This window comes from Solanum lycopersicum, chromosome 10 (assembly GCF_036512215.1).
Source record: "Solanum lycopersicum chromosome 10, SLM_r2.1".
Classification (NCBI taxonomy): domain Eukaryota; kingdom Viridiplantae; phylum Streptophyta; class Magnoliopsida; order Solanales; family Solanaceae; genus Solanum; species Solanum lycopersicum.
Genome location: NC_090809.1, coordinates 61,596,440 through 61,702,341, shown reverse-complemented (window position 1 = coordinate 61,702,341; position 105,902 = coordinate 61,596,440). Strand labels below are relative to the sequence as shown.

Below are 105,902 nucleotides of genomic sequence, written 5' to 3'. Positions count from 1 at the left end.
GGGAGTAGATTAAAAATTTATTTTATTTCTGTGATTTTATACAAGGAAAGGAATTACATAAAGTAGTAAAAAAGGTTCAAATGTATCTTGTATGTTTTTGCCTCTTGCACTACTTTAAAAAAATGAAACTTCTGAATTCTTTGAAAATTAGTTTGTCACAATTATTTTCGATAGACTCTTTTATGATATCTTATTGAGAAGTCAATTTTTTTTTGGGGAACTTTCACATATAGCCACTTAAAAATAATTAATTACTCTCTATAGCTATAGTTTGATAATTACAATTGTAGCTACATGTTATTTGGAGGAGAGAGGCAAACGAGTCTGGGAGAGAGAGGCGAGAGAGAGGGGAAAAGAGTGGGAGAAATGTGCATTGTATATGTATATTGGTTAGATAATTGTATATTATACATATGTAATTGTATATATGGCAAGAGAGATGGGAGAGGTAGGAAAGAGGCGAGCGAGACTGGGACAGAGAGGAGAGATGAGAGAGAGAGAGGACAGAGAGTAGGAGAGAAGTGAAATGCATATGTATATAATTATATATAACTGTATATTATACATATACATCTGTATAAATGGCAAGCGAGATTGAAAGAGAGAGGAGAGAGGCGAGCGAGATTTAGAGAGGGAGGAGAGAGGCGAGCGAGAAAGGGCAGAGACTGGAGAGAGGTGAATTCTATATGTATATAGGCTAAAAAATTGCATATTATACATATTTATTTGTATATCCTGGCGAATTATACAGATACAAACATGACTATTTATACAAACTCGATGTCAGCCTACGTAATTAATGTATAATGTTAGTCGCGAGTGGTAATTATATCAAACTATAGCTATGATGAGTAATTACATAGTATAAGTTTGCTTATCCGCGTAATTTTCCTATTTTTTATGGGATATTTATACAAATAATCATATTTATTATTTGCTTTTTTTAGCCGCTATACATAAATTATCGACTCATTATACACAACCATACACATTTTATTCATGAATTATACTTATATTATGCATTTATATACTATTTTTAATCAGTTGGATCATCGACTATATTGGTTAATTTTCCTTTTTTTTTCTTTCTAAGAACATCTTTGAAAATTCGTGTTTTTAATAGTGTTGCTTAGCTTTAAATTAAAAAAAAAAGTTTTAGCGAAAACAAATAATTTAATAATTGTAAATAACTTGTTCAAGATCGAACGAGGTATTTTTTATTTTTCATATTCGACAAAGGAAAAGATTAAGAAATAGAACAAAGTAAATATATTTAGTTTATACTTTATTCTTTCTATGATTCTTTCATTGGAAAAGCTAAATCCACATAGAACAAAGCAAATAATATAATCTTGAACAACTCATGAAAATTATACCTTTTGTCTCAAATTATTTAGTTCGTTAAAAAATATTAATTAAAAAAGTATTTTATTATGACTGTAGTTTTATTATTTTTATTTATATCTTAAAATATAATATCAATAAAAATATAGGAATGGACTTTTAGACGTCTTAATTAGATGCCTCGATTCCTCAATGTCTTACGTGTTTTCTTCAACCTTGCTATTATCCTTCATATCAAAAACAGATAATTTGAAACGAAAAAATTACTTAAGAGTGTGTATTCTAAGATTTGCTTGTGTCTTTTAGTGTTATTATTGGATCATCTTAACTAAGCTAATTTAGTATATATTTCTTGTAGCTAATACCCATGTCATGACATTTATTGAAACAATTTATTATTATTTTTTAAAGAAAATTCATTGGTGAATCCAATGCTTAGAGGCCCCTCTTCTAATTATTTTATCTATTTTATTTTAACTATCGTTTTAATTTAAAGAAAAAATTAAATTAAAATAATTATCACTATGAAATTTGAAACTAAAAATTGATATTTTTTTCCCAATTATATGTATCTTTAACATTAAAAAGTAAGTAGTTCTTATACTACTCAATTTTGGAAAACATTTAATAAATATGGATAACTTAGTAATTATACGTTCTATTTTATTTTAATAGATGTACAAAAATTTAAAGCGATAGTTAAAATAAAATGAAACGAGTAACTAATATTGCTTGATGAGTTCTCTTTTAATTTGAAAATAGATACTATTATATTCTTGACATGCCATTTTAGACTCTCAACGTAAATGCCGGCTAAAGTTTCGAAATTTACTATTATTAAGAAAATAATTTAATTGTGTTACTAATTACAAGGGCTATTTTAGTAAACAATATTTTGAAGGCAACTTTCACATATAGGTAATAAAAAATTTATATTTGTTTGTATGTTATAGCGGACATATAATTGTATAATTGGCTATACATATACAATTATATAATTGGCTGGCCTAAATTGTATAATTCGCTGGTCTCGCTATACATATATAAATTGTATGATTCGCTGGCCTAAATTGTATAATTCATTGGTCTCGCTATACATATATAATTGTATGATTCGCTGGCCTATTTTGCTACAATTGTATAATTCGCTGGTCTATTTCACTGCAATTGTATAATGTGCAATCGTATAATTCGCTGGCCTATTTCACTGCAATATGTGTATAAAATTTGTTTTGCGTACAAATGAATCGAAGTAAAATATTTGTATATTATATAATTGTAAGTGTATAGGAAGAAGATATATGTGTTTCTCTCGCCTTATACAAAAACAGAATCACAATTTATACACTTCTATTGTATAAAGCGAGAGAAAATTGTATTTCACTGCAATTGTATAATTCACTGGCCTTTTTCGCTGCAATATTTGTATAAAATTTGCATTTGCATACAATTGAATCGAAGTAAAATGTTTGTAAATTGTATAATTAAGTTTATAGCACGAAGATATATGTTTTTGCATGTGTATATACAATTTTCTCTCGCTTTATACAAAACAGAAACACAATTTATACACTTCTGTTGTATAAAGCGAGAGAGGCGAGCAGAGGGAGAGTGGCGAGCGAGAGTTTTGGGAGAGAGGCGACTAGTAAACTTTGACAAAAGTTTACTATGGGGCACAGTTAAATCAAACAGTAGCTATTCCATTTATTTTAGGTTATAATTTGTTATTATATACACTTATCCGTATTATAAATAGGAGGAAGTGTTTATATATTTTTAATTTTTTATTCAAGTTCGATTGATCTAGATTCATATATTATAAAATTTATTTCTGAAGATCATTGTATTTCGATTGAAAAAATTTCAAATATTTCATAACAACTCGATAATCGGTGGAAGTACTACTCAAACAAATATTCTATGTACGTATTGACACTATTTGGCAAGACATATAAAATCAAAAGTATAATTATGTGAACTAGCACAAATTATGATATATCAAAAGAATAGGTTAGTGGTAAGAACTCTTTACTCCTTCGAGTCTCTTTGCTATAGAGTTGTCTTCGTTAGGAAGTATTTTACTCATAATATGAAATTTTTCAACATGAATTAAAATTTAATCAGACTTCAATATAAGTATCGAATATCGAATTAAAAACAAAGAGTAGGTTATTCACTCATGTTAGAAGTGTGAAAACAAATTGGATTATTTTTAACAAAAGTTGCTTTCCATGACACGATAATTCATATTTTCCAAACGATTAGTCATAAGATTTTTATTATCTTTTGTTAAAAGTTTACATACTAAAATTATTCTAAAACATTCACCAAACATTTGGTAAAAGTCTTTTTCGAGCTTAATGTTTTTTAACAATGACACAACACTTGTAAAATTGACATTTGAATTGATTCTTCTCCAAATTTCACTACTAAAGTTAAAATTAATTACAGAATTAATTAAAGTTGATCTAAAAGATGCATCATAATGAACCAATAATCAGTCAAAAATATTTATTTAATATTGTTATTTTTTAATTAAATAATTTGGTTAGAATTAGTCTTGATTGAATTAGAGAAATGATATAAATACCAATTCCAACTTAAAGAAAAAAAATAGATTTTTTTTTAAAAAAAAACATTTATATGAAACAATCAACTATCAACTATATAAGAGAATATTCCGTCGATTTATTTTGTCTGATTATAAATAACTTATTTAAGTCTATTTTTTAAAAAGTTATGCAAAATAATGTTTGATCTCCTTATAAGTAAATTATTAGACAGTTGGCTTAACGTTTTTAATAACTTAATAAAATTTTAGATAATTATCTAATGTTTTTTTTATAAGAACTTTAATTTTCTGAAAAAGAAGATATAAATGTAGTGAATTTTTTTTATATAGTATATATTATAGTAATATTTTCAAATTATAATAATAGATCTAGACTTTAAGTTGTAACATTAATAATATCAGGTTATAACATATTATTATAAAATGAGGTGGTTTTTAATAATTAGAAACATTAATTTTTTTAAAAATAAAATAATAATAGAAATAAAAGAAAACGATTTTGTTGGAAAAAGGAAAAAAACAGAAATATAAATGTTAATTAAATTTGAATTGGTTGGAGATAATTATGAATTAGCATGAATTAAAGGATTTTAAACTAATTAAGAATATTATGTTTCCTTAACTCACTCTAATATTATGCTAATTCATAATTATTTCTAACCAATTCTAATTTAATTAACATTTATTTTTCTGTTTTTTGACCTTTTGTCCAACAAAATCGTTTTCTTTTATTTTTTTAAAAACAAATGTTTCTAATTATATTACAAACAACCTTTTTTTTTTTAATAATTCATTTATAACATGATATTATGAATGTTACAACTTGAAAGTTTAGATCTACTGTTATAACTTGAATGCTATATATAAAAAATTTCACTTCAAAAAAATTATTTGTTACGAGAAATAAAAATTAAAGACCAGCAAAAAGAATTGGGCCAAAAGTGCAAATGACCCAACTACTGCAGGTCAAATGAAGATGGGCCCAAGCTGTCCAACAAACTGTAAGTTGGCCCATAGTTGCTCCAAGGCCCATCATTGAAATGCCCATTTAAGTTTGGCCCATAAAATTCCAACTCGATGACCTAGTGTTTGAAAAAATATTTTGTTGAAAAAAAATAGAAAAATAAAAAAATATTTTATTTATCTTTCTCGTACATGCATGAGATTTTCCTATCTTAAAATTTTATATTTTTCAAAAATACGTATTATTCACTTTGGTCTAATAGTCAGGGGCGGATTTAGGTGTACGGGCGGGAGGTGCTACGGCATTTAGTGTTTTTGAAAAAAAAAGTTATATACACATGTATATATGTTTAATAATTAAATATATATTATTTTTGTCATCTAGTGACTATACAACGGAATAGCCCAATTGGCAAAGGGAAGGTCTACCACCTCGTCAACTCGTGTTTGAACCTTTGCAACAATATTTAATTTTTTTTGCTTGCTCCTTTTTTTTTTCTTTTTCTCCATTCATTCTTATGTATGTACTATTCTGTATTAATTCAAATTGATCCCTTTTAATTAATTTATATTTTTTTTACTTTCTCTCGCACTAATTATTACTCTATTGATTTGAGTATAACGTGTTTATTTTGTTTTATCAATTAGTGAGTATTGAATTATGAGCGTCAAATAAATATTATTAAAAATATATTTAAATAATTAGAAAAAGCATAAGTTTCAAAAGTGTTTTTTAAAAAATTTAAAGATTCTTCGATCTTCACCGACGTTTCTGCTAAGTAAGATGAATAGACTGAAACAACAATTTTTATTATTTTCCAATATATATCTTCAACAACACATAATATATATCTTCAACAACACATAAACTCCACGTTTCTTATATATTACGAGTATCACAGAGAGACTCACACTCGATCTCAACGCATTAGAGACAATTGTGCGCTTCTTACTAACAAATTTTAAAGATTTATTTTTTAGACTATGTCATATCAAGCTCGAAACTCGTTCACAACAGAAACTTCCAGCTAATTAAACCCCCTATACACTAGCTACGAATCGTCATATAAATAAATCTAAACTTAAATAAATGTGTAGGGGGTAGTAGATAATTAATTAGTGTGTAATTAAATGCTCTTCATTGCATAATTAATGAAAATAAAAGAGTCTTTAATTGGACAACTTTTTAAATTAAGAAAATAAAACCTCAGCACGTTTGTCACTATGGTGTAGTGAAGGTAGTCCCCCTCTTATCTGCTCGAGCTAGAAATTCGTATACAGATTCGATAATATACATATATAATATTTATATTAAATTAAAATATTATTATTGTTATTATTTAATGTATGATCATTTTAATTTCTAAAAATTTATAAAATTAAAATTTTAACGTATTTCTATGAATTGTACTACCCTAATTGTTAGACACGTGTCCTAAGAAATTTTATATTGAGTTGTAAAGTGTTTAAATGTTTGTAGGGTAGCAATTACATTACATGTTGACCAAATTATTGCCTTATATTTAATTTCATTGCGGTAACAATATTATATAACAAAAGGTGTATTTGTTAACATCACATGCATGGCAATTTTGCCAGCAGATCAATCATATTCTTTTGGGAAGACATATAATAATGCTAAATAAAGTAACTTATGTTTCATTATAAAAAAAGAAAAAAAATAGTTTCACCTAGGTGAATTATATGTATATGTGTTGATGAAAAGTAATAAATATTTTATAAATTATATTAGTGTAGAATATCACCGAAGAACGATATAACAAAATGAATGAGATTTCTTCACTTTATTTAGTCAAGAGGTTTTGAGCTCAATCCCATAAAATGGAGAAATTCATGGTATGCAATTATAGCTACATACGAAGAATATAATTTAGGGTTCGGATGTCTGATCACGATTCCTAATCATGTATATAGAGCTCGTTTTAATTGAGAGTACTTTATTCTCATAGTGAGACTTTTCGATGCGGTTCCAAAAGGTTGTACTTTGAAGCGGATATTAAATATCAAAGGAAAACAAAAAATGTATCAGAATATAACTTAATAATAAAATACCCTTCGTAGCAATATTTTATTTTTCAGTTCGATCAATTTGATAATTTCACAATCTGAATTTAATAATTTAAAAATTCACGTTGAGTAAGTTCAATAAAAAGAAAATGACTCTTAACTTACTATGTCAACTGATATTTATATTGACGATGCATATAAAAAACCTCCGACGTTGCATGCATTATTAATTTGACATGTTAAAAAAGTCTCTAAAGGTCACGATTATACCCTTAGAGAAAGGGCATAAATAATATAGAGAAATCACATGTTTCCCTCTTTCATTTTTGTTAATTTTGGTGAAAAGAAATTAAAAGTTACATCAAATTAAAATAAAAGCATTTTATTACCCTAAAAAGATAACAAGAATTTCGTGACACTTTCTTTTCCCATTTTATATTATTGATTCTTTCTATCAACCATTATTCTTTTAAAAAAAAATAAATAAATTTCCCCCCCTTTTGGTATATAAATTCTTCCTTAATTAATTGAATTTCTAATAATACTTTAAAAAAATATTAAGAGAGGGCCTATACCAATACTATACTATGTGTTGTTTTCTCTATCTAGATATTAGTCAAAATTAGAGGAATAATAATTTAGTGTTCACACACACACTTAAAAAAAAAAGTAGTAAATAAATTAATTTAGCCCTAGTGCCCTATATATACATTTGAATTTAATTAAAAGGTGGAATTATATAGTATTTCTTTTGTTTTAAAGAATCGTGATTTATAAAATAAAGTAATAGTTACTTTTTAAATATTTTTAAAGTCGATGTTAAGATGATAATCTCCACATTTTTTTTATCAAGATATAAGCTCGAATTTCTAGTTTTGTTTACTTTCTATTATCGATATCTTTATTATTAAATATTCATAAGGATGATCATCAATTTTTTTTTGCTCAAAGTTTAAAATTAGTTATCCCTTCTTTCATCGTGTGGATCGTATTTTTAAGATTATCGAGTTGAGTTTCCTCGAATACATATAACTTTTGACGTGAATTTCCTATTTTACTTGTATAAATTTTATTTTTTAAAAATCATGATATTGCACCGAGAGTTTTATAGATAGAAGTATTTAAAGAGACTGGATTTTTTTTTACACGTTTAAGTTATAACGCGTCTGTACGTCTATCTTAAAAAAATTAGAAGAGATTAATTTCTTATACTATTAACTTTTCTTTTTGTTTTTTTATTTTCTTAAAATACTTATATATTGTGCTATTAATTTCTATTAGTTCATGTTTTAGAGCTTGAAATTAAGTACCTCAATTATGGGGCTATAGTATTAATAACTCTATAATTTTATGAGTTTTGACTACTAGTCCCATCTCTCATAATTGATTCATTAACTTATTTAATGCTATTTATTACTCTATAAGTAGTCTACATCCTCATCGTCGGTCATTATTAACATTATGTTAAAATCGGTGATAAATATTTTGCGTTTATAATAGCTAAATATTATAACGATAATTTAAGTTATATACACTAATAAAACTTAAACATGTTACTTATTATAGTAATAGCTTAATATGATACTCCCTTCGTTCGATATTATTTGTCATAGTTTTTATTTTTAGAGTCAAATTATAAAAACTTTGACTAACATTTTAAGATTATTTTTTCATCATATTAATATGTAAAAAATTACAATAGATAGTACTTTTCATAAAGTTTTAGAATACCTATTTTTTGTTTAAAATATCGAGTTAATGTGATCTATTTTGATTTTGAAAATTAATTAATTTGACTTTCAAAAAACGTAATATGACAAACAAATCTGAACGAAAAAAATATTAATAATTGATATGAGTGCATAAAACTTAACCATATCAATTTATAATTATAACAGTATGGTATATTTTTAAATAGTTTTAGTGACAAATGGTTAATTATATTTAAATATATGATTGATTTTAAATGGTCCTACATATATCTACTTTTTTAAAAAAAATCCTACCATACTCCATTATTGCATTTAATTTACTTTATGGAAGAAATTACAAACCAATGAGCTTGATAATCATAAACTATGATCAATTAATTTACAAAATAAATAACACTTTGATTTGAGAAGAAAGGTATTATCATGGAGCTTATTTTAACATTTAATTATAATTAGAAAAGTTACATAAAATTAGAACTCTATGTTAACTTAAAACTTAACACACATCTAAAGGACTTCGTCCAGATCCTGTCATCAAAAACCTTATTTCATCACTCGAACATTAGTACAATTCCCATGCCATGAAGTTAAAAACCTTCCTTGATTGGTAGAACGTTCTGCTAAATACACTTGAAAAAGCAATTTTCACGATCTCATCATTTTCGTTGATCTTACTCATGAACCAGTAAACTATTACGCTTTCTTCAAATAATAGGCCATGCATGCATGCCCCCCAAATAAACTCCACACAAGAAGAAAAAAAAAGTAGTCATAAGTTGTAATTAAAGAGAAATAATTAATATTATTATGTGAATATCATTGGAAGTTCCATGAGTTCTTCAACTTGACCACCATTTTCTTCTAGTAGCCATTTTTCAAGATATGTGAATGGAGGAGGACTTGTCTTTTCATGTGTGACAACTTCACTACTTTCACAATCAACATTCACATTTGGAATTATTACAACATCATCATTGCTAACTCCTCCATCTTGATCTTGTAATTCTTTTTGTGCCTCATGCAACATTTCATCATGATCAATGTTGTTTCTTCTAGAAGGATTAGGGGAAGATCTCATCCAACCTTCTAGAAGTCTTGAAATATTTTCAGTACTAGAAGCATATAATGATGATGAAGATGAAGAATTTGGAGAGTTCAATAACTTTGTGAATTGATGATGATGATGATCATAGTTATTAGTGTTAGAATTGTCTAAATTAGGAGGAGGAAGAGTCAAATTATGTGAATCCAATTCTATTTGGAATTTCTTGAGTTTTTTCTTCAGATGCGTGTTCCAGTAATTCTTGATATCGTTATCTGTCCTTTGAGGTAGATACGAAGCTATAGCTGCCCATCTGGACAAACATATACATTTCAATTTTTAATAAGTTGAAAAGTCAGCTATATGAATTTTCACTGTCTGTTTACACTTATTTCAATATTTTTAATATTTTTTTAATTGTATGATTAAAATTACAATGAGTAAAAAAAAAAAGTAACTAAGAAGGTGAAGAAGATTACTTGTTACCCAACAAAGCTTGAAGATGGATAATCATTCCTTCTTCATGTGGAGTGAAATTCCCCCTTTTGATTCCTGGCCTCAAGTAATTTGTCCATCTTAGCCTACAACTTTTGCTGCATCTCATCAACCCTTTTAAGAAAAAAAAAACAATAAGTTTGCTTAATTAAACAATTAATTAAAGAAAATTATAATCTTTTCTATAAAGAAAGAAGAAAAATCTAACCCTATAATTATAACACCAACATAAAGTAACTATAAACCAATATTAGCACTAGGGAAGTCGTCCTTCTGGTGGAGTGCTAAGTACTTCTTTATTATTTAACCAAAAGTTTCACATTCAAGCCTCAAAATTGAATACTTTACCTATATGGTTTCCAACAGGAATTTCAGTCGAATCTCAATGTGAGTATCAAACATTAGACATGAAAATCAGATTTCAATGTGAGTACCAGACATTAGATATGGAAATCGAATCTTAATGTGAGTACCAGACATCAGATATGAAAATCAGATCTCAATGTGAATACCATACATCAGATATAACTTACCAGTATTAGTAGGGACTGATCTCCAATTTCCAGGACCATGTTCTTGAATATAAGATACTAAAATGATATCTTCTTCAGGAGTCCAAGGACCTTTTTTGATACCAATTTTATCACAACAAGGTGGCCTCCCCATACTTTTTTTTTTTTGTGTGTGTGTTATTTTGTTGTATGAAAGTGTTTTTGATGGATATGAAAATAAGGGGCATATATATATATATATAGATAGGTGTTTAAATAAAGGGAGGTGATTGGAAGAAAAAAAGAAAAATTGTCTTTAATTCAATTAATTGTTGAATTTGGTGGACACACATAGGTTCTGTGTCCTTTTTTTGTGGCACTTTAATGTTAAAGAGTTTTGAAACATTTGAAGCTAAAAGGGGTGTTTGAATTTACTAGTTCATGACTCTATTTTCTCTTTACATCTGTATAACTTCATAAAATATGGGTAAAAAAAGAAATCCTTTTTTGCCTATATGATTTTAATCTGCATAGCACGTAAACGTATTATTTAACTTGACTTTATTTGGTATATATATATTTTTTAATGCATAAATAAATACTTAAATTCGTATAGATTTGAACAAGTAAATAGAAATATTCTATTGGCGTACGTCCTACGCGATATCTTAGGTGACATCTTATGTGTATTATAGAGTCATGTAGAATATATGTATTTACTTATTAAACGTAATACAAGCTTAAGTACATATATGTACACTTAATATTAAAGGCCGTAGATTCCATATGAGAAAATTTTGAAAAAATATATTTATATATTATGTCTATTTTAATACGTGCGTTTTGTATGCTAATTTTTCCTAAGATGGTATATCATTATTTACACATATAGAATTCCATGTTGAATCAAGAAAAGCAAATATGCATAACATGTTTTAACTCATGGAATAGGCCGAACTCATAAACATATTTCTAAATTTATTTGGGGTTTTTCTTTAGGTGCCTTAACTATGTCATATTTTTATTGAATTATTGAACCACCCATAATTTATTCCTTTTAAACACTGTTGACTGATTTTGATCGGGTTTTTCATTATAAATGCTTTAATTGTGATCGTATTGTAATGATTTTGATCGAAGGAATAAAGACAAACGTGTGTTAGTCTCATTTGTAATCTAATTTGTTCAAATGATTTGAAGTAAAACACAATTAATCTCGAACTGTAATGAGTTCTGGAACAACATATGTATCATCTATCAATATTCCTAACAAAATATGGTTCCACATCAGCCAACGATATTTAAAATGAATAAATTATGGGTGGTTTAATGATTCAATAGGAAAAAATAGCAAAAAAATTGAGGTACTTGAGGGGGAAAAACCCAACAAGTTTCGAAATCTGTTTATGATGTGAAAATATAAACTTATGTCCTACGAAAAAATTAATTGCCTCGAGGCAAAAATTATAAGGGGAAATTTCATATATGGCAAACATATTTTATAAAATTACATTTTGTGGGTATAGTTTAAATAATTACATTCCATGGGTACAGTTTAGTTTGTTAAGTGACTTCAAATTTGTATAAAAAGTTTTTTTAATTAAATTTATACAAAAAATTATTTTTTAATAAATGGTAACTGTAGCACAAAAGATGGTAACAATAAATTCACATAATTTCCATGATTTAAGCAAAACATTCAAAATCAAATATTTTCCCAAAAAAAGAATTCTAAAGCTATAGAAAGACAATACCAGTTCAAAGTCAAATATTTTCTCAATTTCTTTTAGGAATTTGTAGAATGTATAATAATTTTGGTATATATATTACAGTTATAAATGTGCATCTGTGATTTCAAGTTTTTTTTTAAAAAAATATTAATGATTAAATTGATTGTATAACATTCATTTGTTAATTGTATATATAGTAAGCTTGAAATCTGTTTTTACATTTGAGTGTGTAACGTTTATATATACAATATTTTATTAAGGTTCATAATTTTTTGTATATATCGACGAATTTGTATAATGTATTATAATTTTGTATATGTATTATAGAGTGATTTTAACAAATTTCTTCTATAGAAAATTAAATAATTGTATACAAATAGATATTGCCTCATAAGACTTTGTATACATTACCCTAATATTCAACCTACTATATACTTAACTTTAGTAATTGATATACAACTAATAAAATATACAATTAAGACCTGTTTCATAATACTTTGTATATATCACCTTAATATACAACCCCCTATATACTTTGTAATTTGTCTAAACGACTTTGTATATACTACATTAATATACAAACTTGATATATACTTAACTCCAGTATTTTGTATATAACTACTAAAATATAAAATTATAATATACAATTATAAATTAGGCATATTCCTATAACAAAATACAATTGATTTTTGTATATATATACAAAAACAAAAAAAAGGAGCCTTTAAGATACAATTCACTACTACCCCAATTAACTTAGTATACTAGTCATTATATACATAAATTAAAGAATCTATATAAACTAATCGAATATACAGATCCATACAATAACTAATGGAATATACATATAACTAAGGGAAGATACATATAACTAAACATGTGTGTATTAAACATGCAATATACTATATACAATTATGTGAATATACAAACATTACTTAAACAAATAATTTTTGTATATCGACACATAAGTAACAAAATATTCTATCTAAAATTGTGTTTTAAGCCACTACCTCATGATCTTGATGTTCTTCGGATCCGTCAATTTTAGATTCACTCTCCTCTGAATCACTGGTTAGTTTTTTCTTCTTTGTTCTTTCTTCGACAATTTTAATACCTCTAGCTATGACATTGTTAACAACTTTTTGAATTGCCATTGGATCATTTTTTTTTATCTCAATTCTTCCTTTGATTTTTTATCTTGAACTTGTTTGGATTTGCCATAGACGCTACATCAACCCCAAAATCTTGAGTTAAACCTATTAAAAACGAGGGTAAATTGTCAACAATATTGACATGCAATGAAATACCTCTGGTAATTCTCATAGATGAAGATGATTCATCCATTCCGATTTTAAAAAATTTATAATCTAATAAGAATTATTGATTATTTCAACAAAAAAATATGAAAAAAGTAAGAAACAAAATAAATATACAATTGTTGAATAATGAAAAAATAAAAATAATTGATACACGCCTAGATTTTAGGGGTTACCGGCGAAAGTTGAATTGAGAAAGTGATTTTTTTTGTTTGAAATTCAAAATTGGATAGAAGGAGTGATTATAGGAGAAAGGGGTGGAATATAAATAGGAGAGATAATATTGATTTGTATAAAATTATATATAAAATCAAAATAAAGATTTTTTACGGTTGATTTAGGAATAGGTGATGGGTCCCATTAATTATGGCAAAAAAAAAAAAACTATAATCATAAAAAGTAAATAAATTAAACTATATCCTTAGTATATAATTACTTAAGGATGTTTGCCATCCTACGTAATTTACCCAAATTATAAACCTAACACAATAATGGGCTAAAGTGCAAATGATCCCTTTTTATATGTTATGGGATTTTTCTATGAGCTGAACTTGGGCCTAAAGTTTTTTCACTTGGGGGTCCAAACTCATAGCCCATAAGACTCTATATGGGCTAACCCGACCCGTTATGATAAGATGATCCAGTATATTTGGGCCATTTGTAGCTCCAAATTGACTGTTGATGGCTTCTCTAATGGCAGAGCAGACGGATGAAGCAGAAGTCAATCAATCCACGAAGCAATCTCAATCTGTAAGTTCTCTGTTTTCAATTGATCTTTCTGTAATTACTTTTTTGATTTCTGTTAATTGTTGGTTAAATTGTTTGTGTTCGAGCTGTGGAAACCATCACTAATACTTGCATTATGCTAGACTGTCTAGATCATGATCCTTCTATGGACCTTGTTAATGCAGGAAGCTTTGTGCATCGGATTACGTTTTGCTCTTATGGACTATTTGTTCACAATGAAATTGAGTGCTTTTGTAATCAATTATTAGAATTGTTGACCCTTTTTCCTACTTAGAGTAGTTTATTTGCTGATTGCTTTTTGGAAATGATTTTATGTTCATTGATCCTTGTAAAATTGCAAAGGGGAACAATGGTAAAGTTGTTTATCTGTGACCTATAAGTTATGGGTTCGAGAGATGGAATTAGTCATTGATGCTTGCGTTAGGGTAGACTGCTTACATCACACCCCCTGGCCACTGTGGCGGATCCAGAATTTTTAATCAGGGGTTCAAAATTTGAAGAAATAGACACATGAAGTAGTCGAAGGGTGTTCAACATCTACTATATATATATATACCTAAAAATTTATTTTAACCATGTATAAATAATACTTGGTAATTTTCCACTGAAGGGGGGTTTGGATGAGCCCCTGACTATAAGGTGGCTCCGCCACTGCCCCTTATGTCGAGCCCTTCCTTGGACACTGCATGAATGTTGAATGTTTTGTGCTTATGAGATTCTGGTTTTTGATATAGTTCGTTATGGGCTGTTTGATTATTCAATTCACTGTGAAATTTGGGTGTTATTATAATTAGTAACTAAAGTTGTATTCTTTTTCTTGTTTTGACAAGAACAACTTATTTTCTAATTCCTATTTCGAGGTTGAAAGTGATATCATCCTTTGATTCTTTATGAAACTATCATATTAGTATGTCGGTTGACTGTTTGATTGTTCATTTTCACTGGGAAATTGGATATTCTTGTAATCGGTGAGTTAAAATGTTGTTTTTAATTTCTACCAGAAATGTTCGTCGACTAATTGCTACCTTGAAGTTTATGGAAGTGATATTAGCTTTGATTCTTCTTACTTGCGTGTTTTGATACAGTTGATTATTGCCTGTGAGATGACTTAGCACAGTGGAACTAGGGAACTGTAACACTTTTAAAAAAATAGGTACTTTTGCAATCAGACATTGATCTTCCAGTTTCTGCATTGTAGTTTGTGGAAGTGATTTGCAAATGCACCGGCAAGACTTGGCGATTTGCTGCTGGAACAGAGGCAAAATTCGCACTGAAATTTATCAATAGTAGTAGCGTTGATTCTATCCCGGCAGACCAACCTGCAACTTATGTTGAAGCTGTTAAAGATGGGGAAGTGCCTGTGATTTTTGGCCCCAATTCAATTCTTGTGAGTTATGGCAAAGGATGGAAATTGCAGCCAGTCACCGAGACAACAAGTAAGATCTTATGATATTTAATTGTTTTTGGTGCCTGAATTACTTAGAAATAGGAACTGTCAGTGGTAAGATTTGTTTTGTAATTCTCTTGCAGAAGGTTTTTCAAGAAGGATGCCTGATGATTACGCAGCAGCAAGACCTGCATATATGCCTCCGGTACGATTGCAATCACACTAATCGTATTATGTATCCTCTTACTTGATTTCTTGTTCTTTGTATATCCCAATCTGAGTATCTGTGTTTGACGTGTTTCCGAAGTTAAACAGGAGAAAGTTCATGTTCAACTATTTTTTTTGTTTAATAGAAACATTTTAATGAAAGTTGCATGAAATTGCGTGTAGAGTTATTTGATCGTGTATTATTCAGCTGTGACTCTAAAAGCTTCTCACTATTTTCAAAATGATTCATAAAGGAAAGCTGGACTTCCAATATGAATCTCTCCCATTTTGTTCATTTTTGAAATCTTCATTATAGTTTTTTGGGTAGCTATTGTCATTCATGGTGTCTAAATTTGCATTTCCTTGCTTTACAAGCTGCAAATTGTAACATTCTGTCGAATGCAGATGTAAACAGAAGGCGTTGAAATAGCCCCCTGCATTCTCATGTATTTGGATATTATTTCAGAATTGACATTGCTTCATCTTGATAAAAAAACCGTTATTGCTTCGTTCACTGGCAAAACTTTTGGAAGTATTTGAATGTTCCTCAGATGATTTTTTGGATATTTCATAGTTCTCTTTTCTTAAAGATTTTGGCTTTTACACCCCTATTCAGTTTACATATGTCAAAACCGTGTCTGATAATTGTAGTGAAATGAGATGGATGCCAGAGGTATCTGCCACATTCCTTAGTTCACTTACATATATCAAGACAAGTTGTATTTGGAAATTGTATGTAAATGAAAATCTATGCCAAGTTGTAGACTTTCTTATATAACTTGCATTTGAATCTTTCTGTACTTCTACTTTCTTATATCTGTCTCCACTCTCCACCATTCAGGTACTAATTTAAGGATAAATAACATGCTGAGAATTCTTTTTAAGAGGAAACAGAGATGAGAGATACTACTTTAGTTAATGCTTACTAGTGAGATGGTAGACCTAATGGGCACAAAAGCAACATGTACACACTTTTTTTAAGAACTCATATCTTACTCTCGAAATGTGCAAGATTTCTGAAAATTTTTATGATACAGTATTGGAAAAGCAATTCGCGCAATACTTTTAATAATGTGAGTAAAATGAATTCTATTCATGCTCATGATATATATGAGGACTTATGAGTGATGTCATTGCTTCTATTTGTTTGATTGAAAAGGAAGAGAGGGGTGTGGGTGTGGGTACACAAAGGTATGTGGTGGTTACAAGAAGAATCAGATATTAGCATTGTTCAAAAACCGTGAATAATATTGAATCTCCTGAGTATAAGAAATAGTCTTATGACCACCATTTCCTTATCGTTTCGTTCTACTTTCCTCTTGTTCCAGTGTGCGTCTCACCCCACGAGTTTGAGCTAAAGACCCAAAGTGATTGATCAGGAATCCAGTATGAGAAGAAACACACAGGTTTTGATTCTGTCTTCCATTTTTTGCAGGTTTTGGACAACTCACATTCTGCAAAGAGAAAATCACAAGCTGCTGCTCTAAGCCCTATCTACATTGGAAAGATATTGCTTGTATTTGTCCTAATGTTCTTTATTGGTGCCCTCTTCACCTTGTTGCTGGATAACCTTCCACAGCTTTTATCTAGATATGGGCTCGACGTTGAATAGCGTCTTTGAGATACATATAAGCCTGTATTTAAGAGCAGTTGCTTGGGTAAAAAAATCTGAAATATTTGCCTGTGGTTCATGTTATATTGTAAAGCTCTTCCAAAAGAATTGTTGCTTGTCATCACTTGTTGTCTTACTGCTGTATTTGCTAATCTGATATTGAAAATTTTCCAACTTTCCTATCCTGGGCATTGTAATGGGTCAGAAACATAAAATTGCATGTTTTGATTGAGTTTTAAGTCTTTTGGACCTAAATTGTGTAGAAATCGAAGTTATGTCCAAGAATAACTTGTGAAATGTTATGGTATGAAATATAAGCTTATGCTCCAGGAAAAAGGTTGTGTTGTTATGATTTATATGAGGCAAAAATTAAAGACAAACACGAAATAGAGATGAAAATGCATGCGAATAACAGAAAAGAACGCTCTACTCTCTTTGTTTTAATTTGTTTATATTTTTGTTTTGTTTGTTTTAAGGACTGTTTCCTTTTTAAGCGTTCTTTAATATCAGCTCCACATGACATTTTAAAGATCATTCAATAATAAGAGCCTAACCTAGACCAAGGACTCTCTCGTCTCAAGGGCATTTTCGTCAATCACTTCAACAGTGCCAAAATATCCTATTCCGTGAGTTATTGAACCACCGACCCCTCTTACGTAATTACTTCAACAGTGTCCGTATTCCCTAAGTCACTAGAATTGCCAACCCTAAACACATTCAACATATATTAACGTAAGGCCATAAGATTCAAAAGATTTTTGTTACTTTCTTAATTCTAAGTCAAGCCAATATCAATCGAACAAATTGAAAAAAAAAAAGGAGGAAATAGATATTTTGCTTAATTGTCCCTAAAACTATGGACCCAAAAGAGAAAACCTTAAACTTCTAGGGCCACATTGTACTTTTTTTTTCATATTTTAAAACAATAAAAACAAAACTATATCAACAAGATATTCTTTTGTTATATGCTTACACTCAAACCTCAAAATCAGCCAAACAGACCCTCTGAACTTCGTCTTCTCCATAAACACAATTTCCCAAATTCACCATAAGAAAGGAAAAAAAGCACCAATAAATTCAACAATGGGAACTTTAACGAGCTGTAGTTTCAGTATAATGAACTTACGGTTTCGTATGAATCCTCCGATTAGTTGTAAGTTCAGTCGGAGAATCCAAATGAAGAGAATGTCGAAACGGAGTTTGGGTAGATTGATTATTAGTTGTAGTAGTGGTAGTGGTGGTGGTGGTGGTGGTGGAAGTAGTAGTAATGATAATGGAAGTAGTAATGATAGGAAGCTGGAAAAAGATTCTTCTAATTTAGCTACTGTAACTGAAGAGACGGCGGGAGAAAGGAACAGCGGTGGTGAGGCGAGTGATTCGGAGGATTCTTCGGTGTCAATTTCATCCAGGGTGAGTTAGTATTTTGTTTTTGCTTTGAGAAATTGAAGAAGACTTTTGAATTTCGTGATGTTAAATTAAATATACATGAAATGTAGGTGGTGGCAGAAAGTTGAAATTAAAGAGTTGTAAAAAAGGAAAAATGTATTCTTTTTGAAACGGTTTTGAACAAGAGGGAGTAGCTCCTTTTGGCTATTGATTTTGAAGTTGAAATGAAACTTAAACAAATTGAGTTTTTGAAGCTGTGATATTTGGAAGTCGAAGTTGTGTTTGGACGTGGACAAAGTTTGAAACTTTGAGAGTGGAAGTCTAAAAAGTTCCAAAGAAACTGGCCAGAGCTATTTTTTGGGAACTTGAAAATATCAAAATTCATGGCCAAACAGATATTTGAAGATAAATTATCAAAATGTATGCCACACCTAGCATAGAGTTGGTTTTAAGTTTGTTTAGAGATGTTTATGTTAGTGTTGGGACAAGTGCAAATCTTTTAAAAGTTAATAACTAAATGAGCATTAGTAGCAAGTTCAAGGAAGTGAAGCAAAGATGAGCAACTCTCTAATTTGCTTAACTGAGTATTTAAATGAAGTGCATTGAAATAGAGCAGAAATGGATATAAAGGATTCATATAGCACACCCCAACCCAACTAGATTGGTATTTGATGTGTAGTTGTTATATTCTGAATTTTTGAAGTTTCTTGTTACTTATTTAAAGTTCGGTGCAGAAGAAAGGAGGAAATTTTGGGGGGAAATTATAGAAAGAATGTTTATTTAACTGATAATTGATATAGTTATTAGTATATTGATGTTGTTCTTCATACTGCTGGTTGTTGGACCATGTCATAGACTTCTAAAATAGGAAAACTGATTCTGCCAGCTACGTATTCAATGCCTCTAATCCTGGCTAGTGGCTACTGACTTGCTTATACAGATAGGAAACATTTTGCGGCAATGAATGGAAAGGAACATTGAAAGTTATATGCAAGTATTTTGCTTGAAATTTCCCTTTTCTGTTTCCCTTTGTTCCTTATCCTTGAGAGAATTAAGGGGTTAGGTTGTTCTGTTGCAGTGTGTTCTTGGAAGCAACCTCCTGGTACAATTGCAGTGTGTTTTTGGAAACAACCTCCTAGTACTGTGAATATCTAACCCGTTTTAGACTATGCAATATTGGAATGCATAGGCAATCTTGATTAGTTGAAATCTGATCTTGAATAGAATGCTTAGAAGCAAATGCCTACTGGGAATCTTACAACTAGTTACTTTGGAGATTGCAATACCAAAGGTTCTTTACCCTTATATAATGTTTAGTTTCAACTGTTAAATTATTTTGACTAGTATAAGAAAAAGGGTTCTGGCCTGAGACATGTGTGAATTTTAAGAAACTTATCTGGTCATTAAGATAGCAAAAAAAGTGTCAAATAGCTATCCTTTATTACATTGTAGTCAGAAAATGGTCAAGTAATCTATGTCGAGTCAAAACAAGCTTGCCAGAGGTGTTTCTATGATGATTAAAAAAAAGAGTAGCTGCAGGATTTTAAGAATCATTAAACTAATGAAGAAGAAATTCCGGTGTACTGAATATGTTTACTTTCTTGGCAGCCAACAATATCCACTGTTGGATCAACTTATAACAATTTTCAAGTAGATTCTTTTAAGTTGATGGAACTTCTTGGACCCGAAAAGGTTGATCCCAGTGAGGTGAAGATCATTAAGGAGAAGTTATTTGGCTACTCTACTTTTTGGGTGACTAAAGAAGAACCTTTTGGAGATTTTGGAGAGGGCATTCTTTTCCTTGGGAATCTTAGAGGAAAGAGGGAGGATGTTTTCGCCAAACTTCAGAGTCAGTTATCAGAAGTTATGGGTGATAAGTACAACTTATTCATGGTGGAGGAACCTAATTCAGAGGGGCCAGACCCTCGTGGTGGGCCCAGAGTCAGCTTTGGTATGCTGCGGAAAGAGGTTTCTGAACCAGGTCCAACATCTCTCTGGCAATATGTTATTGCTTTTCTGTTGTTCCTTCTCACGATTGGTTCCTCTGTGGAGCTAGGAATTGCGTCTCAGGTGTGCTAGTTATCCTCGTGGTTTGACTTTGGAATTCCCTTTTACTTTGTTTCATCACTTCTTCTCTTAAATTGTCAATCTTTTTGTCAAATTTGGCTGATGACTTAAATTTATGTTGAGCAGATAACTCGCCTTCCTCCTGAGGTAGTTAAGTACTTTACAGACCCAAATGCAATTGAACCACCAGATATGCAGCTCTTGTTACCGTTTGTGGATTCTGCTTTACCACTGGCATATGGTGTGTTGGGTGTCCAATTATTTCATGTAAGATTTCTTTGTTATTCTTTTAGTTGATTGTGAGGGATTATCTGTTATTGACAGGGTAAGCCAAGTTACATGAAAATTTCTCAAAAGCCCAGTTTTATCTTTGATTTATGAAAGAATGGTTTAAGCTACGCTTTTGATTCCCTTTATTGGCAACATTAATTATGTCAGCTAGGTTGAGTTATTATTTTATTCGGAAAACAATAATTAGTTGTGGTTTTAGTACTTCTCTTAATTGAAAGTTTAATGTTGAAATAGGATAGTGGAGAAATATTAAACTAAATACTGTTACTGTTGTCCAAAAAAATAAAATTAAACTAACAGAAATACTACAAACACATTCCCTTGCCTCAGAGCAGAAGCTTTATGTTTTATGGTTTCTGCTGAAAATTGAAGAACAGTCTCAACAGAAACATCTATTGTATAGATATTCTAAGTATGCTCTGCTCCTATGGTAACTGAACTCATAATTACTCCTATCAATAAGAGAAAACAACCTGATGAAGCAACAGATATGCACTTCACTGATTTAGTTGTGGTAGTTTACCACAAAATGCAATGTTGATCACGAAAAGTGCTTAGTCTAAAAATTGAGAGAATCCATTCAATCAACCATCTTACTCCTAAGTTCTTATATAGGCACATTTTTGTAGTGTATGCATCTGATTTGGGACACTACTACATGTAATACTACACCTGTATGCATTTAACTTAATCTAAACTAGTTACCTAACACTTCTCCTGCAAAAACTCGCATTACTTCCCTTCAAGGAGTTTTAAAGAAGATTGAATGCTTCTTTTATTACCTTTGTGCCAAAAAAGGAAGGAGCTACGAGTTCGGAGTCTACAGGCCTATTAGTCTGGTAGAAAGCATCTATAGGATCATGTCTAAGGTGCTTGCTAGTAGACTGAAAAAGGTGCTGGATGAGATGGTGTCTTCCTCTCCAAATGAATTTATGAAAGGAAGACAAATCATAGATGCGGCATTTGTGGAAATCGAGGTGGTGCATTCGAGGAGAAAGATGGGAGAGTTGGAGATTTTATGTTAGTTGGACCTTGAAGGGATTGATCTCATTTTTCTGTCAGCACATCTCAGGCTTATATTTCTTCATCTGATTTGTGAAGTACATAGTTTTTGCATTTCCTCATGCCAATCAGAAGATTCCTTAATTGATTTAAAAACATATTCATAAGTTCTGCCTTTCCTCCTGCCAATTAGAAGATTCGTTAATTGATTTAAACTCATATTCAGCTGACCTAGTGCATTGTTTTGAAAGATGCAAGACCTGAAAATGAAAGTAAATTTGTTGAAACTATAAGTAAGGTCACAGAACCAGGTAGAATTTGTCCGTGGTTAAGATATAAATGAAAGGTCAAGGATTCTTCTAAGTAACAGAAGGAAGCTATAACTTATTAGACACCTTCAGTTATTGTCGGAAGTTACTGTAAAATATTGTGCTCGAACATGTAGAAGAGACAATTGTATGCACATATTTTATACCTCAACTTTTATTACCCTACTCCTCCATGTTCGATTCTACATCAATAGTTGATTTATTGCAGGAAATTGGGCATTTTCTGGCTGCATTTCCTAGGAATGTGAAACTAAGCATTCCTTACTTCATTCCAAACATCACTCTTGGAAGCTTTGGAGCAATAACTCAGGTTAGCATATTTTGTTATCACTTGTCAATGCTGGAAACAGAAAAGTTGGCAGCTGAGGATTTTGAATTCTCTTAGAGATTTGTGCATGTAGATCCAATATTCTGGATAGTTCTCAAAAGTGTTGTTTTCTTCAGGAGAGTCATGAATGATTACATTCTCATTACATGTTGGTTATATACATTAAAAGTGGTGCTTCTGCATGACTTGTTTTCATTGTTAAAGCTTAAACCCTGTCTTACGCAATACACTCTCCCTGGTCATCAAAGATGCACTAGTTCTTAATAACTATTCTTCAAAGCAGTAATCATTTTTTTTGGTGTAGCAGGGAGGGGGTAAATTTCATTTCTCCAGAGGAGGGCGTGATGGCAAAATACATTTAGTACTGGGGATTGTTGTGGAGTGTTTTTTTTTAAATGAAGTAAGAGAGAGGTTGTCAATGTAACACTTCAAGCAATGTCAATGTGTAATACACTGACATGCTTTCCCTACTTAAGTATCACATATTTTGTTAAAGTCATATGGAGTCTAGCATGGAGAGGGATTGTACTAGATTAACTTCATCAACCTTGCTATTCCACCAAATTCATCATCAGTCTATCAAGTATAAAACATACGCATTAATCATCTTCTCTTGGTTCCTGCAGTTCAAATCCATTCTTCCTGATCGCAAAGCAAAGGTAGACATTTCTCTTGCGGGTCCTTTTGCTGGTGCTGCATTGTCTTCTTCCATGTTTGCAGTTGGGCTGTTACTGTCATCCAATCCTTCTGCTGCTGCAGAGTTGGTTCAGGTTCCTAGCACACTTTTTCAGGGCTCTTTGCTTCTTGGGCTTATTAGCAGAGCCACTCTTGGTTATGGGTAAGTGTAGCCCTCCATTGGGAGCAAAAATATGAAGTACTTGGAAAATAATTTTCAGAATGTGTATTTGAATTATTTTTCTACTATAATATGAAAATTCCCTTTGTCAAAACCGCTATATCTGTATGCTAATCACTTTAAAGTACATAAATATAGTTGTTTTTCAAAAGAATACCTTAACAGTTGCGTGCTTGAAGGCCAGTGAACTTTTTGCTTTTTTCAAGTTGGCAATATATATTTTGTTTCACTTATTTGAATCTTTAGCATATGAAATTTTGAGCTAATATGCATTCATTTCCACAGAGCAATGCATGCAGCAGTGGTTTCAATCCACCCCCTTGTGATTGCTGGCTGGTAAATTTGAGTAGTTGCAAGTACATTTGTTGGGTAATTTTCAGCATGCTTGGTCTAAGTTCCATTTTGCAGGTGTGGCTTGACTACGTCAGCTTTTAATATGCTACCAGTTGGATGTCTTGATGGTGGGAGAGCTGTGCAGGTGACCTTTGCATTCTTTACTTTATGAATTAGTTTTTAACTTTTTGTGAACTTGGGGACTATCAAGGTTTATCTCAAAGTATAGTCAACAACATCCTACGAAATATAAATGAATGACAAGCCAGTAGCCTTGAAGTAGACTGTCGTTTACATAGTATTAGATGATTGAACAGTGTAAAGCTTGAGAAGTTAATACTGGTAGATGTATGGGTCCTAAGTGATTCTAGTATTTCAAACAGGTGCAGGCGTGCAGCTCCTAGCGCTATAGGAACTGTTGAGACATTTTAGCATGCATAGAGAAATTGGTTTCGCTAAACATTTTGCTGACCTTTTTATAAAGAATCATGACCTCTTGGAAAATGAAGAGCTTTCCTTGGCTAAGAGATAATTGGTTGTCCCAGATAAAGTATGACAGCTCTCTACTTCATGTTTTGTTTTTGACAGGGAGCTTTCGGAAAAGGTTCACTGGTTGGTTTTGGGTTAGCAACTTACTCGCTTCTGGGCTTGGGTGTGGTAAGCATTCTTTTGTCATTTGTTTTTTGGATAGAGCTTACTATAAACCTTTACATTGCTCTAAAGTTTTCCAACTAATATGTTTTCTTAGTTTGATATGCATATGTAGATCAAATGCCTGTGATTCTCACATATCCAATCATTGTCCAGTGTTGTAGACTTGTAGTAATAGTATTAGTATTCTCTCTGTTTCAATTTGTTTTACTTTCTTTTTTAGTCCATTAAAAAAACGTCTTTCTCCTTTTTCGACAACTCCAAATTTCCACATGACATGTTTATTAGACCACAAGATTAAAGAGCGTTTTTGATACATTTCACATATCTTTAGTTAAAGAACATAAGATTCAAAAGTCTTTTAGCTTTATTAAACTCCGTGTCAAGTCAAAATCAGGCAAACAAATTGAAGCGGGAGAAGTATTAGGTTGTCAATCCTAGAAACGTTGTTTCCTTATTCCATGCGCGTATGAAGGACAAATTGCTTATTGCCATTTACATATCAATCCTTCCTCCTTTTGCTTGATGTTGCAAATTGTAGAATCAATCACTCAGTAACTTTGTGTTTCTGTTCGATCAGCTTGGTGGACCTCTATCACTTCCTTGGGGATTATATGTGCTTATATGTCAGGTAATAAAAATACAATGCTATATCTCCGTCCTATTACATGGTATGAGAGTTATCGTCATCTAGAAGTTTAAATCGTGGATCATTTGACGTACAGAGGTCACCAGAGAAACCATGCTTGAACGATGTAACAGAGGTCGGAACTTGGAGGAAAGCAGCTCTTGGTGTGGCTATATTCCTGGTATTACTGACTCTCCTTCCTGTATGGGATGAACTTGCTGAGGAACTTGGTATAGGTCTTGTAACCACCTTTTGATTTTTAGAGAGTGGAACCTTAGCCAATTTTTCATGTTGCCGCCGCGATCTCTACGTAGTATTTATATTGATCTTTGATGGACTTAGTATATACTATTTATACATGTATATAGATCACTATAGTGAGTTTTTTTTTCATTCATTTTTTTGGCTGGAAACAAAATTTTTAATCTGCAATTTTTTTCTTATTTTTAATGAAATATAATTCCATTGTCTTCCTAGTTTCTCCAGTTATGCATAATGACTTAATTATGGTTTGAGTAACAGACAACACTAACAGAGTATTATGTACTACTTCGATTTCAAGTTAGTCTGATTTTAATTTGACACGGAGTTTTAAAAAAGCAAAGAAAGGTTTTCGAATGTTGTGGTCATAAACCAAAATTTTTGTAGAATGTATCAAGATGTTTATTAATTTTTTGAGATTTTAACATGTCAGGTGAAAGATTGAAGTTAAAAAGAGTTGTCGTAAAGAAAGCTATGAGTTTCTAAAACTGGCTAAAGAGTGAAGTAAGACAAGTAAATTAAAACGGAGGGGTATTTTATCTAAATGTTTTTTTTAAAAAAATTCGATTTGGTTCAGATATTTATTTAGGAAATACAATTGTCATAATCATATAATTATGGGGCCTTTTTCACGTTCTTAGTTTACACTTTTTTGCCTATTTGTGAAAACAATGTTACAATTATGCAAAAAATATCTATTATTATCTCGACATTTCGTTTATTGATGGAGTCTTTTTTATTTTTTATTATGTTTTAAATTATTTTTCTATTATTGATGGGGTCATAACCAGTCTTATTTTTGTTTTTTTTTAAATAATTTCAAACACTATAATTATGGTCATATTACATCAATCTATATATGTAGTGTAAATTGAAAATATTGAAATCATTATACATGATGATGACCTAGTTTTGAATTGTGTCCCCTGAAAATTTCTCTCTATTTCTATTTAATCATTTTGATTAAATTAGTATAACATGTTACCTTATAGTCTTTCCGAAACAGACTATTTATCTTCACAAGATAATAATAAGATCTTCGTATATTCTATCCTTAACCCTCCAAACTTCACTTGTAAGTTGTAGAACAACATTGACTTTTTTTTTTTGTTGTTGTTGTATTTATTAGTATGCCCTCTAATAGGGGGATCTATCGAAAATATCCTTCCTAAACTCCATGGCTCCTATATATGTGAAGTCATATATGAAATTATACGGAGCATATTTTCGTTTTCCATAAATATTTTTCCTCTTTTAATCACATCAATGTTTTAAAAGATGGGGGCGTGAGACTGGACGTTTTATACAGTATAGGGCGAGGCGTAAGTTTCAAGACACGGGGCGTAAGTTCCACGGATCTACGGGGCGTATTCTCTTGTGTATTCAATTTTATAGTTTTATTACTATATAAAATAAGCAAAAGTAAACATTTCAATGATTTATGATTTTTATTTCAGATAAGTATTAATAATCAATAATTAAGAGAAAAAAATATTATAATTATTATTTGAGAAATATCATTACATCAATAGTAAAATTATGATTTAAATTTTAAAAATAAATTAAAAATGCCCTGGTACGTTTTTACGCCCAATACTTACGTTTTTTATGCTCGAGGCTTACGCCTCAAATTTTAAGATTTACGCCTTATAAATCTACGTCTTTCATTTACATCCCGAAGCATTTTTAGTACGCCCCGCCTCGAGACTCGCCCAAAAAATATTTTTTAGAACACTGTATCACACTGATTTGTGAAATAAATTAGTTGGTGTCAAATCTGAGTGTTAAGTGTTAATTACTATTACAAAAGGTATTTCACAAATCAGTAGATAGTTCATGTGTCTTTAGTTTAGTACATTTTTATCATTTAATTATATGATTAATTAATGCATTAACTTATGACAAATTTTGCCCCTTATAGTTAAACTATTTAGATTAAGACAAATACCAAAAAATGCATAAAGACACAGCAAAAATGAAATTCATCATGTGCAACTATTTTTTTTGAAATATATTTATATTCTGTTCATATTGAACGTCCAATTGATTAATTTTTTTTAAAAAAGGTGAAAATAAGAAATTTTAAATTATAAAAGTACATAAAACTCCAATCCCTTTAATTATTATATAAAATAAATAAAAACAAACAAGTCCCCACACTGAAATTGAAATCACAAAGTAAAGATAATGACTTATGAGGCCTCTATCACATTCAGTTGCATTAAATTTTCATTTAATATATCAAAAATAATGAGCGAGTTAAGTTAATATTGAACGAATTAAAATAGATTGAATTAATATATGAACGAGTCAATAAATAATTATTTAGACTAAATTAAATTTAAAAAAGTCAAAAATTAAGTATTTAATATATAAACGACTGTTCTATTTGGACCCTCTTAAAATAAAATAAGAGGTGTGTGTTGAGTTCTTAAAAAATAACGTTTTCAAAAGATTTGATATTAATACACCATCAAAAATGAAAAAATCACACACGTTAAATTAACTAAGTATATATTTTAATATATTTCCAACTCAATAATTGTATTGGCTGACTAGCTCTCTAAGTATAAAATAATAATGTTAGGTGAACGGATTAATTGAAAGGTCAAGCGTTATTCATACGTTTATAATTAATCATAGCATAGATAATAAATTATTTCAGTTCATTTATTTTGCCAAACAGTATAATATGGGGTAAATTTCATAAATAATCATGCAAGAGTAAGAAAATAAAAGATAAAACTCATCAATCTAAAGGTAATTAAGTAATTGTTTTTCAGTTTAAAAATTTAAAATTTTCGATTTGTCTCTACATCGATATTTTCTTCGTCTGAAAAACTAGCTATCATCTTGCTTATTCTTCTTCATCGTTTTCGTCTTCTTATACTTAAGTTTGATACTGTTCAACTAATATTCTATCGAAAACAGTTTCTCTATCTCCTCATTTTTTTTCTATGTCGAAATTTGAATCTTTAGATCTTACGATTCTCAATCACTTCATTAATCACGTTACACCTCTTAATGCAGTAGTTACTATTAAGAATAAAGTTATTCTTTAATCTTAAACTTATAAAATAACTAAAATCTCTATTTTTAAACGATACGATAAATAATTCGATATAAGAAATACATTATCTATTAGTGTAGGTTATGGACCTCTGTGATGCTGAAACCATACTGTATAGTCTGGATGCACAGACTTGTTGCAGTAGTTCCTCCATGCCTTAAGGTCCCAAGATTTGTTACGTATTAAAGTTACGAGTTCGATAAAATTTAATAATTTTAAATTATTTTTTTAATATATAAATATACTAATTTTAATATATGCAACAAATTCAAGATTTGGTCAGCAGGATCTAGAATTGTGAACTAGAAGAAAGTGCCAAATTTTTTTCAAATTTTCTATTATATATATATATAATATAAATTAAAAAAATTGGTGGGACTTGAAATATAATCAAAAAATAAAATTGGACCCCTCATGTACATTATTGCACATTCATTTTCTGAATTCTGACGCAAATTCATGTTTTGTTGCTTAAGACATTAAAAATTCGTTATAATTTTAAAAAAAATAATATATTACACTATTTATTACTTTATTAAGATAAGCTTTTTTTTTTAATGTTTCAATTATCAATCACATATCTCTCTCTTGCTTTGCTTGTGTACACGAAGACCTAATAATTATACGACAAGAGACTTATTCAGATGGTAATTATTTTTAAATATTTTTTTTTAAAAAATAATGAGAAAAAAATTAATAATTATTCATATGGAGAATGTAAATTAATAGTATTTAGTTTTTATAAATTATATCGAGTTAAGTTTTTATGAATATTCACATATAATTAGTTTTTATACCATGACTCAATTTATCAAAGTTATACTCTTTTTTAATTTAGGCGGAAAATAAATAAGGGGTTTATGTAATTTTATTTATTTATTGCAAACAATTCTCCTTTCTTTCGTCATAAATATTTTTAGAAAAAAATAAAAGAATTATGGCCTACTTCTTTTACGTATTATACATGGACACGTTTTTCTACTAAAGAATAATGTAGAAAAGATATGGTATTTTATTCTTATTTATAAAAAATGGCTGATTTGACTATTGAAAATAGAATATTGTTATAAAAAAAGCTTTAGTTTTAAAAAATATAATTTATGAATACGAATCGAGACGAAGCCAGTTTGTGGTCAGGAGTTCATCCAAGCTTAATTTCTTCAATTGATACTATTAGTATATATAATAAAAATCAAATTTCTTTTGACTAATTTTTATGTTTATTTCTTTTGATTTTTACCTTTGAAAATTTCGACTTTGTTACTAAATACGATTTCTACCTAATACCACATAGGGAAACAAAAAAAATGAAGACGCATAGGGAAAGAAAAAATACTAATTCAAGAAACTCCTAATTAAAACGTCAAACCAAAGAATTTATATTTTTTTATTTGATTTTTTCTGCTAGCTGTACTAAATTATTAAATATTAAATATTTAATTTGAATCCAATGAATTTTGGTCTTGCCTCCTTATTTGACTTTTTTAGTTACATTCTTCCATACTCAAAACTACTAAATTTTGGCACATTTTTAAAAAAATTAAAATTGAGTTAATCAACAAGTCAAAAATGGCTAATTAATTATATAGTTATTTGCAATTAAAGTTTAGTAGTTAATCTTTAATTATTAAAAATAATAAGTTAGATGAGTTTATAAATTTTGGGCAAATTATAAACTATATGAAGGAGTTGGGTAAGGTGTCCTAGTCATCTATTTATTTATTTATTTATTTTGCAAATTTAAATTGATTTTTGATATTATTTTTTATTTATTGATATAATTATTTAAATGTAAAGCTTTGTTATCATACCATTCAAATTGATGAAGCATCAGTTAAATTTTGTGTTTGATTAGACTCAAAATTTAAATTAATATTTCGTATACTAAAGTAACAACATTAATTTTGTGTAAATGAATAACATTTTAAAGTTAAAAAAAATAAAACGTCCTATTAAAATTAATGAAATAAATAGAGTTTTTGACCAAAAACATTCTTTAACTATACTCCAAACTCAAACTATATTTTTTAAAGTATCATTCTTACCATAAAACATCTTCAAGTATTTTAAAGTGATCAATTTTCATCCTTCTACTTGAATATCTCGTAAAACTATCCGATATATCCCACAAAAATTAAGTCGTCCCTTCCTAATTATTATTCTTAGATATGTCAAGAATATTATCTTGAACTTTTTTAATTGAGTTAAGAATTATGCAAAACTTTTAATTTGACCATTTTTTTAGTTCACTTTTCATGTAATTTTAATTAAAAATATTATCAGTTTAAATATGTTTCTTCTCAATTGAATATGCTAGAAGTGACATTTGTTGGAGACTTCCGCTTCTAATAATGTAGAATGAAACTCAAATACGAGACATAATCAATATATTGGTCACTTCAATATTAGATTGACCTAAAAATCTATTGAATTATTTAGTTAAGAAAAAGATAAAAAAATAATTAATCTCCAACTTCATTCGGTTGCAAAAAAGGCAAATTATGTATGCGCACATCTTCCGATCATTTTTAGTTTCCGTAAGCAACAATGTCTAAGATTTTTTATATTTTCCAAGAATTTCTTATAGCAAGTAATGAAATTATGCAGATTAACTTATGTCTAAGATTTTTTATATTTTCCAATAATTTCTCATAGCAAGTAATGAAATTATGCAGATTAACTTTTGTTGATAGTCACGTTAACTGTTCATGTTTTCGTAAGATTCATTCGTTTTTTTGACAATATCTAACAAAAGGATGAAAGTTGTTCATTTATAAATACTTATACTTTAAGGATTTAGTTTAAGTTTAGGGTATAGTCAAAAGATGTTTTCTGCTACAAATAATACTTTAAGAATGTAATTTAAGTTTTGAATATAGTTTTTAAAGGAAATTTAAAATTTAAAATAAATGAATAATTTAATAACTTTAAATTTTTTAATAAAAGGTATAAATATTGTATAACAACAAAATTATACCAAATATTTAGAATTTAGAAAATAAAAAGAGCATCATATACTATTAAACATAACGAATATTATTTTATTATCATCAATAAATACAAAAAGAGTCCAACACCACCAAAATTTATTATTTATAGTTCTTCCATTCCTTATCTGGATAAAAAATAACGTCCCCTACCCATCCACACATTCAAATTAGATGATTGAATTTTAAAATTATTTATGTTTAATAAAACATTTTATTCATAAAAAAGTACTTTTCACACAATAATTCATATTTACAAAAAAATGTATTCTTTTATATTTATAAAAAAAATTTAAAATCTTATGAATTGACGACATTTGCGTTATATGGTCAAATAGTGATCTAATATAATTGATCACATGCATATTATATATAAAAAAATTATAAATTATTTTAAGCATATAGATTTAGTTTCAAATTAAGCAAACTTTATATATATATTTTGATAGAGATTACTTGCCTTTTGGAAGTGTAATAATAACTCCTTTAAATATTATTGGTTATCCTCTATCCCTTCCATTAAAGATGTGTACAACCAACTAATTTATCCATCGATAATGTTAAATGATCACGAAATTTAATAAAATATTTTAAAATAATAGTATAAAATAAGTTATTTTATTATTTTGATCAAATTTTTTAGCTAATTTTTTTTTCTTTTATTTATTTATATAACTTTTTATTTAAGTAATGTGCACTTTTTTAAAAAGAAAAAATTGAGTTATTTGATTATATGCTAAAATCATCTTCCAAAAAGTATGGTATTTACTTGCTAGTTTATAATTTCACATAAATAATATAAATAATAAGAAATTTTATGTATGATAACGAAGGGTAAAATTAAAATAAAGCATAATTTCTTTATTTTAATTTGTTTGTCTGATTTTAACTTAACATAAAATTAGAAATATGTCGAAAATAAACTTTTAAATGTGTGTAAAACTATTCATCTCTACCGAAATATCTAATCTTAGATAAGTCATATGACAAATTAAAATTAAAAAGTCATCAAAAAATAAAAATTATTTGTTTTAAAATGGTCTTGAGTCGTCATTATATTCATACCTTTTTAGCTTAGATTTTCACTTGAACAACATAGCCTTATCGCTCTATACTAGCAGTAGCTAAGCGCTTGAAAAAAATAAAAATATAAGTACGACAAAAAATAAACAAGTAACTTAACGCTACGTGTAATGTTAATATTTGTGTAACTCTAATCCGTTAACGAGCCCAATTTTTTTATTTTTTATTTCTATAAAAGGAGTGGATAAAAATAAACAAGGGAAGTGGTGGTAGGATTCATTTTATAAGCACACGCGCCTTCTCCCGCGCGTGGAAAAACATTTCTGAAAAATTACTGTTGTGTCCTACATAAGCATAAAGCAAACACCATTTCATTGGATTTGTTGGATTTGTTGGATTTTCTCTGTAAAAAGAATAAAATTTCTGCAGAATCTTCCAAATTTTCCTTCTGCTTTCCCAAAAGCCACAAATTTGTAGGAATTTATCCTTTGATGCCTTTGGGATTTGCTCATTTCAATCACCTAAGCACCCTTTTCCCTTTTAAATAATCCAAGATTTTCATATTTTTATCATCTACATATTCATAGATATAGTATTTATTAAAAAAGATTCAATTTTTCCAACACCCATTTGGGAATTGTTGTTGGTTTCATCATCATGGGGTTTGTTGGTGATGGTAGTTGTAGTAGTAGTGGTGGTGATAAAGGAGGGTGCTTTATTGGGGGTATGAAAAGTCTTGTAAGAAGGAAGCAGGTTGATTCTGCAAATTCAAAATCATCTTCTACATCTGGTTCTTCTCATCAATTAGCTAAAGCCTTAACTATACCTCATCTTATTACTATAGGTAAAGATTATGATTTGATTCTTTAGTTTTTGTGAATTGGAGTTCAAAAAAATTTGATATTTTTGTTTGTTTATGTTTTAGATCAGCTTGTTATGTATTTTTGGTCCTGTGGGGTTCATGTTTATGGTTACTTTGAGTATCTTTTTTATTCAATTCTGGTTTTTAATGAGGTTATTAAATCCATTTTATGCATATGGCAGTTTAATATTTATGATCTGTATTCTTATGTTGTGGCATGGTAACTTGGTGTTCTCATAGTAGAAATTGAGTTATTTGATACTTGTTAGGTCTAGCCTTGGTGGATAGAGTTATTTGATACTTGTTAGGTCTAGCCTTGGTGGATAGAGTTACTTGATACTTCTTGTTGGTGGAAGGTGGCAGGTCTGTCGAATTAGTGAGGTATGGCCAAGCTGGCAAAAACCAAAAAAACAATTAAAAGTTAGTTATTGCAATAATAGACAACTTTCCCCTGCTAACACTCAAGGGTGATTCTTTTCTTTAACTTTTACCGTGTTGAGTGCTTGGGAGCATAAGTTGAGCAATTTTTTGTTTCAGATTGGATTATCTAGCTAACTCTAGATATGTGATTCACAAAGCATAGCTGGTTTCAAGTTTGGATAAGGTAGGAGGATGCTAGTAGGTTGATAGCCAGTGTAAAATTAGTCTTAACTATGATAAATCCAATGCATACTAAATTTATTGGGACGTTCTCAATTAGATATGCGCTGTCACAAATCGAGTAGAATGGATACATCACATTCATATAGCTGGCTCCAACTAGTTTGAGATTGAAGAATTGCAATTGATTGATCGATTTATATTGAATTTTGCTTGATGAAGCATGTTTATCTATAAGTTCTAGCCAGCTTAATATTATTTTATGCCTCGTGGTTTGATTTTCCAGGGGTTGGTTCAACAATAGGCGCTGGGGTGTATATTCTAGTCGGCACAGTTGCTAGAGAGCACTCAGGCCCGGCACTCACCATTTCATTTTTAATAGCTGGAATAGCAGCTGCTCTTTCTGCCTTTTGCTATGCGGAGCTTGCAAGTCGTTGTCCATCAGCTGGGAGTGCCTATCATTATTCTTACATTTGCGTTGGAGAGGGGTATTCCACAGAAGTTCTTACTGCACGGATTTTGATCTCATGATGAAAATCTTTTGTTAACCTATTAAAATAACTAGAACTTTGATTTTATAAAAAATGCATTTTCTCTATGGGCCATGACTTGTGATTTCTGTTTTCCTAATTTTCTTGTAACAATTGTCAAGTTTTGATTTTTATATTCTGACTTTTTTGAGGTCTAGATATGTTTTTTAAAAAATAAAATTTACCCTCCCTCTCAGTGTTGCATGGCTGATCGGTTGGGCATTAGTATTGGAGTACACAATTGGAGGTTCGGCAGTTGCTCGTGGCATATCCCCAAATCTGGTGCAACAATTTCTCTTTGACTTCTGAATTATTTGATTTCGTTCCTTATAAGTATTAAGCAATGTGCCTAGCTGTCTTTTTCTGTGAGATTGCCTTATAGTTATAAGATAATATGTGCATCCTTTGGACAAAGTAGATTCACTGGCCTAGCTGTTCTAGTGCTTCATGCGGAAATCTTCTTTGATTTAATCAACTTGTTTCTTTACTTCAGGTCTGCTGAATTATGTGAAAATAATTAATTAGATATTGAAAAATTAGTTTAAAAGCAACCAGTGTCAATTGGATTATGAGCCTGTTTGGATTGACTTATTTTAAGTGTTTTTAAGTCAAAATAACTTCAAAGCACTTTTGTGTTCGGATATGATAAAAAAGCGCTTTAAGCCAAAATAATAAAAATAAGCCAAAAGCCAATCCAAGCGGGCTCTACTAGAAGAAATCTGCATGTGCCAATATTGTATTGAAGATTGTGAATAAAGTAGAGAAGGCTTCACTCCACATCCACTTCAAGAGGTTACTCTAAATGTCATACACACATCCTCTCCAATACTGATAATTGATTAATTATGGATTATCCGCAAGTGTTTGAGTTTTTCGCTTATAACCTCCCTGAACATTGAAATTTTTTTAGGTATGCTGGAATGTTTGAGTTTATAGCCGTGTTAGTGATTCTGGTAATAATGTATGCAGGAAAACAACAGAGCTCTTGGTTCTAGTTGTGAGGAACTCACTTATTGTTATAGTTTACTCGCAAACTGTTAGTAGATTGTGGGTATATTATTTTAAATGACTTCAAATAGTATTACCAGTTATGTGAACAATTTGTACTGGGAGAGGGAGACCTGCTTTCTCTATATTGCTTTTATGTGAAAATTGATGTTGTATAAGGGACAACTAATATGAGTTTATCTTCATGTCTCTTTTGATTCTAGATCACTTCTGGCCTGTTTATCCCTCCGTCAAAACCAATGAAAGAAAGAGGCTTAGTTCCCATCTTTAAATGTCAATACACTTTGAATGTTCCATATTTTTCTTTAAAAGGGTAACTGTATATTCACACCAAAAATTCATCATCCTAAAAATGATGGATTTAAAACTTACATCCCACATCTGATGGGTATTCTTTACAAGTTCCCTATAAAATCTACTAAATCTACTATCTCCCCTATTAGATTTTGTTTACACAAAAGAAAAAACAAAAGCCTTATACAGTTCATTCTAATCTTTCTGTTCCTTTGTGACTCTAATTTTGTCATCCTTCTCTGTTTGCAGGCTATGCTTTTTGGAAGTCCAGACAGCCTGCCATCTTTCTTAGCTCGTCACACAATCCCAGGACTGAATATCACAGTGGACCCATGTGCTGCAATTTTGGTTTTTCTAGTCACTGGACTTCTGTGTGTGGGGATCAAGGAGGTATTTTTCATATCCAAATAATCATCTCTTTCTTTGTAGTTTGTAGTTTGTGCTTCATTAAATGTCAGCTCAATTACATTTTTGCAGAGTACCGTGGTACAAGGATTTGTCACTTCAGTAAATGTATGTGTCATGGCCTTTGTAATTATTGCTGGTGGATATCTGGGCTACAAAGCAGGATGGCCAGGCTATGAGCTTCCTGTTGGGTAATTGGCTGTCCTGCACACGCATTCTTATGCGCTCTCCTCCTATCGATCTTCTTTCTCAATCTTTCTTTAATTGATAGGTATTTTCCTTATGGAGTCGATGGAATGCTTGCTGGAGCTTCAACTGTCTTCTTTGCCTACATTGGGTTTGATTCAGTTGCTAGTACAGCTGAGGAGGTATTGCCCAAGTCTGTATATACTTTACTCCCGCTGTTTTTATTTGTTTGGTTGGTTTTGACTTGATACATTGTTCTTGAGTAAAGAAGACATTTAACTCTGGTGGTCTTAAACTAAAGATATTTAGGATGCATGTTCCAAAATGCCCTTTAATCTTCTAGTCTTAAACATACCACGTGAAAAGTTAAAACTAAAAGAGTTGCCAAAAAGGGAAAGAGACATTCTTTTTAAAATGGACTAAAGAGGAAAGTAAGACAAACAAATTGAAACGGAGGGATTATCCCTGTTGAAGATTCTTGGACTTTTAAATTTACCATCTGATTTATTTCTACTTTTTGATCTCTAAAAAGGTGAAGAATCCTCAACGTGACCTGCCAATGGGAATTGGTTTTGCATTATCAATATGCTGCTCTCTCTACATGTTAGTCTCTGCAGTTATTGTTGGTTTGGTACCCTATTATGCTATGGATCCAGATACACCAATCTCTTCTGCATTTGCAAGCCATGGAATTAATTGGGCAGCGTAAGTTAATCTTTTTGGCCTATTGATATTGCAGTTAGTCTTATTATTGACGCTAAACTATTTGATGTGAAACTGCCTTTTTACTGTCTTATTCTTTATTCTATATTCTAATGTACTTCCTCTGGATCTCAATACAGATATATAATAACTATTGGAGCTTGTACTTCTCTTTGCTCAACATTGATGGGTTCTATAATGCCTCAGGTACGCAAGCTGCATCATGTAGATTTTGGAGTCTACGTAGCTTGAAATTGTTTAAGACACAAAGTCTGATTAGATTCTTAGTGCTATAAACTTCATTGGGGTGTTTAAAACTATTTGACTTGCTACATCTATTGAGATGTATAACTTTCTGTACCAAATACTTGGTAATCTTTCCCAGAATTCCCAGAAATACTTTGTAATCCTTCTCCAACAAATTAAACCTTTCCTCTTGGTTGTACTGTAATACTCAACCATGTTACATGGGAAACTTGATTGCATGTTACTTATAACCACTTTGAGCCTTATATTTTACATCCTATATTATTGGACATACTTGTGTTCTCACTCTCTGAGAGAGGGATAGGTAGAGTTGATTCTTTTTCATACTTGTACTTCTGGCATTAACATTGATTTTTTGTGATTTTAGCCACGGATACTTATGGCAATGGCTCGGGATGGATTGCTGCCTTCATTTTTCTCAGATGTTAACAAGCGGACTCAAGTTCCTATTAAGGGCACTATAGCAACTGGTTTACTTTCTGGAACCTTAGCATTTTTCATGAATGTTGAACAGTTGTCAGGAATGGTACGTTCACTTTCTGGACGTATTATATTATATATTTAAAGCCAGAGTTAAGTCCTCCATAATCATCTGAGTGATATTAACTTGTTCCTTTTCTTCCTATTTGGACTGAATCTTCTGCAAATTGAAATGTCTTGAGTACTTCAACACATAGTGGCTTGTGTCAAAATATGACTTGTAGCATGTTTGATATGGTGTTGGAACACATCAAAAATATCAATTTATGTATTTTTTGTTCCCTTTGTTGTGTGCTGTTCTCCTTGTTTTGGAGTGAGGGGACAAAGACAATAAGAGAGTGATATCTAGGATGAACATTTGTTTTTGGCTCAAAACAATCTCCCTTTTCGTATCCTTTAGCTGTTTCATTCTTTTTTCATCTTGAGGCTTGTAACTCCTCCTTTGTTAGAAAGAATTAAGCAAACAACATGATTATTACGTGAAAATCCTTGTAAGCTTAAGTGATGATTTTCATTGTTAACTAATAGATTATGACATGATAATTTGTCATATTTTTCAATCGTGTTGAGCAAACTTTGGAAGTGTGGTTTTGAGTGATTCACAAGACACAACTCTAATTATTTGGTAATAAAATACCAGTTCCAAAAAATTAGTCAGGAATAAGATGTTATATCTTTTTGACGTTTGTATGGTTATAGCTTACTTATGAAGGGAAAATGTCTATGCCCTCTGGCTCTCTGCTTGTGATTTGTGTTTAATGTGATGTAATTAGCATGTTTTGATTCATGTAACATTGTAAATTTCAGAAGTCTTAGTTTCCTACTCACGGTTTGTGCTTGTTTTGATTATGTTTCTGTCTTTACAGGTCAGTGTTGGTACACTTCTTGCGTTTACAATGGTGGCTATTTCGGTATTGATTCTCCGATACGTACCACCAGACGAGGTCCCAGTTCCCTCCTCTTATCAGGAGGCAATTGACTCAGTACGCCTGCGACGTAGTAGCTGTAGTAGTAGTTCAGATATGGATGTCGAGAAAACCAAAATTCCAGCTGTGACCTCTGGTGATAGCACTCCATTGTTAGGCGAGATTTCAGTTGGGCATCCTCTTGCGGAAAAAGCAGCAGCAAAGTTGAGCTGTAAGTATTAAATTCTTGGTAGTAGGCAGCGGTTAATTATTCCGATGTGACTACTAGTTTGTGCTAAAATGATCATGCTATGCTTTATAAAATTCAGAAATTGCGACCAAAATAAATCTAATAGGTCGTGTTAGGTATGGTGAAATGAAGTATAGGAAATCAAGTGGTGAAAAGCATCTGAATAAGGAAAAAGCAATAAGAATTGACTTGGGTTTATTGATTATAGTCTTTGTCTCTTTCTCCTACCATATATAGAAATTATATATCCTTACCTGAGTTACCTCATGATCCAACTGAGTAATTCAACAATAAAAAATGAAAAAAACTGATGCTCGCTAGGCGCACCTTCCCTTCGTCTCCGGTCTCTGTTATCTACATTGCATTTCGGAGTCAAAGATGTGTTCACTATATTCCTACATTTACAAGGAATAATCTAAGTAGAAAATTCGTACTATCATTTACTTCTCTTGATTTTGTCACAGATCTAGTAAGCCAAAGGCGGAAAGTTGCTGGCTGCACAATTTTGTTCATCTGTATTGGAGTATGCATCGTTACATCCGCTGCTTCAATTGTTAACTTGTCTAAGTGAGCTCTCTTTCTCTGTGATTTTATCTGTTCATTTCTTTAAATTTGGAGGGATACAGAGGAGATTTAAGAAGTGAGCAAATGTGTAATAAGGGTTAAATACCAGGAGAGTTTGTACGCCAACTTGGATATAGATATTCATGAATGTATTTCTGGACATGCACATAGATTCTGATTACTATCAATAAATATGATCTAAATATTGGGATATTCTTGATGTCTTTGTCACAAATGCTGAGGTAGTTAATATGTCTTAAGCCTTACATTTTCTTGTACAAAATTTTTGACTCTTCTACCTTATTGCTGTGATCAGTCCTGCAAGGTACGCACTGTCCGGAATTGGTGGTTTGCTTCTGATATCTGGTTTGATAATACTCACTTGCATAGACCAGGATGATGCGAGGCACAGCTTTGGACACACCGGAGGTATGTTATATATATCATTATCACCTGATTAAAGGCTTTCACTCCATTAGCTTTGAGCTTAGGTCAAATGACCTTTGGTGTTTTGTGGTAGTGGTCTACTCGTGATCATCGCCATATCAATTATCTAATTAGATTGCTTGTGCTTGACCGAAAGTAGTGGCTGTTAATACATCTACCAGGACAAATTTAAAGCATATTTTTTTTTCTCCTATTCAGGTTTCACTTGTCCATTTGTACCACTTCTGCCGATTGCCTGCATTCTCATCAACGTCTACTTATTAATTAATCTCGGGTAAGCCTTGATGACTTTTTTGCTATTATTTTCAGCACGGCCGAACTATATTTCAGATTTTGGTTTATACTGTTAAGTATGAATTTAGACCTAACTGAATCTCGAAAGCTAACCCTATGAGGTGAGGATCGTCCAACACTCATATAAATAACCATTCGCGTAACCAACATGACACACTATAATAAAATATCCAGAACACGAACAACATAATACAGGCGCCTAACGTTGGATAATCAAGAATATTTATTAGTTTTACACTGATACCATGTTGAGAAAATGTCTAACTCAACCTTATTAGAAGCTAATTCATGAGGTTAGGATTGTTCAAAACTATATGAGGCGACAAGAACCTATTCCCTCGACTAATGTATACTGCTTCCTCCTGCACTTTCCTATATTTGCTAAAGATGGACCAATCGTCATTACCAGGAATCACAGCTCGTAATTTACCACTATTTCTTTTATCATTATAGTCGAACCACTACTACTCAGCATTGTTAAACCGCTGTTTGCATTTCTTGCAGTGGTGAAACTTGGGCCCGAGTATCCATATGGCTAGTAATAGGAACGTGCATATATGCTTTGTACGGTCGAACCCACAGTTCACTAAAGACTGCAGTTTACGTTCCTTCAACTCACGTGGATGAAATCTACGAAACATCAGCCATCTCCCTTGCATGTTAACACATTCATCTGTCAAATCAAGTGAAAGAACCTTGTTTTCAGTTACTCACGGTTTACTGAAGAAGCAGCTGTATATTTCGTCGTTCTGCTGATAAAAAACTGCTACATGTTTCAGAATATTGAAACACATATCTCTTTTCCTTTAGTTCACGTCATTTAATTTTATTTGTTTCCCCATTGTAGTTCTACTACTGAAAGAGGAAAAAAAGATGTTATTGCAAAACACATTTAGTATTGTTTGTAATCAGCAGAGGGTAGTTGATTTTTTGAGCTTCTTTGTATGTGTACATATATTTGTGATAGGAATTTGTGGTTCTGGCAATGGTGTACTTGTTGTATGTGTAAATATATGAATTATGAAGCTAAAGATTTCTTTTGAGTTCCTCAAATAGTACTGAGACTTCTTTTCTTGTCTTTTAATACTTCGGTTTCATTATTACTCTTCGTTTCCTTTGCTTCAGTTATCATATTATTCGTTGGCGTCCTTCATCGTAAAAGACTACGATATTCTAGACTTGTATCGAACAAGAGAAAGAAACATTATTTTTTTTTACCAGTATTTTAATTATACTTCCTATGGTAGTCCATAAATTATGGTCAACATAATAATACGAGCCACTAGATATATCGACCAAGGTTTTATGATTACCCTATCTCACACAAATCGTTTGGTTACGATAGGTTGTTGTCATGTAATCAAAAGGTTACAAGTTTAAGATATGGAAATAGTTACGTGCATATATCTGATCTAAGGTTGCGTATAGACGACCATATGTGATCTGACTCTTAGAAATGACTTTAAAAATGGTGAGATTGTATATATTGCTTCCTGTACTCCCTACGTGGAATTCCATAAATGTTTCGCGAATGATTCATCCAGAAGTCATATTATCAAAATATTCATGGGCTAACACACGAAAAAACTGAGGAAATCGTCTAATGTAAATTGACACCCAAACGCGAAGAAATCACTCTAAAATGGAGAGACTATATAATTGTTCTCCTAACTCCCTACAGAAGGATCCATAAAGATTTATTCGAAAAGTCATATTACCAAAATATTCACGGCTAGCCCAATATATGTGGAAACTATACTCATTTTAGCTTTCACCAATGTCATTACAAAAGAACAAAATGTATCTTCATTACAAATCAAAATCAAGAAGTTGAATTCCTATCTCTAACATATTGATCCCCATAGCTTCTCTAAATCATTACACAACTCTTTTTCTCTACCTATGATTATAGAAGTATGATCTGCATTATCAACAATTTTCACCTCTGCATTTGGCACTTTCATCTTTATATTTTTGCTACATTCCACTGGAACTACTTGGTCCCTACTACCTTGAATAACATTGATTTTCACCTTAGCTATTTTTAAAGTTTCCAAGTATTTATCCATAAACTTTGCTCCTCCACATATTACATTATGCATTGTGTGCCAGGCTGATTGATGAGTGTGCCTAGTCAAGTCAATTGCCATAAAATGTAGGTTCCTAAAATCAAAGAAAAAGAAGTGTATCGTAAGTATAGTCACGTAAACAACTCATTGTGTCCCCCCGAAAAATGCATGTAGGCTATCACATCTTCACATGTATAAGTATAGTCACGTCAACAACTCACTTTACATAATATCGAAGTGAAACCACTTACAAACACAAACAAGAACTTATTTCTTTTTCAAACTTAATACCGATGTGGTTTATAAAAAGGAGTTGTAGACAGTGTTATCTGCCTTACCTATTCCAAGTGAGTAACTTGAGGATTCCTTCCCAAATTCTGTGGTTTTTGCAGATGATGTAACATACACATCTACCCAAGTGTTCATACCAAGACATAAATGATGAACCAAATAACAAAGGTGGCCACAATCTTCTTGCTGCAAGTTTGTTAAGTGCTGTTAAACTAATATCCTCCTTTGTTGAAGTGACGTAAGGCTGAAAAAGTTCAAGCACAGAAAGAAACAAAGACCATTAGCAAGAACGAACAATAACAACATACTCAGTGTAATCTCATATGCGGGGATCATGAGAGGATAAAAACTGTACACAGACCTTTACTCCCTACCTTGTGGAGGTAGAAAAGCTTCTAAAATTTGCTTATTTTGAAAACCGAGTTTGATTTTGTCGAACTTTGGTTATCAGAAAAGTACCTTGTTTGTGTTTGGCTATTAGAAACACTCTTTCCCAAATACAAGAGCAGCATTTTGTGTTTGATTGAGGTTACCAAAAGCTTTTTGGCAGAACAACTTTTTCAGCTTCTGATTTTGTACTTTACTATTATAACAACAACATACTCGGTGTAATCCTATTAAGTCAGGTTTGGGAAGGGTAGAATGTAAACAAACCTTTTCCCTATCTTGAGGGTAGAGAGGTTGTTTCTGATAAACCTAGGCTCGAGAAAAAACAGTTCAAAGCAGATCAACGAAGAAGTCACGACAAAAAACTATACTTACTGGTGCTATCAAGGTGATTGATCTGACAGAATGAGAATGTTTTGCAGCTAAAGCTAATGCCACCACACATCCCATTGAATGCGCAACAATATGAAATGAATTCAACTCAAATGGTTGAATCACTGAACTCTCAATCATTTCAACATGATCTTTAACTGTGTATAAGCAATTGTTTGGTTTTGGACTTTTTCCAAATCCCAATAGGTCAACTGCTAACAATCTGCATTTCTGCATTGCATCTTCAGATACATAGGGAAAAATTGTCTCTGTCCAGAATGTAGATGAGGAGAGAAAACCATGTAAAAATACTATATTTTCTGCTTTCTTGCCTTTGAAATCCTCTAAGTTAACTGCAAAATTTGTAAGTCTATACATTAGTGCTTATCTTATTTCTATTTTTGCCTGAATAATAGGTATAGTGATTCTGACCAAATATTTTGATACTTCAATACACTATTTCTGAGAAAGAATGTTATATATATATATACATATACACTATATAATATGTATTTCCTTCCATTGAAATATTTCCTTTTCTATACCATGTGTTATTAAGCTTTGGATTATAACATTAAAAAAGAGTTAATAATGAAAAACACAGCTTGAACTATTGTTTTTTCGTGAGTTTCAAACTCTAACTATCCGTCATTCCTTTTTTTTACCTTTCATATCACCGACTCAGTGTTAAAAACTTAAAATACACCTCCACTTTCAATTGTTTCATTTTTCTACCTAAAACTATCACTATCGTTAAAGCAAGAAAAGGAAAAGTGAATAATTGATAGTTTTAATTGTTCTTTTTAAGAGTAAATTTTAGGAATAGCAAACATAAAAACCATATTAGTACTCAATAGCTCCAGTTTTCCTATGCATCTAATTTGTATAAATCACGGCGATTTGTATAAATCGAACGCCTATGTCTATGAAATTGTGTTTATATATGTATATGTTCTTTGTGTTAGACTATAGTAGAGAGCGAAATTAGGAGAGAGAGGATAGAGGCAACCAAGAGAAGGCAGAGGGTGGTAAGAGATGAATTGTATATGTATATGAATTAGATAATTATAGATATGCAACTACTATGTATATGTATCAATGATTGTGTTTGTATATTTGCATAAAATTTGAATTTGAATACAATTGAAACAAGTTAAAATATTTGTATTTGTATATCAAATATCTCTTTGTATTAATATAAGTGTAAAAGATAGAGAGATACATATTTGTATTTGAATATATATAGTCTCTTGCTTTATACAAACATAAACACAATTTATACAGTTGTATTTGCATAAAAGTGAGAGAGGCGAGAAAGGATTGAGGTGGCGAGCAAAATTTAGGGAGAGAGGCGAGAATGACAATGTATTTGATACGAGTTAGAATTAAATGAAATGATAGATTTAATATTTATTTTGAATTAATACTTTGCTAAAAATGAACAATCAATAATTTAAATGTGTTTTAATACATAAATAATGATAGTTCACGTAGTAAAAGGACATAAAAGTAATAGTTCAGATATAAAACTCGGGAATACGAAATGTACCTGGCTGAATTTCTTTGACAACAACATGAAGCTTCAATTCCCCTGCAATATTACCCATCCATGAAATACAATTCTCACAAGAACAATCAGACCACCTTACATTTTCATTCAATTTTCTCCGACTACTAAAATTCCGGCGAAACCCAATTCCCCGGAATAAATTTCTCCGTTTATGAAGAGTATTCGATAATTCATTATCACAATCACTTTCTTCTTCGTTTTCTATGGAACAGTAACAACCCGAACTTTCACCTTCGAAGAATTCATCAATCAATTTGAAGAAAACACAGAAAATTGCATCGAGCAAATCGAGAAATAAGAAAACTACTGCACTCGCTGATGAAATGAGAATCTCCGATGTAATTTGTAGCCATTTTTCTGAGAAATTTACAGAGATTTTCTGCATTTTTTTGGGGATTTAGGGCTTCGTTTTTTCAATTTGCTCAATTTCGTTTGCATGATGAGTTTTGGAATTTTACAGCAAAAAGGATGAGGTTCTATATCTTTCCATTTTTTTCGAGCATATTCAGGATTTCAAAAGGATGGATATCGTATAAATTATTTTTTTTATTTTTTTTGGAGTGTATTCAGGATTTCGGAAGGACGATAATGTATAAATTATCTTTTTCATTTTTTTTCGAATTCAGGATTTCGGAAGGATGAATGATGTATATATTTCAATCACTTTTTATGTTCTTAACAATGAATTGTTAAATTTTAAAAATTATAAGTTCTATATATAAAGTTATTAATTTTAAATTTTAATATACATATTTAATTTTAAAATATAAAACTTTTATAGTACTTTTTTTAGGAATTTTTTAATGCTAACACATTTGAAATTTTGAAAGATTAAAGCAAAAGATAAAAGAAAAATTGATTGAAATGTCAAAAATATTATCAATACCACTTGGAGGAATGTTATTGAAAAAGAAAAATAGATAATTATAGAATTTAAATTTCTATTTTTGCTTAGAGAAGTGCATCGAACTATCATCTTATTATTATATGCTATTTTAAATGTGAGTTCACACCTATATATTAAATATTTTTCAGAATAATATGTAATAATATTATTATATATGATCTAGACAAGGAAGCATGTGTTTACGTGAACTTATGAAACACCCTCTAAATACACATTTGATCTTTATGTGTTGTTTGATTTGAAAATTGTGAGTTAAATGCTGCATAATTTTAGTTGGATGAGAAATTCTGACCATGAATTGTATTGTATCGTATTATATTGTTTAATGAATATAATGTTTAGATAAATTGTATTATTTTTTATCGTTATATTATGTCACACATTCATAATAAGGAATAAACCTACAAGAAAAGTAGCTTAAAGGACAGAACTATTATAAAAAATAAAATATAAAAGCTTAAATATGATTAAGATAATGATGTGATTATATCAAATTAATTATATACAAATAATAAATTTTCTGATAAATTTTAACAATATAATATATTTACAAAGAAACAAATTTAAGTATTAATTTTCTAACAAATGAAAAAGAACAATTAGAAAACTTTGATATTCTCTAGTGAAGCACGAATATAAATGTTCTTAAAATCTTTATTTAATTTATTTTTTTATCTTACCAAAAAAAAAAAGAAAATAAGTAGTTAAATGGGAATACTTAAAATTTATCGTGTATAAAAGGAATATAAGGCAATTTCATTGTGTGGTGAAATTTTTTACTACGTAAGTGAAATGGTCTATTGATTGAATATTATCTGTTTTGTTTATTTTATTCTTCTAATTTATGGACCAAATTATTAAACTAATCACATGAATATTGTCCAAGTAATTTTACGATCTTAAAGAAGAACACGTAAACATTATTCGTCTTCTAAATGGGTTAATCTTTAATATATTTTTTTTCTAAAAATAAGTTAATTTATAATCTCTTTCTTTTAACTATCGAATTTCTATTTAACAAGAATACAATTTTTTTAAAAGTGCAAAAAAAAAAATTTAATAGAGACCCAATTCTCATAAAAAGTGGGACTTTTCGTTTCGATATGAACTTTAAGATGATAGAAATTGATGCCTGTAAAAATCAGATATAGGATACGGAAAAAATTGTATTAGGAGTTTGGTATTACGACGTGCAATTTTAATTTAATCGAAATTTTAATATAAATATCGAATAAAAATTGAAAAATGAATATTGCCTTGAGATCCACAACACCATCTCATACTCATAATTTTGGCTCGTATATAAAATAATTTTAAAATATATTAATATTTTTTATTTACATAACAAATAAAAAAAATAAGTGACATCACTTATTTTTTCAAAATATTTTCCAAGCATTTTAAATTAAAATAAAATAGTAGTCTAATTTGATGACATAAGATCGGGATGATTTTTCAAAGTCTTTCCTATGATATATTCCGGGTGACATTGTTACATTTGATATAGTATTTAAAAAAGAATTAAAATTTTGTAATTTAAAATAATTTTTAGATATTAATTATGTGGTTATAAATTATTTCATAAAAATTGAACTGATAAATTTAAAGTTACATAAATAGTGTAGTTTCTGTTTCTAATTATAATAAAGTAATATTCATTTTGGAACAGATTAAAAATGAAAAAATGTCACATGAAATGAGATGCAGAAGAGAGTATTAGCTCGTCTTCCTCTACTACATATTACAATCCAGATAACCTTGTTCAAGATAATAAAACAACAATAATAACATATATATATATATATTTAATATAATCTCGTTAATGACATTGTAATCTTATTTTCACGACAATATAAATTTGGATAAAATAATAAAAATAAATACACTAAATGTTGTAGAGTCAAAAAAAAAATAGATACTTCAATATAATTCATGACGTAAAATTGAATCTGTCTCAATTAAAAATTTCATCAAGATATCAAAAATTCAAACTTTTGCATCTAATTGAACGCAACTCTTTCATGAACTTGATTTGAACCTATCCATTTACTTAGTCACACGTTCTAGGGTGGTGGGAGTAGGCGTTTTAAAAAACTCAATAATTTTTATACAGATTTATATTTATATCGACAACTTAATAATATAGTACTAATTTTTTCTTGTTCCAATGGTAAAAATGACACTTGTTTAAGTTTTATTATCCTCCTTAATAATAATTTGAATCCTTATGAAATTCATTAGATTAAAATTTTGAATCGGTCTCTGAATAAAGTATAATAAGTGTCAACTTCCAAATCAATAGTTGCCAGTTAACATGCTGTTTTTTTGTGGTCAAATAGTTATAAATAAGCTGCATCACCAATATGAAACACTTTGTGTCTGATGGATGGGTAGGCAAGAAAAATATTTTTCACAAATTTCTTATTTAGAAAAACAAATGGTTTTTATAATCAACTTTTTGCGTTCAATAAGTAATAAAAAATATTTTTAAAAAAATTATTTGTATATAACTTAGATAAATACTATCTAAGGTAAGGTGACTGAGAGGTATGGGTGGAAAGGCGTATTCAAAATATTTTAAGATGACGGGTGTATTATTATAAAAAAATGAATTTAAAATATAAATTTGATATGTTTGGCATTAGTTTCTTATCACAAATAATCAATAAAATCTTAAAAATTATTGGTTAAGAGAGACATTATAATTTTATAAAAGAAAACAATACAAGATAAATAAAAAATATGAATTTCTAATCTCACTTAGAGAGATGTCTATAATCATCATTGCACGATATTATATGATACCATTTAAATTCTTTTTAGAAAATATAACAATACTAAAAATGATTACGAGAGAAAAAACATAAATTCACATGAACCTGATAATCCGTCCTGAATGCGTCGATGCAAGGGGTGTAGGGTGGTAAGGACTTGAGAGGACACAAATCGATGCGAAATATATATGTCATTTATATAACTTACCTTTTTACTTTTATTAGGGGGTTTAGACAACTTTCTTAGAGTTTATTTTTCTCATGTTCAAAGAAAATTATATCTACAATAAAAGATAGTACGGGGAATAAATCCAATTCAAAGTAAGAAATTACAATGTAAATTATTGTACAAACTAAATATTTTGAAACTTTAATATGAACATCGTCAAATTAATTTCTTTTAAATATTTTTAAAAATATATAATTAAACGTTAGCTAAATTATGAAAAGAATTAAGTCAGATACACTTTTATCCAATAAAGTTGGTATACATATTAACATCAACACCAAACACCATTGAAGCAATGCATAACTACATACACACGTAAAGTTAAAAGTATACAAATAACTTTTCATTATCTAATTAATAGCCTTCAACTTTTATTTCATTAGGCCAAAAAGTTTGTTATTTTTACATATATACAGAATATTCTCCAAAATATTTTGTCAACAAAGGCTTGGGGTGGGGTTCTTTTTTTTTTTTTATGGGGGTGGGGGTGGGGTGAGGGGGGCATTTATTTATTTACACGTTTTATTTTGGAAAAGAATTGGAGGGGCTGAATAGTTATTATAGAATAATAGAATTGGTTGAATATTACATAGGTTTCAAATTATATAAATTTTTGAAAATAATAAACACAAGGGGTTAAATTTAACCTGATAAATTATGTTTTATTATTTTGCTCATTTTAGCGCATATATATATATATATATCTAAAAATAAAAATCATAACAATTAAAGATGGACGAAGAGAATATATATTACATATTCAAATTGAATTAAGTTCGGTCACATTTTTAATGGTAATTAGACCGTTTAGGCTGAATTGACACGAATCTAGATATCGATGATATAAGACATACAATAAATAATAATAAATTATTATTTTCAAACTTATATATATATATATATGCGCACACACACATAAATTCGTGTCAATTCAGCCTAAACGGTCTATTTACCACCCAAAATGTGACCTAACTTAATTCAATTTGAATATGTAATATATACTCTTTTTGTCCACCTTTAATTGTTATAATTTTTATTTTTAGAGTCAAACTATAAGTACGTAATATATATTCTCTTCGTTCACTTGTAATTGTTATAAATTTTATTTTTAGAGTCAAACTATAAGAATTTTGACTAACATTTTATGATGTATTTTTACATCAAATTCATATTCAAAAAATTACAATTTATAATACTTTTCATATAGTTCTTGAATATCTAAATTTTTTATTTAAAATATCAAATTAATGTAAACTTTAAAAATTAATCAAATTAATTTTTGAAAAACACAATATGATAAATAAAAGTAGACACAATTTGGGCTTATAATGTTAAATTAAATAGAGAGAGCAATTTTGAGTCATATTCGGAATTAATTTTTAATGAAGAGCACAACTACTTAATTTTATGTAGTTTTTTTTCTAATTTTTTTTTTATTGATATTCAATATTGATTAATTTAATTGTTATATTAATAATAAGACATTCTATGTTAAGGTAGTTTAATGTTTTGTATTAACGCTTGACTAAATTTAACTTTTAAATTATTTTAAAAATACATAACACAATATTAAAGACGATTTCGTATTTAGGATTCGATTTTATAAAGTGAAAACTGGTTTGGTGACAAAAACAAGGTGCCACAGTTGAAGGTTGGGCTGCGCCATTGGGGTGGGTGGGTAGGTGAGAACTATAGATACCCAAAATCCCACGTCTTGTCTTCACCTACTTTTCACTACCCTAATTATAATTTCACATTTTAATTTCTAATACTTTTTTTTTTCAATTACAGAACCTCCATTGATCAAGATTCATCTTTTCTGGTAAGAAAATCTAACCAGCTAAACCCCCTTTTCCTTAAAAATGGGGTTCTTTTCTTGGAATTTGAGATGTTATTTTGAGTAGTGACTGATGTGGAATATTGTAGTTAATCGACACCCTTTTGTGTTTTTTGCTTTTATCTGGCGAAAGATCAGATTTTTAGTTCAGTGATTTAAGAATCTTGGATCTTTATCTGAAATTGAGATTCAAAGGTTGAAAATGTTTTGTTTTGTGGAGAGAACTAACTGAAGTTTGTGTTTTTTTTTCCTCTACTGTTTGTGTAAAGATCAGATTTTTATTTTTGGGAAATGGAGTTCTTGGAAAGACCTGATGCTCAATTGATTATTGGGGTTGCTGTTGCAGCTGTTGCTGTTGGTGCTACAGCTTATTTTTACTTCTCTTCCAAGAAGTCCAAAGGTTTGATTTTACTTAGTTTATCCATTTCCAGCATAAGAAGAACTGTTGATTGCACTTATACATGCTTGCTATTTAGGTGGAACAGGTGGATTGTTTTGAAATTAATGGTAGTGTAGCTAATATTTCATGGAAATGGTTGTACTTGGTGTGTGTGTGTGGTGGTTGGGGGGGGGGGGGCGCTTGTGTGTCTATGTTGCTTGGACGTTTCAAAATGCCACAGGGTACGTGTTGGATTGTTCAAAGGTAGTGCAATTTTTAAAGGATTTGATACCTGTGCGGCCGCGTTTTTGGAGAATCCAAGCAATATAAGTGTGTTTAGAAACTTTCAGGCATGCATGTTTTGTCTGTAACAAGCTACATCTCCCATTAAGAAACATGGAATTGGGATTCTGGTGTTCGTAACTTGATAATTTTTTGTGTAATCACCAATCCTCTAGTATTTCGACTCGGTCTCAATCTTATTCATTTATATAATCAAGTTAGAACGTTCGAACCTTATAGAGCTAGGGGTGCTGTGTGATTTTATCTTATGTTAAAGTCACTAATAAAACTGTGCTTAGTTCTGTTTTCTATGCCTTTGATCTCGGTTGTACTGACTGATAGTATCTTGTTATCTTAACAGTATGTTTGAACCCTGAAGAATTCAGGGCATTTAAGCTTGTTAAGCGCACACAACTTAGCCATAATGTGGCGAAATTTAGATTTGAACTTCCGACGCCCACTTCTGTGTTGGGGCTACCCATTGGACAACATATTAGTTGCAGGTCAGTTGATTAAACTATTCTCACATGCCAGTAGTTTTTTTTTTGTGCTCTCACCATTTGGTTTCTTATTTGACACTCAACAATCAGGGGCAAAGATAGTCAAGGTGAAGAGGTTGTTAAACCATACACACCAACTACTTTGGACTCTGACATTGGATACTTTGAGTTAGTTATAAAGGTAAAATTTAAGTAGTGCGGTGATTTTGCTCTTGCCTTTTCCTATCTCATTTTGGTGATTTTGATGGTTTGTATTTTGTGAATGCACAGATGTATCCCCAAGGAAGGATGTCACATCATTTCCGGGAAATGCGCGAGGGTGATTACATGGAAGTGAAGGGACCCAAGGTAGATTTTTTTTTGCTTGTGAGATAATTCTGCAGTGATACTTATTGGTCATCTAGTCTCTTTTTTTGCCTTTCAGAACGGTATTGTTGTTTCTTTACCTTTTTTTTGTTGGTTTCTTTACTTTGTTTCCCTTCTTCAACAATTCCGAGTTTGTTAAATCATTGAATTAATATCCGCCTATACGGTAACTTAGAAAGTGCACAGAAGATTAACTACTGATAAAAAAGTAGGAATCTTGTGACTGGTGTGCATCCAAGAAATATTCTTGTGCTGTTCTGCATATGGTTTGACCATATTTCTTTTCAGATTTCAACTTTCTATGTATTATAAATTTTCTGCTTCCATATCTAAGTTTTAGACGTAGGAGAAATCTGACTGACATTGCTTTATTTCATGGCATTGGATTCTTGATGCTTCCATTAAAAAGCTTTATCTCTTAAGGACTTACACATCAATTTCCTTTCATAAATAGGGGCGCTTTAAGTACCATCCTGGTCAAGTTAGAGCATTTGGAATGCTTGCAGGAGGCTCTGGCATTACCCCGATGTTCCAGGTCTGTTTTCTTTCTGCTTTACTTAAATAACTTGTCTTTCCTTTTTTTTTTTTTTTGATAATGGTTTTTCTGGACCGAAATATTTCAGAGTTTGATGCAAGTATACTTCTTTCTATTTCTATCCAGGTTGCTAGAGCTATTCTTGAAAATCCCAACGACGTGACGAAGGTGCACCTGATATATGCTAATGTTACTTCTGAAGATATTCTTCTGAAGGTACATATTTATTTCTTTTTTGTCATTCAATTTTTTGCCTTTTGGCTAATGTTTGGTGCAGCATTTGTTTCTGTGGAAAGGCATATTAGCTCGAGTGTACAGAATGTTAACACCTGAATTTGTATTTATTGGCCTGCAGGAAGAGTTGGAGGGCCTTACTGTTAACTATCCTGACCGTTTCAAAGTTTATTACGTCTTGAATCAGGTCAGTTCTATAACTTCATTTCTGGTTTGAGAACTGGTACCTAAATTCTAGACTTTTGGAGACATTTAACGGCAAGTGTAGCATATTGAACGTGTTGTGTCCAGTTAGTTTCACTATGAAGGATGCTGACAACATTTTTGAATGCTGAATAGACGTACACAATTCTCATTAACCATGAATTTATCAACCAAATTTTATCCTCTATTACCATTTGGACATCATGATTTTCTTTCTTGTTTAGTATCTTTCCAAGTTGCTCCTTGTTACAGTGCATTTCTCTTGCAAGTAAACGTGCTTTTACATCCTACATAATGAATCAAATGATTAGATTGTTCTCTTAATATATGTGTAGCCTCCTGAAGAATGGAGTGGTGGTGTGGGATTTGTCTCCAAAGAAATGATCCAAGCTCATTGCCCTGCCCCGGCAGATGATATTAAGGTATTACATTGTATCTTTGAAGTTGCTAAAAGCTACCTATTCTAGCATCATGAGTTTGTAGTCGAAGAAATAGGTAGATTACCTTAAAAGTTCATGAAATATCGAGGGAAAGTAGATCTCGACTGAGTTTCATGTTAACCTTGCAGATACTGAGGTGTGGTCCACCACCGATGAACAAGGCAATGGCTGCTCATCTTGAAGCCCTCGGATACTCACCGGAGATGCAATTCCAATTCTAACTTGTTTTTTTCTTGTTTTCATCTTTATCCCCGCGTTGAAATTATTGCGAATTATAGTCTGGAGAAAGACATATTGACATTGTCATTTTTCAGTGAAGAGACTCATAAACCTGCTTTTCATTTTGAATAACATCTCATTCTTGAGTAAAAATGTCATCTTTGCTTTTCTGGTCTTGGTTCAAAGTGCACTAACATCAACATAACACTTGAGCTGTTTGCAGTTTTTTTTTTTTTTATTGAGTTGTTTATCGCGGATAGGCTTTGTCGGAAACAACCTCTCTATATCTCAAGGTATGGATGAGGTATGCATACACGCCACGCCTCTAACCTAAACCCTACCTTGAATTTCATTGATTGTTAGGTCACATTTTTAGATAGATGTTGGTTAGAATAATGAATCCTAATTTTGGTATAAAATATACCACAAGGAAGAAGTAATCCTAATTTTGTCGTACTTTTTAAAAACAACCTTTCTATTCCAAGCTAAGATAAGGTATGCGTATACGCTACACCTCTATCCTAGATCCTACTTTGAATTTCATTGATCTTATCCTAGATCTACTTTGAATTTCATTGATCAAGTTACATTTTTAGATGTTGGTTGAAATAATGAATCCTAATTTTGGTATACAATATACCACAAGGAAGGTGGGAGGATCATTGAATTCTATCGTACTTTTCGAAAACAATCTCTCTATCTGTATATGAATCGATTCGCTAATAATTTCAATGATAAATTGAATTGAAAATGTGTTGAGACGGGAGAAATAATTTGAGACGGACAGATCAAATTAACATATTTGAAAAATAATTAAGGTATCAAGTTTTTGAGATCCATATTTTGAGATCTGTCTATGAACCTTGCATTAACTATAACATTAATAACCGTTTAAATTACTAATTAAATTAACTCTTAACCACTAATTAACATAAAGCTTGGATTAAAAAAATACCCTAAACCACATGGTACAAACATGTAAACTAATAGTACAAACTTATATTGCATGTCTGACTGTCTGTTGAACTTATGTCAGCAAAAAAGACTGATGAGCCCGCTTCTTCAGAGATTCCAAATTCACCTATTTCTACGCTGTCTTGTGAAAAATTTTACACCAAAAGACAAGAAATTGGAACGGTTTAGAGAAATTTGAACCTTTTTTTTTGTATTTGGTGCAACTGCTCTGTCCTCCACCTGTTTGTCTTTTTGTTTCCATTTTTTTAACCCTTTTTCCTCTCTTGTTGTATGGGCATTTTCTGTTTTTCTTCATATTGTAGTCAAATTCACGTTGGTTCTGATCTGGGTTTTCAGTTTCTTGATCTGGGGTTGTGATTTCTTGGGTTGTTTCATCTCCATTGATAAGTTTTCTAGTTTGTATAGGGAAAAAAATCCATTCTTGATTTGTTTTTTACCAATCTTGTTTGGTTTTGAGAAAAGGGTGTGTCTTGGATTTAGATATTGGTTTGACAAAAGGGGTGTTTGTTTGTTTCAAGTTTGTCTTGGATTTGTTTATTAGCCATAGTGTGATAAATGCTGAGGGGAAGGATAAAGATATGATTTTTATGGTGTGAGCTAATGTAGGAGTTCTGGTTTTGAGTTTTGTTTAGGATGAATGGTTAAATGGTTTTTGGTTATTATCATGGTATTTGTTTAAAGGTTTAATTTTTGCATTGTTTTTGTCCACCATTTTGAGTATTGGAGCAACAATGGTAGCTTATAGGATGTGTTAGTTGTTGTTACTTTGTTGATATAGAGAATTGCAATGGCAGAGAGGAATGTATATTTGATGGGATTTTTCGGTCGAAAATCCTTGTTTAGTATGTTTTCGGTAACTTCAATCTTGTTCTTGTTATCTTTGTTATTTGTGATGCGTTCAACTGGACGTCGTCACTTTTTTTATCTCAATGTGTTACCTAAGTCCAAGGTTCTTGCTTTATCTGAAGAAGGTTATTCACAATCTAGTAGTCAAAGTGATTATGAGGTCTCGAATTCAAATCGAGCTGTGTTTAAGAAAGGAACATTGGAGAAGTACAATGTGTTAAAGTGTAATCCTAGTAAACAAATCCTTAAAGTTTTCATGTATGACTTGCCCCCGCAATTTCATTTTGAATTGTTGGGCTGGAAGTCTGAGGGAAAGCGTGTTTGGCCAGATATTAGGAAACTGGTTCCTACATATCCAGGCGGATTAAACGTGCAGCATAGTATAGAGTATTGGTTAACACTGGATCTTTTGTTGTCTGAATTTGATGACAATTTGATTGGTCGAAGTGCTAGTGCAATACGAGTGCATAATTCAAGTGAAGCTGATGTGATATTTGTTCCTTTCTTTTCGTCGGTTTGCTATAATCGGTTTTCAAAGCTTAAGCAAAAGAAGAAAACAAGTCCAAACACCTTGCTGCAGCAAAAATTGGTTACATTTTTGACAGCACAAGAGGAATGGAAAAGATCAGGGGGAAAAGACCATATAATTCTTGCACACCATCCAAATAGTCTTTTGGATGCAAGAATGAAGTTGTGGCCTGCAATGTTCATACTTTCAGACTTCGGAAGGTATCCTCCCACGGTAGCTAACGTTCAGAAAGATATTATTGCACCTTACAAGCATGTAATCAGGAGTTATGAGAATGACACTTCTAATTTTGATAGTCGGCCAACGTTGCTCTACTTCCAGGGAGCCATATACCGAAAAGATGTAAGTCATTCTATTCACCTAGTCGTCCATGAAGTAAGAAATACAATTACCTGTAGACGTGCTTCTGAATTTCGGATTATATGTTTGTGTTTGTGCACGATATCATTTGTTTGTTAGTAGGAAGCTGTTGAAGCTCAAGTAATTTCATCTGTGTTATGTTGTGTATTTATTGTTTCGACGGGGGGTGGAGGAATTGGGTGCTAAATTGGATGATGTGAAGTAAAATAATTTGTTAGCAACAGAACAAGGCGATATGTTTAGCACAATACAATAGGTAGTACTTCCTAATCCATGCCCATTTTGTTGAATAGTGAAAAATTACGATGAAATCGTAGCTATCACTTGGCAAAATAAGCAGAATGGTTAGATAGAATACAGTTATTTGGTGTTACATGTATATTATTTTGAGTCTAACACTGCATAAACTGATAGCTTATTTTGCGCGATGAGTTTGGAGGCATGATCACTTAAGTGGCAGCCTGCAACTGTTTATTTGGTTCTTGTAACTTGAAAAAATATTACAAGTTGTTTGGATTTACTGCTCCAAGTTACAAAACTGAAATATCACACGAAAGGCTCGATCTTATGTTCTCCTTTCTTTTCCCCTTCGTCATGGTCTTTAGAAGGTCAATGAGAAGGACACAAGCAACACGATTGCAGACCAGACAACCTCTCGAGTAAAATTGTGGATGCATGAGGCGAAGTTTTGATTCTTTTAATTGCCAAGATAACATTGTGATACATAGTGTGTGTGATCTTCAATGATTACACACTGAATTCATTTCGAAGGAACTAGAATTTTGAACTTTAGCAAGATTATCACAATGTACCCTATTTCGTTACTCTTTTACATTTCCTGTTTCTAGTTCTTTCATTTTCTTGTTTCCAAGTCTTACGTGTTTTTAACCTTCAGGGTGGATCTGTTCGACAAGAGTTATTCTATATGCTGAAAGATGAGAAAGATGTTCATTTCTCCTTTGGAAGTATACTAAAAGGCGGAGTAAAACAAGCAACAGACGGTATGCACTCTTCCAAATTCTGTCTCAACATTGCAGGTGACACTCCCTCATCAAACCGTCTCTTTGATGCTATTGCATCTCACTGTGTACCAGTCATCATTAGTGACGACATAGAGCTTCCCTACGAAGATGTTCTTGACTATTCAGAGTTCTGCATATTCGTTCGTACATCAGATGCTGTCAAACCAAATTTCCTCATAAACTTCATCAGGAGCATCACGAAACAAGAGTGGACTAGAATGTGGGAAAGGTTAAGAGAGATTGAAAATCTCTTTGAGTATCGATATCCTTCCAAGGACAACGATGCTGTTCAAATGGTCTGGCAAGCTATCGCTCGTAAGGTTCCTACTGTCAATTTTAAGGTACATAAATCATCGAGATATTATCGATCACCTGTTTCTAAGGATGGAGGCCTAAAATCATTTCCCTTGCCAAAGAATATTTTGCAAGAAACTTGAACCATTCAGTAGATATTTTTTCACAGTTTTGGAACATAACCAATGTTTTGCAAACAATAGTTTTACATACACTATATAGTATTATAACATAGAAAAGGAAGTTGTAATTTTTAAGTCTATATGATTGTTGAATTAGTTAAAAGAGATCATTGATTCATTTGTTCATTCATTCATTTTTTCATCTAAACTTTTTTTTCCTATATGAACTTCGAAATCAAGATTCTCAATAAAGATGTTCAAAATTCTAAATTATATATATATATATATATATATATATATATATATATTTTTGGAGAAGGATGTTTAATTGACCACCTTTCATATCCTACGCCATTGCATTAATGATCACAAAAAATATTCTCTCCATTTTAAAATGGAGAGTACAGTATTAAAGATCCTCGGACTTTCAGGCGGTTTTTCTTTTGGGTAGCTGTTCACCGTTGGATCTTGCCAATATAGCCCCCTATAGTTTGTTATCGAGATATTTTTTTTTTCCATTGTTCCCAGGGAGTTTTTGTGGAATCTCACCTAGTTTAACTTGGAAGGAAGTTTAAGAAAAGAAAAAGATTTTTTAATCTTGTGATTCTAAATTAAAGTTATGTCAAATGTATCAAAATGTCCTCTAATCTTGTGGTCTTAAACATGTTACGTGAAAAGTTAAAGTTAAAATATTGTCAAAAAAAAACTCGTTCTTTTTTAAATAAACTAAAAAAAGATAGTTTTTTCTTTTTAAAACGGATGAAATAATATATTGTTGAACTGAATAGTTTTGAACTCACAATTTAAATACTAAGATGAATTTAATGTCAAGAACCTTAAAAGATCGAATCCGTCGAATATAAATTCTAAAATGGAAGTCTAATTAAGTAAATTCTTTAATATATATATATGGTATGAAATATTCTCTCTGTTTATCGCGGTATTTGGTTTTTCTTTATCAACGTCTTCTCGGTCGAGTTTAACATATTAAGTGTGTTTAGTATGATTTATATTTTTTGTGTGACTTGTAAATTATTGCACAAGATTGAGTTATTTAGTGCATAATTGTCAAGTATTCTCTTCGTTTATTTTTACTTGTAACTTATTACTTAAATAAATTTTTATTTTTAATCACTTTTGACATATCAATTTTTTTTCATATTTTATCCTCCGCATTAAATTATTAAATTATTTTTCAAAACATAATATTAAACATTATTTCATAGAAATAATTTGATAAAATAATTATATTAATAATTATTTTTTTAATAAATATATTAAATCAAATAATAATAAATGTAAATGAACGAAAAAAATTTCTTGAGACTTTAAAAAAAATATTTCTCCGTTTTAAAATATTTGTCACATTTTTGTTTTCACCCTCTTTAATATCGACATATACAAGGCTTGACATTGATTATTCCCTCGATGCAATGCAAAACAAGTTCCAAGAACATTGATATTTGAGTCTTATCAAATGACTTTCACATTGAATTTTGTGGATTTTGCCGTCCACCCGAGAATGGTTAAATGATCAGAAAATTTGATTACAATTTTATTAAAAAATTTTAAAAATTATAATATTTTTTTATGTTAATATAATTTTTTTTATTTTTTAGTTAAAAGGTATTTTTTTTATCCGGTATTTTTAGAGTCAAATTATAAAAATTTTGATTAACATTTTAAGATGTATTTTTTTATCATATTAATACGTAAAAAATTGCAATTTATAGTACTTCTCATATATTTTTAGAATATTTAATTTTTTTGTTTAAATTTCAAATTAATGTGATCTAATTTAACTTTAAAAATTAATCAAATTAATTTTTGAAAAGCACACCATGACAAATAATTTCGGACGAAGGGAGCAGTACTAAAGTTAAAAGGGCAAAAATACTATAAAAGATGAAATAACATAGAGAAAATATCATTTTGATCAAATTCTAATAAAGTTTTTCGACCAAAAAAATTTTTCTTTTAAATTTTATGGTGTGTTTGAAACAACAAAAAATATTATGCCAAAAATATTAACATTATTTAAATGTTATGAGATGGGATAGGGAAATAGGCGAGGGTTTAAGGGTGGCGATTGCAAAGACGGATTTGAGATTTAAATTTTATGAATTTAATATTTAAGATTTTTAGCATAAAATTTATTATGTTTTTATAATATAAATTCATATTTTGATAAATTTTATACATAGATTTATGTTTCGTATTAAAATATCATATTAAATGGATATGAGACCATACATTGGATCCGCCCGTGTGAAGGGTTTGGAGTGTTAGTTGTAAGGGAATGGGATAATGATTTCGAAATGTTATTTATAAAATTTATTTTTTTTAGTTTAATTAATAAAAAAATATTTATTTTATTTTTAAAGAAAATAAAAGTTACTTTTATATATCAGACAAATTAACTTAGATATATATACTATTACTCATAATTAAGTAACAAAGTTTATCATCAAAAGACATGTATCTTGTATTTATCGATTTAATATAATTTTGAATAGTTGTAAGTCTCTCCACTTTCCTTTTCATTTGTTGGTACTACCTGGTTTAAACCGATAAAAATGAAATAACGGATGATGTTGCTTTTTTTTTTTATTGAAAGTTCTGAATTTGAATTTGAATATAAAACTTGTTATAGGAAACGTTACTAGCTGAATGAAGTTTTATCTGACACGAATATATTTTAATTGAAATTTAATATAAATATCGTACATCAATCGAAAAACAAATGAAAGGTTTTGTTGGATAAAAGTATATATCAAGAATATGCAATATAGTCTTTGATAAATGATAGAAGCACCTATTCTTTACCTTAATAATTGGCTATTGAAAGGCCAAAAAAGGTTGATTGGACACTTCTATTTTGGTGAACTTTTGTGACATGTGATATTATTTTTTTGCATCAAATGACATGAATGCAAGATGTATATTATTAGGGAATATATATATATATATATATAAGAGAGATGAAATAAGTATTTTTAATTAAATTTCACCTGTCAAATTATGTCATATAAATTAAAATATATAGAATAATTATAAGTTTAGGTCTTGTCGGTGTAACATCGTACTAGTCAACGGAAGACCTAGGATTAACTTTGAAGGAGACTTCATATTCGAAATGCAGGAGCAATCTGATTAACTGTAATCGCAAGACGTAAATCTCAACTTGTAATCGATTAGCGATTCGCAGGAACAATCTGATTAACTGTAATCGCAAGACGTAAATCTCAACTTGTAATCGATTAGCGATTCGCAGGAGCAATCTGATTAACTGTAATTGCAAGACGTAAGTCTCAATTTGTAATCGATTAGCGACCGCAAGAGCAATTTGATTAACTGTAATCGCAAGACGTAAGTCTGAACTTGTAATCGAATAGCGACCGACTTCAAGAAAGTGAAGGAATCAAAGCCTGTGATTTGTGATTCAACTCCATCTTTTTATAATTTTTTTTATAATAAATAAAAAAAAATTACAAATTGCTTTACAAACAAATCAGGAACACATGTAAAAAGAAGAAAAGAAAAAGACTGAAAATAGAAAGTGCCAAAAGGAAAGTGGGCCACAAAGCTAAATGGGCCGAAAAATCACATCAGGCCTGACTCATAAAGTGAAAGTGAAAGGTCACACAAGCCCATGATACCAAAATATATAGTTTAATTTAAAAAATAATTGAATTTCCTATTTATGTTTGATAAAAAAAAAAACATAATAGGAAAATAAAGTGTCATAATAAGATGAAATAAAAGACCAAACATAATATGAAGTTTTCGAGTTTAAATTTAATTATATCATAATTTTACAAGTCTAAGTTCTTTCGCACCAATTTAATAACTTAATGATACAAATCACACGAAGAGTAATTGAGATTATTAAACTAAAAATTGATATTCACGATTCCACGTCAAACAACATTAAATGACAAGATATAATTAGGAGTGTGTCAAATCTTCTATAAATAATCCGATAAGAATATGTATACGACAATATATTCAAATCGTGTTTTAATTTTTCTAAAATGATAATTAATTATCTATTTTTAATAAGAACGAGAACATACCCCAACTTAATTAATGTCTGAAGCTAGAATCTTCCCCTTTTTTTTTCATTTTATTTTTTTATTATAATGACTTGGCAATCTCTTAGATCTTGAATTGCCAAAAAAGTACTAATATATGAAAACAATTTTTATTAATATTCCCAAAAAAGTACAACACAAGACACTTTTTTTTCTTTTGGGACCAATTTTTTAAGTTTCATTTCTTATGCTACATATAAATTTTGACTACTTCTACAAAGTGCAGCTGCCTAGAATTTATTTCTCTCTCTTAAAAATAATTTAAAAAAATCCTAGAGACAAAAACATTTAATAGAAAATGCTGAGTCATGTCACTTTCATTTTTAGTTCGTTTAAAAAATAATTCTTTAATTTTAATTTTTACGTATAATATTTAAACAAGAAGACTAAAGAACGTTTTTATTTTTAGTTTAAGATTATAAAATTAAGTAAACAAACAATTTAAGATGAAATAAGTATACTCTTTCCATTTAAAAAAGAATGATTCGATTTTCTTTTTAGTCTATTTTAAAAAAGAATAATCCCTTTTTTTTTTGCAATACTTTAACTTTAACTTTTCACGTGACATAAGACTTATAAAATTAAAGGGTATTTTGATACATTTGACATAACTTTAAATTAGAACCACGAGATTAAACTTTCTTTTCTTAAACTCTTCCAAGTCAAACTATGCCAATTTTTTTGAAACGAAAGAAATATAATTTATGTTTGATAAATTAGTCGAGATGCGCGTAAACTGAACGTGCACGAGAGTTTGTCCAACCAAAAGAAAGTGACAAATGAAGTATGGTCTCTCTTCACTGTCATTTGTTCTAGTGTTTATTAACTGTCACATCTTTTCAGCCATAATATATATTCAAGATTCAGATATTATTTTTTTCTAATGTAAATACATATAAAAAGAAATTTTTTTTTTATCTTTTTTAGTCTCTTTGGCAATTGTTAGAAGAAGAATAGTTGGTGAAGTTTGTCTCTTAAGTTATCTGATTAAAAGAAGGAAAAAAAAAAAGAAGAAGCATTTTGTGTTTTTACTTCAATTTGAAGGTCTCTATGTATTTTTCTTCCTTGTGTTGAACTTCTTTTGTAAAACAGGTACTTCCCAATTCAAGATTCTTGATTACTTTTAGTTAAATTAAAACTCTCGTTTGGCCGTAGATTTTGAAGTTGAAACTTAAAAATTTGAGTTTATGAAGTTGTGTTTGGATATGTGCATTTTACTTGATCCAAAATGAAGTTTTTATTCTTATTGTGTTAATGAAAAAATAATAATTGGAGTACTCACTTTTAGTTAGTTCTTGAAATTTATTTAGAGGTGATTATGTCATTCTTTATCATCTTTTTATGTTGATTAGTTAATCATTTTGTTTAATTGTTTGGCTTTTGGTATCTGTTATCGTCTGTTGTTTACTTATGTTGCTGATGTTATGTTTCTTGCCTGTATGCTTTGCACTGCTTTCCTATTAGTTATCTTGTTTTTTTGCCGAGGGTCTTTTGGAAACAGCCTCTCTATCTCTACGAGGTAGAGATAAGGTCTGCGTACACTTTATCCTCTTCAAACACCGTACTTTGTGTGATTTCACGGGGTAATGTTGTTGTAAATTCGATGGATACAGAGTTTGATGTTATCTTACTGAAATTCCATTTCAGCTGAAGTAGTGAAGAAGTGGCAACTAGAGTGTTTTCAAGAAGGCTGAAAAAAGTGTACATTTCTCAGTTCTTTTTAGTCCTTTTTTGGGTGATGGAAAAACATTTAGGACTTAAAAATCTTCTAGTTTTGCTTGTTTTATTGCTCTCAATTAGCATCTCAGAGTCTTCTTCACAAGCAAATATTTTATCGAGGATTCGTAATCTTCTGAACTATCCAAATGTTTTGAGTAATTGGAACAATGATACTGATTTCTGTAACACTGAGCCAAGTTCATCTGTCACTGTTATCTGTTATGAGGGAAACATAACTCAGCTTCATATAATAGGGAGCTTAGGGGCTTCTCAGTTACACAATTTCTCGATCGATTCGTTTGTCACTACACTTGTTGAGCTTCCTAGTTTGAAAGTTCTAAGATTAGTTTCTCTTGGTTTATATGGACCATTGCCTAGTAAAATTTCAAGACTTTCATCATTAGAGATACTTGACCTTAGTTCAAATTTCTTTCATAGTAACATACCTCGAGAAATTTCATCGTTAACGAGCCTCCAGAGTTTGATACTAGATGGAAATAAGTTCACTGGAAGACTTCCAAATGGACTTGGTTCACTTGTTGTTTTGGCAGTTTTGAGTGTAAAGAACAATTCTTTAGAAGGACGTTTACCTGATATGCTCGGAAGTTTACATAGTCTTCGTGTACTCTCACTTTCGAGGAATAATTTTACTGGTGATGTGCCTGATCTTAGTGGTGTTAAAAACCTTCAAGTTCTAGACTTGGAAGATAATGCTCTTGGACCGAAATTTCCACAAGTTAGCAGCAAAATCCAAAGCATTGTGTTGAGGAACAATAAGTTCACTGCAGGAATACCGGAGAAAGTTCAATCTTACCATCAGCTTGAACATATGGATATTTCATCAAACAGATTTATGGGGCCATTTCCTCCGTCTTTGCTGTCCTTGCCATCGATCACTTATCTTAACGTTGCTGGAAACAAGTTAACGGGAATGCTTTTTGAAGATAATCAATGCAATGCTGGATTAGATTTTGTAGATCTATCGACTAACCTGTTGAGTGGAAGATTGCCTAGTTGCCTTCTGACTGGTCCTAAGCACAGGATCGTGCGTTACTCTAACAATTGTTTAGCTACCGGAGACAGAACTCAACATCCATTTTCCTTCTGTCGGAATGAGGCGTTGGCTGTTGGTATCTTACCTCATCATCATAAACATATACCAGGTTCAAAGTTGGTTCTTGCTTTGATCATTTGTGGTAGCATCATTGGTGGAGTCGTGCTAGTTTGCGGGACTATTATAGTAGTAAGAAAATTTCTTGCAAAGATAGCTACACCGAGAAAAACAACAAGATCAATAGTAGAAAATGCAGCGTCTACATATACATCAAAGTTATTCACTGATGCAAGTAAGATTCCTCTCTTCTTTCCGTCTTAGCTTTGAAGTTTGAAGCATAGTATAATACTTCGGGCTTACCTATGCATGAAATACACAATAGGAAGGCGAAAAAAAGCCTAAATATACGAAGTTCCTTTTGATTCCTAGTTACTACTGATTTTCCATCTTGTGTTTTCTTCTCTGTTTACAAGAGTATGTTACTCGAACAATGAAGCTGGGATCACTTAGTCTTCCATCTTATCGGACCTTTTCATCAGAAGAGCTTAAGATAGCAACAAACAACTTTGATGCAGCCACTTTTATAGGCAACAGTTCTGATGATCAGGTGCATTTCAAGAATCACCATGTACCTTACTTTCCTTTCTTAACGTCATAACTGAGATCCTTAAACGTTCGTTTGAGAACATTTCATGGTATTATCATCCTTCATTGTTTCGACACCACAAATGAGTCAGAACCTTGCAACCTATCAAACATATTCAGTTGCCTTAGAATTCTTAATCTGTTATGTTAAACTATAGCTTATCCGTGTTTTAGAAGATCTTCTATCATGTTACTAGTCGTTCATTTTCTTAGACGAGTGGATATCAAACAGGTATGGTATGATAACACTTCTTCGTCGAGATCCATCTAGAGTTCATTAGTATACATACACTTGTGTGATACTCACGTCTGAGCGAATGTAACAGCTAATTAAGTAAACTACATATATTATATGACAGACTTACTGAAGTATGGAGGTTAAAGACTCATAAACTTGCTGTTTTTTTTTGGATTCAGATGTACAGAGGTCAGCTGAAAGATGGTTCATACATAACTATAAGATGCCTGCAAACGAAACGAAAAAATAGCAGTCAGAATTTCATGCATCATATAGAATTGATGTCAAAACTCAGACATAATCATCTGGTGAGCACTCTTGGACACTGCTTCGAGTGTTACTTGGATGATTCGAGTGTTAGCAGGATATTTCTCATCTTTGAGTATGTATCAAATGGTACCCTAAGAAGCTGGATCTCCGGTAAATACTCAACAAACATGTATACATATCGCTCCCAATATTGCAGTACAACAGTAATGTGTTATTCGATTCTGCAGATAAACATGCTAATGGAAGACTAACGTGGACACAACGTATAGCAGCTGCTGTAGGAGTAGCAAGGGGAATGCAGTTTTTGCATACTGGAAATATACCTGGTGTGTTTTCAAATAACATAAAGATAACAGATATCTTGTTGGATCAGAACTTTGTTGCCAAAATCTGCAGCTATAATTTGCTTATTCTGGATGAGAATGTAAAGGAGCTGAAGAGTATAAGGTATGCCTAACTGCTCCAAATTTAAGTTGCTCGGATTCTCCAAAAATGTTGTCATACAAATATCGGATCCTCCAAAAATGCACTACTTTGAAGGATCGACATTTTTGAAGAGTCCGAGCAACGTAGGTTCTAGCTTGTTAAGTTAAATCATGTGTACTATGAAGATCAACATAATTAACTATTAGTTTCTTACTTCTACTAATCCACAGGGCTAATTATGAAGAAAAATTGGTTGTATATGATTTTGGAGTAATATTATTGGAGATAATTACTGGGAAGCAGATAAATACCAAGAATGAAGTGAGAATTATACAAAATCAGGTATGATTCAACACTTCTTTTCACTCTTCACAACAACTATGTCTCAATCTAACGTAAGTTAGGATCAGCTATATGAATTCTCACCGACTCTTTTACTCTTCACATTATGTGCAGTTACAAGAGAGTATAATGTCAAATGCAATGTCAAGAAAGGATGTGGTTGATCCAGCAATGAGAACTTCGTGCTCCGATGAATCATTGAAGACGATGATAGAGATATGTTGCAGGTGTTTGGAACAATATACAGAAGATATGCCCTCAATTGAAGATGTAATATGGAATTTGCAGTTTGCTGCTCAAGTTGAGGATTCATGGAGAAAAGACGCTTCAAGTAGTGATGCCTCTCCAATTTCACATCTCTACAACTTGTCGCGCAATAGCAACAGCAATAACAATAGCAAGAGCATGTCTGTTTGACAAGCTATTTCTAACGTGGATAACTAATCTCGATACTATTATTTCATCCTGTGACAAGAATAACTAAACTAACAATCTATGTAATAATGTTCTTTGCAGAGCTTATACAAAAAGGTAAGTTTTAATACAATCTTCTTTCTAACAAACAGATGCCATAGCAATCTCCTTGTGTATATACCAACCCAGCCTTTATAGTACCTAGATATTACAAGAGAAACATATAGCGGAGAAACCTATATTAGACGTGGACGATAGAAAACAAAAATAAAGGAATGAAAAGAGGGACTAGTTAATGGAAAAGGGAAGCATTGCAAAATGATTTTTTCGGACAGTAGAAACAGACTATCTATTCGTTTGCAGGAGGAGTTTCCATTTTCTGAACTTGAGGGGCTGTCACTGCTACTAAGCTAAGATCAGATGAGTTTGAATCTCCAGATCTTTCACGGATCTCTCGGTACTCCTGGCATATGGCACATAAGTGGCAGAAAAAGTGTGTGGCGAAATCTCCACATGGAGCTTCCTGCATATATATCAGGACATACAAAATTGTTAAATGCAGAAATACTGATGCAAGCAGTTTTCATCATTCTATTCAGGCGTGGAACCATAATGTTATCGTAGAACAGAAACGGGGGCAGGAGCTAATGGGAAGAGAGGAAGGTGAAGAAATAAGAATTCACGGTAACTGGTTATAAATGCTGCAAACCCATCCAATAACAAACTCAAAACTAAAATTTCTAACTTGGACATCATCTCAATGTAAACCATACAGAATAGGAAACTAAGTCGGTTCTCTTTCGAAATGGAGTCCTAATTTTCCTGATTTCAAGTTGATAGTTTATCTAACTGAAGCCCACACCTACTTGTTCAAATAAAAGTATAATTTCTCTTCTGTGGATACGGTTACACATTGTAACTTTTTAATCTTTTGTAGCTTCTACGGATAACATCCGATTCAAAAGAATATATGTGGAATTCTTGAAGAATATATGTGGAATTCTAAGACACTCCTGCTTAATTTTTAGTCTGCATGAAAAGGTTAACTTCAAACTACCATCATAAAAGACTTAATAAAGCCATCAATATTAATATAATTGAAAGTAAACTTTCAAGCAATCTAACTTAACTCATTTTTCAAATGATTCTTCCTGTTGAATCAATAGAATATGCTAAACCACATTCTCATCCATGTACACTATTAACAGCAAAACAACAGAGATGACTACCTGAAGATTGTACTTTGATCTCAATGTCTTTCGATAGCCACAGGCATAACATGCAACAAAGCAACCAGGCAAACCCAGAAGAATGCCTTCAGTTAAGAAGCAGCAAATTGTGTTGAAAAAAGCCCACAAAATAAAGTGAGTTGTACATGATCCCATCAAGGTTCCTGACCCCAAGAAGTCCGCATTTTTTCCAAACAGAAAGCAAGGGCAAAAAAGTCCAATAAAACCTGTGCTCAAAATTTTGAAATTAGAGCTAACTCGAGGTTGTCAATCAACATCTAATGTCATTTCTTACAACAGAAGAGCCATTGCTTAGCAACATGTGTTGAAATTTTATAATAAAGACACATAATTAACCCTCAAAAGAGAAGTTTCACAATCACACTTCCATCTTATTGTATGTTCAGAAAGAAAGGAATGACTGATCTAGGCCAATCTTGCATTGCTGAAAACCAGTTTCGGGAAATTCTGGCAGTTGTATTATTTATTACTTCACGAAATGACTAACAGTAAGACGACGAGGGGGAGTGAATTGCAAATAATCTAGAAACAGAATGCAAGCAGTGTTGACTGTTATCCAGAACTCTCTGGAATTATACTACACAGTACACTGGGTATGTTGTTGTTCATAAGAATATATACATATATCCTTTTGGTATACTTTTGTCCCAGCAAAAGAGCACCAAGAAGGTCCTGTGTACACATATAGTGTACGAAAACTCAGATACTCCTTTATAAATGCAGGGCACTGAGGCTCCAGTAAGGCACTTAAAGTAATACACACTTAAGCATGTTACACCAAAAATCATAAAAAATACAGGCACTTCTAAGTTGCTAAGTCTATGGACTAGTTTTGCAAATTTGGTAAGAATATGCATTTTGAAGGGCATACCAACTTCAAGCTAAATTTTCAACGAAGAAGCATATAAGAGAGTAAATACTTCATTCCACTATAGAGCCTGAGAAAAAATCAATTAAATGTATAGCTTATAATAGCTTCCTTCGTGGTGCACTCAGAGTTTTATCATGTTTTCCATCTAATAAGATAAGAGGATAATTAATCTTGAATCTTATTTTACTACCCAAAAATGCACCTTTCATTCACTTTTTTCCCTTCTCATAAAGCAAGATCACAGGGACGAAAGTAGCGTACAGCTCTGTGGATCATCAAAACAAGCACAGATTCCAGAACTCCACTGAGCATGGTCATCTGTTTTGCTCTGTTGAATTTCTTCCGCAGTAGAAACTTGTTGTACTTCTGCATCCGACTGATCCAGAGGAATATAAGGTGGAGGTGAATAATTCTTGTGCCCTACCATAATTAGTTAGGTGTAAACACCAACCTGCAGGACAAATTCAAGAGAAAGCAAGAAATATCAATAAAGAACAAACGAGTTACACATAAACATCCAATCAGTTCTCTGATTACATCAAGGACAGTTACTTTCTGATGAAGCTATAACTCATCTGACTTTAGTTCAAAAGAAAAGAAACACGCTCACAGATATTGACTGGAAAGATAAAAAAGAAAGATGCTTAACATTACGAAATCCATTCTAAGTTGTTAAACTGAAATTGCAGGACCAAATTGCATGTTGACTCCACTAGGACTGACAATTAGTTTATCATGTAATGCTTACGATTAAGTATTTACAACTTTCAATTATAGGTGTTCTTGGACCCAATTTGTGCACTTCCTTTTTCTTTTTCTTTTTTTGACCTTGTAAACACAAATGGAAGCTTTCCTAGTGCCTGCTTGTTTTAAAATGTAAAACATCTGACATCCAAAAAGGTGTATCCTAGTGGTCCATGGAACTAGAACAACGACGAGGGTTCAAATCCTAAGAAGCGAAAAAGCTAGCTCATTTTTTATATATACCAAAGTCGTGTGGGCAATAGGTCAGCAAACTCTTTAGAGGATTACTAGATTATACGAACGTATGGAAATTAAGCATTTCCCATATAACTAAAAATCCTAGCTCATTAAAGATTTAAGTAGATATTTAGAGATATTAACTACTATTAGTTTTCCAAACTTTCTATTTATATAAATGGCCAGCTTGCTTGCACCTCAACTAGAATTACGAAACATCTACTACCTCCTATCAATACAAGTACCAGATAACTATATCCACTAATGTTTGGACATATGGAAAGAAATCACCTAATACTATTGCTCTTGGAGCCTCATGGTTCTCAAACCAATTCATTGACCATTAGCCCACCGCCTCACACCCTTGGTGCAACTATTCAGATTTTCTTTAATCAGTAACTATTAACCGCAGCCATTTCTGATTTTAAGAAAAATCAGACCAGATGCATCTGATACCTGTTGCTGATGGGAAGTGACACGTATTTCGTGAAATTAATCGAGATGCATTGACCCTGACGTTATCAAAAAAACTAAAATGTGGTGTATGGTAATTACAAATGATTAGTAATTCATTACAGTACGTTTCAATTTCTCTGTCGGTCTTAATTTCTTTTCATTTTCTTCAAACAATTGATTAGCAAACATCAATGCAATTATTACTCAGATCTCAACTATAGAACAATGACAAATAACGACGTAATATCCAAATTCAAGCTTTATTCATGCAGTGCAAACGAAATTAGACATTGAATCAAACATATCTATAATTTTTTTCGTCTATTTTAACGCTAAGAATCATTTGGGATGAGGTTTTCGTTTTTTTTTTTGCTCGTAAGAGAAAATTAAAAGGCAAAATCTGGAGGAGAAAGAGACAGACCGGAACTTACAACTCGATGTCGCCGGAGATAGGGATATTGCTGAGTATTTCGCCGAAAGAGATCGCCGGGCAATGGACTTCACCGGAGGATAGAGAATCAAAGGACAAAAAGTGGCGTTTTGTTTCTAAAAGAAAAACTAAAAAAAAACAATACTTTTTCAGTTTCTAGAAAAAAGTGAACTTTTTAAAAGGTTAAACTTTTTTTTCAAATATTTATATTGTTTATTTAAATATTTTAAATTTATTTTAATTAAATATTTTAACATTTTTTTTAACACAAAAATATTTTTATCACACACTTTCATTTTAAATTTTAGAAAAACTTTGACATGTTCTTAGATGTCAATTACATAATAAATTGATCACGTTAAATACGTTATCTTTTTTATTTATATATTTTAGCCTCAATATGTTGGAAATATAATTTGCATATTTTTGGTTAAAGGCGACAGAGATAATAAAATAAAAGGACATATAATTTTATATTTAATAAACTTTTTAATATAAATATATTATTTGAACAAAAAAATATTAAGTTAAATTAAATTCATAATCGGGCTTCTAGCTCCTCCAATCCCCTATCTACATTAAGTATTAAAAAGGATCAATTTTGTAATTAAAAAAGTCATGTTAAAATAAAATAGGAAATTGAAGAATTAAGTTGTTAAAATGCAGTATATATTTTGATTGTATTTAAGCCCCTAATATTGCAACATGCGTAAAATATACTTTTAAGTTCTCGTCAAATTTTATGATTTTTTATTAAGAATCTCATGCTTCTATGGATCTTGAGACCGCTTGCTATGTCATTTGGTAGATCGATAATGCATATATTTAAGTTCAGTTATCAAGTAAAAAGATATTTTCAAGATTGTCAATAATCAAGTTCGAAATTAACAATTCACGTTAAATTAAAAGTGTTTTTAATACTTTTTCTCATATTATTATTAAGGGCAACTTTTATATATAGCAAATAAAAAATTCATATTTGTATGCTATAGCAAAGTTTGCATAATTGTACTCCATAGCAAACATAGAAACAGTACAATTCGCTATACATATACAGTTGAAGCAAATTGTATAAAACGAAGTGTATAAAACAAGAAAGAGAAAGACACTTGGGCAGAGAACTGTATAAAAAGCGAAGTGTATTATTATAAGTGTATAGAATGACTATATACAATTTGAATTTATATAAAATGAGAAAGAGAGAAATACAAAAAAGACTTGACAAGGAATATACAATTGAATCGAATTGTATAAAACGAGAAAGAGAGAAATTAGACACAATTTAAAAATTGTATAAAACGAGAAAGAGAGAAAGGTAAAAGAAACTAGCAGGGGAGTATTTTTATTATATAATTATAAGTGCATAGAACGAAAATATATGTACTTGCATGTGTATATAAAATTTTCTCAAATTTATACAAACAGAAACGCAATTTATACATTTCGCTTCTGTTTGTATAAGTGAGAAAGGCGAGGGTGGCGAGCGAGATCTGGAAGAGAGGAGAGAGGGTAACAAAATTATATGTATTAATACAATTTTCTCTGTTTTATACAATTAGAAACAATTTTTCTGCACTTGTATTAGTATAAAAAGTGAGGAAGCGAGCGAGAGATTGGAGGAGAGCGGCGAGCGAGATATTTGGCAAAGAGGTGTCTGACAATTTTTCGCAAACGTTTGCTATGGAGCACAATAAAATCAAACCCTAGCCACTCCATTTATTTTACGTTATTAGTTTGCTTATTATATACAATTTTTCCTATTATTAATTACGAAATTAGACCAGCCAAGAGAGAAACACATACAAATCTGAAAAAAGAAACTTCTAATATCTCACTTATATATATATATATATATATATATAGAACTCCATAATTGATTTTTTTTTATTACATGCTTGAAAAAGGACTAAATTGAAGGGGGGAAAAAACAAGTAATATTTTACATATACTCTAATTAATATAAAATAAATATATAATTAATATAAATATATAATTAATATAAGTAGCATCATTCAATTATTCTTGGGCTTTGGTCTTCCTTTCGTCGGCCCATCATGATAGTCTGCCGAATCCATTCTCCTTGCTACTTCTACGTCACTCTCATCAATCTGTTTTGATACCTAAGTAAAAAAAATATAATTTTAAATATATTAACATATGGTATATTTAAATTAATATAATCTAGGGTAAAAAATTAGGTAATGCTAAATGGCCAGTACTTTATGATATTTTTTATTTAAAAATAAATTATCTTTTTTCTTTTGTAATTAACAAGTATCAAAGTTAAAAAAGCAGAGGCGGAGTCAGAATTTTCGATAATGGATTCAAAATAGACATACGAAAAAGCCGTAGGAATTACATACCCGGCTCAACATTCTTGGAAAACAATCGAATCGAGGGTTCGGGAGCCTATAAGTGGAACGTTTGCTATGCTATAAGGACTGACTTTCACGGTTATGATGAGCTTTTTTCTCCTATTTCCAAGATCGAATTCCAGTTTTTTCTTATCGACTGTCTTATTATTTTTCCTTTTTTCTAGCTTCTTGCTTGCTACCTTCTACTCTCTCTGTTTTCTACTGGGCTCTCTTGAGTTCTGTTGGTCGACATCTACTATACCAAAAAGATTATTTTAACCATATAAAAATAATATAATTTTCCGCCGATAAGGGTTCGAATGAACCCCTCCATCCACCACTGGTTAAAAGGATAAAAATATTCAAAAAAAGCAAAATAACACGAGTAAAATACCATTCTTATCAAATTTTATGACTAAAAACATTTTTCCAATTTCTTTTATTACATGCATGTTGAAGTATAAAATAATTAAACAAAAAAAATATGCATATTGAGACGTAATATTATTAATAAATCACACATTTTTTTAAAGAATAATGCATGATTAGCTCCTAATCTCATCATTAACTAATGATTGTTTTACAAGAGAAAGTGGGAACCTGAGCTGTTAAATCGTAGATAGAAATTTCATCAATGGATTCCTTGAGAATTCCTGACAATTCATATATAAAATAAAAATAAAAATAAAAATCGAACTAGTTTTATTAATTTAACTCAAAATTACACATAGATATAAAAAAAGATTTTTTTAAAAAAAAAGAAAAAACAAGACACATACAAATACATATACTAATATGACAATTGACAATATATACTCTTATAATTTCGTTGATTTAAAATCATAACATTTCAAATTCAAATTTAACATTGATCTCAACCTATTCTCTTTAGCTTATAGTCTATAGACAAAAGTAAATTATCCCAAAAATCTTTTTATATGACTTGTTATAACATCATGTTATCGCTTTCATAAATTAACTGCTTTATATATTAGATTATTAACTATTTGGGAACAAAAAAAGAGTTGAGTTGATCAGACGCAATGACAGAGAAAAGCAAAACGAAATCAGGATTCCGAACTAGAAAAAAAAGGTAGCAATGCTATGTTTATCATATTGATTACTATCGATAAAGAAAAATCTTTCTAAATCACTTCGTATTAGTGAGACCCTTCAAGCATCCAAAATATATCAGGAATGAAAATGTTGTTCAACCGTTGATTTGCGATAGAGTTATTTAATTTTTACTCTGATGAAAAATTAATTATAAATACCTCGTAAAATTAGTTAATGCACGCAAATTGAGCCGAATATTACGATTATTAAAAAAATGATTTTGATAAATATATGTATAGTTGCTTTATATATAAATTATTAACTTAATGAAAACTTACTTGATGTTGAGGCAGTAGAAATGATAGTAGCAAAGATGAACAATAGTAGAAGGTATAAACCAACTTTTTGCACCATTTTTTTTTTCAATGATCAATTAATTTTAGCAAAATAAAAGTTTTCAGAAAACTTGAGATAGGGTGATGTAATTATATAGAAGTTATAAAAATAATTTAGTACAAAAAAAAATAAATTTAAAATTTGAGTAGACTTTTTTACCCACTTGCCTCAATTAGTTTTTTTGGTCAAATATTTATGATATTTGCGAATATTCGGACAGCTACATTAACAAACTGGTACCACTAATTAACATGTTTATTAATTTAATTATTCATATATACTCCATAATTAACTTGTAATCCTACACCGGTGGCAACCGACGAAAAGAACAATAACAATATATTTAATATAATTTCATAAGCGATATTTGAAAAAGATAATATATACATAAACTTATACTAAGTTAGATATTGTTTGTTTCTAATAAAATTTCGACGCATGTAAAATATATCAATGTGGAGTATTGAAAGGAATTAATACAATACTGAAAAAGTCGTATAATAAAAAACAAAGTAGAAGAATAGTGGCAAGAAAAACAAATAAGTAATTAATTAAGTTGTTGAAATTGCGATATTCTGATTTTATTTATTTTTTAAAGGAAAAATTATGTCGTTAAGCAAATTTATATTATTTTATTACTCACCATAGCTATAACTTGCTATAATTATCATTCGCAATTAACATTATACATTAATTAAATGGGCTGACTTCGAGTTTGTATGATTAACCACATTTGTATGTGTATAATTCGCTAGAATATACAACACATTGTATAATATATAATTATCTAACCGATATACATACACAATTCACCTCTCTCCCAATTTGTGCCCTCTGTCGCTTGCCTCTCTCCTCCCTCTCCCAATCTCGCTCGCCTCTCTCCTCCCTCTCCATATCTCGCTTGCCATATATACAAATGCATATGTATAATATACAATATATAATTGATATACATAGAAAAATTCACCTCTCCCACTCTCCTCCCTCTCCCAATCTCGCTCGCCTCTCTCCTCCCTTTCCATATCTCGCTTGCCATATATACAAATGCATATGTATAATATACAATATCTAATTGATATACATAGAAAAATTCACCTCTCCCACTCTCCTCCCTCTCCCAATCTCCCTCATCTCTATCCTCCCCGTCCCAATCTCCCTCATCTCTATCCTCTTTCTCTCAATCTCGCTTGCCATATATATAAATACATATGTATAATATACAATTATCTTATCGATATACATATATAATTCACCTCTCTCCGAATCTCGCTCGTCTCTCTCCTCCCTATAACATGTATCTACGAATTGTAATTATCAAACTATAGCTATGGAGAATAATTATGCTATTTTGAATGGCTATATGTGAAAGCTTCTCATTTTAAATTTTACATTTGAGAAAAAAGAGCTAAATAAACAATGAAAAAAAAACATAAAAGTAATATTATTAGTACACTCTTTATCTAATAATAATTGTCTATTATTGACTGGACATAGAGATTAAGACGTAAACAATAAAAGTAATTTTACCAAATCACTCTTATTAAATATAAAATAATTTAAACATTGAAAATGAATAATATATGACAACATGAATAAAATATACATAAAATGACAAATTATTCATTTATTTTATAAACTTGACAAACATTATTCGACATTTCAAAATAATATGACATACAAGTAAAAACGAACGGAGAAAATAATATTATCCTAAGGTTGTGGGGTTGATGGTACTCTTCTCCGCACCCAAGAATAGTCTAATGTCAAATCCATTCTCCTTGCTATAGAGAACTCTGCATCATCCACTTCTATATAGCTCTCATCCTATATATGAAAAAAAAAATATTACTACATTTTTCGCGATACGTAAATAAAAAATATTATTTTAAATAATTTATATAATTTAAATAAATATGATAAAATGTGGAGGTGAAAATATAATTGTGAGCGTTAGGCTTAGAGTGAAGTTGAATGTGTTGGAGGGTGCATGAGGAAGACATGATCACTAACAATATGAAATATTATTTTTGGAATTTGTTTTTTTTATCTTCGTTAGAAAAGTCATTTCTTATTTTTTTAAATAAATTTACTAAAAATAATATTTTCAAAGATTTTGACTAATCGAACATGAAAAAATATATATGTTATGTCTATTTTGACAAATACACATACACATATTAATACGTAATATTATTGATTAATTACATTTAAAAATAAATACTCCTTTCGTCCCATTTATGTGACACTTTTTGTATTTTGAGATTCAAACAAATCTATTTTTTATCGTAAGTTTTTCATTTTAACATTTTGAATTATCACTTATTGTAACTTGTAATACTCTTTACGTAGTTAATAATTATATAGTTTCATTTCAAAAAATTTAAAAATTTTCATATGCAAATTGCATATTCTGTCAAAATTAAACTGTTTGACCCTCGAGAAATAAAAAGTGTCATGTAAAAATGGAATATACAATGCATGACTAATTAGCTTCTAATCTCATCATTAACTCTATTAATGATTGTTTTACAAGAGAGAATGGGAACCTGCTGGGCCGGTAATTCATCGATAGATTCCTTGAGAATTCCTGTCAATGCATATGTAAAAATTAAAATCAAAATAAAAAGCACTGATTTACAACGGTTTTTGTGAATTTAACTGAATTTATTAAATTATCGGCTCAAAATTTTGTATAGATATACAAAATATAAATAAATCAGGACACGATATACGTATATTTATATGATAATATATACTCTTTATGCTTCGTCAATCTAAAATCATAGCATTTCAGGTTTAAATTCCAGCGAAAGCCAAGCGTGTATCAAACTCAACCTATTCTCTTTAGCCTATAGTCTTATTGGTAAAAGTAAATTATTTCAAAAAATTTTTACATGACTTGTTATAATATCGTGTCATGATAAGTTTGGACTAATTATATATATACATTAGACTAATTATTCGACGCATTATTTTTCTTTGAAACTCATTATTCTAGATTCATGATCTTCATTTAAGCAACCGTAAAAAAAAGGAACGAAATAAAGCTGGAGGCCGGAGGACAGAAAAAAGAGTCTAGTTGATCAGGGAGAAGTAAAATAAAATTAAAATTTGACAAAAAGAAAATAAGACTATGAATATGATGATCAATCACGATTTATAAAAAAAGAGTCTTTCTAAATCATCACTTCTTGTCAACAAAGCCTAGTTAATTTCAAGATCCAAAATATGGTGATTGAACATGTTGTTCGATTTAATATATATTGTGTACAAAGGTAATTAATAAATAAATACCTCGTAAAATTAGTCAAATACATGCAAATTGTGTCTTTTATATATGTATATATAATTTCAAAAAATGCTTTTGATAAATATATGTATAGTTGCTATATATATGAATTAACTTAATGAAAACTTACTTGATGATGAGGCAGTTGAAATGATAGTAGCAAAGATGAACAATAAAACAAGGTACAAACCAACTTTTTGCACCATTTTTTTTCAATGATCAATTAATTTTAGCAAAATAAAAGTTTTTAGAAGACTTGAGTTGGGGTGATTTAATTATATAGAAGTTATAAAAATAATTTAATACAAGAAAATTAAAAATTTGAGTAGACTTTTTTACCCACTTGCCTAAATTAATTTTGTCTCATAGTTGTGACATTTTCGAATATTTAGACAGCTACTGGCACCACTAATTAACATGTTTCTCAATTTATATTTATACCTACTTTATTTTATTTTTAAAAAAAATAATAACACATTCGATATAATTTTACAAGTGATTTGAAAAGAATAGTACATGTACGGTCCAACTCCCATTTTATAAAGCTAGAGATAGTTTGTTTATGATAGATTTTCGCCAGGGACGGAGCAACCTTGGTACAAGAGGGTTCATCCGAACCCCATTCGATTGAAAATTATACTTTATACATAGTTTAAATAATATTCTATGTATATATAGTAGATGCCGAATCTTCTTCGACTACTCCATGTATCTTATTGAAAGTCCTAATTTCGCTATTAATTATCGCTCACCATCAAATATTAAAAAATATTAATACAATACCAAATATAAGAATGGTGGCAAGAAAAACAAAGAAGGAATTAAGTTGTTGAAATGCTGATTAAATTTATTTTAAATTCTACATATGAAAAATGGAAAAAGGTATTCCGTTGTACTAACAAAAATAGTTGACAAGTTTAAATATATCCCTCGTTTGAGTTATCGTTTCCAAATATATTTCACCTATTATATTTTTTGATTCTAATATATTTCTCGTATTATACTTTAATACACATTACTTTTATTTTTTGACTCACCTATTAATATAACTCAAACCTGACCCACTCAATCAGTATTCCTTTTTCTAAATCTTAAACCCTAAATTCTAAATTCTAAACCCTAATAATAATTTATAATATAATAATAATGTGTTTGCAAATGTAAATAATTTAATTATGAGTTTGATACATATTTCATCTTCAAAATTAAGAGTAATTGATTTATATCAAAATCAAATTCATACGTCAAACTTCTAATTTGGCCCTTGCACACTACACACGTGTAATAAAAGAATTATGTATATCAACTTTATCATGTCTAAGTTTAGTATTTGCTTGTGCAAGTAAATTTTAGACATAAAAAACTTATCCGCACACGATGTTTATATCAAATCAATGCACTACATGATTTAATGAAGTAAAACACATGTAAATTAATTATGATTAAGTAAAATAAACTATTAATTTAAACACATGATATGCATTTATTATGTATTATGTATATAATTATTTTATCATTATTTTCAGCTTGATAAGTATATAGTTATAATTTTTACTTGCCCGTTTGTCAATACTAACCATTGTTAATATATTATAGTTATAATTTTCACTTGCCCGTTTGTATACTAACCATCGTTAAATTATTTGGAAATACTATTTTCTTTAATTTTTCACCCTTACAAAATAATATTCATAAAATAATAATATAGTACAAAAATTACAAATTAAAAGGAATTGAACCAACAAAAAAAAACCTCCATAATCGAATTTTTATTACATGCATGAAAAAGAGATAAACAATGAGAAAAACAAGAGACACCAAGTAATTCCTCGAATCGTCTGATACGCAGATTAAATTATTATTTTAAGAATTGAGATAAAATAATCACAGATTTGATGGGACAAGGTGAAATATCCTAAAATAAATTTGAGATTATATTTTTACTATGTTCATATAGTTAACGATATAAATTTATCTCAAGATATTTCATCTTATCCCGAATATCGAACGACCCATAAATGTTATTCATGGTTTTGGTTTATGTTGATCATTTGCTCCAGCATTAGCATAGTCTAACACCAAATCTATTCTCCTTGCTATAGATAACTCTTCATCTGTTAGGTCTGATGTATCCTAAATTATATACAAGAAAGAAAAAAATTGAAAATTATAAATAAATTTTATCGAGATATAATATAATTAAGTAATTAAAAATTATATTTCGTATAGTCGTGTTTAGGTAAAAAATATAATGATCGCATACTTGAACATAATATTATAATCGGCAAATAAGTATTGGGGTTGAAATCAATTTCTCCCAACAAGAAAACATATATTCCACTAGACTTTTACAAAAATGGAAATTTCGTCGAAAATTTATTCATCCAAAATGAGTATATTATTTTGGAATACAATTTCAATTTGAATTTCAAAATTAAAAAGATCTCCAAAAAAGGTCGTTTTAACAATTTTTTTAACTTTAGAATACTTGCAAATATATACAGAGAGAGAGTTGGAGCCTAAATGGTATAAAATATTAATAAAAATTTTAAAATGGTATATAAAATTTTATATGAATCAAAACGGCAAAATCAGTGGAACAAAAACGATTTACTCCACCAGAAAAAGCAAAATCGCTGCTACTACAACGATATTGCAAAATGTAATTTTTTTAAAAAAAAATTCAAATCATTGTTTTGCAAATCACATAAAAAAAATAATCATATTTTGCAAAATCGCTGCAGTAGCAACGATTTTGCTTTTTCCGGTGAAGTAAATCGATGTTGTTCCAGCAATTTTGCCGTTTTGGTTAATATAAAATTTTATATACCATTTTGGAATTTTTGTTAATATTTTATACACTTCAGGCTCCAAACTCTATCTATCTATCTATCTATCTATCTATCTATATATATATATATATATATATATATGCAAGTATTCACGTTTAAATACTTCACAAACAACTCTAATTTGTATTCACGTTCAAATACAAAAAACGTATATATATATACATTTTCTTTATTTCATAAATTTTATATTCAAACGCTCGCTATAATTTAAATAATTTATTTTGCAAGATAGAGAGGGAGGAAACCTGGGATGGTAAATCAAAGTCAGAAGTTTCATCAATGGATTCCTTGAGAATTCCTGTAATTAGATAAACAATTATTAGATTAAATTGTTAATTTGGTGTAAAATGCATAAAACATCCATATTGTGCAAATTCTTGATTTTAAAAAAAAGGTAAAATCATTGCTTTTTTTTTAGAAGTCAACACAAAAATTAGTTATCAACTGATTTAAAATAGATTAAATTTTACGAGTTTAACTGAATTCATCATGCTTTCAACTCAAGTTACATATACATACACACACAAAAAATAGTATAAATATAATAAGATAGTGATCATTATAATTTCATAGAATTCAAATTAGATCCATTTATTAAAAAAAAATACATTTTGATAATTGAGAATCAAATCATAAAATTTCGATTCAAATTCATACAAAAAAAAAATATTAAGTAAATTTATCTATTTGTTTGAGTTATCATGAATAAAACTATTCAAAATTTATAACGATGAAAGATAAGTACTTCGTAGAATTAATCGAACGCTAAAAAAAACTTGATGAAAACTTACTTGATGATGAGGCAGTTGAAATGATAGTAGCAAAGATGAACAATAGAAGAAGATGGAAACCAATTTTTTGCACCATTTTTGTTTTTAATAAAATGAATAATTTTAGCAAAACAAGACAAGTTTTCAGAAGTTTTAAATGGTGTGATTTAATTAAATAGAAGTTATAAATATAATTTAATAACAAAAAGTCAACTTCTAGTTCCTTTTCATTAGATAAGAAATCACCTCCCAACAACCACAATATATTGCACAAATATATATATATATAAAATTTTAGTAGACTTTTTTCCCCACTTCCCTAAATTTTTTTTTTTATCACATAGTCAGTATGACATTTTTATAATATTTAGACAGCTTCTTCAACAAACTGGCACCACTAATTAATTACATGTTGTTAATTATTCATAATGGTGGCAATGAAAGAAAAAAATTATGTTGTTGAAATGTAATATTATAAATGATAAAATTAGGTTATTAATTCATAAATTTTAAATTCTCGATTCACGTTTAATTTTGGTTCATGCGACAATATTATTGGTGGAAAGAACAAGAGGTTAATTTTAGCAGCTTAGTGTACAGAACATCCGTATTGACATAATTCAAAAAAGGAACGTATCTCAAAAAGTGTAATGAATCTAGTAAACTGTCTATCCTAATACAAATATTGATAATTATTTTCATAATTTGAATACGTAATTTTATAAGTTACATAAAATCAACTTTATTTTTTTTTTAATATTAAACTCGATTTTATATCATTTTCCAAATTTTGAGTTGAAATAAACTAAAATATCTCTTTGTAGTTTGTTTGCTTCTTCCTTAATCCTTATCAAGTACATTCTCCAAAGTTTTAATATCCTTTTCAAGTAGGTCATCAAGAGAATTGTAAATTAAATTGACATTATAATCTAACTATCCCAAAATTATTTTATGAGTATTTTTAAATACTAATTCAAGTCAAAACCAAGCACACCAAAACCATCAAATGCAAGTAGCCAAGAACTGTAATTTATTAATTAAAAAAAAATTGTTTAAGCAATTGAATTCATAATTTTTTACTTCAAACTCGAGATATAACATTTTAAAAATAGCTTTGAAAAGTATTTCAAGAGAAATAATGACTATAGCTACTCACAAAACTTCAATAAACTGTGAATTTTTACCATTCCATAATGAAATATTTACAATTTAAATAGCATGTAAAGTCCTAGTCACCTTCTAGGAAGATTGCTTAGTAGTTATTATATATACATCTAGATATGAGAGAATAATAACCAATCAACAAACATAAAATAAATTAAAACTGAGTACAAAGTGTCCTTCTCTATAGTATATATTATATGTATTTTTGATACTAGACACATTTTCAAATATAAATACATGAGAAATAGGCGAGCGAGAGAGTTAGTGTATCTATTGTGAATCACACTTGCATATGTGTATTTGAAATAAATTACATTTAAGTTGACTCACATGTTTCGGAAATACATGTATCAAGCCAAGTAAATATAGAAAATTGACAAATTAATAAATCAAATTAAATGCTATAACCACATTTTGATTTAATTATGCCCTGTAGCAAACTGTTTATCAGTCACATCTCTCCCTCAAACTATCGCTCGCCACTCTCCTTCTCTCGCTCGCTTCCTCTCACTTTTATACAAACACAAGTGTATAAAATGTGTTTCTTTTTGTATATACATATATTTTCGTTTCCATCTCTCCCCTCTCCCAGATCTCGCTCGCCACCCTCACTTCTATCGTGTATACAACAGAAATGAAATGTATAAACCGCGTTTCTGTGTGTATAAATCGAGAGAAAATTGTATATACACTTGCAAACACATATATCTTCGTCTTATGCACTTATAATTATACAATACGAATATTTCCTTACCCAATTTTCTTATGTCTCTCTCTTTATCGTTTTATACATACACAAATTATACACTTGATTTGTATACAACTGTTTTCTTTTGTATATGTATAGCGAATTATACAATTAGTTTCTTTGTATATGTATATCGAATAATACATATTTATTATGAAGCACAATTATGCAAACTTTGTTATATCATACAAATATGAATTTTGTGTTTGCTATATGTGAAAGTTGCTCAAACCAGTGAGATTTACGTCGTTCGCTCTTCAAATTTTTCCTATAGACCTACTAGAACGTGGGCCTATTTTTGGTCCAAACTCATAAATGGGCCAATCGGGTTGAATCAGTCCAGTTGCCAAATCGAATTTTGTCGTTAATTACAAGGTTTATTGGAGACAAATACAAGAACGAATTTCATCCAAAAAAATGATGAAAAAAGATTTACAAAATCTTTAAATTTGTTAACTGGGCTTCAAATTTCTTGGTAGAAAAATGGATTTTACGTTAAGGATATCATGTTTGTCAGTTAGTTTACCCAAATTTACACAAATTTCTCGGATTGGTTCGTTTTCTTCGATACCCAATTTGAGAAATTTGTCTAACAATGTCATTTTGGGATCTCCGTTATCACGACGAGTAAGCTGTTTATTTGATTTGTTTCCAATACTTTATATGATAGTCTTTCATAATTCTTCAATTTTGTTGTTGTTTTTATGCTTTCTCGATCCCATTTAGGAAAAAATAAATAATCTAAGTTAACCTGATTTTAAGCTTTAAAGTTTGAATTATTGTAGAAAATGATACAGCTGTTTGTGTTTTCTGGGAGGCGGAGCTAGTATTATGAGTTCGGAGTTTTAGGAATACGGTAGCTTGTTGTGTTCTAGATAAATTTAAAAGTATATATATATTAAGGTTTTGCGGAATTTGTAAGCAGAAGTGTAGCTCCGCCCCCTGGAAGAACATAGATGGAGCTAGGATTATGAGTTCGGAGTTCTAGAAAAAAAGACAGTTTGATGAATGTACATAAAGTGAAAATTTTAAATATAAATATGAGGTCTTGGCTAAAGCTACTAAGTTCTGTTGAATCCGTAAGCAGAAGTGTAGCTTCACCGGGGGAGGACATAAAGATATATAGAGGTGGTCATGTATTTATTAGTGATTAGTGTTGTATATAAAGGATAAATATACCATAGTGAACACAGTGGCGCGGAGCTAGGAGTTTATACTAGGTATTCAAATCGTCACGATTTTCTATTTATTGCCACTATTTGCACGTTATATAAGGGGATTCAATTCTTTAACCTAGCTTTGTGATTTGAGTGAATAGAGCTTTCTAGTACTGGTGGGAGGCTGCAGATCAATGAATAGGGCAAAAACTCTGTGGCTACAGATGTTTGTATCTAAATATGGAGCAATATCAGCTTGCATACGCCTCTTTGGGTTTCATCCTTTTCGATTGGAGTATAACTTGTAATATAAGTGCTTCAAGGTTAGAGTGGCGAAGAGCTTCTTGAAACATTGGACAGACTGTGTAAAAGGTTTCAAAGGAAAACTAAGCCACAATGATTTGTTAAATTAGGAGATACCCGAGCCACCCTTTGAATCAATACGTAACATGACCATCTCGTGCAGGGAAAAATTGTCTAGTACAGAACATGTGTTAGACTAGATGTAACATAATAGTGCATGTATTAGTGTCCCTACCTAGGGTGAATGTGTCGTACATGTTATAGGGAGCAACTATAAAGTATTACATTTGTCTTCATGTATGTTTCCAACTTCAGTTCTTACGTAGAAGCAAATCATAGGGATTTGCATCTCTTTGCATTTGGCAAATGATTTATAAATGTTTGTCAACTCTGCAGGCAATGCCAAATGCTGTTGGTGATGCTCACAAACATATAAGCAGTCTTGAATCTCTGTTTTGCTATGATAAATCTGTACCAGAAGAAAGAATTGAGAAGCCAACTGGATTGTCCTTGGCCAAGAAGAATATTGGAGACAAACCTCATTGTCCCGAGTGTGAAGCTAAAGGCGCTGTCCTTTGTGCCACCTGCTCCGGTTCGGGCCTATATGTTGATTCTATAATGGAAAGTCAAGGGATAATCGTCAAAGTTAGATGCTTAGGTAAGTTCTTTTCTTCTTCTATTCCCTTCACCTTCAAATCTTCCTCGATCTTGTTGACAAAGATCTGGAAACGGCCAGATATTTTACTCTTCGACTTTGACCTTGCAGGTTGTGGGGGTTCTGGTAACATAATGTGTTCGGATTGTGGAGGACGAGGTCATCTTGGACTTGCTTGATCTATCGGTTTGATCTTTTGTCAGGTAACATGAAAAACGCAGAGTTTGTTACACATTCAAGAACAGCTGAATCAAACTTAGCTTTGTGTATCAATTAACTGTTTTTGCGGAGAAATAACGTTATCAGTTAGATACCGCGAAATTTCCTTTTAAGTATATCCATTTTTGTTCTTGATTCTGTTGAACACCAAAGAATGTAGTATATCTGAATGGATGTAAAACAATTTATAGTTTTCAAGGGTATAGTTTGCCTGAAACAGGCCACATTAATATCCATGCACTTTCTTTGTTAGATTGAGAATGAACATGGTTCACATTTGAGTTTGCTGTCAACTGTTACTTGAAGATTCAATACTTGGCTGAATGATCCGCAATATCCATTAGCTTTGGCTCAAACCACGTATTTGTGTTTTTCATATAATATGTATAAATAATCTATCTGGAACCCAACAAACCAAATGGTTTGTGGTCCAGAGTGCAGATAAACTAAAAGTCCTATTTCTGCCTCTGAGTAACAAACAACATGTCTAATGTAATTCCACAAGTCGGGATCTTAGAAGGGTAGGGTATATACAAATCTTACGCTGAACCTATATGGGATTGAGAGATTGTTTTCGATAGATCCTAGTTCTTTCCAATGAGAAGATGTTCACGATGAATCTATGGATCCCTTGAACCAAACACTTCCCTCTGCGAGATCCCTCAACTTCGTGTCTTGTCAAACCTTTCCTACTAATATCATAACTGAAATGAGTGAATTTATCGCTCTTCACTTTAGTAACAAATATAATCTTCCCATGACAAAATAGTATCTTTAATGATTGTAGATCGAATGAATTACTTATATGTTTACCAAAAATAAGAAAAATTTGACAAAATAGAAACAAAATTGGTTTAATTTGTATATTTAACAATTTGAAAAAATAATTTGGTTTCAATTTGGACAAAATCTATCAATCATGTATATATGATACGAGTTGAAGCTTGTGATTATAACAAAAATAAAGCAATCTGGAGATCATACAGCTTTCTAGTCATTTTGCTCCGTAAATCATTGGTCAACAATATTTTCACCAGACTACCAACAGCATATATCAGAAAGGAGCACCTAAGAAAACACATAATCGGGGATACATTCAAATCGTTGATCAATTTGTCACTATTAATACACTTCCTAGTCGCGGTCAGCATCTTCCAGTTCTTCATCCTCGGGTACACCACGAAGATAGAGGACATTGTTACATCTGCAAATGAAAATTTCATTGAGCAGCAGCTACTTCAACCTTTTGTTATATGATGCAATTAATTAAAAACATATAAACACGTAAATGTGTAAAAAGAAATTGAAAATCCCAAGCGAAAAATGAAAACGATGCAACTTTCTATGGTCAAACTTGGTTATTCAGCCATTCTCTAAAAGGAAAAGATGCAAGTGATCCATCCAATTAGAGAATGGTATTGCAAGGAAGTTGGAGCATGAAATCAAGTTCGTGGGTAAGGATTGAATTAGTTTGCAACAAGAGACACTTTAAATTGCGATGAATTATATACTTAAGCGCTGGTCGAATATTAACAATTTATGGTTTCCACCATGAGACGTCCAACACATAGAAAGATGCAGGGCAAAGAAAAGTTTCCATCTTCCCACGCCGAAAATGAACCAAATTTGGGGGAAAATTAACAGAGAATGTCATACTATGGAAGAATACATGAGAGATCCATTTCAACCAGATGTGTCTCTTCAGCTTTTTTGCCTACTGCTTGATGCAGGCAGAAAGGAGAGGGAGGGGGAGGGGGAGGAGGGGATATGATGACTATGTCTTTAAAATACTAACTACCTACCACTGTGTGAGTATTATGTGCACCTGATTCCAAATACAGTCCAAATATCAAGATCAAAGGATGAAGCAATGAAAGTACCTAATCAGGATCTCTCCGAGAGAGCCAGAGCTTACTCCATCAGTGAATTCTTCTGCATTTGCAAGCTGCAAAGAAGAAACATGATTACAGAAAAAATTACACACAAATAGGCACAGATCCAGAATCTTTAGAAAAAGCACGTTACTGGGAGCTCAGGTACTTCTTCAGACGATGAATGTAAAATGTGGAAGGGACATAAGACAAGTGCAGTATACGTACAAGGAACATACATGAAACAGTTCATGAGCTTTGCATCTCTTAGTTTCGAGATCTATTTCATACTGTATTTTTCCATTTGTCTTCTACTTTAATACTGATCATCTACATTATTGCAGAAAAACTTGATGCAACTTTTTATAGACATCTGATTTACTGAACAAAGTCCCTCCCCATTACCCATCCACAAATAGAAAAAGAAAAGAGGCAAATGTCCCAAACTATTGCAAAGTAGACACAAATTCTCCTAACAGAGTTGGATGTTCGGAAATAATCTTTTCTACCTGTTTGAAAAATCCTTAATACAATATAATTGATGCCATGCTCTAGATAGCTATTCATGCAACTGATTTGTAGCAGTGATGGTTCATAACAAAGAGTTAAGCATATCACAAGTATATACATCCACTTGATGATGGTTTTTTCAGACAATTTGATTATACAGACAAAAACTCAAATTAACCGTAGTACCTGCAAGTTCATATATGAATCCACAGAGACCAGATACCCTTCAAAGAGAAAAGAGAAAAAAAAGACTTGGTTAAATGTCTGTGCAGCTCGTTCTCAAAAACCTTAATGAATAACAGTGTTAGAAATCAGCGAGTTTCAAAAGCTAAGTACCTTTGTACTCTAATCCCCACTTCAGCTTTACCATCACAGGCTTTCCAGTCAAATTGTTCAAAAAAGGCTTCGGATTAACTGGTACTGTCTGCAATGACACAATATATTAGAGGCTTATCAGAACTCAACATTTCTAAACATAGTGTGATATTCTACTTTTATGTCCATCCACACATCATGAGTAAATGGTACAACACCATGATGATTAATATAGCCAAGATAAATCGTCAGTAATACACTTTGTACATCACACGCCTTGAATTCTTTAGAAGAATCACAGCAACCAAACTTATATAATTGATGAACCGATACTACATCTACTCTCCATGTCTCAATTTACTTGGAAATTCAGCTTAGAGAAATTGACAAACTTTCTAATCCAGCTCACAATAATTCAAACTCATTCATTCCAAAATAAAATTTAGACACTTAAAAACAACCAGAAAATACAAAGTACTTTGCTAATATCAAATTGATGAAAAAAAGGTACTTCAATGAGTATTGTTATATAAGCTTAATATGAATCTCCCGAAGTAAAATGCTAAACATCATCGAACAAGATCGTCAAATATCGAAGACTCACAAAACACATTGCAAACTTATCTTCCATAACAACTTTAAGAAGTCCTAATTGCGCAAATTGATGGAAAAAAGGTACTTCAATGAGTATTGGTTATATAAGCTTAATATGAATCTCCAGAAGGAAAATGCTAAACATCGTCAAACAAGAGCGTCAATTATCGAAGACGCACAACACATGTCGCAAACTTATCTTCCATAGCAACAGTAAAAAGTCCTAATGCAATTATTCAGCAGCATAGATATACATTTTTTTGTAATAAGCTAAATATAGCAGTTAGCACCCAAAAACCGCTCAGAAATAGTTTGTGTAATTGCAGTACAGTAACTTGTCAACAGCAAACAACAGTTAGCAGCACAATTGGAAACAGCGCATGATAAAAGAAGACGAAGAAGAACAACAAATCAACAGCACAATAAGGAGACGAAGATGAAAGCGAGAGCAGTCATTTGAAGAATGAGATCGAATACTTACCGCCATTGAAGCTTTTCGAGGTTTAGGGTTTCTCAAAATGGCGAGGAAAAAATCGTTCCAAGAAAATGGTGAACTCTATATAAATGGGGCTTATAAACCTTAATGGGCTAAAAGCCCAATTAAATGGGCCTAGCTCCCATAATGGGAACATATTAGCCCATTTTGGAGCCCATGTCCTAAGTTGATAGTAAAATTTTGCATTATTCATTTCGAGATAATTTTAGATATAAGCAATTGAAGTTATTAAAACTCGTATCTAAAGTTAAATATTCAAAATTTTCCGATGACGCATATTATTATATTTTATACATACAGATATATTTACATGAATTTCAGCTGCATATAGAAAAATAGGGTATATGATCGAAATCTACTTTTGATAGAAGATAGAGTTATATCTTCTCGCAATGTATTAGGACAAATCAAAATTCTAAAAAGTTTCTTAAACTTATATTCAGATAAATTACATTGTATAAATCAGGAGCAAGTAGTATAAATTGAAATAACAACAATAATAATAGCATAATTTAGCATAATTCAGACGATGAATTTCAGAGAGAGTAGAAATTAAGTAATAAATCATCTTATCAAATGTATTACACTCGAAAGAAATAAAGACAGCGATGAAATCACGACAAAACACAATAAAAGCATGATAAAATATTTTCAATAATTATTTATTTTTGTAATATAAAGATATAATAATGAATTAATGATTTATTTATTTTGGCTAATAAAAAAGGAAAATAAAGTTATAAAAAGAGAAAGTGACAACTATGGAAGAAAATTTTGAGCTCTAGAACTCGAAAAAACAGAAGAAAAATCGACATCAATTGATCCAGTGATCGACTGAAATCTTCAATTTCTCTGCAGAAATGAGGTATCTATTTGAATAAATTTCAATAATCTGCAATTTTTTTGCTCTTTCTGAGTTGTATTGTGTGAAAATTTTGAAAAAAAATAGTAATATGTGCAGTCGTCAACCGGAAGTACTTTGGGCTCAACGATCGGAGAAAGTTTACTTGACTATATCATTGCCTGATGCTAAAGATGTATCGTTGAAGTGTGACGCAGATGGTGTTTTTAATTTCTCTGCTATTGGTGTCAATGGCGATTCATTCTCCGTCACTCTCCAGCTTTACGGGAATGTTATTCCTGAGGTGTTTTTCTTACTGTTTTCTGTAAAGTTTTGTTTTTTCTTTCTGGGTTTTCGTTTTATTTTATTGGTTGTGGTAAATTTGTTGAGTTTGATGAAATGGGTTGATGGTAGGTTTATGTTTAAATCAGTGTTTGCAGGGATTTGTATGTAAGTGAAAAATGTACAGATATTAGAGAAATCCTAAATTATTGAAAAAGGGTACAAAAAAATGTAGCAATTGTGTTGAGTATGATGAACAGGGTTGTTAGTATGTTTATATTAGGTGTTTGTCTAGCAATTTGTATATGATTAGAAAGTGTGGATAATCCCAAATTATTGAGTAAGGGCTGTCTGGCTAAGTTGCTTGGAGACTCTTCGCTTTTGGTACCGCACGTGCATCGACACGATGTGGATTTGGATGTGGGATTGGTGCCCGATTTGGTTGACCGATTTTGGATACTTTGACCAACATCAATGGGGAAACTCTGGATAGTTTTGATGATATTAGTTCAAAAGCTAAAAGCTAAGCTGAAATTCAAGAAAATGGAATGCCTTCACTTATTTTCCTTTAATCTCCTTTGAAGAATTCTCCTCAAGTTCTCCACATAATATCTCATTACTTGGGTTTTATAACTCTATTGTTAAATCTTTTAATTTTTTTAGGCGAATCCCCGTACCCGTAACCATATATGGATCCATATCCTCGAATCTTAAAAATTATCTCATGAAGGATCCGATCTCTAGATCGACACTCGCACCCAAGTCCGAGCAACTTAGCTATCCCGTGCACTAAGCTCTCGCTACGGGGTGGAAATGGGAAAGGGCTGGACCTCGTCAGGTCTTACATCTGTGCAGCCTTACATTGCATTTTTGCATGAAGTTGTTTCCGCAGCTTGAACCTGATGAGTACTTTTACCAATGCACCGCCGATCTCTTCCTTCCGAAGTGTGGGGAAAGGAGGAGATAACAGTCAACCATATGGAAGTAAGGGGGTATGGCTCAACTTTCTTCCCTTCCCCTCAATCTTGTAGTGAGGTTTCAACGAGCTCATTGTACGCGTTTAACTAAAAGTATATCTACCTTTTATCCCGAATTACCTATTATTCTCGGTCCCATTGATGGGGAATGTTATTGAGTATTGAAATAAGATGGTACAAATAGATTGGGACAGATATTAAGGATTCATATAGCTGACTATAACTAGTTTGGGATTGAGATGTTGTTTTGCTGAAAAAGGTTGTAGTAGTTTCAAATTAGGATGCCTGGTTTATTGCTGTGGTTCCTAATGGGTTTCACAAAGTCAGCATATGGCTCAGTCAATCACTGCTGTTGTAACACCTTTTTGCAATGGTTCATGACCAGAGGTGGATCTACATCAAGATAGATCTAACCTCTGCCTTGGGCTTGGACTATATAAATGGATATAGAAATTTTCATACTTTTGGGAAGTGTATAAGACTGTGAACCCATTGGCCTATGTTATTGACTTCAAGTTGTCTTTGCTTGTATTTCTTATTCTTCTAGAGTTTGGTAAATGTAAATAGCTGTGTTTTGCACTGGATATTTCTTCCTTTTACAATATGGTTTCAAGGTTAGAAAATCGTCATGGTTGATGTCATAGAGTGCTTTCTGGTGCAGCGGTGTAAAACTAATATTGGGTCGAGAATTATCCTCTGCTCAATCCAAAAGGAGCAAAGAGGCTGGTGGCCAAGAATATTGAAGTCTGAAGAGAAGCCTGCTCCATACCTCAAGGTCGATTGGAACAAATGGTGTGATGAAGATGATGAAGAATATTGTGAGTTGGCTGCATATCACTTGCTTCATTAAAATTAAATTAATGTTATGCCATCTTTCCATTAATTTGAGAGGGAAAAGAGAACTAGAGATCTTAGGTATTTTAATGAATCCTAATGCTGGTAAGCCTTCGGCCAATCTTACTATTGTTTTTCTGTTGAATCTTCAATTTGTAATTCAATACCATCCCCATCCTTCCTCTTTTATTTTCTTATGCTTTGGAATAGGAGCAAAGTGACAGATGAAATATTAACAGTACTTTTAGTTTTTTCTTTAATGGTTTTTGTTTCTGTTTTCGGTGCGGAATGTATCATTTGATTGATCAAAATGCAACTTTTAGTAATCTGACTGGTGGTTGAGTTTATGAAGTCTTACAGTCTCTAATCAAACTTTCCTAGCCTGACTAAAGGAGTAGTAAGTTTGAAACTTGATGGATAATGGACCTGTCCCTCTACTCCTCTCCACTTAACTACCAACTTGATGGATAATGGACCTGCCCCTCTACCCTTCTCCACTTAAATACCATGATTGTACATACATCAATATTTCAACACGTGATGTGGGCCTAACCTGCACATTGCGCATTTTGCTCTTACCACTAGACCAAAACCCCGGGGGGACCTAGTTTGCCTAAATTTTAGTTTTACAATTGATGCAATGTGAAGATAATGTGCTCCAAAAATAGGCATGCTGGTTTGCGTTTTGTAATTCCCAAGCCTTCAAATTGATCCAGTTCTAAATATCCTTTCATCACTTCCCTCCCTATTATTTCTCGGACCATAGTGATAATCAAATTCTGTCAAGTTAGTTGTCTTTTACGGCTCTGCATCAATGACGATGAACACTGAACGTTATAACGTTATTTGTTGTATCCTGATATTCTCATAAAGCTAATTCCAGTTTTTTTGTTCCATGCAGCGGACTCTGATGATGGGGGTGTTGCGGTAATGCCTAACCTGATTTGTTTAATATTATATGCAACATAATGTTCAATTACTTTGATCATAGTTATTTAACTTGAATATATCTTTCTTTCAGTATACTGGAGATGACGACGAGAGCAGCGATGATGGAGGAATGCTCTGTGAGTAGTTTCCTATCTGATTGGACTAGTTTACATGCATCTTTAATTTGTTGTACACATCAGAGACAATGCTATGTTTTTCAGTGCTCTCCTTGCAATTCATCAGTATGCATCTGCTCTCAAATAGTCAAATACTTATCCAGCCGTCATTTCCTTTAAGAGAGGAATAGAACCAACTTATTGCTTCTCATTTTCTTGCTTATGTGAACAACTTTTTATACTCGATTGACAGTGAAGAGACAAGAACTTAGACGGATTGGAAGAAAGGGAGAGAAAGGAGAGGCACGAGTGTAGGAGGATAACATTCAGAACTTACATAAACTATAAGGAGAGAAACGGAAGAGGAGAAAACGAGAATGGGAGGGACAAGGACAAGTTACTAAACAAAGGCTTAAACTTTTGTTTATTCCAACTGGGAAACCTCACTTAGTGAAACTTTTTGTAATGCGAAAAGACATCTTAGATGCGAGAATAAAATGAACATTCGATAAGTACATTGAATTCACATAACACACATTAGCTTTAATCATAGTCTCTCCCAGTGTGTAACTTAGTGGCCCCCTATAACTCTTTTCTTCTCTGCTAGTGTCTTTTTTCCTTCTCATCGATACACCAATATCTGCCTGACGTTTTCTTTCTCTCTTCTAAGTTACCAAATCGACATTTATTTAGCTGTTGATTTTCTCATGTATTCTGATTATTTACTTGCGTAAAGGTAAATAAAAAGTCCATGTTTGCTTTGTCTTTTGATACATCTATTTCAATGTCCTTAATTTCACCTATCCAACTTAGCCAGATAGAAACAAGTATTTATTAGGAGATGGAGTTCTCCCAATTGTGACACTAATTTTGTCTCTAAAATGCAGATCTCCCAGACCTGGAAAAGGCAAGGGGAAATTAAAACCAGCTGCTGAAAACTTTGAAAGAGGCTGATGATCATCAGAGATGTTTAGAGTTTAGTCTTGTAGGAAGCTAAATATAATGACTTTCTTGCTTAAGTATTCAGATGTATAGAGGTATTTGGAAGACTGGTTTTAAGTCATGTGTTAGATCTTGTTTCACCTTATCGGGCTCGGTAAGGAGTCACTTTTGTTAGAGAGTGCTTTACCTCTCAATACGGGATTCTCCGGCACGATTTTGGATTTATAAGTGGTTCACTTTGCTTTTCCATGGGCATGTGTTTGGCTTTGGAAGTGAGATTGTTAACCAAAAATATTTTCAGCTAACCACAGTAATCTTAGTACATCATGTAATCTAGAGAAAATGTTCAAATTTGGCCCTATACTTTGGGAAATGTTGTGAAATTTACCTTTGATTTTGCTTTCAGGCTATTGATACCATCAATAAATAGACATACACATCCATTACATCGACTTCTATCGCAACGTTGCTTAACATGCATTTTCACCTCGTTAAATCACGCAACCATAGTACATAATTTGGCGTAAACACTTGGTAACTAAGGATGAGGTTCAATTGTTCAACAACTGTCTTAACTAAAAATTTATGTACCTATTTGTATTCAATAAGTGTTTCTTGTTTCAAACATGAAGGAAAACAAAAGAACATGGAACATGTACACCTTACAATTGAACTTAAAAAACAACTAATCAAAGCTTCAGGTTAGTCCATATAAGACACAATAATGAAGTTGAAATCAATTTCTATAGCTGTAGAAAGCCATATGCCAAGCACTTGAGGATTTCAAGTCTAGAAGGAACCATGAAGAAGATTACCCCTCTCATGTTCGTTTTAATACAACTGGAAACATACAAGAACTTTGTTTTCATTTGTCTCGAAGGCAAGTCATACTGGAAATGCTTACAGTAACCGAAAGGAAACTACCAAAACTATATCCTCCACATAATTCCAAGGTTAAAACTATAAAAATGTACATACAAGGGAAAAAAACTTATCTAGAGAACTAGAGACAGCTAAGGCAATCACATGGGCACCCGACAAGTGCTGCCAGCGGAGGCCTCCAGGGCAGTCTCCTGAACAAGGATGTTAACCAAGAACAAGGAGATGAACGGAGAATGACTAGCTAACATAAATTTCAATGACATAACGAACACTATGCATCTACATATTCATCATTCGTTCATGAAACTGGATGTTAGAAGGGCGCGGAGCTTGTTCTGCGCAGCTGATACTTAGGCTCTGGAAGTGGAACACTCGGTAACACCTGCTCTATCTCCTGCACGTAGAACCATATTAACATCATAATCTGTGAAAGACAGATGAGAAACACAAGAAATGGACATGACAGAGTTATCTTAGATGCTCTCTAATTTTGGGAAGACAACAGATCATCAAGAACAAAGCAACAACTATCTTGCTATTTCAACAATAAATATGACATATATAAAAGACACATCTGAGAAGGCATTCCAAGATTTAACTTGCAAAAGAAATTCCATAAATTCTTAATTCACGTGATCACAGGCATTCTTAAGGTCCAACTGGAATAAGTTCCTCAGACTCTTTCTTCTAAAGTAAACACTTCATTTTCCACCAAAACTGCATCCAATGTCTGTCTTTCTTCCACTAATGAATATTGAGATGTAGAGATATATATCTCATTAATGCTTCCTGTCATACTAATTGCCCTGTAATCTTTGATGCTCTTACTCCCCCCTCTTTATGTTAAGGCTTGCTTTCAAACTCTACAATTTTTTGAAATTCCGCAATGATCTTCAATCTTTACAACAATGCAACAAAAAGTATTGTGAAATTGTGAATTCATCTGATACAAGGGCTTTGCATCCCTTCTGCTACCCTCATCTCCTCTTCTCCTATAGATCTCTCCAACCACTCCCTTATTCCCCCTCCAGTTTGAATAATCCCTTCCCCCTCAACTTCTCTACCATGTACAAATCTTTGTAAAATCTCACAACTGCCTCTCATTTCCTCCTTCCCCTTCATCACTGATTCATTAACTTCTATACTTTGAGGGTGGGTGTCGGTCAGTTTGATTTGGTTTTCGGAAGTTTGACTTCAGGTTCACGTAAACATAAATTTACTAAGATATTGTCGGATCAGTTACAAGGAGTTTAATAAAATTTAAGTTAAGTTAGCTACTTTGGAAATCAAATAGACAAAAGGATAATGTAAAAGAAAAGCAAAAGTAAAAATAGACTCAACAACTTAGCACTCTCATGTTCAGTTATGCAGTGTAGACTGTTTCAGGGCTCATTGATTTATCAAAAAGGAAAGAGATAGATCTAAAGCTCTTACACTCTCAACATAATGAGCACTGAATGACGGAGAGGAAGACTGCACTAGGTGAATGGTAAGGGCGACCACTGGGCCGGTGGCAGAGGCGTAAAACAGTAGCAACAGTAGAATGAACCATAGTGAAACAAGACATAGTAAAAAACCACGGGAAGGGATGTGGGAGACAGCGAGAAAAAGGGAAGGGGTTTGAGCTTCTTCAATCTTCCGAGTGAAAATCTGGTTTTGGGCCAAGGCGAAGCTAAGGGGACCAGAAGCTCTTCAAGAGCTTGACAGAAAAGTCGAACCGTTGAAGCCGATCACCAAATTGAAGGACTTAAATTTGAAAAATTAATCGTGAACCAACCGAATAAATGTTCGACCAGGTTTTTTGGTTTTAGGTCCACCCCTCCATACTCTATAATATTCCTCTTCCATTCGTTACCACTACCATGTGAAAAAACTTAGTATTACCATTCCTCTCATTTAACCACAATGCCTTCAAATTCTGCTTCCAACCAGTCTCTTGTGAAATTGCCAACATAGCTATCTCTCGCTTGACCTCCTCCTTGCACTTCATTTCCTTTAGCTCCCTTACCTCTTCCAATCCTCTATTCTCCTAACTCTCATCAACTCTGTCGCTTCATCTCTATCCTTCCAAAGACGACTTTAGAATAAAAACTCTCATAGAATAGAGAATGATACATTCAACTAATCTTTGACTCTACCTCCACAGCTTGTAACCTTGAGCCAACCTGAAAGGAGAACACTTGCCAACAAAAAATGGAATAATATTTTACTTACCCGTAAAATACAATATTTGGCTTGTTGATAAGTCTGATATCTTATAGATCTATTAAAGGTTTGTTTTTTTCATTTGGAAACCTGAAGAGAGCAGATAATTCTAGGTCAACATCAGGATTGCTTCCTTGTTTTCAAATCTTTATCTGGAATAACTTGGTCAAGATTTTAAGATTCCAACAAAGAAAGAAGATGCATACTAGTTTTATTCTGATTCTTATGGATGGAGACAGATACAACCTGGCCTTCACTTTCATGCGATGGCCATCCTTTTTTCTTAAACAAAGTCAAATCTCACAAAACATTCATTCCTCTTTGTTCCTAACCCCAGTAATCCACAAACTGTTAGCAAGTTAAGATTAGTGTTAGAATGGTACTATGGTAGAGTTTAGAATATCTTGATGAGGTAAATATTTTTATTAATATTGGGAGAAAACCACTAAAGGTAGACTTAAAAATACTATAAGAATGAAGTTCTTAAGTTAAATACTATCCCACATTGGGACAAATATCATTTGTACTGTATTTGACACCTAATAGATGTATCTTATACTGATTAGATGATTAACAACAACAATATAAACCTAGTGTAACCCCCACAGAATGGGGTTGGACCTTGGGGAGGATAGAGTGTACACAAACTTTTCCCCTACCTTGGAGATATAGAGGTTGTATTCAATAGACCCTCAGATTTAAGTCATAAATGTATCTCCTTTCTCTTATTTCTCACGTGAACAAACTTGAATGTGGTTTATTTTTACATACAAACATTGCTACTGATTTCTTCCTTACCTCACCTTCTCCTATTTCAATGAACAAAGGGACACAAGAACTAAAGTAAAATTCCAGAGACTTCTTGATGGTCAACTATTATGCTATTTCCTTCTCCAATGTGAATCTACAGAAAATACCTTCTGCCATCAAAACTGACTGAAGGTGGTATTTTCCTTAAGGGTATTACAATTTTGCCACTATGAGAATTTCTGTGAAGTCGATAAAAGTAATGATCTATGTTGCTCAGATTCTACAGAATACTATTGCCCATGGCGGAGGATCGACACACATCCATTGACATTTTTGAAGAGTCCAAGCAACATATGTAATGGTGAAGGACATGGCATGATAAGCAGTGAACTTTAAGCATTAGATAGCCACTGCACCTTTATGCAACTCAACCAGCAAAATGGCAATATAATAGTTTAAAGATTTTACAAAATGAAATGCAGTGATACAAGGAATAAAGTTATAAAACTAAAAGTAATTCAGTACTAGACCCTTGAAAGTCATTTTCTTTTCGTATAGAGTAGGGAAGACAAAACAAGACCCAAAATGAGAAAGAGAGACAGTTTCTTCTCATTTGCATAAATGATTGAAATCATTTTATTTCTGACCTTACTAAATAATATTTACAATGAGAATAAAATAATCATTTTTCTCTCTCGTAAAGTACGCACTTAAGTGACTGCTTCTTCTTATTGCATAAATGATTAAACTCATTTTGTTTCTAACCTTACAAAAATATATCACTTTAACCATGATATATAATTTTGTTTCTTTTATTTTATGCAACAAACATTCTTTCCAGAGTTAAATTCATCATAATGCAGCATTACAAAGATCATTATATGAGAGGTTGTTCTGCGGAGAAGTGAAGAACCTAGATGACTCGAACGATATAGGTTTCAACAGTTTAACATAATGTCAGAAACGGTATTGAAAATTCGTTATAATGAAATTGTGCTACATCTCTTTAAGATTTGATTCTCATGTGTTCTAGAATTGGAACTTCTTTACACACTTCAATGATGCCCACATCAGTGCAAGTGACACCATTAAGAATGTAAATGATACAAATTACCTGATACCGCACTCTTGAAGAACCACTAGAAAAATATGCAAATGACTACCATATTCTCTGACAAGAAAGTAGCTATCAAAAAACATACCTTCTGTCTCTTGAGCCTTTCATTCTCTTCTTCGAGGCGTGAAACCTTGTTCTCCAGCTCATGGGTGTAAGCCTGTTGATAAAAAAGATAATATTTCAATAGCCACGGCGACGATATACCATATTCAAAACACCGCAACATATTTCAAAAGTCACCTGCTTCCTTGCTCGTGACCTCGCTGCAGATTCCCTGTTCTTAATCATCCTCTTTTGCCTTCTTTCAACAGTCTTCTCAACCACATCATCTGGTGCAACTCTTTTTCTTCCAAGTGTTTGTGTGTCCGATAATGTGCCCAACAAAGCTGTTGGGGACATTGTCATCTGAGATTCAGGATAAGCTGCATCTATTGTTGGGTTGGAAACAATAGTCAAAGGTTGTTGAGCCGAATGGCTGGGCATAAAAACTGGAAGCATGTTCTGTTGTTGTTGTTGATGTTGTTGTGGCGGTAGCGGATGCATTGCCTGCATCTGATATTGTGACCATTGAGCTTGCTGTTGAGGCAATGCCATTGAATCAACCCCTAAAACTGACCCCAAACTTTTCTTCCCCGGAGTCGACTCAGCAACCACTCCAGCCTTAACCAAAAAATCCTCCAGTGTCATCTCACCAAGAGTAGGCTGCCTCTCCTGAGCTTTCCTATCGATTCTATCTCTCTTATGCCCCTGCTGAATATCCTGCCACACCTGATCAACTGTCTTCTTGCTCAGATCACTAGTCAGTGTGATACTCGATTGTCGATTCAAAGAACTCCCCGAAGCATCCTGACCATGCTGCAACACCCCGTAATCCGTTCCCCCCATTCCTTGACTAGCCTCCACAGTCCATACAGTCTTAAGAAGCTCATCAAGATTCATATTACTCAATGGTTTCCCCAAATCCCCCAATTGATTCTGAACCTCATCAAGAGTAAGGCTGTATAATGATCCTTGCCTAGCCAAAGCATTTGTCTTTGGGTCTTGAGCATGAGCTTGAGCTTGAGCTTGAGCTTGAGTTACACCAATACTATTAACCCCAACCCCTCCTCCACCTCCACCCCCACCACCCTGAGATCCCATCCCTTAAAATCAATTCAATTTTCACACACAAAACAAATAAAGTTCTAATCTTTAATGTCTACATCCAAATAATTCATCACATCAAAACACATTTGTTCCTTCAGAACCCTATACACACAAATCAAACCCATTTCCCACTACCAGTAACAATCACAAAAAACCCCATCAACAGATTCAATAAAAAAAAAATACCCAGATCAAATTGAATAAAATGCTAGGGATTTAGGTAGAAAAAGAGGGAGAAAACAGTGTTACCTAGGAAAATGAAGAAACACCCAGAAAAGGTAAGAGTCAAATTAGCTTGCATGCAGCAAAATATGAGCCAACAGTCATCATCAATGAGAGAACAAAAAACCCAGAAACCATGTATGCTCTTTGCTGCAAAAACCTGAGGCTCAATCTAATTCAGGAGAGAATAGAAGCAAAGACCCACATTCTATTCTCTCTAGAAAATAAAATATGTACACTCCCTATATAAAAATTACAAATTCAAGAAAACTTTCAAATTGTAATTATTAATTAATATTAAACAAATCTTAGCCCTTAGTTTTATATGCCAAGTATAATAATAAATAGTATATGCCAAAGTATTTTATTTTTATAAAATGTATCTTTTTCATTTTTAACTTACATAATCATCCACAACAAATATAATACCACCAAGTAAAGTCGGGAGAACATAATATAGGCATTGTAATGATGGGATTGTTCTATTCTGAATCAGAGTCACGTGTTCGAGTCATGGTATGAAGACGAATTTATTGAGATTGCCACCCTAACAAAGTAGAGTCACGAGAATAGAATGCAGGCGTTGCAACGATGAGATTATTTCATCTTTAATTAAAGGTTTGGGTTCGAGTCCTGATATGACGAAGATTTTATTGAAAGCATATCATCCCCACAAAGTAAAGTCGAGAGAACAAAATGTAGGCATTCCAGTGGTGGCTAATGAGAATGTTTCATTCTTAACCTGAGGTCACCGATTCAAACCTAAACATGAAGAAAATTTTATTTAGCCGGAACTTCATATATATATATATATATATATATATATATATATATATATAAACAGTGTATAGCTTAAGTGATTAAAGTACTGATCTACTAATTTTTTTTCCTTTTTAAGGCTTTCACAAAAAGTCTGGATCAATTCAACTTAATGAAAGTTACTCAAAAAGTTTAAAAGATATGTGAGGATCAAAATCTTAGTTTATTTTTTATTAAAAAAAGACACAAGTAAATCTATAAGATTCATTTCACTTGAGTATCCAACCTAGGACAAATAAAAAAGTTTTAAAAAATACCCACTTTCATATATTTATCATTAATTAAAAGAAATAATAATTTTTTATATATTAAAAAGAAAAACAAGACATAGGTAAATACCAACCAGGATGGTGATGGAGTGGTACTTTAGTAGTGGATTTGGGTACGGAATCGATACGTAAGATTTTTTTAAATAAAATTTAAATTTAATCAAACTTTATTCGAAGTATACAACAAAGTAAAGGGGCCCATAGCATTCCCATAGCACTTCAATTTTTTTACTATCTTTAAACTTTACAAAAACCTAGGCCACAGAGACCTGGTCTGTGCTGCTTTATCATCTTTTTAGACAAAGTTTATTTTATTTGTGAGAATATGTAATATGCTAATGTGACTTGGCAGTCACCATAAATGGTTGGAGTGTGCTTCTATTTTTTTAATTAAAATAAAATAACCATCATATAGTATTCGATATCAATTCAATTAATTCAGATTCGTAATTCGTATCGCCTTGTAGAAGAGAAAGTACTTCTTAGCAAATATATAATACGAGTCAAAGTTATTTCTCTCTCTATTTTAAAAAGAATAAAGAAAATAAACAAGACTGTTGAATTTTGTAGTCCTAAATTAAAGTTATGTCAAATGTATAAAATTGTCTTTTAATTTTATATATTAAACATGTCATATGAAAAGTTGAAACTAAAATTTTACGAGAAAAAAAAAGTCATTTTTTTAAACAGGCTAAAAAAGAAAGAAAGTCATTCATTTTTAAAAAAAGAACCTAATATTAAATTCTGCCTAATTTGTAAACGAAATTGTAGATTTGTCCTTGAAGTCTCTATGAAGAGTTCTTTTTGTTCGAAAGCTCGAATTATTTACAATGCTATATATAATATAATTTTTGAGAAGAATATAGCGTATGTATAATCTTTATTTTATGAGATAAAAAGATTATTTGTGATGAAATTTCGATTAAAATAAATAAAATAGAGAGAATTGAAGGTATTTTAGGCTTTTTATTATACTTTCATAGTTTGGATATCATTTGGTGGTCCACTACAAATTGTTTGGGAGAAAAAGATTAATTGCTTATTTTATCATTACCTAATATGGAAAGGATTTTAACTTGTTCATACATATGTGACTTTTGAGTTTTGACCATTTCTAATTTTAAAAAAAAATAAAATTGTACATCCACCATGTATAATAATATTATGAAAACTTGTGATTTCAGAATTAGTTAATATTTGGACATTTGTACAGATTAGCACAAAGATTTATTTTATATAATATATTGGTACTAAATATGGACTTTCAAATATAAAAGATTGACGAATAAATATTTATATTAATAATACTTGATTTTTTTAAAAAATATTAATGCGACTCTTTATTTTGATTTGAAAAAATAGAGAAGAGGTATAAGTATGAAACAAAACGCAAAAAAAAAATTGTGCAATAGGTAAGAAGTACGAGACAAAACGTAAAGAAAAAAGGGTTTGAAAAATATTTTAATTTTGATCGAAATTGATATTACGATATCAAATTTTATAGAGGATGCACTATTTGATAGTGCATTTTAAAGTATGTATATATGTCCTCACATTGACACATTACTATTTATAATTATGTAATTATTTTTTATGTTTACGTGAGCATATATATATCTTTAATATATACTATTAAATAGTGTATAAGATAAAAGATTATTTTCAAAATTAAATATCATTACAATAATTTTGATCAAATTCTAAATATATTTCAGATTTTTTCTCACGCGTATAAGTTACATATAGTATAATATTTATCGTTAAGGAGTCACGTCAATTATATTGATTTATTAGCAAAGACTTTTGGAATTAAAATTTCTTATTGCTAGTTTTAAAAGGTGGGTCTTGAATTTTGAATATTAAAATTGAGTTTAAATTAAGCAGATGTTGTAGGAAAAATTTGAAAACATTGATAGAAATGAAAATTGGTAGTACAAGCTTTTAAAAAAAACTATTTTCAATTTCTAACATATATATATATATATATATATATATATATATATATATATATATATATATATATATGTTTGAAGTTGAGTGCAATAATTAAGAATTTTATGCAAATTATTTTTCGAAAAATTTCAGACATAAAGCTTGCTATTTATATCGCTTATGTTTGAAGTTAATTTTAAAGTGGTTAAACGTTTTAAATAAATTATATATTGTGATTATTATAAAAGCGATGATCTCAAAATCAGTTACCTCCATATTGTATAGGGAATAATATTAGTCCATCAAAACACAACTCACACTTTTTATTAAATCACTCTATTTCAGATATACTTGTTTGAAGTTGAGTGCTACAAACACGAACTTCATGCAAATTATTTTTCGAAAAATTTCAGAAATAAATCTTTGCTATTTATATCGTTTATGCTCGAAGATAATTTTAAAGTGGATAAACGTTTTAAATAAATTATACATTGTGATTATTATGAAAGTGATGATTTCAAAATCAGTTACCTCCATGTTATATGGGGGTGATAAACCTAGACCATAAAAACACAGCTCACACCTTTTATTAAATCACTTTATTTCAAACGTGTCTAAATTCAGCTCAACCATCTGATTTGACAACTCTAATTTTCTACGTAATTTACACCACAATAACATACTCAGTAATTTCATGTTTACTTTTATAATTAGTTCACATTAATTATATAATATCGATCATATGCACATTATATATTTATCAACTATTTTTTATTTAGCTATTTAAATTTATTTTTGCTTTCTAAAAGTAGGGCATATAAACCAAAGAAGAATATTCTTTGTTGACATTCCGTTTGCAAATTCTCTTTTCACAAAACAAATATAGCCCACAAAGGCGTTATAAAATTATTTATAAATTAAGCTAATAAATTTCGAATAATGATAACTAGGTGAAAACAACTTTGAATTTTTGTTCTATATAATGAACTAAACAAAGAAGGTAAAAATATTAGATGATTATTAATTGATTAAAGATTAATGAATATGAAAGATTAAGAAAAGAGAACTCATTTATGAATCTAATGACATAACTAAAATTAATTAAGGAAAATTTAAGGGCCCAAAAGAAGATGACATAGCATAGTTACTAAGGTTTAAAAGACAGATTCAAAATTTATAAATTTTTACGTTAATATCAAATTGATACTATAATAATAATAATAATAATAATAATAATAATAATAATAGAGTTTATTCTCAAATATTTATAGTAGTTATTTAGCTTCCATTTGGATAGATTTGAA

At 31.0% G+C, this 105,902-nt stretch overlaps 13 protein-coding genes and 2 long non-coding RNA genes across 24 annotated transcripts; 8 read left to right on the top strand and 7 right to left on the bottom strand.

Annotated features, from left to right (window-relative positions):
• Positions 1-9,424: 9,424 nt before the first annotated feature.
• Positions 9,425-10,822, bottom strand: LOC101264168 (myb-related protein 306-like). Its single transcript, NM_001317374.1, has 3 exons — positions 10,690-10,822; positions 10,141-10,270; positions 9,425-9,974 (listed from the first exon to the last, which is right to left on the bottom strand). Exons 1-3 carry the CDS (start codon positions 10,820-10,822, stop codon positions 9,425-9,427), a joined length of 813 nt encoding a protein of 270 aa, NP_001304303.1.
• Positions 10,823-14,246: 3,424 nt separating this feature from the next.
• Positions 14,247-17,828, top strand: LOC101263478 (uncharacterized). Its single transcript, XM_004249324.5, has 4 exons — positions 14,247-14,443; positions 15,639-15,876; positions 15,971-16,032; positions 17,470-17,828. Exons 1-4 carry the CDS (start codon positions 14,375-14,377, stop codon positions 17,644-17,646), a joined length of 546 nt encoding a protein of 181 aa, XP_004249372.2. The 5' UTR covers positions 14,247-14,374; the 3' UTR covers positions 17,647-17,828.
• A 789-nt stretch (positions 17,829-18,617) lies between these two features.
• LOC101263173 (lutescent 2) lies at positions 18,618-25,987 on the top strand. The gene is made up of 10 exons (NM_001312887.1): positions 18,618-19,056; positions 20,641-21,102; positions 21,226-21,366; positions 22,930-23,031; positions 23,676-23,887; positions 24,191-24,241; positions 24,314-24,383; positions 24,827-24,895; positions 25,470-25,520; positions 25,615-25,987. The coding sequence occupies exons 1-10, from the start codon at positions 18,730-18,732 to the stop codon at positions 25,771-25,773; spliced, it is 1,644 nt and encodes a 547-aa protein (NP_001299816.1). The 5' UTR covers positions 18,618-18,729; the 3' UTR covers positions 25,774-25,987.
• Positions 25,988-33,243: 7,256 nt separating this feature from the next.
• LOC101262876 (cationic amino acid transporter 2, vacuolar-like) lies at positions 33,244-41,705 on the top strand. Its single transcript, NM_001279005.2, has 14 exons — positions 33,244-33,702; positions 34,607-34,808; positions 35,048-35,132; positions 36,402-36,542; positions 36,630-36,748; positions 36,829-36,925; positions 37,276-37,448; positions 37,586-37,652; positions 38,080-38,238; positions 39,059-39,329; positions 39,812-39,914; positions 40,228-40,340; positions 40,557-40,632; positions 41,157-41,705. The coding sequence occupies exons 1-14, from the start codon at positions 33,516-33,518 to the stop codon at positions 41,314-41,316; spliced, it is 1,953 nt and encodes a 650-aa protein (NP_001265934.2). The 5' UTR covers positions 33,244-33,515; the 3' UTR covers positions 41,317-41,705.
• A 690-nt stretch (positions 41,706-42,395) lies between these two features.
• On the bottom strand, positions 42,396-46,698 carry LOC101262576 (probable lysophospholipase BODYGUARD 4). The gene is made up of 4 exons (XM_004249321.5): positions 45,321-46,698; positions 43,775-44,124; positions 43,060-43,256; positions 42,396-42,815 (listed from the first exon to the last, which is right to left on the bottom strand). The coding sequence occupies exons 1-4, from the start codon at positions 45,724-45,726 to the stop codon at positions 42,497-42,499; spliced, it is 1,272 nt and encodes a 423-aa protein (XP_004249369.1). The 5' UTR covers positions 45,727-46,698; the 3' UTR covers positions 42,396-42,496.
• A 4,135-nt stretch (positions 46,699-50,833) lies between these two features.
• Positions 50,834-54,400, top strand: LOC101262269 (NADH--cytochrome b5 reductase 1). 6 transcript variants are annotated; one of them, XM_069290389.1, is made up of 11 exons: positions 50,834-50,933; positions 51,043-51,073; positions 51,363-51,488; positions 52,111-52,252; positions 52,340-52,430; positions 52,520-52,597; positions 53,070-53,150; positions 53,277-53,366; positions 53,506-53,571; positions 53,924-54,010; positions 54,157-54,400. In XM_069290389.1, exons 3-11 carry the CDS (start codon positions 51,380-51,382, stop codon positions 54,247-54,249), a joined length of 837 nt encoding a protein of 278 aa, XP_069146490.1. In that variant the 5' UTR covers positions 50,834-50,933; positions 51,043-51,073; positions 51,363-51,379; the 3' UTR covers positions 54,250-54,400. The 6 variants fall into 6 exon arrangements, with proteins under 6 accessions (XP_069146490.1, XP_010312194.1, XP_010312193.1 ...); XM_010313892.2 differs by having other exon boundaries at positions 50,848-50,929; XM_069290388.1 differs by having other exon boundaries at positions 50,853-50,933; positions 51,358-51,488.
• Positions 54,401-54,459: 59 nt separating this feature from the next.
• LOC101261975 (probable arabinosyltransferase ARAD1) lies at positions 54,460-58,583 on the top strand. The gene is made up of 2 exons (XM_004249319.5): positions 54,460-56,939; positions 57,853-58,583. The coding sequence occupies exons 1-2, from the start codon at positions 56,010-56,012 to the stop codon at positions 58,414-58,416; spliced, it is 1,494 nt and encodes a 497-aa protein (XP_004249367.1). The 5' UTR covers positions 54,460-56,009; the 3' UTR covers positions 58,417-58,583.
• A 4,715-nt stretch (positions 58,584-63,298) lies between these two features.
• On the top strand, positions 63,299-67,746 carry LOC101261377 (probable inactive leucine-rich repeat receptor-like protein kinase At3g03770). 3 transcript variants are annotated; one of them, XM_069290387.1, is made up of 7 exons: positions 63,299-63,581; positions 64,137-65,554; positions 65,736-65,869; positions 66,325-66,565; positions 66,643-66,862; positions 67,072-67,183; positions 67,298-67,746. In XM_069290387.1, the coding sequence occupies exons 2-7, from the start codon at positions 64,228-64,230 to the stop codon at positions 67,598-67,600; spliced, it is 2,337 nt and encodes a 778-aa protein (XP_069146488.1). In that variant the 5' UTR covers positions 63,299-63,581; positions 64,137-64,227; the 3' UTR covers positions 67,601-67,746. The 3 variants fall into 3 exon arrangements, with proteins under 3 accessions (XP_069146488.1, XP_010312191.1, XP_010312190.1); XM_010313889.4 differs by having other exon boundaries at positions 63,344-63,581; positions 65,736-65,890; XM_010313888.4 differs by lacking the exon at positions 63,299-63,581 and having other exon boundaries at positions 63,855-65,554; positions 65,736-65,890.
• Positions 67,665-71,762, bottom strand: LOC101261673 (protein PLANT CADMIUM RESISTANCE 10). 2 transcript variants are annotated; one of them, XM_010313890.4, is made up of 4 exons: positions 71,577-71,762; positions 69,980-70,169; positions 68,827-69,053; positions 67,665-68,120 (listed from the first exon to the last, which is right to left on the bottom strand). In XM_010313890.4, exons 2-4 carry the CDS (start codon positions 70,143-70,145, stop codon positions 67,947-67,949), a joined length of 567 nt encoding a protein of 188 aa, XP_010312192.1. In that variant the 5' UTR covers positions 70,146-70,169; positions 71,577-71,762; the 3' UTR covers positions 67,665-67,946. The 2 variants fall into 2 exon arrangements, with proteins under 2 accessions (XP_010312192.1, XP_004249366.1); XM_004249318.5 differs by having other exon boundaries at positions 71,587-71,742.
• Positions 71,763-73,393: 1,631 nt separating this feature from the next.
• Positions 73,394-75,460, bottom strand: LOC138339081 (uncharacterized). Its single transcript, XR_011212120.1, has 3 exons — positions 75,334-75,460; positions 74,540-74,592; positions 73,394-73,705 (listed from the first exon to the last, which is right to left on the bottom strand). It is a non-coding gene; the product is annotated as an uncharacterized lncRNA (long non-coding RNA).
• A 1,531-nt stretch (positions 75,461-76,991) lies between these two features.
• On the bottom strand, positions 76,992-78,943 carry LOC138339080 (uncharacterized). The gene is made up of 3 exons (XR_011212119.1): positions 78,811-78,943; positions 77,938-77,978; positions 76,992-77,215 (listed from the first exon to the last, which is right to left on the bottom strand). It is a non-coding gene; the product is annotated as an uncharacterized lncRNA (long non-coding RNA).
• Positions 78,944-84,556: 5,613 nt separating this feature from the next.
• LOC101260778 (uncharacterized) lies at positions 84,557-86,778 on the top strand. Its single transcript, XM_004249316.5, has 3 exons — positions 84,557-84,841; positions 86,071-86,332; positions 86,441-86,778. The coding sequence occupies exons 1-3, from the start codon at positions 84,698-84,700 to the stop codon at positions 86,506-86,508; spliced, it is 474 nt and encodes a 157-aa protein (XP_004249364.1). The 5' UTR covers positions 84,557-84,697; the 3' UTR covers positions 86,509-86,778.
• A 696-nt stretch (positions 86,779-87,474) lies between these two features.
• On the bottom strand, positions 87,475-90,427 carry LOC101260491 (probable small nuclear ribonucleoprotein F). The gene is made up of 5 exons (XM_004249315.5): positions 90,320-90,427; positions 89,266-89,353; positions 89,116-89,153; positions 88,429-88,493; positions 87,475-87,752 (listed from the first exon to the last, which is right to left on the bottom strand). The coding sequence occupies exons 1-5, from the start codon at positions 90,323-90,325 to the stop codon at positions 87,683-87,685; spliced, it is 267 nt and encodes an 88-aa protein (XP_004249363.1). The 5' UTR covers positions 90,326-90,427; the 3' UTR covers positions 87,475-87,682.
• A 615-nt stretch (positions 90,428-91,042) lies between these two features.
• Positions 91,043-95,505, top strand: LOC101260189 (co-chaperone protein p23-2). 2 transcript variants are annotated; one of them, XM_004249314.5, is made up of 6 exons: positions 91,043-91,199; positions 91,296-91,479; positions 93,096-93,252; positions 94,170-94,195; positions 94,290-94,335; positions 95,202-95,505. In XM_004249314.5, exons 1-6 carry the CDS (start codon positions 91,195-91,197, stop codon positions 95,234-95,236), a joined length of 453 nt encoding a protein of 150 aa, XP_004249362.1. In that variant the 5' UTR covers positions 91,043-91,194; the 3' UTR covers positions 95,237-95,505. The 2 variants fall into 2 exon arrangements, with proteins under 2 accessions (XP_004249362.1, XP_010312189.1); XM_010313887.4 differs by having other exon boundaries at positions 91,048-91,199; positions 91,284-91,479.
• A 532-nt stretch (positions 95,506-96,037) lies between these two features.
• LOC101259896 (ABSCISIC ACID-INSENSITIVE 5-like protein 2) lies at positions 96,038-101,841 on the bottom strand. Its single transcript, XM_004249313.5, has 3 exons — positions 100,451-101,841; positions 100,296-100,367; positions 96,038-96,532 (listed from the first exon to the last, which is right to left on the bottom strand). Exons 1-3 carry the CDS (start codon positions 101,348-101,350, stop codon positions 96,452-96,454), a joined length of 1,053 nt encoding a protein of 350 aa, XP_004249361.1. The 5' UTR covers positions 101,351-101,841; the 3' UTR covers positions 96,038-96,451.
• Positions 101,842-105,902: the final 4,061 nt, after the last annotated feature.

Coding starts and splice junctions, on each gene's coding strand:
- LOC101262876 (NM_001279005.2), top strand. CDS start 33,516: ATGGGGTTTGTTGGTGATGGTAGTTGTAGTAGTAGTGGTGGTGATAAA. Junction 33,703..34,606: donor ACCTCATCTTATTACTATAG/GTAAAGATTATG, acceptor TTGATTTTCCAG/GGGTTGGTTCAACAATAGGC. Junction 36,543..36,629: donor TGTGTGTGGGGATCAAGGAG/GTATTTTTCATA, acceptor ACATTTTTGCAG/AGTACCGTGGTACAAGGATT.
- LOC101261673 (XM_010313890.4), bottom strand. CDS start 70,145: ATGGTAGGGCACAAGAATTATTCACCTCCACCTTATATTCCTCTGGAT. Junction 69,054..69,979: donor TTTTGATGATCCACAGAGCT/GTACGCTACTTT, acceptor TTTTGAGCACAG/GTTTTATTGGACTTTTTTGC. Junction 68,121..68,826: donor GATCAAAGTACAATCTTCAG/GTAGTCATCTCT, acceptor ATATATATGCAG/GAAGCTCCATGTGGAGATTT.
- LOC101262576 (XM_004249321.5), bottom strand. CDS start 45,726: ATGCAGAAAATCTCTGTAAATTTCTCAGAAAAATGGCTACAAATTACA. Junction 44,125..45,320: donor TGTCAAAGAAATTCAGCCAG/GTACATTTCGTA, acceptor CAAATTTTGCAG/TTAACTTAGAGGATTTCAAA. Junction 42,816..43,059: donor AAGTTACTCACTTGGAATAG/GTAAGGCAGATA, acceptor CTTTGATTTTAG/GAACCTACATTTTATGGCAA.
- LOC101260491 (XM_004249315.5), bottom strand. Junction 89,154..89,265: donor GTGGGGATTAGAGTACAAAG/GTACTTAGCTTT, acceptor TTCTCTTTGAAG/GGTATCTGGTCTCTGTGGAT. Junction 87,753..88,428: donor CTCGGAGAGATCCTGATTAG/GTACTTTCATTG, acceptor TTTCATTTGCAG/ATGTAACAATGTCCTCTATC.
- LOC101261975 (XM_004249319.5), top strand. CDS start 56,010: ATGGCAGAGAGGAATGTATATTTGATGGGATTTTTCGGTCGAAAATCC. Junction 56,940..57,852: donor GAGCCATATACCGAAAAGAT/GTAAGTCATTCT, acceptor TTTAACCTTCAG/GGTGGATCTGTTCGACAAGA.
- LOC101263478 (XM_004249324.5), top strand. CDS start 14,375: ATGGCTTCTCTAATGGCAGAGCAGACGGATGAAGCAGAAGTCAATCAA. Junction 14,444..15,638: donor CCACGAAGCAATCTCAATCT/GTAAGTTCTCTG, acceptor TCTGCATTGTAG/TTTGTGGAAGTGATTTGCAA. Junction 15,877..15,970: donor GCCAGTCACCGAGACAACAA/GTAAGATCTTAT, acceptor ATTCTCTTGCAG/AAGGTTTTTCAAGAAGGATG.
- LOC101262269 (XM_069290389.1), top strand. CDS start 51,380: ATGGAGTTCTTGGAAAGACCTGATGCTCAATTGATTATTGGGGTTGCT. Junction 52,431..52,519: donor ACTTTGAGTTAGTTATAAAG/GTAAAATTTAAG, acceptor GTGAATGCACAG/ATGTATCCCCAAGGAAGGAT. Junction 53,151..53,276: donor GCATTACCCCGATGTTCCAG/GTCTGTTTTCTT, acceptor ATTTCTATCCAG/GTTGCTAGAGCTATTCTTGA.
- LOC101261377 (XM_010313889.4), top strand. CDS start 64,228: ATGGAAAAACATTTAGGACTTAAAAATCTTCTAGTTTTGCTTGTTTTA. Junction 66,566..66,642: donor CCTAAGAAGCTGGATCTCCG/GTAAATACTCAA, acceptor TCGATTCTGCAG/ATAAACATGCTAATGGAAGA. Junction 66,863..67,071: donor AAGGAGCTGAAGAGTATAAG/GTATGCCTAACT, acceptor ACTAATCCACAG/GGCTAATTATGAAGAAAAAT.
- LOC101260189 (XM_010313887.4), top strand. Junction 94,196..94,289: donor CTGATGATGGGGGTGTTGCG/GTAATGCCTAAC, acceptor TCTTTCTTTCAG/TATACTGGAGATGACGACGA. Junction 94,336..95,201: donor CGATGATGGAGGAATGCTCT/GTGAGTAGTTTC, acceptor TCTAAAATGCAG/ATCTCCCAGACCTGGAAAAG.
- LOC101263173 (NM_001312887.1), top strand. CDS start 18,730: ATGGGAACTTTAACGAGCTGTAGTTTCAGTATAATGAACTTACGGTTT. Junction 21,103..21,225: donor AGCTAGGAATTGCGTCTCAG/GTGTGCTAGTTA, acceptor TATGTTGAGCAG/ATAACTCGCCTTCCTCCTGA. Junction 25,521..25,614: donor TATATGTGCTTATATGTCAG/GTAATAAAAATA, acceptor TTTGACGTACAG/AGGTCACCAGAGAAACCATG.
- LOC101264168 (NM_001317374.1), bottom strand. CDS start 10,822: ATGGGGAGGCCACCTTGTTGTGATAAAATTGGTATCAAAAAAGGTCCT. Junction 10,271..10,689: donor ATCAGTCCCTACTAATACTG/GTAAGTTATATC, acceptor TTTTCTTAAAAG/GGTTGATGAGATGCAGCAAA. Junction 9,975..10,140: donor CAAGCTTTGTTGGGTAACAA/GTAATCTTCTTC, acceptor ATGTTTGTCCAG/ATGGGCAGCTATAGCTTCGT.
- LOC101260778 (XM_004249316.5), top strand. CDS start 84,698: ATGGATTTTACGTTAAGGATATCATGTTTGTCAGTTAGTTTACCCAAA. Junction 84,842..86,070: donor GATCTCCGTTATCACGACGA/GTAAGCTGTTTA, acceptor TCAACTCTGCAG/GCAATGCCAAATGCTGTTGG. Junction 86,333..86,440: donor CGTCAAAGTTAGATGCTTAG/GTAAGTTCTTTT, acceptor TTGACCTTGCAG/GTTGTGGGGGTTCTGGTAAC.
- LOC101259896 (XM_004249313.5), bottom strand. CDS start 101,350: ATGGGATCTCAGGGTGGTGGGGGTGGAGGTGGAGGAGGGGTTGGGGTT. Junction 100,368..100,450: donor GGTCACGAGCAAGGAAGCAG/GTGACTTTTGAA, acceptor TTTTATCAACAG/GCTTACACCCATGAGCTGGA. Junction 96,533..100,295: donor AAAGGCTCAAGAGACAGAAG/GTATGTTTTTTG, acceptor TTCTACGTGCAG/GAGATAGAGCAGGTGTTACC.